The 144,179-nt window shown below is 44.2% G+C and overlaps 2 protein-coding genes across 3 annotated transcripts; one reads left to right on the top strand and one right to left on the bottom strand.

Moving 5' to 3' along the window:
- Positions 1 to 31,535: 31,535 nt before the first annotated feature.
- On the top strand, positions 31,536 to 41,976 carry ZFAND5 (zinc finger AN1-type containing 5). The gene is made up of 6 exons (XM_035100055.2): positions 31,536 to 31,908; positions 36,002 to 36,158; positions 36,386 to 36,497; positions 37,050 to 37,150; positions 40,018 to 40,143; positions 40,330 to 41,976. The coding sequence occupies exons 2-6, from the start codon at positions 36,008 to 36,010 to the stop codon at positions 40,476 to 40,478; spliced, it is 639 nt and encodes a 212-aa protein (XP_034955946.1). The 5' UTR covers positions 31,536 to 31,908; positions 36,002 to 36,007; the 3' UTR covers positions 40,479 to 41,976.
- An 11,779-nt stretch (positions 41,977 to 53,755) lies between these two features.
- GDA (guanine deaminase) lies at positions 53,756 to 116,535 on the bottom strand. Of its 2 annotated transcripts, XM_035099885.2 has the most exons (14): positions 116,311 to 116,534; positions 103,235 to 103,323; positions 93,788 to 93,959; positions 92,643 to 92,730; positions 92,224 to 92,329; positions 88,495 to 88,522; positions 81,369 to 81,476; positions 79,667 to 79,774; positions 77,579 to 77,676; positions 74,875 to 74,942; positions 73,172 to 73,318; positions 62,878 to 62,996; positions 62,019 to 62,046; positions 53,756 to 59,178 (listed from the first exon to the last, which is right to left on the bottom strand). In XM_035099885.2, exons 1-14 carry the CDS (start codon positions 116,431 to 116,433, stop codon positions 59,108 to 59,110), a joined length of 1,353 nt encoding a protein of 450 aa, XP_034955776.1. In that variant the 5' UTR covers positions 116,434 to 116,534; the 3' UTR covers positions 53,756 to 59,107. The 2 variants fall into 2 exon arrangements, with proteins under 2 accessions (XP_034955776.1, XP_060136038.1); XM_060280055.1 differs by lacking the exon at positions 62,878 to 62,996 and having other exon boundaries at positions 116,311 to 116,535.
- Between the last annotated feature and the right edge of the window lie 27,644 nt (positions 116,536 to 144,179).

The raw sequence follows: 144,179 nt of genomic DNA, 5'->3' as shown, positions 1-144,179 counted from the left end.
GACTAATCTGTCATCATCCGCCTGAACTGTTCTCCTTTTCCGAGTGATACTGCTTCCAGGCTGGATTGCCAGCAATCTGCTAACTCACCCAGAAACCTTCCACAGTTTGGGAATCACTGTTTTACACAGCTGAATTGCTTGCAGTGTGTGTCACACTTTCTACCTTGGCAAGCCTTTGTTGTGGTTGGGCCTGTTGACTCTGACAATCTCCACTCCCCCAAGAGGTAGTGAGTTTCAGGAAGGGAGTCATAGTATGTCAATGGTCTGTTTTGGGTCCGAGGGCGCAATTTCATTTTTTCTTAAATCGATCTGGCATCAGGATGGGCAGGGGGAAACATCAACTTTGTGGATGACATCAAATTATTAAGGATAAGTAAAAAAGGCAAGGACCTTGACAAACTGGGTGAAAGGGATGCACAATGTCAAATGAGATTTTAGGGAAATGTAAAATGATGCAATCTGGGGTAGGGAAAAACATTAGGTTCACATATACACAGATGGCCCCCTTCATGGATCAATGCCTTGTCGTGGCGAAGGGGCTTGAATAACTCAGAGAAGCTATGAGCTATGCCATGCAGGGCCACCCAAGATGGACAGGTCATAGTGGAGAGTTTTGACTAAACGTGATCCACCTGGAGAAGGAACTGGCAAGCCACTCCAGTAACCCTGCCAAGAAAACTCCATGGACAAAGACAACAGGCATATAAAAGTTATGACGCTGGAAGATGAGCCCCTCAGGTTGGAAGGCATCCAACATGCTACTGAGGAAGAGCGGAGGACAAGTACAAGTAGATTCAGAGCTGATGAAGCGGCTGGGCCAAAGCCGAAAGGACGCTCAGTTGCGGATATGCCTGGAAGCGAAAGGAAAGTCCGATGCTGTAAAGAAAAATATTGCATAGGAACCTGGAATGTAAGAACCATGAATGGAGGTAAGCTGGATGTGGTCAAAAATGAGATGACAAGAATAAATATCGACATCCTGGGCATCAGTGAACTAAAATGGAAGGGAATGGGCGAATTCAGTTCGGATGACTATCATATCTACTACTGTGGGCAAGAATCCCGTAGTAGAAATGGAGTGGCCCTCATAGTCAACAAAAGAGTGGCAAAAGCTGTAATGGGATGCAATCTCAAAAATGACAGAATGATCTCGATACGAATCCAAGGCAGACCTTTTAACATCACAGTAATCCAAGTTTATGCACCAACTACCGGTGCTGAAGAAAGTGAAATTGACCAATTCTATGAAGACCTACAACACCTTCTAGAAATGACACCAAAGAAGGATGTTCTTCTCATTACAGGGGATTGGAATGCTAAAGTAGGGAATCAAGAGATAAAAGGAACAACTGGCAAGTTTGGCCTGGGAGTTCAAAATGAAGCAGGGCAAAGGCTAATAGAGATCTGTCAAGAGAACAAGCTGGTCATCACAAACACTCTCTTCCAACAACACAAGAGACGACTCTACACATGGATATCACCAAATGGGCAGCATCGAAATCAGATTGATTATATTCTCTGCAGCCAAAGATGGAGAAGCTCTATACAGTCAGCAAAAACAAGACCTGGGGCTGACTGTAACTCAGATCATCAGCTTCTTATAGCAAAATTCCAGCTTAAACTGAAGAAAGTAGGAAAAACCACTGGGCCAGTAAGATACAATCTGAATCAAATCCCTTATGAATACACAGTGGAAGTGAGGAACAGGTTTAAGGATTTAGATTTGGTGGACAGAGTGCCTGAAGAACTATGGATGGAGGCTCGTAACATTATACAGGAGGCAGCAACGAAAACCATCCCAAGGAAAAGGAAATGCAAGAAAGCAAAATGGCTGTCCAACGAGGCCTTACAAATAGCGGAGGAGAGGAGGCAAGCAAAATGCAAGGGAGATAGGGAAAGATACAGGAAACTGAATGCAGATTTCCAAAAAACAGCAAGGAGAGACAAGAGGGTCTTCTTAAATGAGCAATGCAAAGAAATAGAGGAAAACAATAGAATGGGGAAAACCAGAGATCTGTTCAAGAAAATTGGAGATATGAAAGGAACATTTCGTACAAAGATTACCATAATAAAGGACAAAAGTGGTAAGGACCTAACAGAAGCAGAAGACATCAAGAAGAGGTGGCAAGAATACACAGAGGAATTATACCAGAAAGATATGGAGGTCTCGTACACCCCAGGTAGTGTGGTTGCTGACCTTGAGCCAGACATCTTGGAGAGTGAAGTCAAATGGGCCTTAGAAAGCACTGCTAATAACAAGGCCAGTGGAAGTGATGATATTCCAGCTGAACTATTTAAAATTTTAAAAGATGATGCTGTTAAGGTGCTACACCCAATATGCCAGCAAGTTTGGAAAACTCAGCAATGGCCAGAGGATTGGAGAAGATCAGTCTACATCCCAATCCCAAAGAAGGGCAGTGCCAAAGAATGCTCCAACTACCGCACAATTGCGCTCATTTCACACGCTAGCAAGGTTATGCTTAAAATTCTACAAGGCAGGCTTAGGCAGTATGTGGACCGAGAACTCCCAGAAGTGCAAGCTGGATTTCGAAAGGGCAGAGGAACCAGAGACCAAATAGCAAACATGCGCTGGATTATGGAGAAAGCTAGAGAGTTCCAGAAAAACGTCTACTTCTGCTTCATTGACTATGCAAAAGCCTTTGACTGTGTCGACCACAGCAAACTATGGCAAGTTCTTAAAGAAATGGGAGTGCCTGATCACCTCATCTGTCTCCTGAGAAATCTCTATGTGGGACAAGAAGCTACAGTTAGAACTGGATATGGAACAACTGATTGGTTCAAAATTGGGAAAGGAGTACGACAAGGTTGTATATTGTCTCCCTGCTTATTTATTCATCATGCGAAAGGCTGGACTAGATGAATCCCAAGCCGGAATTAAGATTGCCGGAAGAAATATCAACAACCTCAGATATGCAGATGACACAACCTTGATGGCAGAAAGCGAGGAGGAATTAAAGAACCTTTTAATGAGGGTGAAAGAGGAGAGCGCAAAATATGGTCTGAAGCTCAACATCAAAAAAACCAAGATCATGGCCACTGGTCCCATCACCTCCTGGCAAATAGAAGGGGAAGAAATGGAGGCAGTGAGAGATTTTACTTTCTTGGGCTCCTTGATCACTGCAGATGGTGACAGCAGTCACGAAATTAAAAGACGCCTGCTTCTTGGGAGAAAAGCAATGGCAAACCTAGACAGCATCTTAAAAAGCAGAGACATCACCTTGCCGACAAAGGTCCGTATAGTTAAAGCTATGGTTTTCCCAGTAGTGATGTATGGAAGTGAGAGCTGGACCATAAAGAAGGCTGATCGCCGAAGAATTGATGCTTTTGAATTATGGTGCTGGAGGAGACTCTTGAGAGTCCCATGGACTGCAAGAAGATCAAACCTATCCATTCTTAAGGAAATCAGCCCTGAGTGCTCCCTGGAAGGGCAGATCCTGAAGCTCAGGCTCCAATACTTTGGCCACCTCATGAGAAGAGAAGAATCCTTGGAAAAGACCCTGATGTTGGGAAAGATTGAGGGCACTAGGAGAAGGGGACGACAGAGGACAAGATGGTTGGACAGTGTTCTCGAAGCTACCAACATGAGTTTGACCAAATTGCGGGAGGCAGTGCAAGACAGGAGTGCCTGGCGTGCTATGGTCCATGGGGTCACGAAGAGTCGGACACGACTAAACGACTAAACAACAACAACAACAACAACATACACAGATGGCATCTGAACTGATGGTGACTAACCAGAAAAGAGATTTGGGGGTCCTAGAGGCTAGCTCAGTAAAACCATCATCTCAGCATGTGGCAGCAATGAATAAAGCAAATTCTGCAAATTCTGTGCTAGGGATTATTTGGAAATGGATTGAAAATAAATCTGTAATGCCTCAGGATTTGGAACACTGTGTTCAGCTATGATCATCCCATTTCCAAAAAGAAAGAAATTACAGAGCTGAGAAAGTAGGCAGAAAGTGTCGACAAAAAATGATGGGATGATTCAGGGCTAAAACATTAATAGATTTTTAGCTAATAATAATAATAATTATTATTAATAATAATTTATTTGTACCCCACCCATCTGGCTGAGTTTCCCCAGCCACTCTGGGTGGCTTCCAACGAAGATTAAAATACATTAAAATGTCACACATTAAAAACTTCTCTAAACAGAGCTGCCTTCAGATGTTTTCTAAATGTCAGGTAGTTGTTTATCTCTTTGACATCTGATGGGAAGGCATTCCACAGGGCGGTCGCCACTACCAAGAAGGCCCTCTGCCTGGTTCCCTGTAGCTTTGCTTCTCACAGTGGGAACTGCCAGAAGGCCCTCGGTACTGGACCTCAGTGTCCGGGCAGAATGATGGGGGTGGAGACGCTCATTCAGGTATACTGGGCCGAGGCCATTTAGGGCTTTAAAGGTCAGCACCAACACTTTGAATTGTGCTTGGAAACGTACTGGGAGCCAATGTAGGTCTTTCAGGACCAGTGTTATATGGTCTTGGCGGCCGCTTCCAGTCACCAGTCTAGCTGCTGCATTCTGGATTAGTTGTAGTTTCTGGGTCACCTTCAAAGGTAGCCCCACATAGAGCGCAATGCAGTAGTCCAAGCGGGATATAACTAGAGCATGCACCACTCTGGCGAGACAGTCCGTGAGCAGGTAGGGTCTCAGCCTGCGTACCAGATGGAGCTAGTTACAGGTAGGTAGCCGTGTTGGTCTGAGTCGAAGCAAAATAAAAAAATTCCTTCAGTAGCACCTTAAAGACCAACTAAGTTTATATTTTGGTATCAGCTTTCGTGTGCATGCACACTTCTTCAGATACCTGGTAGACAGCTGCCCTGGATACAGAACTGACCTGCGCCTCCATGGAAAGCTGTGAGCCCAACATGACTCCAAGGCTGTGCACCTGGTCCTTCAGGGGCACAGTTACCCCATTCAGGACTAGGGAGTCCTCCACACCAGCCTGCCCCCTGTCCCCCAAGAACAGTACTTCTATCTTGTCAGGATTCAGCCTCAATCCGTTAACCACCATCCATCCTCCAACCGCCTCCAGGCACTCACACAGGGCCTTCACCACCTTCACTGGTTCAGATTTGAAAGAGAGGTAGAGCTGGGTATCATCCGCATATTGATGGGCACCCAACCCAACCTCCCTGATTATCTCTCCCAGTGGCTTCATGCAGATGTTAAAAAGCATGGGGGAGAAGACGGAACCCTGAGGCACCCCACAAGCAAGAGCCCAGGGGTCTGAACACTCATTCCCCACCACCACTTTCTGGACATGGCCCAGGAGGAAGCAGCGGAATCACTGTATAACAGTGTGCCCAGTTCCCAGCTCCTCTAGACGGTCCAGAAGGATGTTATGATTTATTGTATCAAAAGCTGCTGAGAGATCCAGCAGAACTAGGAAACAGCTCGCACCTTTGTCCCTACCCCCCCCCCAATTCGAAAATAATTATACAAAAATGTGGAAAGAAATTAAAAGAGATTTAGAAAGATGGGAGAATTTAAATTTATCAATGTCGGGAAGAATAGCAGGTATAAAAATGTTGGTTTTACCAAAAGTTCTATTTTTGTTTCAAATGTTACCAATCATAGGGGAAAATGAAGTATTTGAATTGTGGAGAAGAAATTTAAGCAAATTTATCTGGGCAAATATAAAGCTTGAATACAGTACAGGCTACTGACAGATATTAAAGAAAGAGGGGGATGGGGTGCACCCGACCTCCAATTATACTATGCAGCGGCAAACCTGTGCTGGATTAGAGAATGGATAATGTTGGAAGATAATGAATTATTGGACCTAGAGGGCTTCAGAAATGTCCATGCATGGCATACATATCTTGTGCAGGAAAAAAAGAAAAATTATAAAGAATTCTCAGACCACAGCATTAAAAAGTCTTTATTTAAATGGCAAGTAAAAATAATAGAATTTATGGATTTAGCTAAAATGACTGCAGCCATAAGGAATATCCCCAAACAAAAAACCCAAAATGAGTGGAAATTTGTAGAGGACTACCTGAAGAAAGAAGGTATTAAAACTGATCTGGTGATTTGCTTAAATTAAGTAACGTATAAAGAGAGATATTTGATAGATAAAAGAAGATGGTACACCTTAATTAAAGGAATTTAAGAAAGCGAGTTAAAAGGGAAGAAAGATAGAGGAAGCGATATGTGAACAATTGGAAGTATTTTAAATATTTTTCTTTTCTTTTCCTTTTTCGAAACCTTTATATTTTGATTTCATCTTGATTTAAATCTTTTATATATTGTTTGTTATGCATCGTGTTGAACATAAGTTTAGATGAAATTCTGTTCTATTTTGATTATCCGTTTTTATTTGTTGTTTCTGGTATTTTCATAATTTCTTCACCTTTTGTAAAAAAATTGTTTCTGTTATACTTTTGTAATGTTTTAAAGAATTGAAATAAAGACTTTTTTAAATAAAAAATAAAAAAGAGTAAGATCTCATAATGTCTCATGCAGCGCGACTTCTGGTACGGCGGCCATTTTGGAACTGAGCATGCTCCGCCCAGTTCCAAAATGGCCACCGCGCTACTTCCGGTATGCTACTTTCGGTCAGGTCCCTTATTTTTCAGAGAGGAACTTGGCAGGTATGCTAAGTTCCCTTGTGCAAACAGAAGTTCTTGCTTCAGGTCAAACACGAAAGTCACTGCAACTACTGTACTAGTGTTGCGCACATTCTTTTTGCCTTTGCTTTCAGAAATCAATTGTAGGTGTGTGTCCCCCCCCTTCCTAAAAGGGAGCTGTGATTTCAGCTTTGCAGTCTCATATGGGCTTGCATGCTACAGGTTAACTGCACATAAGAAGTAATTGCTTCATATGCTGACAGCAATCCAAGCTTTAAAATGACAGCAATTTGGCCGGCACAAGATCCCTTGTCTTGATAGCAAGTTCTGACTGATGAAATATGAATCATATAAATTAAAGGCAAAGAAGGTCTGTTAGCTCATCCACTTCACCTCTCTGCCAGATAAAAATTGTTTGCTGCATATTATTCCCTAATGCTTCTCTAGACCATTTTTAAAGGACTGTGAGAAGAGGAATCGTCATCTTCTTGGCAGCATTCTTTGCAGTCTTAATAGATGTTGCTATAAGACAAGCCTTGCTTCTGATCGTGGCAGCTGAGGCCATTCAGAGCATCCTAATAAAGGCCTTCACCTTCAGCTCCCATCTTTGTACTGTGACTTCCTCACCTTGTAAAACTAACTTCTCTTGCAAAATGACTCAGCAAAGAAAAGGATCCACAGCAAGCAATAAATTTCATTTATTTTATCATTTCTAGGCATGGTGCACAAAATGCAATGCACACATTTAAAAATGCTCACATACATATATTACAGATTTTTAAAAAATCAATGTTTTAGACAAGCAATTAATTAAATTAATTCTCATGTCATGTTGGCTACCACATCTGCTTTATAAACTATAAACAATGGAGGGAGTGTTTTTATTTTGTTTTTAAATCAGGATTAAGGTTGTGGTTGTTTTGCATTGGTTACTGCAGGTGTGGAATATAAAACACAGGAGCAGTCAAGCACAACATCCCTAGAGAGAACACACAAAGGGGATTTCTGCATCAGCCAATGAGAACTTCTTTTTAGCTCCTGAGCTGACACAGACCCTCCTCTGCATGTTAAGAAATGGGTGTAGCTTCACATGTGCTCTTACTTGCACAATGTAGGCACTAGGCCCGGCCACCATTTTCTGTTTCTCTTTTTCATAGAATCATAGAGTTGGAAGAGACCACAAGGCATAGCTGCCAAGTATCCCGTATCCGCCGGGAAAACCCCTTTTTTCTCACCGTTTCCCGGCGGTCTCCCGTTTGGCAAAAAATCCCGGCATTGTCCCTTAAATTCGCTTCTTCCCGGCGGCCATTTGTCTGGTGCCGCTTTGCCCTTCTATGGGCACCAGAAAATGGCGGCGCCGGCGCCGGAAGTCGCTTCCGCACATGACCGGAAGTTGCGTGACGCGACTTCCGGTGGCGCTTCGCCCTTCTATGGGCATCAGAAAATGGCGGCGCCGGAAGTCGCTTTTACGTGTTTCCGGTCATGCGCGGAAGCGACTTCCGGCGCTGGCGCCGCCATTTTCTGGAGCCCATAGAAGGGCGAAGCACCACCGGAAGTTGCGTCACGCAACTTCCGGTCATGCGCGTGCTGCCGATCCCGGATCTTTACGATCCGGACTTGGCAGCTATGCCACAAGGGCCATCCAGTCCAACCCCCTGCCAAGCAGGAAACACCATCAAAGCATTCTTGACATATGGCTGTCAAGCCTCTGCTTAAAGACCTCCAAAGAAGGAGACTCCACCACACTTCTTGGCAGCAAATTCCACTGTCGAACAGCTCTTACTGTCACACTGCTGCTGCCTGTGAGTGCCTGGGGGACCGCTCCCTTTTGCCAATTCCACCTGGGCTGGGGGCGGGGCCTGCACTCACCAACACAGCCATAAAGCCTGCCTGCCTGCAGAGAGGCCTGCTGTTGTTGCTGCATATACTTTTAGCAGCAAGAAATGTTTTTAAATGTCTAATATGTTTGAATGTGTTTAATTTGCGTTTGTTTAAATTTATTTTGTTTAGTTTGTTAGTATGTTTTCTGTATTGGTTTTAAACTTGATTTTAAGTGGAGGGGTCAATTTTAGATTGTATTTTTTGTCTTTGTTGGTATTGTTTTATTGTATTAGTTTGTTTTCTGTATTGGTTTTAAATTTGATTTTAAGGGGAGGGGTTAATTTTAGCTTGTAATTTTCTGTCTTTGTATTGTTTTATTGTATTTTTGATTTATATAGGTTTTATTTTGTTTTTAAGGGGAGGGGTCAGGGCTGCCTGGGAGTGGGTCCCAGCCAACAAAATGGCTGGGGCAGGTTCCACAGGGGGGGGGTGCACTGGGACAACGGATCTCAGTGATCATGGGTAGGAGGAGGAGTTATGCTGAGACCAGACCACGTCATTACCGAGGAGGCAGGCTCAGTCGTTGTTTGAGGACTATCCCTGCCTCTGGGTCTGGCCCTGACCGGATGGGTACTGGAACCAGCAAGGGATACCCACATGACCTGAAGGTGCTGCTGTGCAATGCCAGGTCAATGATCCACAAGACCACTGCCATCCACGACCTGATTGTGGATGGAGGATTTGACCTGGCATGTGTGACAGAGACCTGGTTGGATGAAGCAGATGGGCCTGTCCTCACCGCTGCTTGTCCACCAGGTTTCTCTTATGCACAGCAACCCAGGCCATCTGGGCAGGGGGGGGGGGGTTGCAGTGATTTTTAGGAAGGCATCAGTTTGCACCGGGCGTCCGATTGGCAGGACCAGGTTTTCGTGGGCATGTTCTGGAAGTTGGGCAATAGGGGCAGTACAGAATTCCTTTTGGTGTACCGACCTCCCCGCTCCACCAAGTATTCCCTGTCTGAGCTGCTTCAGGTCGTGTCGGATGTGCTCCTGGAGACACCTAGCTTAGTTGTCTTAGGGGATTTTAACATCCATGCCGACACGACCTTACAAGGAGCCGCTCGGGACTTCGTGGACAACATGGCCTCCATGGGGCTGTCCCTGAATAAATCTGGCCCAACTCATAGCCGCGGACATGCCTTGGACCTGGTGTTTACCTCTATGGATGTTGGTGATCTGACACTAAGTAAAAGTGAAACCAACGAAGTGCCATGGTCAGATCACTACCTGGTGCAACTGGACTTCTCCACGACCCTTCCCCTCTGCAGGGAGGTGGGACCTATTCGGATGGTCCGCCCCCGCTACTTAATGGATCCAAATGGTTTCCAGAAAGTGGTAGGGGATGTTTTATCCCATGTTGATGGCCTCTCAGCCGATTCTCTTGTGGCCCGCTGGAATGCGGAGTTAACCAGGGCCATTGACTGTTTGGCTCCGAAGCGCCCTCTCCGATTGCATGGAGCCCAGACAGCCCCATGGTTTTCCCCGGAGCTGAGGGCGATGAAACAGTCGTTGAGACGGCTAGAGCGCCGGTGGCGGAAAACGCATTCTGAATCCGACCGAACACGGGCTAGAGCTCAACTTCGAGCCTACCAAGTGGCAATGGCGACGGCGAAGAAGACTTTCTTCACCGTTTCTATCGCGTCTGCGGAAAACAGCAGCAGGAGACTGTTCCAGGTGGTTCGCAATCTATCCGAACCACCTTCGTCATCGGGGCCTGGTAGGGGCCCCAATATCTCCTGTAATGCTTTTGCAAAGTTTTTTGCAGATAAAGTCGCTCAGATTCGGGAAGAGGTAGACTCTACCGTGGGAGCAGGGCCGGGGCGGGGGAGTGCTAGAGTCCTGTCTAGTCAAGTTGTGTGGGATCAATTTCAATCTGTTACCCCCGAGGATGTGGACAGGCTGCTTGGACGAGTGAAACCAACCACCTGTCTCCTTGATCCCTGCCCATCCTGGCTTATAAAAGCTAGCCGGGAAGGGCTGGGCGATGGGCTTTGCGGGTTGGTGAATGCTTCTCTCCATGAGGGAGCCTTCCCAGACCCGCTGAAAGAGGAGGTTATTAAACCGCTTCTTTAAAAACTGTCTTTAGATGCGGCCAATATGGCCAACTATCGCCCAGTCTCAAATCTTCCATTCTTGGGCAAGGTGATTGAGCGAGTGGTTGCAGAACAACTCCAAGCACGCCTGGAAGAAGCGGACCATTTGGATCCCTTCCAGTCGGGGTTCAGGCCTCATCATGGGACTGAAACTGCCTTGGTCGCACTGGTCGATGATCTCCGGCAGGCTAGGGACAAAGGTGAGAGCTGTTTCCTAGTCCTGCTGGATCTCTCAGTGGCTTTTGACACCATCGACCATAACATCCTTCTGGACCATCTAGAGGGTTTGGGAGCTGGGGGCACTGTTATACAGTGGTTCCGCTCCTTCCTCCTGGGCCGTGTTCAGAAAGTGGTGGTGGGGGAGGAGTGTTCAGACCCCTGGCCTCTCACTTGTGGGGTGCCTCAGGGTTCTGTCCTCTCCCCCATGCTTTTCAACATCTACATGCAGCCGCTGGGAGAGATCATCAGGGGGTTTGGGCTGGGTGTCCACCAGTATGCGGATGATACCCAGCTCTACCTCTCTTTCAAATCAGAACCAGTGAAGGCGGTGAAGGTCCTGTGTGAGTGCTTGGAGGCGGTTGGAGGTTGGATGGCGGCTAACAGATTGAGGTTGAATCCTGACAAGACAGAAGTACTGTTCTTGGGGGATAGGAGGCGGGCAGGCGTGGAGGACTCCCTGGTCCTGAATGGGGTAACTGTGCCCCTGAAGGACCAGGTGTGCAGCCTGGGAGTCATTTTGGACTCACAGCTGTCCATGGAGGCGCAGGTCAACTCTGTGTCCAGGGCAGCTGTTTATCAGCTCCATCTGGTACGCAGGCTGAAACCCTACCTGCCCGCGGACTGTCTCACCAGAGTAGTGCATGCTCTGGTTATCTCCCGCTTGGACTACTGTAATGCGCTCTACGTGGGGCTACCTTTGAAGGTGACCCGGAAACTGCAATTAATCCAGAATGCAGCAGCTAGACTGGTGACTGGGAGTGGCCGCCGAGACCACATAACACCGGTCCTGAAAGACCTACATTGGCTCCCAGTACGTTTCCGAGCACAATTCAAAGTGTTGGTGCTGACCTTTAAAGCCCTAAACGGCCTCGGTCCAGTATACCTGAAGGAGCGTCTCCTCCCCCATCGTTCTGCCCGGACACTGAGATCCAGCGCAGAGGGCCTTCTGGCGGTTCCCTCACTACGAGAAGCCAAGTTACAGGGAACCAGGCAGAGGGCCTTCTCGGTAGTGGCGCCCACCCTGTGGAATGCCCTTCCACCAGAGGTCAAAGAGAATAACAATTACCAAACCTTTAGAAGGCATCTTAAGGCAGCCCTGTTTACGGAAGCTTTTAATGTTTGATTGATTTCTGTATTTTAATATTTTGTTGGACGCCGCCCAGAGTGGCTGGGGGAACCCAGCCAGATGGGCGGGGTATAAATAATAAATTATTATTATTATTATTATTATTATTATTATTATTATTATTATTATTATTATCAGGAAGTTCTTCCTAACTTCTTCTTTTTCATCGAGTTCTTGAAGAAGCAACATCTTAGTTAGGAATCCACTCTCGGCTTTCAGAGAGAGAGTTAGAAATCTCTCAATGGAGAGACAATGGAGTCCACTTCTTAGGAGTAGACTCCACGTGTATATATGTCTTTATAAGATAATCTGCCTTTTCTGGGATCCAGTTGTGAACAGAAATGATTATGTGAGTAAACTGTTTATACTTTAACAACACTGTGTCATGTCTAATTTTCAAGAGGGAACAAGGGGAAAATATACCAGGAATACATATATTATTGTAGAGTGAGCCTGATGCAAACGCTATTGCTGCTGTGTGTGTTTTAAAAGAGAATGTAAACCCTGCAAAGTTTGTGAAAGTTTGTGAACTTGTTAACGCACGTTGGGATAGGATATTATAAATAACCTTTCCCGCATCCCTGAACATTCCCACAAAGGGTTTATGGCCCCTGCATTGCATATTTTTGTGTACTTTTGAAGGATTGCATTGGATTGTAATTTTGAGCTCAGTAGCATTTTTCTGATAGAGTTTCCTGGTGAGCACATGGTCCATTGTTCCATTGTGCAAAGGGGGATTAAGTGACCCCTCCCCTCCCTCAGAGTTCACAGTGACCCAGAGGCAGTGAATATTTGTTTTATATTTTGAGATTTTGAATTTAGAATTTTGACAATTTTTTTAAAATTTTGAATATTTTCAAGTTTTTGAAATTCTAAAATGGCTAGTGGCAGTTTTGATAGTGAAGCAAAACCAAGCATTATGCTACTGAATGAGCATAATTTTGTGCACTGGAAGCAACACTTAATAGTATTTCTGGGTGCAAAACACGTTCTGCAGGCTATAAAAGAACCCAAGCCAACAGGATCTGGACCAGCAGATTTAGTCAGAATAAAAGTTTGGGAAGACAAGAACAATGAAGCCAAACACATAATTTTGAGTGGACTTCAAAATTAGCATCTATCATTAATAATTATTGAAGATGATGCATCTCAGATCTTAAAGGACATTGAGTGCATTTATGGAGAATCTACAGAGAACTCCCTGTTGGATAGGTTACTCAAATTGAAGATGAATTCTAGAGAAGAATTCACAGAGCATATTAAGAATTTTTCTGAGATTATTCAAAAGGTTGCTCTTGCCCCCAAGGCTTTTGATGAAGTGACAAAAGTTACATTTTTGCTAGCGTCCCTAGGACCAACGTTTACTTCATTTAAGAGTCTGATGGGTCATACAAAAGATCTAACTTTTAAAAAGTTAACCAGTAATTTAATAGAGGAATGCAGAGAATGCCTTGAGTCTCCAGAAAGGAATCCTAGGAGAAAGGACAGTAATTATGCATCCAGGGCAATTTACAAAGTCCAAAGAAATGCCCAAGAAAGTAATTTGCTTTAATTGCAACAAAGAAGATCACATACCGGTAGCTAAGAATTGTAGAGCTCCAAAGGCAAAGAAACCCCACCCCCTTTCAGCCAAAAGGGGAAAAGAAGGGGAAATCTGAACGCATCTTGCTACTGCAATAAAGGAATTTAGCTGTCCAGAGTCGTGAAAATAAACGTAATAAGTGGGGTTTTTTTCCAAATAATTTTTATTCATTTTCCAATATTCACAAAAATAAAGTCACAAAAAGAAAAACATAAAAGAAAAAGAAAACATAAAAAGAAAAACATAACAGTTCTTACATTTTTTTACTTAACATTGTTGACTTCCTCAATTCCCCCCTCCCCACTGGGTCCATTTTAAAATCTCAATTAAGCAATTTTCGTTTTGTATCTTAAATCATTCTAACACATTTTATCATTATCTCTCAACTATTCTATTCTGAAAAACGTCCATTATCCTCCACCAATAATTAATCAATCAATCCAAATAAAAAAAAATATTTCCCGTCCTTTATCTTTTATTTCTCCCCTTAGCCTAAAATGTATTCCCAAAAACTTTCCATGAATTCAAATATTAATTTTTCTAACATAATATCATTTAATCACTTAAAACTAAATCATCCCCCCTTCCCCTGGATTCAGGGTCTCCCAGATGATTCAGTGAGTTCCATAGGTCATTCCAGTTTCGGACCATCTAAAGCAATAAAAAATAACATCCCTTATTGCTCCTCACCCTACTCCCACCTTGTCTCTTCCTATCCACCCTTCTTCCTTGGTCCTCCCCTGCTGCCTCCCCAATTCTTTAAATGTTACAAAACACCACGCAACTGCTTTCCCACTTTTTAGCCCTTTCACAATTTTTCTTTCCCTCAAACTGTGGCTCCAGTATGGATTCCGCCCTCCCTCTCTCGCTGGGAGGGCATTATTCCATACTGGTTCTTCTTTAAAAGCTCTTGGAGTCCAACAGGAATCTTGTTTCCCCCCCTCTCACTGGAGGAACAATGTTCCCTTCAGCTTCCTTTTCTTCTTTTAATTCTGCATTGTCGTCTTTCTTGTCTAAATTCTCAGTTGGGAATAATCCTTCATTTTCCACACAGTTTTGAATTATTTTTTTCATTTTTGCAATCTGTATTGTGTTCTGATAGACGTCACATCTTAAATCTTCAATAAGTTCCAGAAGTTGTTTTTGAAGGTCCAAGTCAGAAGATGTTGTGTCTACTGATATCCTGCTCATCTCAAATTTCCTGGGAAAGCAGAGATTACTAGACAGAAAACGGTGTAGTTCTTATTTCCAAAGTTCGGAAACAAAAGTTATGTCTGATCTGGTTACAAACTCTCATTTTTAATTCTTCATATCTTAAAAATCTTGTGTCCATTTATGAAAAGAGCATTGTCCAACTTCATCTACACAGCCTTATATTTTGTGCTCTCCTCACTGCTGACAGTTTCCAGCCTCAAAGAGGCAAGCAAATTCCTTTCTATTATGATGTCACAATGGCGGCTCGCTCATCCCTCCAGGGACCCGACTCCAGCTCTCAGGGGGACTTTCCTCAGTCCAGAATAAAGATATTTACAGGGGTTTTGCTAAATTGAATCCTTCTCCCCTTTACCCTGCCTTAGGGGGAAGGTTTTAGCTCCAATTTTTGATAATTGAATGCTTCCTGTTAGTCTTTCTGGCTTTGGGCAAATTAACTGCGTCTCGATTCACTCAATGGGAGGGATCGACTTCCTCTTTAAATCTCCTCCTGTATCCAATTGGAAATTATTTCAAAGTCTTTTTCTTTACTTACGGTGTCCAATGTTCTCAAATCCAACTAATTTGGAAGAATCCACCGCTCCAGGCTGCTGGCATGGAGCTTCCCGTTGCAAGGGTAGCAGTTTAACTCAAGCCCTCCGCCTCCACTCCACTCCCTCTCAGCGCCCTTATTAGGGCTACCGGGGGTGGAGGAGACCGAAAAACGGTGTAGCTGAGTACCCATGTCCCCAGAATGCTCGATCTGGGGCTCTTGGGGGGGGGGACGTCTCTCTCATGGCGGGAGACCGGAAGTAATAATAAGTGGATTTTGGAGATTGGAGCTTCTTCAAATTTCTGCTTAGAAAAAGACTGTTTTAATGAGATAAATGATGGTGAAAGATCTGAAAGATGGTGAAAGATGGAAATGTTATTAAGGCAATAGGTGCAGGATCCTTGAACCTAAAATTCAATGTAAACAATGAATCTCTTGAGACTAAAGTGTCTGGAGTTCTGTATGCACCAGAACTGAATTGCAATTTGCTCAGTGTGTCCACTTTGGACAAGAAAGCTTTCCAGATTACATTTGGAAATGGAGAATGCAATGTGACTAAAGATGGTGAAGTGTATATTCAAGCAAAATTAATTAATGGCGTATATGAGGTTGATCTTTCAGAGCACCAGTCTTCAAAAGTGTCTCACTCCAGCCAGAGGATGACGCAGACATAAGCCTGTGGCACTGGAGACTTGGACACAGAAACACCAACATCATTCTATATCTACAGAAAAGAGATCTTGTAAAAGGTTTACAGGTCACAGAGTAACACACCCAAACCAAAATGTATAACTTGTGTAACTGAAAAGACTGTAAAATCTTCTTCCCCATGTTGTGCTTTTGGGGGGGGGGGATCTCCAGGGCATTTTGGTAAGTAAAATTCTTCAGAAAGTAACTTATTAATTACCTTTAACATAAGATCAAATTTAGCATGGATTCATATAGTGCAGGAAACAGAGGTTCTTTTCCCAGAATGCATTTTTGTCTGAGTGGTGTGTTTTGAAACACAGGGTTTGGGTTTTTTTACCTGGCACAGGTGTGACATCTGTCTTTGAAAACGGTACGGGGTTGGTCTCATATTCGCATGCAGCATTATGTCAAAATTTGGACACAATCGGTCAAGCGGTTTTGGTGAAACGTGGATACTAACGAACATGGCCAGTTTACATTTTTATATACAGATAAAATATAAAATAAGACCTTTCTGCTAAGTTGTCTCAATATGTATTGATGATAGCACATGGGGCTCAACGTGGCAAGATCAGGACCTTCTGGATCCTTTGACAGCAATGTGAGCCTTCAGACTGGGTCTCTGGCCACAAACAGCAGTGTCAAGTACACACAGATGAACATGTGCAAGTGGAGAGGTCTGTACACACATCTGAGTGCCCTTCTCCTCCCCAAACCCCTTTTTATCTTCTCTGTGAGTAGAAAATACCACCAGCAGTTTGATGGAAAGGCACTGAATGTTAGCAGTTATGTGCCAAAGAGCTTGATGGCAACATAGAATATTTCCTACAGCTCTTTAACAGCAATCTCACAGGAGGAAGAATGTGGGAATTGTGAACATGATTGTTGTGTCTGGTTTTTTTCATGATTAATGAAAGTAATATTTTAATCCTACTTCTGGTAACTGAAACTTTGCAGTTATAACCGATGCAGTTAGAAATGAAAGCTTGGTTTCGGGCTACTGCATTCAACAACAATAATAAAAAATCCTATTTTTTGCCTTTCAGTAAGTGTCAAGTATTTTTGTGCTATTTTTATAATTCTGAAAAATCCCATGAAAGATGTAGCTGCTATTTAAGGCCTGGCACTTGTCTGCGATTGACTACTGAACTAGTAGCAAATGTTAAAAATATACCCTTTTCCCAAAGACAGTTTACTTTCTTCCCAACAGATTCAAGACAGCTTCAAGGAAGACAACCTCTGTCATTAATTGAGCTATGCATTTGTGTTAGGATATAGGATGGAAACTGCCTCAATGGAATTCTAAAATGGACCCAGTGAGAAGGGAATCGAGGAAGTCAACAATGTTAAGTAAAATGTAACAAATGATGTTTTTCTTTTTTATGCTTTCTTTTTGTTTTGTTTTTCTTTTTACTATTATTTTTTGTTTTTGGTGTGTGTATTTTTGCTTTTGTAATGTTGTATTTGGAAAATGAATAAAAATTATTTTTTAAAAAAGAATTGGTTGTGAAATAATGGAAAAATGGTGTTAGAATGATTTAAGGTGATAAAGAAAAATTGCTTAATTTAGATTTAATAAATGGACCCAATGTGGGGGGAATTGAGGAAGTCCACAATGTCAAGTTAATGTAAGAATTGATATGTTTTTTTTCTTTTTTTGATTATGTTTTATTTTTCTTTTGTTTTTGTGTTGAAATGTTTGAAAATAAATAAATATTATTATTATTATTTTAAAGGGAAGGATTTGTATCACGAAAGGATGAGTATAAATAACTGCAATGCAAATAAATGTTATTTATTTGTTTAGAAATTAGAGTCCAGCAGAGAATATAGACATAAAAGAGCAGATAGCAAGGCAAACTGAGTTCAACAACAATACAATTTGCCCTGATGCTAGTTTTGGCTACAGTATTAAAACTGTTATTATTATTACTATTCTCTTTTTTTATTTCGTTTCTCTACCACTTTATATTTTAAATAATAAAGTCTCAAAGAATTTAGTTTTTGCTGCTGTTGTTCTCCATTTATAAAGCAACATGTAAATGATGACATTCCCCTGCAATCTGCTCTGCATTTCCTTTGTACTGAAATGAATTGTGTGGAATAACATAATGACAACATAATTAATTGCATAACATTCTGCTAGCGAGCTGGATGACGTAAGTTTTTGTCAGAAGCTGAATTGAAGTCGAATGGAAATAGCGCTGCAGGCCACTCACATGGGTCAGACTGGATATCAAGGCCTTCTTACAGCCCTTTTGGATATACTTTCTGAAATGATTCTCTGGATGGTAAATTATGACTGCCCTCCTACAAGTAGGAATAAAATGATATACACAGCAACAGCTAAGCCACGGCAAATGCTTCTAGAGCAGATCATTAAGCAAACGGTCTGTGAGCACCTAGAAAGGAACGCTGTGATCACTAAAAGTCAGCATGGGCTTCTGAAAAATAAGTCATGTCAGACTAATCTGGAGGATACTGACAAGCTGGAACGTGTCCAGAGGAGGGCAACCAAAATGGTCAAAGGCCTGGAAATGATGCCTTATGAGGAATGGCTTAGGGAGCTGGGTATGTTTAGCCTGGAGAAGAGAAGGTTAAGGGGTGATATGATAGCCATGTTCAAAAATATAAAAGGATGCCATATAGAGGGAGAAAGGTTGTTTTCTGCTGCTCCAGAGAAGTGGACATGGAGCAATGGATTCAAACTACAAGAAAGAAGATTCCAACTAAACATTAGGAAGAACTTCCTGACAGTAAGAGCTGTTCGACAGTGGTATTTGCTGCCAAGGAGTGTGGTGGAGTCTCCTTCTTTGGAGGTCTTTAAGCGGAGGCTTGACAGCCATCTGTCAGGAATGCTTTGATGGTGTTTGCTGCTTGGCAGGGAGTTGGACTGGATGGCCCTTGTCTCTTCCAACTCTATGATTCTATGCTTAAGGACTAGGATGAGCCACTTGCACTGTTACCAAGAGTACGGTCCTGCAGCCACAAAAATGGGATCACAGCAGGCAAAAAAATACACTAATCAGATATGCAAATCTCTTAACTGGTGAGAAAAATAGCATGCTGTAAAATACTTCAGATTTGGGGGGAAGGGTGTTCCAATAAAGGGTTGAGAACGCTGTACAGTATTTCAGTAAAATTGCTGTTCTAGAATTTATTTGGCTTTTAAACCTCTAATCCTGTGATTAGAAAGGTTTAAACGACACAATGGCTCTCAAATGCTGACTGAAAAGGTGATAACAAGTGGTTTGAAAAGTCCACAATATGGATTATGAAGGAACCCAGACAATAAAATAAAGGATCAACCAGATGAGTAAATGGCAACAGCAGACAAATACTGTAGAACTGACCATGTACCAATAGAAAAATACTGCCATTTTGTAGCACTTAAGTACTGCCTGTTGCAAGGGGATTTTAATTTATAGAAAAATGAATTAGCTCTGTCAAAAGAAGGGGGAGGAGAGAAAATAGAAGTTACTAAACAATAAGAATCCAGGCCTAGCGCAGACATGGAATTGCTTAGAGAGCTCACAGCATTTACCGGTATGTAAAAGGGGGAAATGCAGGACTAATGTTTAGATGCTCTTCTCTCTGAGCTCTCTGTAGCTCTTGACCCTTGGATTATGGAGTAATTAAACCTACCCAGTGAAACAGTAAGTAAGCGGCCAGATAGCTAAGGATCAGGAAAGTATAAATAGGGGGCCGACGTCATAAAAAGACAAAGGTGCCTCTCAAGATCTGTGTCTGGAATGAGAATACACTAAATGTCAAGCAAATTAGCACATCTGTCCAGTTTTAAAGTGCTATGATATTTAATTTCTAGAATGAGGAGCAGGAATCATAGGGTCTGTTGTGTATTGATTCAAATGATATTATATCTGTATTACTATTGTCTGCATTCGCATTAGGGTAAAGTAATTGCTTTCGGTTCCAGAAGGAACAGCTACTATTGGTTCATCTAAACTACTGTATTTGGATCCTCAGTCCTATTGGTTTCCACCAAAAGGCAGCACTGTGATTGCTTGATATTGTTCCCTCCAAAATGTATCCCTTTTAAGCAAGTTCCCCATCCCTATACATGTGGCTTCTCTCTCCTCAGAGCTGAGTCTTGTTTGCCTTAATAAAGAAGTTACCAGAGAAACTGTCTCCAGCATACTATGTCAGACCGGTAATGCTTACTGAAATCACGAACCCCCACGTCACAACAGAGTCTGCATGAAGTCATGGTCCAGAAGACCTTCTCTAAATCTCAAATATACAGAGATTAACTGTGGTGACACCATGGTGAGCAGAAGGTACTCTGCACATGCTCAGATGCACTCTGTCCTTCTCTGCAAACTGTTAAAACTAATCTACTCCATTGATTTCCATTTTAGGGCTAAGTCTTGGCTGCAGCTGAGCTCCGAAGGAATGCAGATGTGTTTTCCATAAAGTCTCTTAATTCTGCAAGTGATATATTGAATGTCTTTGAGTATATGTACTTACATGTAAGTATATATACTAACATATATAATACTTTTCATGTGTAAAACAGTCACAAGCCACTTGAACCATTCTCCAAGTCTGCATTGTGGCAGCAGATAGTATAGTCAGTTAAAGAAACCCATCTCTTTTCAGTACACATGTGGGTGGTAACATTATGTGGAAGCAGGTTTTCAGCATCATAGATCGCAAATTTATTCATATCCCACCTTTCCACGTACCAAAGCAGTCCTCAAGGCAACTAACACTGAAAATACAATAAAACAATCAACAATTAAAAGCCAAAAAACAGCTACCCAGATTTAGCTGTCTGTCAAAACCCTTTCCTCTGCTCTAATACAATTACAAACACCACTAACAAAAGATAAATCCCAGTAAATAACTGGCAAGGTGTCAGCTGGGGATATTTAGACATAGGGCATCTTGTTTGGGGGTAAGGGGTTGAACCCCATGTTGCAAACCCGTCCTGGGAACTTATGGTGAAGGGCAGGTAAGAAATCCAATAAAAAAGTAATGATTAACAATAATAAAAACCAACAAGATTCTGTGGCTGACATTTGCAAAGCTATTTTAGGTGCACTCAGGAGCTAGACTCTGAACCCCATGCAGGTTTCATAAGTAAATGGGGTCTCATCTTTAAATGGTACCCATCCTCAATCAAATTTCTCTCTCATGACCTAACAGTACCAAAACTGTTAAATGGATTTTGCTTCTGGCACTAGCACACGACCAGCGGATACTGGAGGGAAGTGGGAAGTCTTTAAGGAGTAAGCAATAACCTCCAGCTCTCCACTCTTTTGAGATGCTTCCCCCCAATGCAGGAGGATCCCTCCCCACCTCCCACATTCCTGCCTATTAGAAATAATCAGCATTAATCCTCTCACCACTACCACAATTGTGGCTATAGATTCAAGATTATTTTAAATCAGCATTCTCCAAAAAGTCTTGCTCTTTGTCTCAGGTCACATTCAGGTCACTATATGCTTGCACTGAATTCAGATAGAGATAATGAATGTGAAGCACTATGAACAGTCTAAAGTGCTTTGTAAGTGCTAATTATGATTATTAACTCCATCCACCTCTGCAAATCCCACAAATGGCCATGCTATTGTTTACATGGCCATTTATCAGGCGAAACAAAGGTAAGCATCTAATTACTACCCAAGGTACCGTAATTTTCCTTCCTTTCAATTTGTTTCTGTCTTCTTGGATTAATAACTTCCTTGTGTAAACAAATTAAAGACTGCTGGCAATTTAGAGAGAGTTGTAACTGACTGCATAAAAAGCCCAAAAGCATAAATAAAAGGATTAGCAAAAATTATCCATTATGATCTATGCCATTCATACATTGATACACTGTTAAAAAAACAAAACAAAAGGCAATACAGATTGAAGGCTGCTAAAATCTGTCAATATCTTCTTTCCATTTCCCAATCTGCAAGTGAAGGTTTTTCAAAGAAATGAACTGATAACACTTGTAAAATGACAAATAAAAAGGTGCACAATTTCATTTCTTCTCAGAGGTCAACTGTGCGACTCCATCATTAAAAAAAAAACATTTTAGAAGTAGATTTCTTGGCTGTGGAAGTGGAAGCATCAAACCAGACCACTTGAGACAACACTTCCTTTAAGTATTGTATTCCACATTGACACCATATTACAGTGGAGTCCAGCTATTGCTTCTCATCTTTTATGTGGGGTGTCCAACATTGTACAAAAAGAACAAAACTATAAAACTATACACAGAAGCTTTTGAGCCAGTTACAAATAGAGGAACAAATAAATCTCAGGCATAGTAAATGTCTGAGAGGGAGAGAAAGTGGAGCATGTCCCGGCTTAGAGCATTAGAAGGAAATTGATTGCTCCGATCCAGTAATTTTACGTCCTTGTCATCTGTCATACTGCACTCTGCTCAGCTGTGTCAGCAGCACTCTGGACCTGGAATGAGCCCCTTGCTGTAACTGAAGTCATAGAGGAGCTTATATACTGTAAACTGTGCAAGGTTGAGTTGTGTTTTGAGGAAACAAAGATCTCTTTGGCTACATCCAGATGTTGGACAATCCCAAGTTCCATTGTCTATTTCAGTGGTGTCCAAACTTTTTCCTAAGACAGCCAGATTTGATGAAGTAAAGGGCCGTGAGGTTGTTGAGCTTTTTTTAGGGTTCAAGTTGTTGGACATGCCTGGTCTATTTAGAAGCCTTTAGCTGCTTAGAAACATACATTTTTTAATAGGTTCAGGAGGTAGTTCCAGACAACAGGTCAGTCATTGGGAAACACTTTGTGACTAGTTCAAAAATTCCAGTGATCATAAATAAACAGTATCCAGGATATAGTAAACCCACTTATATTTTTGATAAAATAAATTCAAACACTTTGAATCAATGCCAATTTATTCACATTCTCCTTGGATGAGATATAGGATATTAATGTAATAATAAATAAACAGTACACACAGGTGCTGCTGGCTCAAAAGTAAGAGGAACTTGCTAACTAGGAATGCCTCGGTACTTTTACACACCCTTAATTAGCTGCTCAAAACTAGAGTGTAATAAAAATTAAGAGGAAAATCAGAAAAAGAAAATGTCAGAATAACAAAACAAAACAAAAATACATACAAAAGTTATTGAGAATTCCAGCTCTTAGCTAGAGAAATTAAATGGTGGTAAGGTAAAGGTAAAGGGACCCCTGACCATTAGGTCCAGTCGTGACCGACTCTGGGGTTGCACGCTCATCTCGCATTATTGGCCAAGGGAGCCGGCGTACAGCTTCCAGGTCATGTGGCCAGCACGACAAAGCCGCTTCTGGCAAACCAGAGCAGCACATGGAAACGCCGTTTACCTTCCCACCAGAGCGGTTCCTATTTATCTACTTGCATTTTGACGTGCTTTCGAACTGCTAGGTCTCTGCACAGAGATTCCATCCGCAGACCAACATTTTCCATCCATCATGACATTACAAAGGCTGCAGCATTTAAACAGAAATGAGTGAAAACCCAAGGTATTTCGTATAGTGGACCTGCAAAACAGCAAATATGAACAAATGTTAATGTATGCAACTAAAAATAATGACAAATAAACACAACAGAGGCAGGAGAGGAGAGAGATATGAGTATGAGAGAGGTGCTTGGGGTGACTGTCTCGATTATGGAATTCCCTCATGCTACATTTCAGAAATATTTCAAGACCTTGCCTATAAATGCATCAGAGCATATTGTGTCCTTGGTTTTATCTGAGCACAATCCCTGCTGGTGAGCTCATGAAGGCAAAATCTGGCCAGGAGGCCAGGTAGAAAAAAGTAGATTGTGTTGCATATGATCTATAATTGTTTTCATCACATACATTGGGTTGTTTATTCACTTATCCTTGTGGGAACAGTCTTTGCTTCTGAGTTAACAAAAACGGGAATGTTCTGATATTTTTTTACTATTACTATTCATTCCATTTCTTTACTGCTTTATATTTTTAAGGAAAAAATCTCAAAGCGGTTTACAACACACTAAAACAGCAAATAAAACCATGTAGAATAAAACATGACTGAATAAAGTCAAATATACATTCAAAGCAACATTAATAGGAAAATAAAATGTTATATTAAAGATTTCAAAATAAACCATTGCAAAGGAGGTCAGCTACAGAATGCACATTTAATGCAGCAAAGTTAACCAAAAAAAGAATCTTAAAACATTTCAAAGGAAGACATTACTAAAGGAAGTCAAATATAAAATGCACATTTAAAGCAGCATAATTAACAAGAGAAGACAATATCATAAGCATAGAGCATATCTGCTGCACTGGCTGCCAGTCCTGCAATGGTGACTTGTTTCACCTGTTCTGGGGTACAAGGAAATGACCTGTGAACATTTGTTCTGATCAACCCCACTTTAAAATGTCCACATTACATTCACCCTCAGGAGCTGCTACAGAGTAATAAAAGAGGAGGTTGGAATTGGAGGTAGTTGTAGCACTTGTGGCAAGTGAAGCTGAGGAGAACGGCATAAGGGAAAAGGCACCGACACATCCTTCACGTTGACTCAGGCGTTAATTTCTATCCAACTCCATGGCGTTGACACCTGAATAAGCCTGCATAAGAAGGCCTGCAATAGGCCTGGAATGGGTCTGCTTTAACGGCCAGACTTGGGCAGAGCTAGGCCTGCCATGAGGCAGAGGGAAGTGTCCACCTAAGGCAGCTGGTTTTGTATGTCACAAAAGGAGACCAAGTTGTTTAATTTGTTATTGTTAACATTTTTCCTAGGAAGGGGAAAGATGCTTGTAAGATTTTTCTGCCTCATGGCTGGCCTTTTTAGTTTGGGGAAATAACTTTATATATAACTTTATATATACAGCAGAGATTTGGAACATCCTTGCCATGCTCAATTCCCAGTTAGGGCTGGGAAGGATGCCACCCACAAAATGCTGCTTCCAGCCATTATCTACAATACTGGGCTAGAATGACTACCGTAATTATCTGATGCGGGGTGACAAAGTGTGCTGTTGGTACACAAGCAGTTCCCACATGCAACCCCACACTAAATCTAGGATTCTTTTGACGTGGAGACATGCCCCGCCTTGGGCATCCTAAGAGCTAATGCACAGAGAGAGTTATCATATCAAGAGGGAAGTAGCTTATTGTCAAAAGAGAAATTAGCACATTTACCAAAATATTATCAAAATCAATAAGCAGCATGCGTATGCTTCCTGGGGAAAGCAGCGGGGGGAGGGGTAGCACTCGGACATGTGCCGAGAAAGCACAGGGGGAAAGGTGAGTGTGCAGGAGCCCAGAGTGCAGAAGTTTAAAACCAATGCAAGAATTAGAAGCCATACTTTTAAAGCAGCGTCATAACACTGTAAGCAGCCAGGACTCCCCCCCCAGGGAATCCTAGAATTCCTGTTAATGGTGCTCAGGCCCGTCCTAGCCTCCTTCTCGTTTCCCCAGCGCTGGGTTCCGCTCAGTTGAGCTTCGCCACCAGCATGCGCACAGCGCCCAAGCAGCTCTTGCTGGTCCCGCGGTGCACGCGCTGGTGGTGAAGCTTGACTGAGCGGAACCCAGCGCTGGGGAAATGAGAAGGAGGCGCAGCGCGGAGTCCTCAGAGGTGGCCTCCCGCTGCTGCCGTGGTCCGCTTGGCACTCCTGGGCCCTTGGAGAGGCTCTGGAGGGGGGCGCTGGAGGGACCTAGCACCAGGGCTCTGGATGGGCTTAAGACGGCCCTGATGGTGCTTAGAGTTGTTAGGAGAGACCTATTTCGCTTACGAAGTTACAATTCCTGGTGTTCCCCAAAGAAAAGTGTTTAATTGTTAAAACAACTCTGGGGAAAAAGTGATACCGGAAGGGTGAAAATGATGCCGACTTTAGGGCTGCCACCCATCCCTTCTAATAAAGAATTGTCCCGTGTTTGAAAATAAAATGCTGTGTCCCATACCAATTAAATATGGGATGCCATTTGTCCCGTACATGCAACCCCCATTATAGGCATGACAGATATGTGCACAATTGTGCACACACACAGTGCCGAACCCAGAAGTGACCCACAAACATCATAAGAGACATCACTAAAAGGGTGGGGCGGGAGCAAAACAGGGTGTTTCCATTTCTCGTTATTTCACGGAAGTGCACAATGACCTAGACTATGGTTACCAGATGTCCCCGTTTCCCGGGTACAGTCCCCGGATTTACAAATCTGTCCCCGGACAAAATCCGCCCCCAGAATGTCCCTGGATTTCATTTAATGTCTATATTTTAAGTGTTGTAGAGCAATTAGTAGGGAATGAATGTTGTGTAATTGGTTCAACGGCACAAAACACATCATATGGGGACTTCCAGCGAGGCAAGATGGTGGGCACCACAGCAGCGAGCAGCTCCTGAAGCCAGCCAGAGCCAACTGTGCTACCAGGCTGGCTCTGGGTTGCTGAGACTCCTGCCGCCGCCACCACTGCCAGAGGAGAACCTGGGACGCCTGGCACGTCAATTAGGAGAACCACTGACACCCCCCATGACCCAAATCGAGCCAGGAGCAAGAGCGCCCAGCTACCTGGCCAAATGCCCAGTAGCGCTCTGGGGTCAGGAAAACCTTGGAGGCGACGCAGGGAGGTGAAGGAAGAGGAAGAGGAAGGAGAAAAAAGAGGGGAGCCCCGACCTTGCTGCGCCACTGAAGAGGAGAGGTAGAAGAGCAACGGGAGGGCAAGGACACTGTCACGGTCCGGTCGGCGGGCGGTTGAAGCCCTGACTGAGGACGTCAGGACTAGAGGCAAGATGGTGATGTAGAAGCAGGAACAGGTGCAGGGCTGATGGTCCAGCAGCAGGCAGTCACAGGATCAAGGAGCAAGGCAGAGGCGAAGGTCTGGGAGTCGAGGATCAAGGCGTTGACAAGGCGAGGGTCCAAGGCAAGGGTCCAAGGGTCGAGGATCAAGGCGTCGGCAAGGCGAGGGTCCAAGGAGCAAGAGGCCAGAGGCAACCAGGCAGGGATAGCGTTGCTGTGGCAAAGAGCTGAAGGGAAATGCTGAGCTTTTATCCCTCCCAGCTCCTGCCACCAGGTGCAGTGAGGTATCAAGTGGCCTCAGCTGAGTGGCCACTCCTTGCTTCTCCAGCACAAGCTGAGGCAGGCCCCAGTCCTGCAAAGCACTACAGGCCCCAGAGCCTGACTCCTGCCCATACTCCTGACAGACACATGGCCGAGCCCGAGCCCAAGCCGAGCCTAGCGCTCCAAGAGAGCAGGCCGGGGCCCAGAGGAAGGCCGTGAGACAGAGGAGACCACAGAAGATATTACTTCTTAATTTTTTTTAAAAAAAATAACTTTCTTTTTTTATTTAAAAAAAGTGTTCCCGGATTCTTTGAAAAAAATCTGGTAACCTTAACCTAGAGTGCCACCCCCACACAAATCGAGGGTTTCCTATATTTCGCCTCCCTTCCCTCTTGCTCTCCCTCTCCCTGGCCCTCTCAGGTGTTTCTGCCCTGCTCTTCTTCCACCTTCGTTGTCCCAGCCACAGCACCATTGGCGGGCAGGCAGGTCGTGGGAGCATAGCTGCCAAGTTTTCCCTTTTCTCGCGAGGAAGCCTATTCAGCATAAGGGAAAATCCCTTTAAAAAGGGATAACTTGGCAGCTATGCGTGGGAGAGGCAGAGCGGGTGGCATGTCACGGGGTGGAACAGCCGCAGCCGCCCAGGCAAAGAGGTAAAGCAGCCGCTGGAGGTGAAGTGTGCAAGGTAGAAGGAAATGTTCTTGTGACAGGAGGTTTCTTGGCTATGCAAGGACTCATTGCTAGTACAGTGAAAAGCATCGCCATCTTGTGCTTGCGTTGGGCTTGAAAATTAACATAAAAACAAATCCTGTATTCCAGACATGTTTAACACTTCTAGAAAGAACCTGGTGGCCTTCCAGATGTTTTGAGACTACAGTTCCCATCATCCCTGACCACTGGTCCTGCTAGTTAGGGATCATGGGAGTTGTAGGCCAAAAGCATCTGGAGGGCCGAGGTTGAGGAAGCCTGATCTGGCACAATAAAAGACCACAGCTGAGTGCAGATACAGTAACAGACCTATTATAACAGGCTTCCTCAAACTTGGCCCTCCAGATGTTTTTGGTCTACAACTCCCATGATCCCTAGCTAGCAGGACCAGCGGTCACGGATGGTGGGAATTGTAGTCTCAAAAACATTAGGAGGACCGAGGTTGAGGAAGCCTGTATTAGAAAATGTACAGATCTCTTTATTCTGGCCTTTGACACCTGAGATGTATGTTTTCAGGGTCAACCATATTCCTGCAATTGTAATATGTTTCAAGTGTTTTTAACTTTGAATTGCTGCAACTCAACCTGAGACCTGCTGGTGAAGGATGGGCAATAATAATTTCAGAAAACAGAAAAGGGGTTCAGGTTGTACTGACACTCACCTTCTAGGCAGACCCCCAGGCTATAAGAATGATGGGGCAGCTGCTGCACCCCCCCCACTTGCTAGACCACCTGCATGAATCTTGCAAACCATGGGTGGTCCGTGGATCAGGGTGGGAACACCTGTCCTGAAGTATTGCACAGCTTGATTTGGCAGAGGGCTGTAAGGATAAATGTAAGTCTACTTGTAAGGGCACCTCCTAATTTAGCTGAGGTTAGGCCGGAAGAAATATCAACAACCTCAGATATGCAGATGACACAACCTTGATGGCAGAAAGCGAGGAGGAATTAAAGAACCTTTTAATGAGGGTGAAAGAGGAGAGCGCAAAATATGGTCTGAAGCTCAACATCAAAAAAACCAAGATCATGGCCACTGGTCCCATCACCTCCTGGCAAATAGAAGGGGAAGAAATGGAGGCAGTGAGAGATTTTACTTTCTTGGGCTCCTTGATCACTGCAGATGGTGACAGCAGTCACGAAATTAAAAGACGCCTGCTTCTTGGGAGAAAAGCAATGACAAACCTAGACAGCATCTTAAAAAGCAGAGACATCACTTTGCCGACAAAGGTCCGTATAGTTAAAGCTATGGTTTTCCCAGTAGTGATGTATGGAAGTGAGAGCTGGACCATAAAGAAGGCTGATCGTCGAAGAATTGATGCTTTTGAATTATGGTGCTGGAGGAGACTCTTGAGAGTCCCATGGACTGCTAGAAGATCAAACCTATCCATTCTTAAGGAAATCAGCCCTGAGTGCTCCCTGGAAGGACAGATCGTGAAGCTGAGGCTCCAATACTTTGGCCACCTCATGAGAAGAGAAGAATCCTTGGAAAAGACCCTGATGTTGGGAAAGATTGAGGGCACTAGGAGAAGGGGACGACAGAGGACGAGATGGTTGGACAGTGTTCTCGAAGCTACGAACATGAGTTTGACCAAACTGCGGGAGGCAGTGCAAGACAGGAGTGCCTGGCGTGCTATGGTCCATGGGGTCACGAAGAGTCGGACACGACTAAACGACTAAACAACAAACAACAACAGGCCCAACCAAGCAGGCAGGGCAAGAAGCCAGAGTGAAGTAGCACCTAAAGGATAGAAGACCTGTTCGTACTTAGTTATTTAACAAAAGCTTTGGCCTAATCCTCATTAAAAGAGAACATTACAGAGACATTGACTGTTCCACCTCTGGCAAAAAATGTCCTCGACTGGACTGGGCTTGTGCAGAAAGGTGGGAGTTTTGTCCCAAGGTCTGCTGTCCTCCTCTGCATCTTCCAAAATGCTATTCTGGAGAATTCCCCAACCCTCTGAAAACCAGTTTGCAGAAGCAGCAGGCAAGGAAATCAGAAACACCTTGCCCCTGTGTAAGCAGGAAAACCTTCCCTTTATGCAGACCAACCTTAGGATCCAAGTCTCCAGAACTCTAAAAGGTTCTGCTGCACCTGTTCAGTCCAAACATTTAACTGATAAGTAGGGTTCTGTTTTTGCACAGTCACCACAGCTGACCTCAGGGAAGCAGCTTCTCTCTTATCCCTGCTGTAGTATAAGAGAGCCCTTTCTGTGCAGCTGAGTGAAAGAGGCAACTGCTTTATCCCTGTTTACATCTTAGCAGCACAAGCTTGCTCATTCACAGTAGAAAGTTCAAGGCCCACACGCCTATACTTGTAGTTTGAGGCACTAAAAGGAGACTCACAAAAAAAACAAAAAACTTCCAGCGTGCTGATATTAACATTGATTAAACTCATTGCTACTGAAAAAAGGATCCCAGCAAAACAAGAATATGTGCAACTTGATGTGCTGTGTGAACTTTATGTAGGGTAAAGGTCACAGCTGTTCAGCAAGCACAAAAGGGGGGGACAAGTGGCTCAAAAGCCCCAACTGGGCCCCCTATTGTGTACAGATCCATTTCATTTTCCATTCATTTTATATTGCTATTTAAACATTCACATTTTATCTGTCTAACGAATATTAGCAGGCCACTTAACAGGAGTGTACAGTGAAGAGAAAATTTTATAATGCACAGTATTGAGGTAGTAATATAGGTATTTTTATTTATGCTGAAATAAATACAGTAATTTGGAACTGGTTATTGAAGCAAATATTAGGTAAGATCAAGAAATGCTCCGCTGTCAACACCAACATTACGAGTGTCACTGGGATGAAGCCTTTTTCAAACAACTCTTTCAAAAGGCATTCAGCCTGTTGAGAAGGTCTGCTGTGGCACAAATTATGATTCACGCGGTCACAGGCAGACCAGCTCAGTAAATAAGACACCACTAAAACTGCATTTCTGACCAATCACAATTACAAGAACTGGAAAAACAAAGAGGTCCTTGGATATTTTACAAGCACGTGTAAAATGCCTTTTCTCCTAGCACAGAAATAGAGTTGGGGGATTATTAGCCCAGTAAAGAAACAGCAAATGTTATTAAATCCAAAAATAAATTTCTGATTCCACTAAATTAGCAAGAGGAGCCGTGCTCAAGGAACAAAGCTATAAGCACCTTGCATGCCTTTTAATACGTAGTGTATATATATTTTAAAGTATTTGATGGAAGCTGATCTCCTTATTATGGGTATCCTGGCAGTCTTGTATTTTCTCCCAGGATTAGGCTGGGATGTTTATGTGTGAAATGAGGTGGGAGGGCATGGTTGACATGAAAGGGGAATTTGCATAAGCTGACAATTGTGCAAATTCCCTGGGCACCACGCAGTTTGCCCACAAATAAGCAAGTGTTTCCCGGTTATTGGGCAGGAATGCCTGAGGAATGTCACAAGGAACATGCAGAACATGCAACGTTCATCGACGGGCTCGGCTGCTCTCGTCTTGCTGCGCCACGTGCTGCATTTGGGTTTTATTGTTACTACGCAGCGCTCCGGTCTCCTTGCGAATGGGGTAGGGCCGCAATTCGGGCACCACCTGGGGCTTACTTCCGAGTAGACGTGGCTAGGGCTGCGCCAACAGGAGCGCAAGAGGGAATCCCTTTCAAGGCGGCGGCGGCGGCGGCCCCTGGAGCGTCGCGCCTCGAAGCGAAGCGTTCTCGGCGCCAACCCGGACTCAACGCCTCGCTCGCTCCGCGGGAGGGAGGGGCGGAGTCTCCTCCCCCTCGCGGGCGGGGCCGGGATGCGGGTGACGTGTCGCGTCTCGTCATCGAGCACGCCAGAGCCCGTCAGCTGCCGCGCGCGCCCCCGCCCGCCTCCCCTCGAAGCGCCTCGGCTGCCGACGCACGCGCGCCCTCCCTCCCTCAGTCGGGTCGGTGGCGGTTTGTGCGCGCGAGGCGGTCTCTTCCATCCGGCCCCGAGGCTCGTGGCGGCGGCGGGGCAGAGGCAGCACCAGCAGCGCCGCCATTCGACCTCCCGAGCGCGCCCAGGAACCATCTTCTCCTCTTTCTCCGGCTGCTGCTGCTTCCTCCCCCCGCCCCCTCCTCCCCCCCAGCGAGGCAGCGGCTCCTCCTCCTCCTCCTGCTGCTGCTGCTGCTGTTAGGAACAAAGGGAGGAAGCGGCGGCGGGGCTCTCTTCCCGCCCGAGCCCGGGATAGCGGCGGCGGCGGCCTCCTCCTCGGCCCTCCTCCTCCTCTCCGCTTCTTTGTCCTTTCGGTCGGAGTCTCGCCAGGAGCGGAGCCTTGAGGCGGGTGAGTCGCCCCTTCCTTTCCCTCCGCTCTCGGGGGGGGGGGTTCTGCGAACCAAGCGGCGCCCTTTGTGCCCCCCCCGCTAACACACACGACGTGGAGGGAGGGGGTCGAGGTCGCCGCGTCTCCCCCCGCGCGAAGGAGGCCGACAAAGGGCAGCCAAGGGGCAGCTCGGCTTCAGCTCTTGGGCGGGGGGGGGAGAGATATTTTCCAGGAAAGGCGCCTCTGCCTCCTTCGCGACCACCGCCCCAAAATCCAGTCGTGGCGTGGGGGGGGGGCTCGCAGAGGAACCTCCGAGGAATGGGAGCGGGGGGGAAGGGAGGCAGACAAAGAGCTCGGCGGGGGGAGGGGGGACGCGGGGACCCCCTCGGCGGGGACACAGGCCCTTCCTCTCCCCGAGACAGAGGCGGCTTCGTGGGCCCCGTGGGCCGCCTGGCGCGGAGGCCGCGAGAGGCTTTTCCCGTCGGCTGGGCCTGGCCGTGACTCAGGGATTCTGTGGCCAGGCCTCTCGCCCGCCTCCCTTGGCGCTTCCTCTCCACCTCCAACTCCCGCCTCGTCTCCTTTCCCTTTGTTTGCCCCACACGGGCAACGGGAAAGGCCCCTTCCGCGCCGGCTTTTGACGGCCTCCAAGCCCCCCGTCCTAGTTTCCTCCGCCGCTTTTTCATTGTGTGCCTTTCTTTACCACTCCGCTTCCACAGAGGAGTTTTCCTTTTTTTTGTCGCCTTCCTAATTAAATTACATTTAAAAGAAGGAAACTTGGATAAATATAGTAGTGGTTTGTAAGCTTTGCTTTTAGTAAACTAAAACTATTAGCAACGTAAAGCCTTTGGGGCCTTAATTATAGATTGGGCATGTTCATCGTGTTATGCATGTATCTGTAGCCATGGCTTTGTACCACCATTGGAACTAATACCGTAGGCATGGAGCAGTTCTATAAAGGCAAGCTATGAAGTTGAACAAGCGCAGCTTTATTGAGTTGGAGAGCGGTCACCCAAATAAACATATTTTAGGAAGGAACCATCTGGTGCATACAGTTTGTCATGTGCTTTGGAGTGACAGAATTGCAGTCATCTGGGCCATTTAACTGTTCTTACTACTCTTGCTCAGGGCTAAAATCACTTTGATAAATTCTCTATATAGTTATCAGTCTGACATGTTTCTCTTAATTGAGTGTCCTTTGTGAAGCTGCTTTTATAGTTTCCTGTTGGTACATATTTTGCTGCTTCAGTACTGTGGGCTGTACAGGAGCTGGGCAGCCTTTTGAGATATATATAGAAGCTGATTTCAGAGGCCCCTGTTGACTAGCTTTTGCCTGAGCCTCTAGCTCAGCCTGTCACATTGCAGCCTTGTGACAAGCGGAAGCTAATGCACTCACCATGTGACTTTAGCTTCTGAGAAATATTAAAGCAAGCAGACATGCATGTGATAGTATTTGAACCCAGTATTCCAGTAAAAAAGCTAAAGCTGTAAACAACAGTAGCGAGCTCAAAATTATGAATTTCATACCCGAAAACAAACACTGCTTTTCTGTAAAGATTTGTTTGGCTTTACATGCTAGTCATTTGCAGGTGCAAACTTTTTTGATACTGATTATGTCATTCTAAGGCTTTTTAATTGGATGGTGCAAAATTTACATGAAACTAGAAAAATGAAATGACACAGCTTTGTTTTTACAGATAAGTTTTACATAGTTTACGGTGTCGATTTTACATTTGTTTTGGAAAAACAGGTCAAATTTCTGACCGCATATTCTCCCAAAGAAATGTTTCTTTCTAAAGTACAAGCTGATTTTAGTGAGCTGGGTGGACTTTATGGTGAAGGTGTGCCTGAAGTCTGCCTTGTGATATTTATTCAGCAAATATTATCTACTGTTTTGTGAAATAGGCCCTCTTTTTCTGTCCCCCTTGAGCATATCTTTTAAAATGCTATATTATAACAATTGTGGAAAAATGACCCACTCATATGTATGGTATAGGACTCTGTCTTCAGGCCTTTTAGAACAAGAATAAACTCTGAAGCCATTCTCAGTTCATTTTCTTAAAGATTCTTGTGCAGAAAAAACATGTTTATTCAGGATATGTAAATTCAAGCTCTGGAAGTTTCATACTGTTTAAAATGTATACATTACATGAAAAATCTTCACAGGGCACATTTGAAATTTTATTCATTTCACAGTTTTATATGCTGCCTTTGCACTGTCAAGGTATTCAAATGCTTTTCTTTCTAGTAGACCACTATTACATGTTACAATCAAATTAATGTAGTGCTGTGGGAACAGAGGTTTTGGATCCTATATTTTTATATCAGTCTTGCATAGCTTATATGGTAATGAAATTGAAGTGTTTATGTTGCTAAAACATGACCCGTGTCATGCACAGATGAGGCAGCCTTTTCGAGTTTTGTTTTGATAGTCACAGTATTTTGCTGAGTTGCTGTAAAATGAGTAGCTTGTTTTAATGAATATATTAAGCAGGACTTCTTCCAAAAGGCCTGCTTCATGTGAAACTTTCGGCTTAATGGCTTTTATCCTTTTAAAATAGTAAATGGTTTTGTATAAAATAATTTAAACACATGGTGTTCTCAGTTAGCATGGGGTTGGGTTGGTTGCGGGCCCAAGTTCTCAGGTCCTGTTGAGCTAGTCTACCAAGAATCTTTATCCATAATTTGTTTTTAATATACAAACCAGTGTGTCTCTTGAGCCTAAACATATTCCCCATGCTGTGAGATCTATTGATAGGCAGTAACCAGAATGGGCGTGAATGGAGAAGCATAAGGCTGTTCTGCCATACTGAATAGACTTGAAGATTTAAAAACACTATGAAAAGTTCAGGACACATTTGTGCCCCTTTCAGTGACAAATCATAGTCCAGGGTTTTATGATTAGCATATGTTGGTCTGCCTTCTCCACAGGAATAAAGGAAAACAGAACTGCAAAATATTTTGATAGTTCATATATTTTGCTTCTAGCATTGTTCTTGTTGCATCCCATTCCACAAGTGGGGCAGGTAGAGCAAAATGGGGGAATCCTTGAGTGGGAAGGGACCTGAAGAGTCGTCTAGTCCAGGCATGGCCAAACTTGGCCTTCCAGCTGTTTTGGGACTACAACTCCCATTATTCCTAACTAACAGGACCAGTGGTCAGGGATGATGGGAATTGTAGTCCCAAAACAGCTGGAGGGCCAAGTTTGGCCATGCCTGATCTAGTCCAGTGCTCTGCCAGTTGTAGGAGTCACAGTTAAAGACAGGTGAAATGTACCCCCTCCTCTTCCTCTTTCTTCCACACTCCAGTAAAGATAGTGTTCAGACAGCCTTGCTGGATCAGGACCCTTAAGTCCAAATCAAAGGAGCATAATTGCAGTGGGTTGGACTGGGTGACCTTTGAGATGATCCATGTGGATGTGGTCTTTTCAGCACTGAAGGACTGCCAGTGGAACATACATTTACATTCACCTCTGCCGTATGCTTACTTGAAAGCAGTGCACCATGATGGGCAGGTTGCATTGATGCCTGTATGCACTTAACATTGACCCTCAGGCGTCTAAGCTATGAGGCAACATAGTAAAGCAATCCAGGTGAGGTTAATTTGGGGTTGGAGAATATGTATACAATCTTCCCTCTCCCTTTTAGGCCCTAGGGCAGGCATCCCCAAACTGCGGCCCTCCAGATGTTTTGGCCTACAACTCCCATGATCCCTAGCTAACAGGACCAGTGGTCAGGGATGATGGGAATTGTAGTCCAAAACATCTGGAGGGCCGAAGTTTGGGGATGCCTGCCCTAGGGTGAAGATAATAGGCAAGCTACTTACCGTACCTCTCAGCTTCAACAGTTGAGGTGGCATCCTGCTTATTCCTGCCAATTTGACTGACAAAGTGAAGGAATCATACAGGTGTAGCTCACAATCCTGCCTGCATTTGGGGGGAAGGTGGCGCCTTGTCACAAAGTTCAAGTGGAAACAGGCTTTTGCCTCCTACCTCACTTAGCCATATTTCCCCATATTTCCAGTGGTTATGTGATGCTATCATATGTAATGGCTAGTTCATGTGAATTATGATCTTATAGCAACTTCTAAAGCAGTTTGTGTGTGTGTTTATTTACAGCACAAGATGGCTCAGGAGACCAACCAGACCCCAGGGCCCATGCTGTGTAGCACAGGATGTGGATTTTATGGGAATCCTAGAACAAATGGAATGTGTTCTGTCTGCTATAAAGAACATCTTCAAAGACAGCAAAATAGTGGCCGAATCAGTCCAATGGGTATGTGCTGGAGGAACATAATATAACTAAAGCTGTGAATACCGTTACATTTCAGATAAAAACATTTAAGTGAACATTTGTACTATTCTAGTAACTAGTAACTTTGAGGCATTTTTGTGTATAAGCCAAATTAACTCCAGTTAAAAAGACTTCCAAGTATTTAACAGCTGTAGTATCTGCATATTACATTTCTAATATATATGCTTATATTTCCCCCCTCCATACAGGAACATCAAGTGGTTCCAACAGTCCTACCTCAGACTCTGCATCTGTACAGAGAGCAGATACTAGTTTAAACAACTGTGAAGGTGCTGCTGGCAGCACATCTGACAAATCAAGGTAAGAGAAATGAAATAATTCTGGGAGGGCATGTAAGGGAAACTCTAAGCCTATTACTATTGTAACAGTTTCTGCTACAGCTAGTTCATAGGGGAAATAACTGCAGAGTTTATTACAGTCATACCTTGACTTCCGAAGGTTTCGACTTCTGAAGTCGACAACCCCGGAAGTCGTTTCGCCGCACGTGCGGTCGGCGCATGCGCAGAAGTGCGAAATCGCGCTATGCGCACAAGTAGCGCTTCGACATCCGAAAACCTCGACTTACGAAGACGGCCGCGGAATGGATCGTCTTCGTAAGTCGAGGTACCACTGTACTGCAATCAAAAAGGCTCTGAGCTTTACAGTGAGGGAATTGATGTAAATGCCTTAGTTTACTATAGGTTAGATTACAAGGACACTTAGATATTATAGTCTGTACATCAAACTTTATCACCAGTGAGTTCAGTCATAGGTGTCAAAGAAGAACTCAGGGTTTTTAAGTTTTAGCTTTGTAAGATGTTAGTCTTCCTAATAGCACTAACAGATTGCTCTCATTTCACTGTATGCAAGCAGAAATGTGCCTGTTGCCGCCTTGCCTGTAACACAGCAAATGACAGAAATGAGCATTTCAAGAGAGGAGAAAGTAACTCCGAAAACAGAAACAACAGAGCCAGGTATGCCTTTTTTGAAGTCGCTTAAGTGCAGCTAGTTCAGTGGGACCTGGCAGGTGTAGACATTTGTTAACCAATGAGAAAAACTATACCATATTCTCTTTAGTATTTGGTTCTTTAGCATTAAAAGGCAAAATTGCAAAGTAAAAGATTTATCATCCTTAGATCAATTTGTTCACTGCTTGTAAGAGTTCATCCAACAGTTATTATAAGTAGATTAACGTTGCTAGTCCCTTCAGCGAAAATGAATTGAGTAGTGAGAATGTGCTATTCTTTTTTTATTTAAAGAAAACCTTACAAAATGGTTGGTGTTTTTTCATTAAGCATTTTGAATGAATTTAATGTGCTGCAGTTCACAGGTCTTTACAACTTTCAATAGTTACTTTAGATCACTGGAGAAATCCAACAATCTTGCAAACAAGGTTATATATATATATATATATATATATATATATATATATATATATGTTTTTTATATCCCTATTTTATATCTATTTTGTATACCAACTTCACTGAAATGATTATTTCTGAAAATAATATACCTCCATGCATTGTTATTCAGGCCTTTTTTAAAGACTTGACATTTTGAAGTAACTTCTGATACTTGTACTGTAAAGTGTTTATGAAATATTTCCTAGATGTGAATAAGTTCCCAAGGTTGAAATCCATAGAGCATTATGCATGAGTGTTTTTGTATTAATATGCATTCAATATTCCCACTATTGAATGTTCTGATGCTGAAGTCATAATCAATGGGTATATATTTACATTAATTGTTTGGATGAACTCTTCTTACAATAGGCTTTTAAAAGTTGTTTCTAGTAATGTATTTTTGCTATATGATTTTGTTTGAATGCATTGATATTAGGATGGTTCGATTCTTTTGCCAGTATTTTTTGCTGGTGTATAGTATCATATAATGTAACTAGTGTAATTCAGCCCGTTAAGTAAACGGGCGTTAGAACATCCCGGGGTTCGGAGAAGCACTTGTGCAGTGCTTCTCCGAACCCCGGGACCTGTCCTTCCTGTCGGCAGCAGGGAGACAGGAACGAAGGAGGAGAAAGGGCTGCTTTCTCCTCCTTCATTCCTCTCCCCCAGCCGCCGACAGGAAGGAGACATCCCGGGATCTGTCCTTTCTGTCTGCAGTGAGGGGAGAGGAACGAATGGAGAGAAAGCAGCCCTTTCTCTCCGTTCGTTCCCCCCCCCCCCCCGCCAACAGAAAGCACAGATGCCGGGGTTGCTGGCTCTGTCGGGCGGGGGGAGGGAGAAGCGGAGGAGTGATCCGAGGCCCAACAGAGCCGAAGTGCGGCTGTGCGGGGGCTGCTTCCCCCGCCGCCAACACTCAGTCCGGGCGGGAGCGGCGGTTGACGGCCGCAGGGAAACGGTAGGTGGGGGGGTGCGCGAGTGTGCGTTCCAAGTCTCTGCGTCCAATCCCTGTGTCCGTGGGGCACATGCGCAGTAGCTCAAACCCAGGGACACAGGATTCATTTAGAAGTAAGTTAAAAGGCCAGGCCAGCAGATACAGCCTTAATGCTGAACAGCTTTATACATCAGGGGGGCCTTTTTATGTATATTCCTGATAAATGTGAAGGTAGATGGCAAGCTGAAAGATATTTAAATAGCGCAATTATTTCTTTATTTCTTAAAATCAAGTAGCATACATATTAATGTTCTGAAACTAGGTGGGAGTATATCAAAAGAGAGAATATGCTGTGGCCTATGTATGATGTGTGTTGTTCCATCCATCTTCCACAGGCGTGTCTTTTATAGTAAGCTTCATAAATCTGTAGTGTAAGTAAACAGATATTGCATTAAATGAAAGGGCATGCTGAAGAATAGATTCATCATTATCAATGCCTTTTGGAGCTGCATAGATTTAGTAAAAAAGAAGAAATAGTAGTAGTGTGATAGTGTTAGCTCTTCATTTATGATGAAAGTGGAGCAACTCTGAATACTGTGTGCACAGAAAGAGGAAACATACCACACTAAGGTGTTGAGCACCCAGAAATACCTTCCTAGTTCTCTGGAGCAGCGATGGGCTGATGCTGCTTCTGTTTGAAGGTGATGGTGATTATAGGGGAGAGAACAGGAAAGAGGAACATCCAAGGTATATGCTTTCAGCCGATGTATGTTTGTTTGTTTTAGGGTGGTGGCAAGAGTAGTTTGTTGCTGAAAGTTTGAGTGAGACCATAAAATATCCATTCCAAAACCTGCATCTTTACTCTTTGTAATCTCCAGCACACAAGTCTTCTACAATCCATTACTTGGGAACCAGCCCAGAAGGTTGTGGGCTCTACTTAGTGCTCCCATCTTAAGAAACAAAATAAAAAAATTCCTTCCAGTATCACCTTAGAGACCAAGAAAGTTTGTCATACCAATGTTCCGACTACTTAATGTAATGAAGCTTTACTATTCCTACACACACACACACACACACACACACACCACCCCTGAAAAAGTCTCTGAAGGGGAGGTGTCCTGAATAATATGGAAGAGGGTACAGAGGACTTCTGGAAAAGATGAGGACTGTGGCAACTTAGAAGCCACTGCCCCACAAAAGGTGGGGAACCCTCCAGGGAAGCTTTTCATGAGTCATAGGTTGCTATAGGCAGAAGGTGGGGAGAAAGAACTTTGTGTTCTCAGGTTAACATCATAAAATAAGAGAACCGTTCTAATTATTTCTTTACTACAAAAAGGAGACAGGGAGGATGAAGGAGTTGGTGCTTCCAAAAATGTCAGCATCTCTTTCTATAAATAAACTACCAACACTGAGGTGTGTAAAGAAAATAATTTAAAATGTGGCGATGAAAGCAGTTTAGAATTACAGTATACCACGTCTAATCAACTTTGGCCGGTTTTGTTCTTTTCAGTTGTTACTCAACCCAGCCCTACAGTTAGTCAGCCTAGTACATCTCAGAATGAAGAGAAAACACCTGAAATGCCTAAACCAAAGAAGAACAGATGTTTTATGTGCAGAAAGAAGGTTGGCCTTACAGGTATGCTATTAGACCCTGCATTTTCCACACTTATCCAGTCTTAAATATAGTTACTGCTGAAGACTTGCATACTTTGAAACTTTGTGAGCACTTTGAAATGGCACAGGTGTATGTGTGTACGGGAGTTCAGTTTTTTATTCCACATGACAAAGCTCAGGACTTGATGCTGTTTTTGTGCTTTTACAGGGTTTGATTGCCGATGTGGAAATCTGTTTTGTGGACTTCACCGTTACTCTGACAAGCACAACTGCCCATATGATTACAAAGCAGAAGCTGCAGCAAAAATCAGAAAAGAGAACCCAGTTGTTGTGGCCGAAAAAATCCAGAGAATATAAACTAACCTACTCGGTGAAAAGACTGACTTTCTTTGTTTTTATTTTAAAATATCCTAGGAAAACATTAAAGAGCAGATGCATGGCCATTTTCCTTTGATGTTCTCCAGAGTTTTACTTTAGTCTATCTTATTGATTGATATTTTAGGATGTTGTGGGTGTTACAGGCAGAATTTGATAGATACAGCCCTTTAAAATGTGTACATGCCCCTCCCCAAAATGAATTGAAAGAGTAAGACCTGCACTCGAAAACAGACATGCACAAAAGATAGAGTTGTGTAGTTCACATGTGCCAAACAGATGCATAAAATCTGCATGTTTGCAGCGGATTTGCCTTTTGGGAATGTAATTGAGGTATATCATCCTTGGATAGTGCTACGTGCCTGCTTGATTAAATTATACACCAGGAAAAAATGAGTCTACTTTTACCATAGTTAAACTTTGTCCTCTTTAATTTCCACAATTCATTGTTTTGAAACTGAGCTGCAGAGGAGCCACTTTCTAAAGAGATCGGGCGTTCAGGTGCCATAAACTGCAGTTTAAGGTTACCTACTGAATGAAACCAAGAAATTTGAGTCTGAACAGTGCAATCCTTGGAACTGATGAAAATTGCTCAACTATTCAAACTGGTTCCCAAAGGAAACTTCATTTCCAGAACTTTATGAACTAGCCTACAACAGAAGATTTGCCTGCTTCTTACTCTTATGTAGCTGATAAGTTTGTGTAGCACAAAACCACAAGACTGTTTTACAGTTTACAAACAAAATGCTACATTTAAAAAATAAACATAACCACCGCAGCTCTGTCAAGTAACATGCATCTGATGAACCTAGTTTGCAAATGTATTCAAGCATTTAATTTGTCATATACATCTTAAGTTGAATGTGTTCTGGGTTCAAAAGAACGTTAGCTCTTAATTTTGATAGTTTTCAAATGTAGTGAGATTGCACCATTTTGCATGGAAAAACCATACCCAATATGGCTGCTGTAGACTTTAAGTGGTACCTGGAACCACTCTGAGGGCTGCTTTATTATTTTAATAGTACTTGGGTGTAGGACTATAGTGTTCTTGGGTGTATTGCATGGGCTGCATTATCTACAGCATTGTACAATAACAACTCTAGAAAAGGCAGTATACTTCACTGATGCTTGTCTGGTAATATCACTTCTGTGTTATAATGGAAGGTTTTTTGTGATGTATGAAACTTGTGTTTTTTTTATATAAACCAGTACAGTTTAGAGTAGTGTAGTGGTAATGCCTGTCCTCATCTGTAAATAGTTGTGTATACACAGGGCACTACTTCTGACTTCTATTGCAGTGTTCAGTCTTAGTTTTTCTTCATTAAAAGCATCAGGTTTTGCTTTAAACTTTGTCCTCAGTTGAGTTATTAGATAAACAAATGTGTACAGATAGTTCATATTTATGTATTGCACATAATCATGCTACCCGGCATCTATGCTATATTGTATTATGTAAATAATAAAATCATGTACAGAGGGATATAGCTCCTTTTTGTGATGCTTCATTGGGTTATTAAAATATTGATTGAATAATCTGAAATATTGTGAAAATATGGTTGCAACTAATCCTTCAATACTTATTAGTTAATAATTCTGGAGATCAGCTCTTCTGCATGTTTCTCCCCTTGCTGGATTTTATTTTTATGTACACTTCAGCCAGTGAATATGTGTTCTGATGAGCAAAGATGTAATTGTTGTCGTTTAGTCGTGTCTGACTCTTCGTGACCCCATGGACCAGAGCACACCAGGCACTCCTGTCTTCCACTGCCTCCCGCAGTTTGGTCAAACTCATGTTCGTAGCTTCGAGAACACTGTCCAACCATCTCGTCCTCTGTCGTCCCCTTCTCCTAGTGCCCTCAATCTTTCCCAACATCAGGGTCTTTTCCAGGGAGTCTTCTCTTCTCATGAGGTGGCCAAAGTATTGGAGCCTCAGCTTCACAATCTGTCCTTCCAGTGAGCACTCAGGGCTGATTTCCTTCAGAATGGATAGCTTTGATCTTCTTGCAGTCCATGGGACTCTCAAGAGTCTCCCCCAGCACCATAATACAAAAGCATCAATCCTTCAGCGATCAGCCTTCTTGATGGTCCAGCTCTCACTTCCATATGGAATACAAATACGACTCCTGGACCTTTAAGAGCAACGTCATAGTTGAAAAAGGAAGCCTTTAAGAGTCTTAGTTGCTTTGATCTACAAATTTCTCCACTTGGAATCTCTTTTTGCTGCCACCTTAGCTGCAGTTTTCTGATGGACGTCAACCCTGGGTGACTGCCTGAACACAGCCTTCAATTATTGTGGTTGTTTATGGGTTCCTCATGATTTTCATAAAGGACCAGCAAAACTGCTGTACAGCAATGGAAGGAAAGTGTCGAGATCTTTTTTAACAAAACAAACGGGAGTGTGATAACTGCTACCCTCTCCATTTATCTCTGTGTTGCTGCTTTTGCACACTCTCAGGCAAGGATTACCCTATAATGCAAATTACAAGAAATTTTAAATGCTTTCACAAATCAGAGACTATAAAGTTCTTCCTAATGTAAGTTTTGCTACACTAATGAAGAGCAGGACATTCCTTGGGGTGAATTGTAACAGGGTTGAGAGGTGCATTCCTGAATCTGTTAAAACTTATTCAATGCATCTTGAAAGAATCGGTCCTAAACTAGTAATACTACAATCCTGAAATGCTCTGATTGAGATCAGTCTCTCTTTGGTTTGAGATTGTGGAACTTACAGGGCCAAACACTATCCATAGCTTTAAGAAAAAAGAATGGCAGTAGTGAAGGATAACTGCAGCATAGCTAATGGCAATTGCTTTAATTGTTTATAACTCATGGGACTGTCAAGAACCTGCCAACCTCTTCCATCAGCCAAAAAGTCCTCGGATAAAAGATGCTTTCCTAATAGAAAGAAGCAAATAGAGGATCTGTCTGTCTTTTGACAAAAATGCAAAGCTGGCAGGGCAGTTAAATGAGCACTACAGCCCATGTTACACAGCAAGCTATTGTGCCGTTTCCTTTATTAGACTTGGCCATAGACCTTCAGGTAGGTATTGCTGAACTCCAACTACATTATCCTTGCCCAGTCATTGTGCTGGCTGGGATTAATGGAAGTTGGAGTCCAACACCATTTGGAGAGCCACAGGCCTGAATATTAAGAGTAACTCAAACACTTTTTAGAGTTGTCACATGCAGTGTACTATGTGACTTTCTGTAGAAAGGTTTCGAGGAATGCATCTCACTCTGCTTTGGCAAAGATGGATCAGCAAGTTAAAATAATGGATTTTGGTCCAAAATGTACAAGTATAGAAATGCATTATGAACAAAAAAAGTATTTTATGTGTATAGTAGGAAGCAGTCAATGCTTGTATTTTTTTTCTCTAAAGGGAAGCCAGTGACCAAATTTTATGGGAAATATATACAATTTGGTGAGATTAGTGTGCGTAATGTAAAATATTGCTCTAGCCTAGAATCCCACCCACTTTCATTTTTGGTGCCTTAACAGAAATCAAATATGTTAATGTCTAGAGTATAGCATGCCTTTGGAACCACTTGTAGCAGCCTATATTTTTAGGCTTCTCCGCTGCAAAAGTTGTACCTTTTGACCATGTTGAATCACTTGTTTTTTCTTTACAGGTAGGTAGCCGTGTTGGTCTGGCATAGTCGAGACAAAATTAAAAAAATTCTTCCAGTAGCACCTTAGAGACCAGCTAAGTTTGTCATTGGTATGAGCTTTTGTGTGCATGCACACTTCTTCAGATACACTGAAACAGAAGTCACCAGACCCTTCTGAGTAATACCCCTCCCCATCCTATCACTATATATCACCAATCCTATCACTATATATCACTAATTTGTAGGGAAACAACACCAGAGCAAAACCTGGAACTATGGTCTATGGCAGGGGTCAGCAAACTTTTTCAGCAGGGGGCCGGTCAACTGTCCCTCAGACCTTGTGGGGGGCCGGGCTATATTTTGAAAAAAAAATGAATGAATTTCTATGCCCCACAAATAACCCAGAGATGATTTTAAATAAAAGGACACATTCTACTCATGTAAAAACATGCTGATTCCTGGACCGTCTGCAGGCCGGATTTAGAAGGCGATCGGCCCCTGAGCCGTAGTTTGGGGACCCTGTAATAGGGTCTGGTGACTTCAGTATATCTGAAGTGTGCATGCACACGAAATCTCATACCAATGACAAACTTACCGTAGTTGGTCTCTAAGGTGCTACTGGAAGGAATTTTATTTTGTTTTGTTTTTTCTTTATTACTGTTATGAAATCCAATTACCCTATGTGGTGGTACCTGTATACCACTTCCATGGAATTAAATATGAAAACTATGATGTGTACAGAATCCCCCCTTTTTCAAACAACTTCTTTTAAAAAATCTTGGAGCTGTAAAGAGCACACTCCCTGGTTCACTTTCCCAAATTATGTCCACCCTGGTCTAGTACTGTTTCCTTTTTGGTAGGAAGGTCAGGATCTGGAAAAAGTATGTGCATAGAGCTCTGTTCTGTAGTGGCTAGTAATGCATTCATAATTAAATCGGATGCAAAAAGTTGGAGCTATTCCCTGGAATAACAGGTTTACTTATATGAGCAGATTTTTAAAGTTTAGTTTGCTTTCTCATGGAAGTTGCAGAAGAACATTTCTGTTCCTCGTGTGTGTGTGTGTGTGTGTGTGTGTGTGTGTGTGTGTGTGTGTGTGTAAAAAACCCATAGCAGCTCCAAACCTCACAAGGGGTGGGCTATTAATGACACTATAATCAAAGCTTAGCTGTGTATCTGCCTTGCCTGTGACACGGTAGTTTGAGAACTTACACTTTCTTTAACAGAGACCTAAAATTATCTGCAAACAGATGTGCAATAAAACAGTTTTTACAGCTTTTTTACCTCTATTATTAGGCTCAAATGCCACACATGTGCAGAGCTGATGCTTAACTCTGTAGTTCTTCCTCCCAGTATGAAATTATTTGCTTTGTTTCCTGAGGTAATTCACCCTGTTAATATCTCTGTATAAAATATAAAATATCTGTCACTAAGGTTCCCTTGGGTGGGTAGAGAGCAAGTGCTGGTGCACTACAAAGTACCGTATCCACTGTGAAGAATCGATACGCGCCCCCCCCCCCCGTCCCATGTCTGCTATTTGTAGTAGACTAAAAACAAAGGTGTTTTCCCTGTGTCCACAGGAGTCTTGGGTGACCTTGGACATAGTTGACATCCTGCCTTAGATTGAAACAAGGCTGACCCAACGCTGCATGTTTGGTTCCCATATGCTGCAGGAAAGGCTCTTGTGGTGTGCAGGCTGCATAGATGTGCACGGGGTTTTTCTTCTCAAATGCTTTCCCAAGTTGGCACACAATATATTTCAGCTGGGACATGGTTGTTGTCTAAAAATAAGGCAACTTACCTGAAACCAGCATCTTACCTTCTGCCTGTATCTTCCACAACAGTGAGATTGTGATTTATGCTTTTTATTGTTACACTACAGAGCATTCTGGATTTCAGTTTTCATTTAGAAGAAAAGATTGAAGTTGCTTTTAACTTACCTTATTGTATAATTTAATGGACATGAAGGTGTGCAATTACCTTTCAAAAAGTAACTGAATCTGAATTCCAAATCTCACTTTGGTCATATGGTACTCAGATTGAGGACAAAGTGTGGTGCCCCCCCCCCCCAATTCTCATTTTCACAATAATTCCTTTTGGTACAGTTTTCTTTTTTTAGGTACCTGTACTGTATAAATACAAAATTTGGCACTTCTTTGGGTCTGTGCCCTGTACAGGGGAACTGCAGGCACCACTCTAAATCTTGCCTGGGAGGAAACTACTGAACACAAGATGACTTGCTGCAGAATAGATATGGTTAGGATTGCACTGTCAATGAGGTTTAGCAGTGCTGGTTAAGTAAAATTTAAACTGGGTAAGCCTGCAATCCCATACGTATTTACCTAGAAATAAGACCCACTGAACTAAGTGGGATTTACTTCTGAGTAGGCATGAGAGTGATTTATTTTTAGTCAGCACTCTGGCTTTTAATCAATTGGTTCCACTAAGTTGTATTCTGGTAATTATTATATTTTGGCAAATGTGTATTATTATTTTATTATTAATAAAAAAAATTACTATTATTAAGGTCTCTGTGAAAACAGAAACCACAAGGTTGCAGCAAAAACACTTGGGATTGATCAACAGCTTCATGAGCATAACGAGAGAGAGAGAGAGAGAGAGAGAGAGAGAGAGAGAGAGAGAGAGAGAGAGAGCACCTGTCTTGAATAGGAGAGAGAAAGGAGTGCCAGTTTTAAATTCCTGACAGTAAGTGACAATGGGTGGGAGCTGTTGTGGGAGCTTGTCTGCAGTCTTACTCCTGAGCATAGCTGCCAAGTTATCCCTTTTTTACAGGGATTTTCCCTTATGCTGAATAGGCTTCCTCGCGAGAAAAGCGAAAACTTGGCAGCTATGCTCCTGAGTTAATGCATCATTGCAATAATCACTTTGCATAAATTGGATGGGAAAGCACAGAGACACATACTTTTTGCATAAATTACCATTTTATGGTTCCCTCCCCCTTTTCAGTTCTGAAGTAGCGCACTTTCTAACGCCCGAAGGGAATATGGATTTCACTGTTCTGGGTAAGCAGATGAAAAAGCTAGTTATTATATTTATTCCACTGCTGCAGCTATACAGTGGTGCCTCGCTAGACGAATTTAATTTGTTCCATGGGTCTTATAACGAAACATTTGTCTAGCGAATCCCATAGGAATGCATTGAATTTTTTTTTGCCCATAGGAACGCATTAATTGAATTTCAATGTATTCCTATGGGAAACCGCGATTCGCTAGACAAATTTTTCATGAAACGAATTCGTCTAGCGAGGCAACCTCTGCTCGAAAAATCCTTTCGTTAAGCGGAAATTTCGTTAAGCAGGGTATTCGTTAAGCGAGGCACCACTGTATATCTGTAAACAGATGAGATCATTATTCACTGTCAGTGTTATGGATTTCTAGGTTACAAATACAGAAGAAAACAGTGGACCATTTGGATCCCTTCCAGTCGGGATTCAGGCCTCATCATGGGACTGAAACTGCCTTGGTCGCACTGGCTGATGATCTCCGGCAGGCTAGGGACAAAGGTGAGAGCTGTTTCCTAGTCCTGCTGGATCTCTCAGTGGCTTTTGACACCATCAACCATAACATCCTTCTGGACCGTCTTGAGGGGTTGGGAGCTGGGGGCACTGTTATACAGTGGTTCCGCTCCTTCCTCCTGGGCCGTGTTCAGAAAGTGGTGGTGGGGGGTGAGTGTTCAGACCTCTGGGCTCTCATTTGTGGGGTGCCTCAGGGCTCTGTCCTCTCCCCCATGCTCTTTAACATCTACATGCTGGGAGAGATAATCAGGGGGTTTGGGCTGGGTGTTCATCAGTATGCGGATGATACCCAGCTCTACCTCTCTTTCAAATCAGAGCCAGTGAAGGCAGTGAAGGTCCTGTGTGAGTGCTTGGAGGCAGTTGGAGGATGGATGGCAACTAACAGATTGAGGTTGAATCCTGACAAGACAGAAGTACTGTTCGTGGGGGACAGGAGGCGGGCAGGTGTGGAGTAACTGAATGGGGTAACTGTGCCCCTACGCAGCCTGGGAGTCATTTTGGACTCACAGCTGTCCATGGAGGTGCAGGTCAATTCTGTGTCCAGGGCAGCTGTTTATCAGCTCCATCTGGTACGCAGGCTGAGACCCTACCTGCCTGCAGACTGTCTAGCCAGAGTGGTGCATGCTCTAGTTATCTCCCGCTTCGACTACTGCAATGCGCTCTACGTGGGGCTACCTTTGAAGGTGACCCGGAAACTACAACTAACCCAGAATGCGGCAGCTAGACTGGTGACGGGGAGCAGCCGCCGAGACCACATAACACCGGTCCTGAAAGACCTACATTGGCTCCCAGTACATTTCCGAGCACAATTCAAAGTGTTGGTGCCAACCTTTAAAGCCCTAAACGGCCTCGGTCCGGTATTCCTGAAGGAGCATCTCCTCCCCCATCATTCTGCCTGGACACTGAGGTCCAGCGCCGAGGGCCTTCTGGCGGTTCCCTCACTACAAGAAGCCAAGTTACAGGGAACCAGGCAGAGGGCCTTCTCGGTAGTGGCACCCACCCTGTAGAATGCCCTCCCACCAGAGGTTAAAGAGAATAACAATTACCAGACCTTTAGAAAGCATCTCAAGGCAGTCCTGTTTAGGGAAGCTTTTAATGATCAGCCCTACTCACCTCATAGAGTGTTTGTTGTGGGGGAGGAAGGGAAAGGAGAATGTTAGCCGCTTTGTGGGGGAGGAAGGGAAAGGAGAATGTTAGCCGCTTTGAGACTCCTTCGGGTAATGAAGCGGGATATCAAATCCAAACTCCTCTTCTTAAAAATGCATTCCTAGATGTCTGTAACAAGAAGTAAGCCCATTGAAGCCGATGGGTTTGTGTAGGAATCCAGCCTACAATTCTTATGACTGCTATGTCCATGCTACATGGTCCAAACTTGGGCAGCCTCTTTGTATGGCCAAACTATCCTAACTGGATTTCTTGGACCTTATTAATCCTGTTCCATCCTCAGAACCACTGTCTTATTCTCACTTCATTTCTTTTTTAATCTTTTCCTTATTAAGTCCAATAACCACTGTATCGTTTGCATAACATGTTTATTTAAACCATGTCTTTCTGAACACATGCTCATTTTCTTTGTATTTTTGCAAACGTTGCTCCTAGCCTTTTAATCACACAAATGCCAACCAGAATTCAAGTGCCTTGTTCTCCTTTTTAACCTCCTGCATCATAGACTCAGCATTTTTCAATTCCTGAACTGATGAATTTACTCTTGCCTGTTCCCTGATTCTGTACCTACTCCCTCAATCATATATCCTGTCATATCTTTACAATCTTCAGTCTATTCTACTCCAATCACCTCTGCCACAAGATCCTATTGGAATTCACTGCATTGGACATAGTTATCTGCAAATGGCACATTACATGATGCATTTCTATGGATGTGTGCAGTTAGCACAATTGTTATTTTGATGAGCCTTTGATGAGAAAGAATAGGATTACAGCAATTCCTATATGTACTCACATTTTACCCATGAGGTGCCTAGCCCAACCTTTCCAGATTTGTATCTCTGTTCTTGAACTTCCTTGTACAGAACTGCATTATAGTGCAATTTCATTTATCCAAGGCAGGGAGGAGATGGCACAGTACCACAATATTAATGGGTATTATCAGGTGCAGAAAGCTGTGCACAAATCACATTTGTTGTGCCATGACAAACAATAAATACCGATAACATAAAGGTAAAGGGACCCCTGACCATTAGGTCCAGTCGTGACCGACTCTGGGGTTGCAGCGCTCATCTTGCATTATTGGCCGAGGGAGCCGGCGTACAGCTTCCAGGTCATGTGGCCAACCTATTGGGCCAATTGCAGTGCAGAGTGTTTGAAGACTGGGACATTCGCAGGAAAACCAAAATGCTTCTTTACAAAACTATTGTACTACCAACATTACTATATGCTTGTGAAACATGGACCACTTATAAAGGCCATCTCCATCTCCTCGGAAGATTCCATCAACGGTGTCTCCAGTTTCCCTAAACGGTGTTTAGGGAAGCTTTTAATGTTTAATAGATTATTGTATTTTAATATTTTGTTGGAAGCTGCCCAGAGTGGCTGGGGAAACCCAGCCAGATGAGTGGGGTATATTATTATTATTATTATTATTATTATTATTATTATTATTTGCCTGTGGTAGAAATTGGCTAATTCCAGTAAGTCAATTCTCCAGTGTCTAAGCAGCCTTCCAAGTCCCAACTTGAACTGCAAAATATAAATATGAAAATTCCTTTCTTGGAAGAGGGCAATAGCCCTACTCTTTCCTTTCAGCTGATCGTTAAAGACTCTGACAACAAAGAGCACGTTTGTAGCACTTAATTCCCAGAGGGAATGGTGTAACACTAATGAAATTTGAAACCATTTTTATATCATGAGAAAAACCTTGACTCTAAAGGAGACTGTAAACAAGCTGTTTTCAAGAGAGGCAAGCAGATGTCCCTTTCTACTGACGGTTAGTTTGTTGTTCAGATATCATTTTGAATATTTCAAAAATCTCTCCAGCAGATGCTGCTTTGGAATAGAAGGAGTATTCATAGAATCACAGAATTGTAGAGTTGGAAGGGACCCCAAGGGTCCTCTAGTCCAACCCCCTGCAATGCAGGAATCCAGTGAAGGAAAGAACAGTGGTCTGGACAAGGGGTGAAGCATAGTCCTCCTCCTCCTCCTGGCTCTCTGCCAAACATCTGACTCCACTCTTAGGTGTGTGATAGAAGATTGGTCACACACCTTGGGCAGTTGGAACAGCGTAATGTGGAAGACTGGGAGAGGTTTTAGGTTTATGGACATTAGCAGACAGTTATCGATGGGGATAGCAATTGCAGAAGTGCACAGAACTACATGGCTCTTTGTTTGGGACATTTTTGCCCTTATTTCATTGGGTGGTTATTGTGTTCTGCAAAACCTATAACAAAGGTGATTGAGCAGCAGTGTACTGCAATGTTATAAAATAGTTGTAATGTAGGATATATGGCTTGCTATCCAGTAGTTGCATCAACACTTGGCTCACATTGATCAAAATGTATTATTTGAAAGTCTCATTAAGGGTTGTTGTTTTTTCTCTATCAGTTGAGGGAATAAATTAATTTTTTCCCCAAGAGGTGGCCTTTAATGAAATCTTCATAAATTATAAATATTTGGTTTGTTTAACCCAAGTTAATCACTTTGAAGTATTGGTCTGAAGCGAGAAAGGAATCATCTGCTTAGTGCTTAATGTCAGCCGTAGTGCGGTCCCTACTGATGTTCTAGTGTTATACAATATTTTCTGAGAATAAATGTTAAAACGTGTATTGCAAAATTTAATTGAAATTTCAGAAAGTTTGTTACTGTGGTAAAATGTGAAAAGTCAATTTTTACTACATTTGACAAAAATCCAATAAAAGTATCTTGAAAGCTGGTATGATTTGCTTCAGAAGGGCACTGTGTATAGCAGAGATTTGGGTGCCATGTAGAAATACTGACTGTGAAATTAGCACTTTAATTTGATTGATATACCAACCTCCGTAGTTCTGATGATTTAATCTTCTGGAAATTCCAAGCAGCTGCCTTTGCTGGAATCAGGGGTCCCACATCATCTCCCTCCCATGTGGCTGCAAATCAAGCCATCAGTCATAGTACACACCAGGATCAAAGTTATGTAATGGACCTAATGTTGCTCCATTCACAAAACATTTATGCACACAGTATTGCTCCATTCAAAAAGCCATTTAATTTTATTTCCCTCTTCTGGAGTTTTCCAAAGCCCAGGGTGAAACTCGGAAGATTAGAATATCGTCGAAAAGTGCATTTATTTCAGTAATGCAACTTATTATTTTTATTTTCTTTTAATTTTTACAAATGCTTTCTTTAGGAAATTCCACAGTAATAAAACAAATAGTTACAATAATACAAAAATAAACATCACTATTACATTTCATTAATTACATTCCATTTATAATTGACCCGCCTAACGACAAATAATTACAATTACAACAAATAAAGGCTTGACATATCTTGCTTTGCATGTCATGCATCTATTTCATATATTATGTTGGTTTCACCTTTTAAGTTGCATTACTGAAATAAATGTACTTTTCGGCAATATTCTAATTTTCTGAGTTTCACCTGTTATTTACTTTCTAAAAAGTCAATAGGTGATAACATTCCACACAGCTCAATGGGGCATAAGAAAATCACATATTTAACTGCCCCCCACATTCCCAGAGTGCCTGCAGACCCTCCTCCCCCAAAACAACATACATATGGATCCAAAGTGCTAAAACCAGCTTTTATTCTGTTCCACGTGCAGCGGGGTGGCAGGGACAAAATCCAAAGTGTTCCCAAATACTCCCACAGCAGAAACTACAGCTATCTGAAAGACAACATTTTAGCCTAAGGTGGGGCAAGATAAGTTTCTCCAAGCAGAACTCTTTCCCAAGCTCCACTCCTGGAGCTCACAGAGGGAGCGGCCACTTGTTGTTGTTGTTTAGTCATTTAGTCGTGTCCGACTCTTCGTGACCCCATGGACCAGAGCACACGAGGCACTCCTGTCTTGCACTGCTTCCCGCAGTTTGGTCAAACTCATGTTTGTAGCTTCGAGAACATGATCCCCTTCGAGAACACGATCCCCTTCATGGATCAATGCCTTGTCGTGGCGAAGAGGCTTGAATAACTCGGAGAAGCTATGAGCTATGCCATGCAGGGCCACCCAAGATGGACAGGTCACAGTGGAGAGTTTTGACTAAACGTGATCCACCTGGAGAAGGAACTGGCAAGCCACTCCAGTATCCCTGCCAAGAAAACTCCATGGACAAAGACAACAGAGCGGCCACTTAGGGACATTGTAATAGTTACCTAGGAAGTGATCTCAAACCCAAATCAGACTGTTGGTTCATGTAGCTCAGTTAGTAAGAGGCAGCAGCTCCTCGGGGATCTTTCCCAGACATATCTAGAGATACTAGCAAATAAATGTGGGAATTTTCATGCAAAATCTGCACCCTGTTACTGAGCTACAGCTCTTACCTAACTTGCTATCTGAAAGTTCACCAATTTGTAGGGAAACAACACCAGAGCAAAACCTGAAACTATGGTCTATGGTCTATGGCAGGGGTCAGCAAACATTTTCAGCAGGGGGCCGGTCAACTGTCCCTCAGACCTTGTGGGGGGCCGGACTATATTTGGGGGGGGGGGAAATGAACAAATTCCTATGCCCCACAAATAATCCAGAGATGCATTTTATATAAAAGGACACATTCTACTCATGTAAAAACATGGTGATTCCCGGACTGTCCGTGGGCTGGATTTAGAAGGCGATTGGGCCGCATCCGGCCCCCGGGCCTTAGTTTGGGGACACCCTGGTCTATGGATTATGGTCTTGTATATGAAGAGTTTGGATTTGATATCCCGCTTTATCACTACCCGAAGGAGTTTCAAAGCGGCTAATAATCTCCTTTCCCCTCCTCCCCCACAACAGACACCCTGTGAGGTGGGTAGGGCTGAGAGACTTCAGAGAAGTGTGACTAGCCCAAGGTCATCCAGTAGCTGGATGTGGAGGAGCGGAGACGCGAACCCGGTTCCCCAGATTACAAGTCTGTCGCTCTTAACCACTACACCACACTGGCTCTCCCAACCAAAAGAATCAGACGCTTAGTAATGTAAACATGGCCTCTTTATTTTGTTACATCAGCACAAAGGTGCTCATTTAGCATAACTGACAACAAATCAGCCAGAAAACAGAGCAACAATCACAATTCCAGATGCATTTCTAACCCCCCAAAAAAGGAATCAAAAGAAAATAGGAGATCTGGTGAGAGTATTTAAAATACCTCCTTCAAAAAGCAGTCTTGCACTTCTGCAAAATGTGATTAGAGCACCTTTTTTACACCAGCACTGACAGCTCTTGCACTTTGGTGAGATATATTCTCCACATATTCTAATCCATGCAGCCGAAATGTAGCCAGCAACATCCCAAAGGCTTGCCAAATCTTTGAGTGGTATGAGTATTCCAAGCATGTCAGTCCTAGTGTGAAAATAGCTACGGCCTCCTAACTGTGTGTGTGGCACACACTAACCTCTTGCTGCCTATCTGAAAGTTGTGCTCTTCATTCAGCAACTACAACAAGGCTGACTTTGGGTCATCGCACTAACCCCTCTTATTTAAATGGAGGGTTTAGATTTTTTTCACAAGCAGGAGCCCTACATTTTGGTGTGAAGTGACAAGGTGGTGAAACTCTTAAAAGTTTGCTTTTACAAGCACAGTGCATTGGGGGAAGCATTCAACAGAAGGAAATAAGGTGCAGCCTTTCTCTGAGTTCACTAAGCCATCTGTTTGCAAATACTACAGAACATGGACACTATGCCAAGGCAACACTTTAAAGTGCAGAACTCTACTTGTCACATCGAAATCATTCACATAGCTGCACAAAGCACAGGCAATATTCAGTTTCATTAACATCTTCAAACAGAAGGTTAGCAAGTGGCACAGTAAGATAGAGACAGAATTATACATTCAGATCATCTCCATGAAAAGTGCTTGTTTCCACAAAGTGCACATTTAAGATATCCCTCCAATAAGCTATATTTCCACATTCTCCTTTCTTTTTCATTGTCTAAATTGCATGCTGACAAGAACAGAAGGGGGTCATGGGGTAGGAGGGAGAGGCATAGTATCAAATTTTCGTAAAATGAAAATACAAGAGAATGTGAGGCTTCTGAAAACAGACTTAATTCCCCATTTGGAATGTGATGGGACATACTCTTGGCTAAGTCAAAGCAACTCCCTTTTCATTTCCTTTCATGACCAACCAAAGCTATATTTTGGCTTACATACAGCAGGGTTTTCTGCTTAGCCTATGCAGTGATAAACAATATTGAGGACATCACCCTTTTCCCTTTAGAGACAACACTGCACCATGGCAGTAATCCTAAAAATGCCCTATACAAATGTGACAACCTGGTAAAGATCCAAAGAAGGCACAACATCCTTCTAAAAGTGCTCTGTTCAACTCTAGTACATTAGCACCTACCAGTCTGTGGGTACAGCACAATAAATCCTAAGTACTTCACGTGCATTATCAGAATAATCATTGTCAGTGAACTGCGCTCTCTGGATGCACAGGGATGTGTCAAGAGACACATAGTGAGCCCTGCTCTTCCTGATTCATGGCACACTCCACCTGACTATACTCTCATTCCCAGTGGTTATGATTTTTAAGGTTCTATCTAGAGAGCACCTCTGCTCATTCTGATGACTAAGGCCAATTCTGCTGCTTGTTCAGATGGGAGAGGAAGGAGTCCCCTCACAACTTATTTCCATAAGCCAGACAATTGACACACAACTGCCAGCTGACTGAAAGACAGAAGACTGCCTTTTTCCCCATCAGAGTGCATCACTCTGACAGAACAAGATCCATTTTTCCATGAGACCATTAATTTACCTTGGATGGAAAGGGCTCAAGGTTTGCAAGTAGTGCACCTTTAAAAGTTTTGTGAAGTTCAAAATGGCAGTCTATTAAAAAAATATTTTACATCAAAACTTTAAGAATATATTTTCAACATTGTTTGTTCGGAAAACAACTAAAAAAAAGAGGTTTATACAGGAGGGCTATACTTTTAATACTAAAATAAATACATTGGCCACAAAACTATGTGTTCACAGTTTTATATAGATGAGAAATGAATCCTCTTTTATTGCCCTCTGATCTCTTCCTCACAAAACAACTATGGGCTTTATCAGAATGGATTGTCAAGTACAATTTGAATCTATTAGTTTATCCCTTAATAATTTCCTAAAACCTTGTTCACTAGATGCTGTGTCAAATTAACATTTCTGCAACACCTTTAAAACTGGAAAAGCTGATTCTGGAGAGCTGATTGGAATCAGAGAATGCGGTAGGGCTGACCTCCTTGAAACTTGCTCTTTACAAGCTTCAAATCTCAGTTAGTCACATTCACACACCCTGCATCAGTTCAAATGAAAGAAAACATGTACTGAAACCCCCACAGGGGAAAATCATTGGGTTGTGATTTGGGCTGAGGAAATGAAGGGTGTCCAAAGAGGGTGGTGCAACATCAACTTTGGCCCTTAAAATTTTATTCTGGCAACATTTGCAATGCAGTTTAATAATGAGACGACCCTCTCAGTTAACAGCTCAGTGACATCTCCCACACTGCTCCTTTTAAGCATACTATTGCTGAGGCAGTTGTAGAATAATTCTTCAACATCAACTTCGTTGGACTGGTCATGTTGTGCGGATGCCTGATTATCGTCTTCCGAAGCAAATACAGTGGTACCTTGGTTTACAAACTTAGTCCGTTCCAGAAGTCCGTTCTTAAACTGAAACTGTTCTTAAACCGAGGCACGCTTTCCCTAATGAGGCCTCTGGATTCCGTTCTTAGACTAAGGTAACGTTCTCAAACCAAGACACTATTTCCAGTTTTGCGGAGTTTGTAAACCAAATAGTTCTTAAACCAGATAAACCAGACTGTTCTTAAACCGAGGTACCACTTTACTCTATTCCTTAAAACTTAAAAATGGAAAGCATAATGCTGATGGTCAACAAAAGAGGTTTAAAGACTGTCCCAAGGCAAATCTAAAAAAAAAAAAGTAGTATAAACACCAACAATTGGGGAACACTTGCCTGCGAGTGCTCCAATTGGAGAACAGCCTTTACCAAAGGTGTCTTTTCACGAAAGCCAGATTAAATGTATTTACATCAGAAGTGTTAAATGGGAGACTGAGAGGTATCCCTTATCAAAATAGGATCTGTGTATGCTCTCAGGACATCGACTGCATGAGGCATATTGCATTGCGGACAATATGATCAAGCTAAGGAACAATTGATTAAACCACTATTGCCAAATTGGCCGGGTCAATCTGAAGCCTACTATACAGTGGCAGAGGAACCCTCTCTGACACCCGGGGCAGGACGCCAAGGGGCAGGGCAAAATGCCCGGTGATGCTGCGTGAGTGCGCATGTGCAGCAGCCCATACAGTCACCCGTATGGACGGCGTGAGAGAGCGGCAGCCCATACGGCCGCTGTGTGAGAGGCAGCCCGTACAGAGGCCGCGCAAGAACGGAAGCCCGTACAGACACCATGTAAGCAGCGCCCATACTGACTGCACACGCCCTCAGCCGCTCTACAGCTGGGGGGAGGCAGGGGCCATCTTGGCACCTGGGGTGGACTGCCCCCTCCGCCCCCCACTTTGTACGCCCCTGCTACTATACCAAATATCTTCTGGACGACAAGTCCAATGAGATCACAGTGCCGTGGCAAAGTTTCTTTCAGCAGTCATATGAATCAAATATCAACATACCCATGACTAAACAAATAACGCTTCGGTCTCCTTTACCGGGGGGGGGGGGTTGTCTGTATGAATCTGTATTTTATTCTGAATCCAAGACACTTCAACTCAGGATGCAAGGGAGAAACGTGCTAAGAGGAAGGCATGCTTGGCACATCCACACCGTGATCAACTCCCGCCCAGAAACCAATGTCCCCACTGTGGAAGAATGCATGGATCCAGAATTGGTCTCCACAGTCACTTACAGACTCATTGTTAAAACTGTGTTTATGGAAAACAATCTTACTTGGCTATGAGGGATCACCAAAGAAGAAGAAGAAAATTATTCACATTAATTTCTCTAGTAAGACCCTATTAAACTTGTCCCAGTCTATAAGCATGCATTAAAAAAAAAGTGTTACAGGACATTGTGGTGCCTGAGGCCTAAAACCCAAGAAATGCCTGAGGCCTAAAACCCAAGAAATAATTGACTATTATCTTTCACTTGAGACAGGCTGCCTCATTCTGTCTAATATCAAAGCCAGCCTTGGTATTGTTTTAAAATTAAGCATGCAGGGGTAGACTTTGGTAATCTTTCGTAATATGATGTCCTGTGCTAGGCCAAAATTTGGTGCCCCCAATGGATCTTCTCAGTTATGGATCTTCTCAATTTTGTGCCCCCTCAGCTTGGAGCCTTGTGTGGAAGAACTGTTTGCACCACCCTGATTCTGGTGTTGAAGCATGTGCTTACATTCGAAGCAATTTGGAACTGATGCAGGGTGTGAATGTGTGGGTTCCCATCAGTGCTGCTGCAACTGCTTGTTCAAACAAGGTTTATGGTAATGATTACATTCACAAACATCTAGCAGTGTGCTAGTGAGAAGGAAATAAGTCAGCAGAACATGATCTTTATGCTGGCCTTAGAGCCTTTTAGTAAAAGTGCTTTTCAGGCGATGGATGAAAAAGACATTTAAAAATGCAAAAATAAAAATAAAAAATGGCTTGAAAGGATGGTTAAGCAAATTGAGATAAAAGTGTATCTGTGCTCAATTTTCTACCCCATCCCCCAAATAATTCCTGAGTATTGTTTAATGTCGTCAGAGAATGGGTTTAGGCTTTGTTAAGAATTATGCTTTGCTTTGCTTGAAACATATTTATAAACAATGACCAGGATCCCAAAAGTCCAGTGTTCCTGTTTACACACCAGAGCATTTCCAGTCCCCTTCAATGTGCAGCGCACTGTTCCCCTGAAATGTGTCACCTGAATGTTGAAGTAGGATTGATGCAGATTTTTGGGGGTGGGGTGTGTCATCATCAGCCCCACCCCCATACCAATGGTATGGCTCTCATTGAAATCCTCAGTATTTTATAATAAGATGCCTAAAAATTTATGGGAAAAACATTTAAAATCATAAATTTACTTCAATGTGTACTTGAGGTATGTGTACTATGACTGCATCTGGAGATTCTTCTTTATGTCAGAGTTTTCCCCACATATAAGTTTGTTTTTACTTTAGATCTTTGTGGCCTGGCCTCTCTCTCATACATTATTGGCACAATACTTTTTTTGTATCTGATGTGTAATTGGCTTCTTTTGTGCAAATCAGAAACATACTAAACAGAGTGAGCGTGGCTTCACAACAAGGCACCCCATTTTCACCCAATTATTCCAAGCTATAGCGTTACCAGCAGAGCATTTTGCGGCAAGAGGATCTAACTCTAGACAGAGCTTGAAAATGGCACCACCAATTTGCCAGCCACATAAACTTCTTCAATATTCCTGTCATCACCTGAAATCAGAAAGATGAAAGAGATGTATGCAATCTGTTCTGTCAGCCTTGATATCGATATTTTTCTAAGGACACAAACACACCATGTAGCTGAATTTTGTACAGATCCACATGCTTCCAAGAACTGAACTTGACACCTGGACTTAGTTTATGCCAGTATGCACAGAGAAGGGAGGGAACATTAACCACCACCACCCCCTGTTATGAATGTTCTCCTGGCCATCTCCTTTGCTATGCAACTTGTTTGGTGATGACCCCAGATGTTAAGGGGGCATCTCTTTATGGAGGTGACTTGTAAGGGAGTCTAGTCTGTTGGCTAATTACTCAGGATGGGTGATTGATGCTTTCCCAGTAGGAGAAATCCTGGGAAGGTGACACATCTCCATGCTCCCCAGCACAGGGTGGGACTGATCTGAAGTGTGTGGAAGAAATTGTAGGGTTATGTTTTTTTGTAGAGGGAAGCAGAGAATTAGCTGATGACTAAAAGCATCTGGGGGTGCTGTGTGTCACTCTCTGGGGATCTGATGTGAGACAGTGGATAAACTCCCTGCTAAGTCCTATGCTGTGTCCCTCTACCTACATGCATATTTATAACAAAATCAAGTATCATAAAAATACCCTAAATCACCAATGACCTCTCCTCCAAAAGGAAGCTAGAGCTAGGAAGCTATCCCTTGGGTTCCTCGCCTTTTAGGGACACCAGGAGGGAGGTACAACAGTATTCACACTTGCTGAACCTATTACTCAGACAACTCTCAGGTTATTCTCATTGGTTTTCATAGAGGAGGAAATAATATTTTGTGATGCCAGCCCCAGAGGGAAGGAGGAAACATGCTTCATGTAACAAAGGTGGTCAGGAAATTTGGGATAATGAGAAAATAAAACTTGGTGAAGTGTCAATGAAACACTTTTCATATTTATTTCTGTTGCTGAAACTTGCGATTGAACTAGGGTCTTTTAGGTGAATGAAACATTTCACCCACTTTCACTACTATGGCCTAAAGTATATGGATAGCAGTGGAGACATCTTCAAATATGAGTCTGCCACAATCACATTTAAAGCAGAGCAAGGAGTGCAATTGAAAGCACCAAAAAAGCACATGGGGAGTGTTGAAGCAGTTCTTTGCTCACTCCTTGTCAGGGACAGGCTGGAAGGGGAGGAGTGGGAGAAGGCTGGAGAAACCTCTAGGGAAGCCTCAGAAAAAGAAGACTCAGAGCCAGGGGAGTGGGGGTGGGACACTGAAGACAGGTCAGAGGGGAGGGGGAGAGAATGGCTGGATGTTGGACATGCAACAGACTTGAGTGAGAGAGGCAGAAAGCACTGCAGGTGCAAGACAGGCAGCTGAGGAGGAGGTGGGGGCTGAGGCTGCAACAGATCCACAGGAGCCAGCCAGTCCTACTGTATTCAGCTCCCCTCCTCCTTTGTCTTCAAGGGCAGAAAGGCAGTTTCAGATGGCTCAGCCCAACTGAGAGGAGACTGGGGGGGGGAGTGGGAGGCACAGATCATCAGTCCTGCCAACTGCTTTACTGGAGCCAGTTTTGCTGTAGGCTTCTGTTTCTCTGTTTTCTTGAATAAAGAATTAACTTCACTGCTTGTCTCTGGCCTACCTCACATGGCAATGTAACCCAAATCATAACACCTGAAGAGGGCTATAGTATTTCTTGATTAGCAGAAATCTGGTAAAACCTGTACATCTCTTACATTGCTGTTTCATCCTACTTTTTCCTGCCCACCCAGAAACTGAATTTGAACAGCAGCTCATTAGCTTTCTAGTCTTCTGAATGGATTAAGAAAAAAATAGCACAATAACTGCTCATTTCTGTGTAGACTAGAAAAGTGAGTTATTTGTTAGAAAACATTCTGGCCCCAATCCAGAAATAATCCATGTAAAAAGGTGTTGCTTGCAACTTGCAACAAGTGGATACAAACTTTGTGCTGGACCACCAGCGCCTCCCCCTCAGCTGTAGGGCGGCTGAGGGAGAGGCGGTGGGCAGACGCAATCCCCACGTTGCCGTTTCAGGCTGCGTGGAGCCTGCAGGTGCCCAAGCCACCACGTCACTCCCAGGGTAAGTGCCAGCCCCCACAGTGTGGAACCCAGTGCCAGCCATGTTTCGTTACGTTTGTTGACTGAACTAAAAAGTTTCGTGAGCCTCTTTTAATAATAATAATAATAATAATAATAATAATAATTCATATTTTTGTCATGTTGTCACCCCCCTCAGTGATGACACCTGGTGTGGCCTGCACCCCCTTCCTCCGCCACTGTGCAGTGTATGTATGATAACATCCGGGGATGAATTGGAATGTGTACCTACAAACACACTATGGCAAAGCAACAGCAAATGCATAAGACAATGCATATGAGCATCTTATTCTGCACATGAATTATGTCCTCGCAGATTTCCACAGGCACCCATGTGTGTTAATCAGCTTTCCTACATGCAGCGATGTACAATGCTAACATATGTAGGCAAGGAGGCCTTTGGAAGCAAAGCAAGTTGCCATGTGCAGAGCAGAAATCACACACACACAATCACCTTGTTGTATAGACAAACTGATACTGACTGGATGGTGATGTGTGACAAACCTATTTCCATTAAAGCACTGGGAAACACAGATGTAATTCCCCATGTACAGACATTCAAGAATGCCCATTGAAATCAATTACAGTACATTCAATAGATTTCAATAGGCTAAATTTAACCATATAAAAATAAATAAAATCTTACATTTTGAAAGAAAGTTTTAACAAAAAGAGCACCTTCAATGCTTGTAGCAGAAAGATACTCATTTTGCAATTACAGATGAAAACATCTGTATAGCAAGAACTGATACATACCCAGATATAGGAATTTCTGGATCATATCCTAAAAATATGGGACAAGAAACAATTATTCAAAAGCAATTCCTCCATTGTAATTAAAGCAGCAAGATAAAAAGACCAATTGTAGCCTTTAAAAAACTAAGCAATATTAACATTTTAAAAGCAAAATCCAGATCCAACATAGCTATTTACTTTAAAGACATGTGAAAATGAAGAATATTATAGAATGTTGAAAAATTACATTAAGCAATTCTCGGCTGTAGATACCTTTTATTCAATTGTTTCTTACACTGCCATATTATCCTATTCAGGGGTGGTTTATGGTGGTGCGATCGCAGTGGTGACACTGGGCACCATGCTGCAATGGGAGCCAAAACAACGCTTTATAGCTCGGGCCTTTGGAAATAATATTGCCTGAAATGAACTAATCCAGTTTTTGTCAGTTTTCCAATAGGAATCTTCTGCAGACAATGGGTTGGATCCAGAGACAATTAAGCAGAATTCTATTCGTGCAACAGGGTTTTGCTGGTACATCCCCTCCAAAAGCCACTCTTGAAGGTAACCCTGGAATGGTGCGGGTCATGGGTTGTAGAACGGTTTAGAAGTGAGTAATTCAGTGTGGCTGCCATGTGCAAGCGGTAGTGCTTTCCTGTTGATGCAAGACATTCCTGGATCCAAGCCATTTAATTAATCAATATTAAATGGAACAAAAGAAATTCCTTAGTCATAATTCCGTTGGGTAGAAGTCTAACCAACAAATTCAAGGCTGTCACTGTGGTGAGCAGCAAGCATCTTGTATAAGTCCAGCCCATTGGCCTAAAACAGGTTCCTCCAAACATGGTCAACGTATTTCCACAACACATTGTTCAATTACCTCAAAAGCATCACAAGTAAACAGCTCAAAAGGACTGTCTGAAGCTTTGGTGTTGATAAGCAGTGCATCAAATTCTTTGCCAACTTCAAAGTTTCCAATCACAGTATCTAGCCCAAGGGCTACGAAAGAAATTTAAATAACAAATTACTCTTTTCTCTTTCATAAAAACCTACAAACAAACATCTGATTCATTAAGTTGCAAGTATGATAATGGGAAGAAAACAGTTATAGCATTTATGTTAGGAAATATAGCAGAAGTGAAGGTCAATGGAATGTATATGGAGTTTTAACGTGTATCAGAGCAGGGGGTGTCATAAGGTAGATCAAGCTTTACTGGTAGATCTCTGGGTGATTTACAATAGATCAAAAAGGGCTTCTGGCTCCCAACTGTTGAACAGCAGAATAAACAAAATGCCTTTTCCTGTCTGTATTAGGCTGTGGAGATGAAAAGACCTAAGCAGCAATAGACTTTTGTGTTAAAGAACTGTGAGCTCATCTCAGTTCTAGCACAGAAAACAAAACCCTAGGCTAAGAATGTTTTTTTCCACGTGGCTCTGATTTGTAGATCTTTGGTTCTAGTTTTTTTATATATAAAAAAAGGTCCAACAAGCCTGAAGCCTGCCCACCTCTGTATTACGATGGTGGTGGTGATAGATAGATACCGGTAGATAGATAGATCGATGGATAGATAGAGGATATTATTGAAAATTAATTTCTCTATTTAGCTTTATTTTACTATAATGATGCAAATGCTATGAATATAACTTTGCATAATAATGGGTTTAAATTAAAAAAAACACTACAATTCACATTCTAAGAGACTTGCACAGTTCCTCTTCTTCTCAAAGGCCAAACCAACAGTGTAAAATTATATCAGTTATGGTTTTACAACAGTTTAGCTGCTGCCATGACCCCAGCATCTAATTCCTCTTCTTCAGCGAACAAAGTTGGGAATTCAGAATAAGTATTGCAGCTTCTGGGAGCTCACAACCAAGAGCTAGTGAACAGGACTCGCAAACGGGTGTTTGCAAGGATTTCTGGAGGAGATTGAAAAGAAGCTTGTGCCTTATTGATTCTAGCTGGTTGCTTGAATGAGCAGTTTAGAAGCTTGATTGATTGCAGGCTGAGGCTGTGGCTGAGGGTTTGCTGGAGCACATGATCTGAGGGGGAGGAGCTACTACTGAGAGGAAGTGAGTTGAGGAAGGAGTTACCAGTAGCAGTCCAACTTAGTCCATTGCAGCTTCTGGTTGCTCAGAAAGAGGGGTGCTTGTGAGGGTGCTTAGAGGGGGAATTTAAGGGGGAGGCCCAGAGAATTGTCTCTCAGTGTGCAAAGGACCAAGAGACATGGAAGGTGAGTGAGCTGCTGCAGTGACCTGCAACACCTGTGCCATGTTTGTCTTTCTGCCGGAGAACAAGCAACAGCACACTTGTCTTGCTGGAAGAGAAGGTGCAGCAACTTGAGGCTCACCTAGCCACACTTCTAGCTACAGTAGAGCTGAGTAGACTGTGCTGGAACAGCAACACTGCACTACAGTTCCCCAAGTTCCCTAGAGAAAGAGAAGTGGATATAGAACTATTTTATTATATAGTATGATATTATATTTAGTATGATAAGCCCAAGGACACATCTCAAAACCAGGGCTCTTTCCCACTCAGGGGCGTACCCAGGATAAAAATGGGGGGGGCAAGGGGTGGGTTGGGAGGGGCCACAGTGGGAATGTGGGTGGGGCTATGTTGCCTGCGCCGCCCAGTTCTTCCGAGGAGGTGGCCCCAGGCTCCTGCTCCCGGTGCGAAGCTCCAGAGGCAGGCGGGGAACGCGAGCCTGTGGCTGCCTCCTCCGCTTACGCTCCCCGCTCCCGCTTAGAGCTCCTCCGCTTACGCTCCCCGCGCGCCTCTGGAGCTTCGCGCCGGGAGCGGAAGCCTGGGGCTGCCATGCCTGCGCCCCTCAGCCTTTTGCTTCTAGGGGGGGCAATTGCCTCCTCCTGCCCCCCCTGCCTATGCCCATGGAATCCCACTGGGAAAGGCTACTTTACCAGATGGAGGAGGACAGCATTCCTGATAGGATGACCCTCCCTACTGGAGACAATGTCCTTTCCAGAGGGGAGGAGTACTCCCATTTCTCCAGACTGACCCTGCCTGCTGCAAAGGGATGGTTGGGTCTTTGTGTCTCTATGTGTGTGTGGAAAGAAACACTTGCCTGAGTGCTTGTTTTTGTGGATTTTCCCTTGTCTATTCCTTTCCATCCTGTTTGCTAACAGGATCATCTTTCTGAATGAGTTTTTTTTCTGAGCACTTATTATGAATGCAACTTGCTTTAGTCCCATTTATTCCTGACATAATGGGCAGTGAAATGGAGATCCCTATTATGAAAATATGTGAGTAGATTCTTGTCTACCTACCTTTAAAAATAGCTTGGAAAGATTCATTTCAGAATATTTGAATGGAATTCAGGTACTGAAAGCTATTTATAAATCGAGACCAAGATAGTTCCATCAAGCATTTAATTTATATATACTGTAAAATAATAACTATTGTAATCTGACTTCAAGAAACATTGTTTGCACGACACCCGTCAACGTTAACACTGGTATTGCTAGGCTTTAAAATATGAAAAAGAGTTAGGTCTTGGGAGATGTTTGGTAATCAAAGGATATTTCATTTGTTTTCCAGTTCTTATATGCAATAAATATTATTTACTACAGTGGAACCTCGGTTTATGAACACCTCGGTTTATGAATTTTCGGTTTATGAACGCCGCGGACCCATCTGGAACGGATTAATTCACTTTCCATTACTTTTAATGGGAAAGTTTGCTTCAGTTTATGAACGCTTCAGTTTATGAAGCTTATGAAGCTTATGAAGCTTATGAAGTTTATGAAGTTTATGAATTGTGTTCATAAACCGAGGTACCACTGTATACCTCAGCATAAAATGCAACAGCACATAATTTATTGTTTTACAAATTGCATGGAAAGCAAGAGCAATTCAGCCACAGAAAGTGAAATAGAATAAGGAGGGGGAAATGACTTTTTAAATTGTACCAATCTTGTTTTAATAATACCAAACGTTAGGCACTTAGTAAAATATTGTCAGCATGGCAGTGTGTTATTTTAAAGTGATATCTTTAGTGCAGTTTTCACATTAAACACAAGAGGGTGGTAAGAGGTTAAAAATAATTTTTAAAAGGTTTCTTAGGCTATGTCTGAAGCAAGAGGAAGAATAAGCAGGTGGTAGGATCTCTGTGTGGGGAACACGGAGAAATTGAGTGACAGACGCCTACTTTGCCTCTGTCTTCACCCCAAAGGAAAGTGATGCCCAACCTGGTGATAACAGAATAAATGATGTAAGGAGGGAGCTGCAGCCCTAGATAGGAAAATAAATATTAAGGGAACACCTAGCTACTTTAAATGAATTCAGATCTTCGGGGCCTGATGAGCTGCATCCAAGGGTACTGTAATGGTGTTGTGCGGCTACTCTCAAGTAAGGATGCCCAAGTCCATGCTTGTCTTTAAAGCTTTTATTGTGCATAGTATTTACAGTGCAGAGATAGCAATATATATATATATATATATATATATATATATATATATATATATATATATATATATATATGAGACCTCCTTGCAGAATCCGGAAGTGGACGTTTCCTGTTGCATGAGCAGCATAAGAGTTTGGGCACCCCAAAACTCCTCCTCCCGACCTTACGTTTAGTGTCGCGCCTTAATTCGGGCGCCGGAAGGGGCTGCCTGTTCCCCTCCACCACTTGGTCAAGGCGGTGCAAGGGCTCTCCAATATTACTGAGCCTTGCCACCTCCATACTGCTCATTCCCCCCACCTGACCCACTGCTGCTGCTCTCACTGGGCGAAGAGCTGGTCAACAGGATGGGGGGAGGTTCCCTGTAGGAAGGTCCCCTGACAGGTACTAAAGGAGCTTGTGGATTTAATTTCAGAGCCTTTATCTGTCTTTGCGAATTATTGAAGAACAGGTGAGATCCCTACAGACTGGAGGTGGGCAAATAATAATAATAATAATAAAATAATAATAATAATAATAATAATAATTTATACCCCGCCCATCTGGCCGGGTTCCCCCAGCCACTTTGGGCGGCTTCCAACAAAATATTAAAATACAGAAATCCATCAAACGTTAAAAGCTTCCCTAAACAGGTATTGTGCACGTCTTCAAAAAGGGGGGAAAGGAAGACCCAGGTAACTATTGACCAGTGAACTTGACATCAATACCAGAGAAGGTCCTAGAACAGATAGTTCAACAGTCGGTCTGTGAGCATTTAGAAAAGGATGCTGTGATTACTAAGACTCAGCATGGGTTTCTAAAAAATAAGAAATGCCAGACCAATCTGATATCTATTTTTTATGGAATTACAAACTTGGTGGATCAGGGAAATGCTGTGGACATAGTGTATCTTGATTTCAGTAAGGCGTTTGACAACATTCCCCATGATATTCTTTAGAGGAAACTGGTAAAATGTGGGTTGAACGAGGTAACTGTTAGGTGGATTTATAGCTGGTTGACTGACCAAACCCAAAGAGTACTCATTAATGGTTCCTCGTTGTGGCGTTTGCCCATTCCTTGTGATTTTGTTTGTACAGAGGGATGGAAATGGTTAATGTAGATGTCAGCATAGTGTCAACAAGTGAGCACGCCCAGCTGACTGATTTGGGGGACGCAGAGGAGGAGCAGCGTGCCCAGTTTAGAGAGAGAGCAGGAAACAGCTCTCCCGAAGCTGTTAATAATCCACTTGGCGTGAAGCAGAGGAGGAGGGGTGGGTTACAAGAGAGGGGGAGGCTGACGTCACTTAATAGACGAAAGAAGGCGTGGTTCCCACAGTGGGATAAAGGGAGGTGGAACAACGCCGAACACTCAGATGAGTCATCAGACTAGTCGTAAGTCAGTGAGAGCAGTGGGCTAGAGACCTGTGGCTTGGTTGTATTTTGTTACTGTAAATAAACTTTCTCTTCAACGTTGAAACGTGTGGGCGTCTTGAGGTCGCGACTTGACAGTAGATTGACCAATGACAAAGCTCAGAGGCGGAGCCTACCTGGTTTTGAGGTTCAGCCCAGGGGTTTTACCATTGGGAGATAGAGGAGTCAGAGTCAGACAGAGCCAGTAAAAGATGAACATAGCGGTTGTGACAGTTAGAGTGAGAGACAGGGATAGAACTGAGAGAGAAGAGTGTGATGGTGTGAGACAGTGCCACATCTAGTTATGGGCGCGCATTTGAGAAACTGTTCTGAATATATTTAAAACTTGTTTGTTCTTCAATAAACTTTAATCTTCGTTGTTGACTTTACGACCTGACTGAGACTCAGTATTTCACCAGAAGAAACCTGGTTGGTGGCAGCAGAAAAATAAAGCTGTGGTGTACAGGTCAATAGTACGTGAAACGACTATTGACCGGGGGCTGGGAAAAAGTGACAAGTGGGGTGCCACAGGGTTCTGTCCTGGGCCCGTTGTTTAACATCTTTATAAATGACTTGGATGAAGGAATGCTCATCTAATTTGCAGGTGACACTAAACTGGGAGGGGTAGCTAATGCCACAGAAGACAGAATCAGAATTCAAAATGACCTTAACAGATTGGAAAACTGGTCCCAAAAGAACAAAATGAATTTCAACAGGGACAAATGTTGGGTTCTTTACTTAGGCAGGAATAACCAGATGCACAAATATAGGATGGAGGACACCTGGCTTACTAGCAATACATGTGAAAAGGATCTAGGCGTCTTGGTGGACCACAAGCTTAACATGAATCAACAGTGTGATGCGGCAGCAAAAAAAAAAAGCTAATGCTATTCCAGGCTGCATCTAACATGTAATTCACATTTGACCCCACTGAGGAATTTATATCCTGTGTTGCCATTGAGATGAGCAAATACCACAAATTTTCACCTAGATGAATAGGCCTGAGAAGACAGGGGATAGTTTCCATGTCATGCCTTTACATCACACTACTTTTAAACATAAACTTATTCCCCTAAAACACAACTCTTCTCACCAAAAATCATAGAATCATAGAATCATAGAGTTGGAAGAGACCACAAGGGCCATCCAGTCCAACCCCCTGCCAAGCAGGAAACACCATCAAAGCATTCCTGACAGATGGCTGTCAAGCCTCTGCTTAAAGACCTCCAAAGAAGGAGACTCCACCACACTCCTTGGCAGCAAATTCCACTGCCGAACAGCTCTTACTGTCAGGAAGTTCTTCCTAATGTTTAGGTGGAATTTTCTTTCTTGTAGTTTGAATCCGTTGCTCCGTGTCCGCTTCTCTGGAGCAGCAGAAAACAACCGTTCTCCCTCCTCTATATGACATCCTTTTATATATTTGAACATGGTTATCATATCACCCCTTAACCTTCTCTTCTCCAGGCTAAACATACCCAGCTCCCTAAGCCGTTCCTCATAAGGCATCGTTTCCAGGCCTTTGACCATTTTGGTTGCCCTCTTCTGGACACGTTCCAGCTTATCAGTATCCTTCTTGAACTGTCGTGCCCAGAACTGGACACAATACTCCAGGTGAGGTCTGACCAGAGCAGAATACAGTGGTACTATTACTTCCCTTGATCTAGATGCTATACTCCTATTGATGCAGCCCAGAATTGCATTGGCTTTTTTAGCTGCTGCATCACACTGCTGACTCATGTCAAGTTTGTGGTCAACCAAAACTCCTAGATCCTTTTCACATGTACTGCTCTCAAGCCAGGTGTCTCCCATCCTGTATTTGTGCCTTTCATTTTTTTTGCCCAAGTGTAGTACTTTACATTTCTCCTTGTTAAAATTCATCTTGTTTGCTTTGGCCCAGTTGTCTAATCTGTTAAGGTCATTCTGAAGTGTGATCCTGTCCTCTGGGGTGTTAGCCACCCCTCCCAATTTGGTGTCATCTGCAAACTTGCTCAGGATTTCCTCAAGCCCATCATCCAAGTCATTGATAAAGATGTTGAACAAGACTGGGCCCAAGACAGAACCCTGTGGCACCCCACTAGTCACTACTCTCCAGGATGAGGAGGAGCCATTGATGAGCACCCTTTGGGTTCGGTCAGTAAGCCAGCTACAAATCCACTGAATGGTAGCATTGTCTAGCCCACATTTTACCAGCTTCTTTACAAGAATACCATGGGGCACTTTGTCAAAGGCCTTGCTGAAATCAAGATAGGCTACATCCACAGCGTTCCCTTCATCTACCAGGCTTGTAATTCTGTCAAAAAATGAGATCAGATTAGTCTGACATGACTTATTTTTCAGGAACCCATGCTGACTTTTAGTGATCACAGAGTTTCTTTCTAGGTGCTCACAGACTGTTTGCTTAATGATCTGCTCTAGAATCTTTCCTGGTATTGATGTCAGGCTGACTGGGCGGTAATTGTTTGGGTCCTCTCTTTTCCCCTTTTTGAAAATAGGGACAACATTTGCCCTCCTCCAGTCTGCTGGAACTTCGCCTGTTCTCCAGGAATTTTCAAAGATTATTGCCAGTGGTTCTGAAATCACCTCTGCCAGTTCTTTTAATACTCTTGGATGTAGTTCATCTGGCCCTGGAGACTTGAATACATCTAAACTAGCCAAGTATTCTTGTACTACCTCCTTACTTATTCTGGGCTGTGTTTCCCCTGCTGAATCATCTGCTCCATATTCTTCAGGTCGGGCGTTTTTTTCTTTCTTGGAGAAGACTGAGGCAAAGAAGGCATTGAGGAGTTCTGCCCTTTCTCTGTCCCCTGTTTGCATTTCACCATCTTCTCCTCTGAGTGACCCCACTGTTTCCTTGTTTTTCCTTTTGCTACGGACATACCCATAAAAGCCCTTTTTGTTGCTTTTAACCTCTCTGGCGAGCCTGAGTTCATTCTGTGCTTTAGCTTTTCTGACTTTGTCTCTACACGTGCTGGCTATATGTTTGAATTCCTCTCTGGAGATTTCCCCCCTTTTCCATTTTTTGTACATATCCCTTTTAAATCTTAACTCAGTCAAAAGTTCTTTAGATAGCCAGCCTGGCTTCTTTAGGCACCTTCCATGTTTCCGTCTCATTGGTATTGCCTGAAGTTGTGCTTTTAATATCTCCCTTTTAACAAACTCCCAACCATCATGAACTCCCTTCCCTTTTAGTATTACTGTCCATGGGATTTCACCCAGCGTTTCCCTAAGTTTTCTGAAGTCGGCTTTCTTAAAGTCTAGAATTTGGACCTTAGTATGCTTGGTTGCTCCTTTCCGCTGGATAATAAACTCCAGAAGAGCATGGTCACTCCCACCTAATGATCCTGCCACTTCTACCCCACTAACCAAGTCATCACTATTGGTTAGGACCAGATCTAAAATGGCTGATCCTCTTGTTGCTTCTCCCACTTTCTGGACAATGAAGTTGTCTGCAAGGCCAGTGAGGAATCTGTTCGACCTTATGCTCTTGGCTGAGTTTGACATCCAACAAATATCAGGATAGTTGAAATCCCCCATTACTACTATCTCACTTCCTTTGGAATGCTTGGCCATCTGTTCCAGGAAGGCATCATCTGTGTCCTCAGTTTGGCTTGGGGATCTATAGTAAACTCCCACAATGAGATCACTGTTGTTTTTCTCTCCCTTAATTTTGACCCAGATACTCTCAATTTGGCTTTGAAGTTTTAAATCCTGGATCTCTTCACAGGTATACATATCCCTAACATATAAAGCTACTCCTCCTCCTTTCCTGTTTGGTCTATTTCTCTTAAATAGATTGTATCCCTCTATTACTACATTCCAGTCATGAGACTCATCCCACCAGGTTTCAGTGATGCCTATTATGTCATATTTAGTTTGCTGTACCAAGAGCTCAAGTTCATCTTGTTTATTTCCCATGCTCTGTGCATTAGTATACAGACATTGAAGACCGTTGATCATTCCCCCATGTCTCTTATTTAAGGATATTTTCGTCCCACCACTAGGTCTGCATGCTGCTTGCTCCATTTGGTCCTTGACATTCGGATGATCATCTTCAGCATTTGATAGACTCCTACCTTCAGGACCACTGTCTCCCTCCCCCACATAAGTCAGTTTAAAGCCCTCCTGATGAGGTTTTTGAGTTTCGTGGCAAAAACATTCCTCCCAACTTTTGTGAGGTGCAGTCCATCACTTGCCAGAAGTCCATCTTCAAGAAACTGCAGACCGTGATCTAGGAATCCAAACCGTTCCTGTTTGCACCATTTGCGAAGCCAGTTGTTCACTTCCCCTATTTTTCCCTCTCTCCCTGGGCCATGTCGTTCAACTGGGAGGACAGAAGAGATGACAATTTGTGCATCTAATTGCTTCAACTTCCTGCCCAGAGCCTCATAATCATTTTTGATCTTCTGTAAGCTATGGCTTGCAGTGTCATTGGTTCCCACATGCACCAAAAGGAAGGGGTATTTGTCGGTGGGTTTTATGATTCCTTGCAGCCGTTCTGTTACATCTTTGATCTTGGCCCCAGGTAGACAGCACACCTCTCGAGACATCTTGTCAGGCCCACAGATTACTGCTTCTGTACCCCTCAGTAGGGAATCCCCAATCACCACTACACGCCTCTTCATAGGCTTGGTTGGGATTCTTCCATGTGCTGTCCCTTCCAAGGTTACCTGCATATTCCCAGAGGAGTGACTTGGTTGCTCGTCTTCATATTCCTCATCAACTGTGATGAGGGAGAGATCCTCAGGTGGAGTCTGTTTCTCGTCTTCCATGAGCACTTCAAAACGGTTGTGTAATTCTAAGCACTCAGAGCGATCCCTGGGCCTTCTACTTCTATGAGTCACGTTCCTCCATACATCTGGCTGCTGTGTTGGGGAACTGACCTCCTCCTCAGGGAGATCCCCTGTCTCCTCCTTGGTGCAGACAGTGTGCTCTGCTGCATCCAAGAAAAGCTCCAGCTCTTTAATTCTCTGGAGCGTAGATACACGCCCCTGAAGCTGCTGCACCTTCTCTTCCAGAAGGGCAACCTTGTTTTCTAGTAGGGCAACCAACTTGCAATTGTTGCAGGTGTAGCTACCCACATCCACTGAGCACTCAAGCCTGAGCACTCAAATCTGAGCACTCAAGCCTGAGTATGCAGAAGCCCTAAGTCCAAAATGGACAATTCATTCAGAACAAAATCAAGTATCAAATATGAAATTCAAATTTTGAGAAATTCATATTATCAGACAGCCAGAAGGAAATCTTGTCAATTTAGAATATGAGGAAAAATGTGTCTTGCATCTAACTTTGCACAAGTAGCTCCTTGATAAACCAAAATTTTGACAGCTGTGCATTCTAGGGTAGAGAAGTAAAAGAAGAAGAGCTTCATTACCTTGGCTCCCTCCAAGAGTTGCTAGTTGGAAAACTTCCTTGAGAGTTAAGCATGTTTCATCCTCTTTGTTAATATGAATCATGTTAGATACCATAATTGCCTTTCTGATAGCATCAAGCATAGAGGCTGAGTAGCCACCAGCAACATCTGAAATAGAACAGAAAATTAAAAGCATAGCCTGGAAGGAAAAGTCTTCAGGTGAAAACATGAGTTCCATTAAATATGTGTGTGGGTAGTCACACAGAGGGTCCTTAGCATGGCACAGCTATGTTATGGAGCAGATATGAACAGGAGCCTGTTGAGCAAGCCTTGGTTACAACCCAGAATTCCTGCCTGCGGACAGACGGAGAGACACACTATGAGTGTCGCTCCATCAGGGGTTTTGTTTCTTTTTAAACTTTAAATGCTTTTAAAATCTCTATTCATTTTTTTAAAAAGAGCTTTATTTCTCATTAAAACATTCCAAATCATAACAAACACATAACAAATCATATCAAATCATATCAAAACATATGAAATAATACCAAATCATATCCAACTCCAAATACAAAGAAACAAAAAGAACAAAAAGAAGTAACAAAAATCAAGATATCAAGAAAAACAAACAAAAACAAGAAAAAAGAAAAAAAGGTTCATACCTTTTAGCAAAATATCATCCAATCACATTTGCAGGTATAAAAAAGGACCTACACCCCCCCACACACACACCCTTTGTGACTTCCAGCCTGTTCTCTATTTCGGTTTCGGTTTCCAAATTCTTTTGTATACCCTTTTATGCCCTTTATTCCTTATTTTTTTATCTTTTTTGAGTCCTTCACCTGTCTGCTAAGAGATTGGCATTTTCCACAATTTTTTTCTTATATTCATTAAATTTTCCCCAATCCTTATCAATTTTCTGCACTGGAATCCCCTTGGTTTCTCCTATTTTGTTCGCCAAATTTTGATAATTTATTAATTTGATTTGCCAGTTCTCTAATTTTGGAATTTCATCACTTTTCCATCTTTTTGCAATAAGAAGCCTAGCGGATGTAGTTGCATACATTATTAAGCATTTATCTTTTTCCTTGATTTCCTCATTTAACATACTCAGCAGAAACAACTCTGGGTTTTTTGTTTGTTTTTTTTGAAAGAGTATTTCAACATTTTTTTCAATTCTATATAGATCTTCTCCCAACACATTTTAATCTTTATACACAGGGCCGTCTTAAGCATACCCAGCGCCCTGGTGCGAAGATCCCTCCGCCCGCCCCCCAATTTCCCAGAGTTGACCCCCCCCAGCCCTTCTGGCTTCATTTGGGCTCTTATCTCTCCAGTCCCAGTCCTCTCCAGTCCCGGCCTTGCACAAAGTGCGTGGGTCGAAACCTAATTTCTTATCTATTTGCAATCTTTGATTAATTTGAAAATATTGGAGCCAAACATTTAAATATTTTTGTAGTTCTTTTTTTCTTTTAATTTTATATTTCCTTCTACCTTTTCTAATAATAATTTATAAGTTGGCCAATTCTCCTCCAATTTTTTTTCTTTTTACTGCTACTATCTAAAAAAATAAATAAATAAAAATAAAAAACTATAAAAAATAAAATCTCTATTCAATAAGCAAACTGTGGGGGAGTGTGGCCCTATGTTAGCAGATGTTCCACATGAAGATGCCTGTGAGTCTTTCAGTGTTTCCAAAATAAGCAGCTACGGAGTCAATGGCTCACCTGTGCCGAGGCCCAGCTTCACGCGATGCTTCAGAACCTTCCTTGCATTTAAAAGGCCACTGCACAACCTGAATGGGAAGCAGGAGAAGGGGGAAATGGGCCATCTTTACAAACAAAATAATCGATGTGTTGTCAAATGATGCTATTGGAAGTCTTTCATAAAGGGAAGTCTAGAATAAAGTTTTTATATAGTAATAATCCCAAAATTCACTTCTAATGTCTTTAGAGTTTAATATTATTCTGTCCCCTATTAGGACTTTGTTTATGATATTTTGTTTCCTTCCTTTTGATAATTGCCATGCCAGGAGTTCACCAGGTTTATTAGCATGTTTGAATTGCTTTTGTTTTAAGGCTTTTATTTTTGTTCTATTTCATTCTTAGTTGTAATTGCCAGTTGTATTTGTAAGATTTTAATTTTCTGTGTGGTAGTTGGGTCTCTGGCCTTATCTATTATTGTCTCCTCACAGTTCTTCATTTCTTCCAATAACTTTTGTATTTCTTTTCTCTTTTTCCTATAAAAGACATTCTGTTGTTTTTCTTCAGATCATATAAATCTTCTGCCCTTTCTGTATTTTAAATTGTCATAAACTCCAACCCCCAGGTCCTGCCGGTGAAGGGAAGTTTATTATTATGTTCTATGTACAATTATTATGATGCTCTTATGTTCTTTGTATACTGTACTGTGTTAGTTTTATGATGTTAGCCGCCCTGAGTCTGGCTCCAGCCGGGGAGGGTGGGGTACAAATAAAATCATTATTATTAATGGGGAAAGGAGTATTTCATGTTATATGCAAGAATCAGGTGTAATCAACACAATGCCTTCCAGATGCTTAGGAACCCCAACTCCCATCAGCTCTGGCCAGCTTTAGCAATAGTGAGGGATGATGGGAGCTGTAGTCCAAAAACTTGAAGGTTACAGAGTTGACCACAAAAAACAGCATGGTCAAGGAAATTCATGATGTGATATTATCACATCACATGGTGAGCATTCCTACATAGGTTATGGCAGAGAGAGGAGCAGTATTCATACTTGTGCAGGAACTAGGATGTCAGAGAATTCTGTCAGAAATGGGAGCAAAAAATGCTTCACTTTGCATGCTCATCCCAAGCCAGGAACAAAAATCAGACAAGTGAATATGAGCAGTATTTGCTATCTTTATTTTAATCCATGAATGTTATCTAAATAATTACATTATTTTCTGCATAGTTTTTGACATTTCCTTCCACCAAAAGGCTTTGAAATTAATTACACAATTAATTAAGAAATGAATAATGTTAGTTTTGGCTGGAAGCTAAACTGTAGCAAATGGAGAGAGTGCTGATTGTGACAGAAAACAGGGTGGAAATCCTTGCTTCCTTACATCCCTAGTAGGAACTCATACCATGTGATGTTATCACATTGTGAATTTTCTTTATTGTACTGTAAATTAAAGGCTGCTGGTGGTAGGAGAATTTGCATCATGTGAAAGACACAGCAGAGCATGACTGTTCCCTCTATATGCATATTATTGGGGTGTCATTTTCAGAGGTATCTCCCTGGTACATTATATGTCTTGTTCTGGTCTAGGGCACCATGGTTCTTGCCAGTAGCGAGGAATGCAGCAGCAGCAGCAACAACAACAACAAGCATTCCTCCAAGCTACTCCGTTTCAGATAAACTATCTGTTTTTGAAACTTTTTACTTCTTGTCTCAAAGAGAAAGCCCTGCCGCCCCAATTTAATGTTGCAAATAAACAGGCGGGCTCATGGATTGCTGCTCTACTTGTAGCTTTCAAAGCAGCAATAAGAAAATCCCATAACTTCTCACAGCTCTTCCCTTCACTGCATCCCAATCCCAGATCATGCCTCAGGTTGACTGTTGGGCAGTGGCATAGTGTGGGTTGCTGGTGCCTGGGGCAGGGCAAGTTTTGCACCCCCTGGTGCTGGGGTAGAGGCACGTGATGGAGCTGAACAGAGCCCGCTTGCAACAGGCTCCTCGCCTGCTGCCTCCACCCCCCTGTGGACCCTGTTACGCCCCACCAAAAATGTGCGCCCCCTCAGCTGTCAGGGGACAGACACAGGGCTGGTGAAAGAGATGGCCACTTCAGAGCACCCACATTCATTTCTGCCTTGGGGACATCTGGAAACAGGCTGCTTTGAGCCCTTCAAAGGGGTACGTGCAAACATCTGTTTTCTCTGTGAAGAGGCTGGTACAGTGCCAATTCCATCATCCCATGTTAAAATTATCTAAACCTTCAAGCTATCCACACTGAAATGTGGTGGACTTTAAAACACAGATATGAAACACAGCATTATCTGAAACACACCCCTATGAGGTATTAAAGGTAAAGGTAAAGGGACCCCTGACCAGTAGGTCCAGTCGCAGACGACTCTGGGGTTGCGGCGCTCATCTCACTTTATTGGCCGAGGGAGCCGGCGTACAGCTTCCGTGTCAGCTTCTGGTGAACCAGAGCAGCGCACAGAAACACCTTTTACCTTCCCACTGGAGCAGTACCTACTTATCTACTTGCACTTTGACGTGCTTTCGAACTGCTAGGTTGGCAGAAGCTGGGACCGAGTAACGGAAGCTCACCCCATCACAGGGATTTGAACCACCAACCTTCTGATCAGCAAGCCCAAGGCTCTGTGGTTTAGACCACAGCGCCACCTGCATCCCAGCAATGAGGTATTACCTACTGTAAATGAATTAACTTATTTTACTTACGATATGTTTGAATTAGGGCAATGTACAATGGCAGCTCCTTTAAGATTAAAAACTTGCAGTTCTTCATCAGAAAGATGGCAGCCATGAGCCATTATTGTCTAAAGAGTAAAACGAAAACAGTGTAATTTGTATTTGAATTTTATTCTCAACTTTAACTATCATTTTGCTTCTACTTGTACCTAGAGAGGACAATACCTTGACAGGGCCCTGGTGCTATGAAAATTATTGCCTCTATTCATTCCTCATAACTTTGCTGTGAGCTCATTTGCTCTCTTCAAGAGAGCCAAATAAGATGTATTATGTTATGTATTAGTGTATATAGTTTTCCCTCAGGTCCTCAGGTCCTTGACAGTTGTTTTAGGAGGGAACTTTAGGAGGGAACTTTGAATTATGTTTGGTACATTGTTTGAGCCAGTCTCTATAAAAGCAGGCCAACTCGGCAATGCAGTTCAGTTCTAGCTTCCAAATAAAGAGCTGCTTTGGAGAGATTGCTGTGTCGTCTGCTATGCTTACCCACAACTTAACATATTATCCTTCACACAATTAGGAATGGTGCAAATCCTGTGTTTACAAAGGTTATCATGTGCCAGGACAGCTACTTCTATGGGCTGTTATGTGTTGTTCATACCATTCATATTTCTTTTCCTGACTTCTTAAATGACCAGGGTAAACTGCCATATATCCCAGTAAATTTTATCCAAACAACTAAAATATGAATGAAAAGTAGTGAAATTGAGTCTATTGGGCTTTTGTTGTGGTTGTTTAATGCTACCTTGAATGAAGGTTATTCTTTATAATAGAAAGAAATGCTTGTTTCTCAGATAATCAAAGAAAACAGCAGGGCCCTGGCCATGTGCAAACCTTTGAACTCTTGGTAGTAAACCCTCATCATTAATGAGACTATTTAGAAGCATTGTGCTTAAATTTGAATCTCATTAATGTGATTAATGCTGTGTATACAATCTGGTAATTGACATTAATTCAGATAATAAAATGCTATGCAAATCTTCATATCCAAAGGGAGAATTTCAAAGACAAATGAGACATATTCCCTGAAGATTTTCAGAGGCAACTGAAAATGCCTTGCGTGTCTTTGAAAAATCTCCCTCACATGTATAATTGAAAAACCTAAGTTTGTCTCAAAGTCAAGTTTATAATTTCAGAGTGCTTCTGTGGGGAAACAATCACAAAGAAAACTGTCTGGGGATTCACACTGCTTTAATTCAAATGCAGACATGTTTGTTTGTTTGTGTTCCTCCACTTTTTAATCTGTGGGAATTTGCTAGGGTTGCCTTATTTTAAAGAGCAAAAAAGAGGAGACACACACTGTTGTAAGCACCCCTCCAAGCAGCCAGTGTCCATTATGCTTCGTGACTCCCCACCACCACCACCCCATAAGGGGCCTCAGGATATGTTATTGTGCATTGTGACCAAAGCAAAGCAGGCAGAGGTGCCTCAAACTCTTCTCCTTAACCCACACACCCGATACCCTGCAGCCGCTGCCACCCTCCTCCCAGGTCTCGCCCAGGCAGCTGGTGGAGGAGAGCCGTTGGGGAGAGAGGGAAGCTGGGTAGCGGAGGCGCAGGGCGAGTCCAGTGGCCGTGCTGAGGAGACACATCGAACACCTCCTCACATTGCCCAACCTTGAGCAAGGGAGCACACACGCCTTTCTCTGTCTCTCACCTCTGAGAGGCCTTGTGCCCCCCCTTCACTACTGCTTCCCTCTCTCTCTCTCCTCACAAACCTGGTTCCCGCCTCAACGCTGCCCACCAATTGGGGGGGGGAGTGAGGGGGAGAAGGGCTGCCTGCGGCCCTGATCCCAGGGAAGAGAGCCTCCTGGTGCTGGAGCGGGCGGACCCCGGAGCAGGAGCCAAGCGCCCTGACAGCGGGCTTCCCTTCCCAAAGTAGATCTCCTTCTGGCACTTAGGGCATTGGGGCATGGCAGCAGGGGCAAGCACTTGGTCACCGCAATGGAGGGTGGCGGCAGCAGCAGCAGCCATAAGAGAGCCAGGACTCTGTCTGCTCACAGACGCCACCAAATGCATCTTCCCCAATAACATATCTAAGTATTCTGTAAAAACACTCTACCTTGTTTGTAAGAAGATTGTTTTTATCATATAACTCTGTATAGTTTTGATAAGTAGGGAATAGTTTTTCTACGAGTTTCATTTCTCCTTCACTCTCACTTATGTGACTCTGTAAGGAGAAATGGGGTTCAAAGACAATGGTCAGCATTTCAAGATATAGTAAGCTTGAACAAAAAGACACCATAACTCCCCACTCCAAACAAGTGTGTAATGGCTTTGATTCTACAGAGCACATCACTGTTAATTATGAATACCTTCTTCCATATTATCTTCCCAGGTGAAAACATAAAGATATTCTAGTCAAGGGAGTAGCCAGCTTGCAAGGAAATGACACACTGCATATATTACAGAGCTATATAAGTATCTGTGTCTCTATATAGATAGAGGCTCATTAGAGAGAGATTTGTGTGGTGGCAGGAACACATAGCCTTGGAAAAAATATCAAGGAGGGGGGAAGAGGTCAAAGGCTCACAAAATAGTGATAGGTTATTTGGGAAGGCGGGAAAGAGGGAAGAAGGAACTAGCATTGCTGGCTTTCAGCACTTCTTGATTTGTTTTCAGTGCTATTTTGTGCATGCATACTCATAAGTAAGTTCCACTGTGTTCAATAGGCCTTACTCACAGACAGGAGTGGCTCGTCCAGTAGGGCAGAAGTGTGGCAACATTCTCCTGCTTACTGACCACAACAGAGATCAGGTCTGCGTGGATTGCATCTGTAGCAGGATCCCATCTGGCACTCCTGTCAGTGCATTTGTGCAGCCCTTAACTTGCTACTGCCTCACCTTTTCCTGACTTGGTAAGCAGCAGCAACTGTGGCTCCATCCCACCAGACAAGCCACTCTTGCTCACAAATACAGCATGCAGAAAACTGCAGCTTTTGTTCCATTTGGAAGGACTCTGTGGAGTATGCATATCCCCTAAAATGGTTCAAATATTCATAAAATGGGGTTGGAATGGATGGGAAGTGTGTGTTTATCATTACAAATGATGTCATGGACACTAATCATTAGGTCTGTGACACCTGAAAAACCACATTTCACACAGCATTACAAATTGCAATAGGTGTGCAAACAGAACCTATTTTCCTAGCACAATGTATTACTGTTCAGAGTGCTGGCAAAAGTTCCCCACAAAAAGCCAGATTGAGCCCCCAGTAATAATTAACCACACTGCACTTTTATTATATAATGAAATAGTTATCACATGGCTCCCATTCCTATTTAAGTACATTTGATTCTACAGTCAGACAAATGAAGGACATTGTAAGGGACAGTCTCATGGAAATTACATTCAAAATATTCTAAATACAAAGCTTGCTGTTTCCTGATTTAAAGTTTGTGCACATGTGGAGCAAAAACTAAGCCTTCTTAGACAGCTAACTCTTCAACTCCCCTGGGCAGATCTCTTGCCATAAGAAGGATTACTCAGTGTGAGCATGAGCATGAAAAAAATTGCACTGGGTTTTCCATTTCCCATGTACCGTATATATCATGACCGCAGGGCCTAACATCAGGTCAGGGCTGGTGGCCTAAACAGAGTTGGTGTTTCCTAAGCTACAGTAGGGTTGCCATATTTCAAGAAGTAAAAATATGAACACAAAAGTTATTAAGCTTTTTCTTTGGGGGGGGGGATAGCCCAAAAAGATGTCATTTGAAATTACTGCATGGATGAGTTTTCACTAAATATGATGACAAAAAACTTACCTGCACATGAAGGTCATGAATCTTTGCCAGCTTGCCAAGGCTATTAAGCAGTTCCTCTGTACAGGATGGTCCAAAGCGGGGTGTTACTATGGGGTGAACCCTTGGATACTGGGGAAAATGTCAAAGATAGGCAATAAACATTTGTGCATGTTAAATATACCTATTCTTAGCTTGTTTCTTAGACAAATTATTAAAAATGGAAACAAATTGAGCCTGTACAGATTACTTTTTTCCAAGGCACACAGTTTCTGTTCTGTTGTGGCTAAACCACAATTTCAGATAGCTAAACAGTGACATCACTTAGCAAGCACAAAGTATTCAGTATGTGCAAATTCAGGGTATAACCCATCATTCTTTACAAGGAACGTGATCCACATATGGCTTAGCTCCTTGCAGTCTCTCTGACTTCACATACCCCGCTGGCTCCAGGAATGGCAATGAGTGAAACCTCAGTTTTTTAACGTAATCCGTTCCAGAAAACTGTTTGACTTCTGAAACGTTCGAAAACCAAGGCACAAAGGGTGGTCTGCAAATTTACAGGAAAAAAATGAGAAAAACACAGTGGTACCTCAGCAGAAGCTGTTTGACTTCTGAGGCGCATTTGAAAATGGAAGCATTTACTTCTGGGGTTTCGGCGTTCAAGTTCCAAAACGTTCGTCAATGAAGATGATAAAAAACTGAGGTATCACTGTATCGCTCTCCGTTTCAAATGATTGGGACAGATCACATAGATGGGTCTGCCTCCATCATGTCTAGTTCAGCTCAAGGGTGATGTCACAGTGGCCGGATGGGACTACTTCAGAGTAACGACTCTACACCGCTCTACATTTTATCTTTTTATTGGTGCTGCGTATTTACAGTGCTAAAAGTAGAGCTATTTACAGAGACACATCTTTTCAGCTTTCATCAGAACCTCCGAATGGCGTTTGGCGCGTCTTGCGCCAGCATAACAACTTGGGGAGCCCCATCCTCTTCCCCCGACGCTTTCTGCGAAGTTCCGGAGTTGGGGGGATGGGTCTGCCCCCCTTTTTTCCTCCTTCCTGTCCCACCTGGGACGCTGGCTCTTCTACCCTGCCAGAGCCTTGGACCCCACTTCCTGTTTCCCCACTTGAGCTGGAGCTTTCCCTGCTCTCAGTCGTGCTCTGGGCTGGGCTGGAACTCAGGAGGGGAGGGGCTTCGCGATACCCCTTGCCCCTCACATCCATCCCCCTCCCAGGCCCCCCTTCCTCCCTCCCGAGAGGCTGCACGGGTGTCGGTGGTGACTGAAAGCCTAAAAACTCCGTGCTGTCCGAGCCGGTTGGTGTGAACACCTCCCCCCAGTTCCCTTGGCCCCCTCCTTCCTCCTGGGAAGAGGGAAAGCCCAAAAAGTCCGTGGCCTCAGAGCTGGTGGGGGTGAAAATCTGCTGCCAGTCCACCTCTTCTCCTGACTGAGTGGACCTCGGAGATACCCACATCTCCTCCTCCGTGTCCTCAAACTCTGCTTCCCATCTCCATGGTGAACTGCTTTCCCCCTCCTGTGCTTCCTCCTCCTCCCCCTCCCTTTCCATGTGCCAGGGCTTGGGCCTGTGTGGGAAGAGGGCGTGGAATTCTTCCACTAAGAATTCCTCCTGTATCTGGGTGGCTGGGACCCATTCATTTTGGGATAGCGGGGCGTCCTCCCATGCCATAAGGTACTCCAGGCCCCTCACCCCCCTTCGTGAATCAAGGATGGCCGTTGCTTCATTGAGTGGCTCCCTGCCTCCTCTCTCCCCCCCTCCCTCGGGGGTCTGTGCGCTGCCTCGGAACCTGCTACTTTCCCTGTACGGAGACAGCAGCGATCTATGAAACACTGGGTGCACCCTCATGTCCTCTGGCAGTGCCAGCCTGTATGCCACCGGGTTTACCTGCTGCGTGACCGTGAAGGGGCCCAACCTTCTGGGTGCCAGCTTCTTGCACCTCCCTCTGGTGGGAAGGCCCTCCGAGGACAACCAAACCTTGTCCCCCACCCTGATGACCTCCCCCGGTCGCCTGTGGCGATCTGCCCCCTTCTTGTACGCTTCCTTGGCCCTCTCCAAGTGTTCTCTGAGCTGCTGGTGCACCGTCTCCAGCTCCTCTGCCCAATCCTCTGCCTGCGGGCCCTCCTCCTCCTCCTCCCCCTCCCTCTCCGGGAAAGATCTGAGGTCGCGCCCGTAGTTGGCCTTAAAGGGCGACACCCCTGTGGAGACGTGCACCGCATTGTTGTAGGCAAATTCTGCCAGTGGCAGGCGATCCACCCAGTCCGTTTGCCTCTGGCTGACGTAGCATCTCAGGTACTGCTGCAGAATGGCGTTGACCCTCTCCGCCTGTCCATTGGTCTGCGGGTGCCAAGCCGTCGACAAGCTGACCTCCACCTGCAGGAGGTTCATGAGCCGCCTCCAGAACCTGGAAACAAATTGGCGGCCACGATCCGAAATAACTCTTAAAGTTAATCCATGCAATCTGAATACGTGGTCAACAAACAGTTTGGCTGTCTCTTCTGCAGAGACCGCCCTGGCACACGGTATAAAATGGCACATTTTGGACATAAGTTCCACCACCACCAACACTGCGGTCTTGCCCCTGGACGACGGCAGGTCTGTGATGAAGTCCATTGACACTACTTCCCACGGCCTGTGCGGGGTGGCTAATGGCTCCAGCAACCCTGCTGGTGCTGCTCTGACTACCTTTGCTCGCTGGCAGGTGTCACAGCCCCGTACATAGTCCCGAACATCTTCCCGCACCCCTGGCCACCAGAAGTGTCTCATGACTAGGTGAGTGGTTTTGTCCCTTCCAAAATGACCCGCCGTCGGGTTGTCGTGCATCTGCTTGAGGACCGTACGTCTAAGCTGGGTGGTGGGCAGGTACAGTGCACCCTTGTAGAAAAGCAGCCCCCTGCGTGCTGCAAAGTCTTTTGCCTGCTCCCCCCCTCTCAGTTCTCTGAAGATGCGGTTGGCAAATTCATCCGCTGCCGTCAGTGCTGTGAGTTCTGCCTCGCTTACCACTGCTGCTCCGCAGGCCCATGCGGACTGGGGGAAAATGTGCCGGGGTGCTGGTGGCAACTCCTCCTCCATGTATTCCGGCTTGCGGGAGAGGGCATCCGCCCTGACGTTCTGCTCCCCCGGTATGTAGTGGATGGAGAAGTAGAAGTGCGAGAAGAACTCTGCCCACCGTATCTGCCGCTGGTTGAGCACCCTGGCCGTTCTCCAGAACTCCAGGTTCTTGTGGTCCGTGCACACCTGAATGGGGTGCTTGGCGCCCACTAGGAAGTGTCTCCAATGCTGGAACGCAGCGTGGATCGCGAGAAGTTCCTTATCAAACACCGTGTAGTTGCGTTCTGGCTGTGTCAGCTTTCTAGAGAAAAAGGCACAGGGTCTCCACTCTCTGTTGGCATCCAGTTGCAACAGGATTGCTCCCAAAGCTCTGTCTGAAGCATCGGTCTCAACGCGTAGGGGCGCATCCTGCACCACGTGGAACAGGTTCTGGTCGGAAGCGAACACCCTCTTGAGGCTTTCGAACGCTGCTTGCGCTTCCTGTGTCCACCTGAACTTCTGCTTGCCTCTCAGGCAGTCCGTGATGGGAGCCGTAACGCGAGAGAAGTTCTTGATGAACTTCCTGTAGAAGTTGGCGAAGCCTAGTAGGCGTTGGGCATCCTTGCGCGTCCTGGGGCTGTGCCAGTCCAGGATGGCCTGCACCTTGTCCTTGTCCATCGCTAGCCCCTTGTCTGACAGTTTGTAGCCCAGGAAGTCCACCTCTTTGGTGTGAAACTTACACTTCTCCAGCTTCACATACAGGTGGTGCTCCTTCAGGCGCTGCAACACCTCCCTGACATCCTTCACATGCTGCTCTGGGTCATTGGAGTAAATAAGGATGTCATCCAGGAAGACCAGGCATTTCTTGAAGAGGAGGGACCCCAGGACGTGGTGCATGAAGGCCTGGAAGCATGCTGAGCCCCCTTGCAAACCGAAGGGCATCACCAGATATTCAAAAGAGCCCAGAGGCGTGAACATCGTGGTCTTCCACTCATCGCCTTCCCGGATCCTGATCAAGTTGTACGCCCCCCTCAGGTCGAGCTTGGTGAAGATCTTGCCCCTGCGTGCCGCTGTCAGCAGATCGTCCACTCTGGGCATTGGGAAAGCCACCGGTTCTGTCATGTTGTTCAGGCGCCTGAAATCCACCACCAGACGGCGGTGTTGCGTGTCTTTCTTGTCCACCCAGAAGACCGGGCTGCCCCCTGCTGCCTTGCTTTCTCTGATGAACCCCCTCTTGAGGTTCTTGTCTATAAACGCACGCAGATCCTCCAGCTCCTGATCTGACATGGAGTACAGCTTGGCTGGGGGTAGTGTGGCCCCCGGCACCAGGTTGATCTGGCAGTCAAACGACCTGTGCGGGGGCAGGTGGTCGGATTCCGCTTCACTGAAGACCTCCTGCAGGTCCCAGTACGGCTTGGGTATCGCCTCACCCCCCTTGACGTGCATGGTGGCCACCGTGGCTATTGGAGGCCCCTCCCCTGGTTGGTGCTGCATGCAATGCTCCAGACAATAGTCTGAGCCAAACGTGATGCATCTCTGGTGCCAACTGATGGAGGGGTCATGGCGCGCCAGCCAGCTCATGCCCAAGACGATGGGGGGGTCTGAGATGGTGGTGACGTTGAATGCCAGTGTCTCTGAGTGTCGCCCCACCGTCATTCTCATGGGGGGGGGTCTGGTGGGTGATGGCCCCTCCCAGCAACTCCCTGCCGTCAATGGTGGAGACGTGCAGGGGAAAATCCAGCTGCAGAAGTTGGATCTGGTGCGCTTCTGCAAAGTTTCTCGAAAAGAAGTTGGCCGACGCCCCCGAATCGATTAACGCGAGGACCGTCAGGGGATACCCATTAGGGAGCGTTAGCGTCACTTCTAGAACCACCCCTGCTCTGGGGGGGGGTGGGCTGGCACTGTTCCTCGCTGTGCGGGTGGGTGGGTTGGGGCTGTTGTTTGCCGATTGCGCCTGGCTGCTGCCCCTTGTCTCCTGCAGCCAGGCTGTCTCGTTTCCCTGCTGTGGTGCTGCGTCAGTGGGGGAGGGCACAACCGTTCCCGCCTTTCCTTGCCATTCCCTGCGATGTGGGCAGTCTCTGACGAGATGCTGAGGGGAGTTGCAGAGAAAGCAATTCCCGCCTCTTCCCTCCTTGCGTCTTGGCGCCGCTGGGGTTTGAAAAGCCCCCCCCCCGCGCGCTATCAATTTGCATGGGTTCCTGGTCTTGGCTGGCCCCTGGCATGGCGTGAGATGGCTGTTGGGGGAGTGGCTTCTCCTGCGACCGTGGGAACCAAGCCCGCTTTGCGCGCGTTGCTTGCTTGTCGTTCCACCGGGATTCCTGTCTCACCCCCACCGCCAGAGCCGCTTTGCTCAGCTGATCCATATTACTGGGCTTTGGACCTCTCGAGAGCTCATCTTTCACATCCTCATTCAACCCCAGGTAGAACGCCGCTTCCATCGGAGGCGAGTGCAGTTCCCACCCCAGTCTGTGCACCAGCATGGTGAATCTTGACCAATATTTGCGAACTGTCATTGTTCTTTGTCGTAAATTATGCAGTTCCTCTTTGGTCTGGTCCATATGGCTATCAGACGCATACATGGTTTTTAAAGCCTCTAAAAATAGTTTGACATTCTTCATGCAAGGATTTTTTGTCGCGATTAACGGTCTAAGCCACTCCCTGGCTGCCCCGGTAAGGTGTTCCACAATAAACGCTACTCTGTGCCCATCATCAGGGAACTCATCATGGTGCAGCTCAAGAGCATACACGATCTCAGTCTCAAAGCCATGATATTCCCTCGGGTCTCCATTGAACTTGCTTACTAGGGTCCCTGCTCTCCTTCCTGGCAGCACTTGGAGCTGGGCTCCCCCTCCTCCCTTGTTTTTCTCTGCATCCAACTTGTTTTGGAGGTCCACGGCTACCGCCCTTAACTGCTGCTCTTTCTCCTGAAGTGCTCTCACCTGTTCAGCAAGGTTGTGCCTGTCCTCTTTGACTTTCTCCGTTTCTTGCTTAGCCGCCTTTAATTCCCCCTGTGCCTGCAACGCCAGTTGCTGCAGGTCCTGCTGGGCTTTCTCCGCGATCTGCCGCCATTTCTCCGCTTCTGGCGCGCTCATCCCGGCAACTCCAAAGTAGCCCAAAAAAAGATTCGGAGGTTGCTGTCACAGTGGCCGGATGGGACTACTTCAGAGTAACGACTCTACACCGCTCTGCATTTTATCTTTTTATTGGTGCTGCGTATTTACAGTGCTAAAAGTAGAGCTATTTACAGAGACACATCTTTTCAGCTTTAATCAGAACCTCCGAATGGCGTTTGGCGCGTCTTGCGCCAGCATAACAACTTGGGGAGCCCCATCCTCTTCCCCCGACGCTTTCTGCGAAGTTCCGGAGTTGGGGGGATGGGTCTGCCCCCCTTTTTTCCTCCTTCCTGTCCCACCTGGGACGCTGGCTCTTCTACCCTGCCAGAGCCTTGGACCCCACTTCCTGTTTCCCCACTTGAGCTGGAGCTTTCCCTGCTCTCAGTCGTGCTCTGGGCTGGGCTGGAACTCAGGAGGGGAGGGGCTTCGCGATACCCCTTGCCCCTCACAGGTGAGATGTGAAATCTGACAGAATCAACAACCCAGTGTCTGTGGGTACCTTGGCACCTGTAAGGGTTCCCCTGGCTTTCTTTCTTTCTTTCTTTCAAGTTCCTATCCCTCTTAGAAAGAAAGTAAAGGTAAAGGGACCTCTGACCATTAGGTCCAGTCATGACCAACTCTGGGGTTGCAGCGCTCATCTCGCTTTATTGGCCAAGGGAGCCGGCGTACAGCTTCCAGGTCATGTGGCCAGCATGACTAAACCACTTTTGGCGAACCAGAGCAGCACACGGAAACGCCGTTTACCTTCCCGCTGTAGCGGTCCCTATTTATCTACTTTCACTTTGACGTGCTTTCGAACTGCTAGGTTGGCAGGAGCTGGGACCAAGCAATGGGAGCTCACCCCGTCACAAAATGTTAATGACCCCTAGCATATAGTCTAACCTTTTACATAGGAAAACATATTATCATTTACATAGAAATATGCATGCCCTGGGAGTACAACATGACCAGTTACTGTTCTGGGAAAGGAAAGGAAATTCCACTTACTTTCTTTTCCAGTACTCCTCTAACAAACCTGAAAGGATTGGGGTAGGAAGTTAAAATACTTATAAAATATATTATTATTATTATTATTATTATCATCATCATCATCATCATCTAGATTTATCCATCATTTAATATGAGGTCCCAGGGAAAGTTACAACCATTTAAAAAATAGCATTATATTTGTGCATGTCAGTCCCTCTGTGTTTCTGTATTAGGGGTGTACCTTGTATCTGTGCATTTTAATAAAGTTCTGATCTGTTTCTGAATTGCTGTGTGTCCTCTCTGCTTTGATTTGTATTCTGGGTTATGAGCATCTCTATATAAAACAAAGTTCTGTGGTCCCCAATCACTATAATGGTGTATTTTAAAATGGTTACAACTCCCTTTCCCTTCAGCCAAAGTGGATGAATTTTACAGAAACATTGAGTCCCTCCAGAGTGGATTACACATCAACCCAATTCGCCTCATTATTCAGCCCCCACATGCAGGGTACACCCCATTATGTGTACAAAAGAAATATATTTTCATATGGATCGTTTGACAATATGATCACACAGTAAATCATCACTTTTTCAGTGGGGTTAATAGGACTGTACAAATGTACAGCAGCTAAGGATTTTTATCTCAAATCTACACAAGCTGTTGGTAATTAACAGCAGACAAGTGGTCATTACTATGCTTCCTGTGACAACTAAATAGATAACATGTGAAATGAAGTGAAAACATGATTATATACTACAATGGCAGTATTTTTCTTTTAAAAAGTAAAAACTTAATTTTGGCTGTGTATCACAAACCTGAATGAATTCTATTTTTATTGCCTTATTTTTAGATGGCAAAATTGATGTTTCATTTACAATAGTTATGTCCACACAAAAATTAAGCTCTAATTTAAGATCTGTTTTTCATTCATTTCCTGATACTGTCTACCTCCCCTGCATCTCCTTTAAATAAGTTTTATTTTCTTTTAAAGTATGTAGATAAAATGAGAATTTCCTTGAAGGATTATGAAGATAGGTTAATTAACTAAATAAGCAACATTAGCTGCAATTTTTCTTTGATACTGTGGGTGATTCACACACAAGTACCGCACATGTTGTAGCAGCTGTAAGTCCTTGATGCAGGTAAGAAACCAGGTTCCTTATCAGCCACATGTCAGGATATAGTGGATGCCACTAAAAGTCATCCTAAATGTGTGCACTAGGAACAGGCTCCTGTGCATGGTAGTGCCTGCATAGACATGAAGAAATTTCAAGGAGCCATTGGTGTACATTGGTATCGGGTCTCTCAAACATACACATAAAACACTTCTGCACTTTATTGCTAGATTCAGCTAAGATGTTTAACAATGTGCATTTAAACTTTGGTTAGCCAACACTTTTAGAATAAAGCTAAACACGATAGAGAAGTTCTTTCTGTGACCCCTATCTGTCTGTGATTCCTGCATTGCAGAGGGTTGGACTAGATTGCCCTTGGGGTACCTTCCAACTCTACAATCCTATGATTCCTTTTTTCAGTTATCATAATAGTCTGCCCTTTTTCTTTTTTCTTTAATAGAACAGTTGGGCACAAGGGGCTGTGATAGGGGCAAGGAGGAATCACACCTTAGATTTCAGCAACAATCAAACAAAAGTATGAACAATAAGATAGATACTGCCATAGTTAGGCTGGAAACTCGCATGCTGAGCATAGAGAGCCAAATAGATAAAAGAATCCTCTGCTACTGGTTCCGAGTTCAACAGATGGCCAACAATAGGTTACCCAAAAAATGCCTGATTGAGCTCGTGAATGGATTACCCATCAAAAACTGGGTACATCATGCTGCACAACTGATGGGCAAATATGATTTCTCAATGACCAAGCTTAAATAACTTTCCCTACATGCTCAGAATTTTTTAAAAAAACGTACCATAAGGACAGTGGCTACTAAAAATGACTTAAATTCCATGTATTCATCCACATACGCTCCATTATATTTTAAACTTAGAGAGACCCATGAACATATGTCTTACTTCAATGAATTGACTTTTGTACAACTCCGGAAAGCTTTTACAGAGCTATGATTAAATACAATAAACTCTGCTTATAGAGATGGGAAACATAGAGGCATACCAGTAACTGATCGTGATTGTATTAGGGGATGCCCTAAACCTTACACATTATATCTTGCGCTGCCCCTTATATATTGAAGCAAGAGAACGGTTTTTGACACCTATAATGATAAGGTCCCCTGGCCAGAATCCTGCTGAAATGATTCTATATCTCCTTGCAGACATTGATAAGTATGTGACCTGGCGTGTAGCACTTTTGCAACTGTCGCCAGGAAAATTAGAAAAAATTATATAGCCAATATAGCTAGTAACTGTAAAGGAGTTGAATTTATTTGACCCTACCTACACCAAGCTGTATCTTTCTCACTAAACTTTGTACATAATTGTATATTGTATTATTTAATATTACTTTTTATATTAAATAATTTAATATTGATTTTAGCTTATAAATTTTATTGTCTAATGTTTCAATTTGTATTTTAAGGAGTTTCTATAGCTTTGTGCAGATTAGGTCATGTTTTGACAATGTAAATGTTTTAAGTTTTTGTATCAAACTAGCTTAAAAAGCAGAGACATCACCTTGCCGACAAAGGTCCATATAGTTAAAGCTATGGTTTTCCCAGTAGTGATGTATGGAAGTGAGAGCTGGACCATAAAGAAGGCTGATTGCTGAAGAATTGATGCTTTTGAATTATGGTGCTGGAGGAGACTCTTGAGAGTCCCATGGACTGCAAGAAGATCAAACCTATCCATTGTTAAGGAAAACAGCCCTGAGTGCTCACTGGAAGGACAGATCCTGAAGCTGAGGCTCCAATACTTTGGCCACCTCATGAGAAGATAAGACTCCCTGGAAAAGACCCTGATGTTGGGAAAGATTGAGGGCACAAGGAGAAGGGGACGACAGAGGATGAGATGGTTGGACAGTGTTCTCGAAGCTACGAACATGAGTTTGACCAAACTGCGGGAGGCAGTGGAAGACAGGAGTGCCTGGCGTGCTATGGTCCATGGGGTCATGAAGTCGGACATGACTATATGACTAAACAACAACAATCAAACTAGTATATATTTTATTTAATGACATTGTATACATTGCAGCAGCCTTTGGCTATAAGCAATAAACTTGACTGACTGACTGATATATAGTAAGCTGTTAGAAACATGGAAGACAGAAATAGACACCTTATGCTTAAAAAAATTACAAGTGCATTAAAAAATTATTCAAGAAGAAATGTGTCTCGGTTGGTTTACTTCAAGGGTAAGTATTCTTAAGAATGTAACATGGTTATAAGAAGAGTTTGGATTTCATATCCTGCTTTATTACTACCCGAAGGAGTCTCAAAGCGGCTAACATTCTCCTTTCCCTTCCTCCCCCACAACAGACACCCTGTGAGGTGGGTGGGGCTGAGAGACTTCTAGCCCAAGTTCACCCAGCAGCTGCATGTGGAGGAGCGGAGACGCGAACCCGGTCCCCCAGATTACGAGTCTACCACTCTTAACCACTACACCACACTGGCTCTATAAAATTAGCTGTAGCAGGATACTTGGATTCTGTGGTCATAGTACAGCTCAATATTTATGTTTTAATCAAGCCTTCTATTTAACTTTTAGATTCTATGTTTTCCCTATTTCATTACTTTTAGAAAAATATGCTAATTTGTACATGAAGAAAGCATTTTACCTTTCCGTCTCCTTGACTGATTCACTGGTGGTCTCCTTGTACTGTTCAAAACTCTCATTGATGTCCATGCACACTTTACCCACAAATGCCCTCTGGCCAAATTTATCTGTAAAGAATAAAAGGGAACAAAACTCAAAACAATTCTTTCAATTCACAGTTCTGGCAAGCCTTTCTTTTTAAAACATACTAATAAAGCTCTCTTTGTAAAGACAGGCTGTTAACTCTGATCTCCACAGCTAACATGCAACCTTCATTTTGCTGAAGAAAAATAAGATGTGGTATTTAGTCTCCATCGTGCTGTTTGTGAGAAATCACACCACCCATTGCAAGAGACACCATATACAATCAGTGACACTTCATCAGAACCAGCAACCTAATTCTGGTGTTATTTAAGTTGTGGAGGCCCATCATCATTTTACCTATAATATCAGCGAGAAGCAAAGATGCATCTGTGTGAATTGTTCCAAAGTAGCAGGCTGTAGTTGTGCCATTCTTCAGTGTTCGCCTCTGGAAAAAAGAACTCAGTTTCAATTATTTGCAGAAACAGTCATGCAATGAATGCTAGACAAAATTGTTTCAGCCACAAATTTCAGGAGTTACCATAGACTACACAGATTTTTGTAATGTGCAAAAAAGTGGCAAGAGGCAATAGAATAGAAAAAGAAAGAAATGAGTTTAATGGACAAAATGTTTCTGTTAGAGCATCTTCAACTCATTTTAAAATGATTCCGTTTCTAACTTGCATGGTACATTTATAACATGTCACCCGTGTTTCTAAATTTCTACTTTGTGCTTGTTTTCCTCCCCTTGCTTTTCTCCTCCCTACTATTCTAATTCTTTTAAATATCTATTTAGTACAAAAAAGTGCAAGGTGATGTGCAAATTCCATTTCCTCCATCATTTCTCTATCTTAGCGTCTTCTTTTTTATCAGTCTGCTATTCCCTTCTGTCTCCCCACTCCTTTTTTACTGCATTTAAAACAGTTTATCATAACATACAACATAATCTTGCCACTTACATCACAGAATTTCATTTAGGCTTCATACTGACCACCACAAACCGTTCCAACAATTCAGCCTCAGGTATTGCCTGTATAAGCATGCTTATTTCTGATAACATGTTCCACTGAAGATGGCAATATTCAAGCAACTTAACTAAGCCAAATTCTACCAGAGAAAGTGTACATATACATGCACATGTGTGTAGGCCTGTGCACACACACACACAACTGCACCTTGGGAGTCATTCACCCATCTGGGAAAGTGCTGCAGCTCACAGACACAGCTCATGCGTTGTGTGCAAATCTCCAGCATCTCCAGGTAAGACTAGGAAAGAGTTGTGTCTAAAACCCTGGAAAGCTGCTGGCTTACTAGTTATTCAAGTTGCTAATGTTTTGTTTATAAATTGTTTATAAGCAAATGTTTGTCACCTACTGTACTGCACATGGAACTCAAAAGAGGATTAGAGAATCTAACGGGCTGCATTTATTTCAGCATATCCACTTGAAATGCTCTTGTTTACAAAGGTACAAACTATCCTAACCCTCAAGACAGAATATACTTACCACCACTCTAGTGTACACCTCTTCCACAAAATCATTATCTTTGAATTTGGCCTCTGTTGGGTAGGTATATTCCTTCAACCACTGCAAAAGAGGCAGATCGATTCGTGTTCCTGCAAAAGAATACTGTGGCGCATGGATGTGTGCATCAACCAAACCTGGCATGAAGAATTCACTGAGGAGAAAATGCATGAAAAAATAAGAAGAAAAACAGGTTTTAAAATATTATTCCCATAAGTATCTTAAACCCGGGGTCTTAATAATATGCTTGTGGAACAATCCTCAGCTTAAGAATATAGTTTTTAAAAAAACACACCAGCACATAAATATCAAATGTCACTTTTGAACAAAGGAGTAATTTCCATTTCACAAGGAACAATACAGACAAGTGTGGGGCTCTCAATACATGGAAGGAGCACCCACTGGTTTGCCCTACCATTTATTCACCTCAAGCAGTGCCTAAAAGCGTCCAACCTGAACATGCACAGGCAATTGGGGACCCTGCATGGGCGTACCCAGGATCAAAACTGGGGGGGGCAAGGGGAGGGGCCAAGGCACGGAAGGGGAGGGGCCACAAAGTGGGCGGGAACGGAGAACTCGCGCTCCGCCGGGCTGTGCCCCTCCCTAGAAGCAGGGCTGGTGGGCGGAGGCGGAGCCCAGCCCAGCGGAGCGCGAGTTCAGCGTTCCCGCCCGCCGCGCCACGCTCTCTGGTTCCCCGTCGCGCTTGGCCTTGCCAGAGGGCGCGACGGGGAGCTGGAGGGAGGGCGCAGCGCGGCGGGCGGGAACGGCGAACTCGTGCTCCGCCGGGCTGTGCTCCGCCTCTGCCCACCAGCCCTGCTTCTAGAGTAGGGCAGCTGCCCTAACTTGCCCCGTGGTGGGTACGCCCTTGGGACCCTGCATCTCTCCCTTCTCTCTTCATCCACACATTGATAACCCCACAAATGCCATTCAAAGAGGACTAATATTTGTTTGTAACATTTGATAGCTCATTCTTCAGTTCCATTAGAATTTCATTTCAGTTACAACCCTTCAGTTCCATTAGGGGAAGATGGCAGAAGTTAACACTAAGCACTAAATGCTGACGACAGTTAAAAAGCACAGGAAAATATAAGGCCTTTGACCTAGTGTAAGAATCACATAACCCTTGTGTGGATTGTATCTGTGAGGGACAAGGGATACAGGGAAGTCCCTCCCATCTTAAGTTCCAGCCCATCCCCAAGCGCTGGAGAGAGTAGGGAGAGCTCTGCCTCTAGCGGAGAGTCAGGAAGTGGGGTCCGAGGCTCAGGCAAGGTTGCGGAGCCCATGCACCAGGTGGGACAGGAAGTGGGGGGCCCGGGGGAAAGGCCAATCCCCCCAACTCCCGAATTGCGACGCAAACGTAGGGGGAAGAGGTTGGGTCTCCCAAAGCTTCTGTGCTGGAAGAAAACGCGCCAATCGCCATTCGGAGGTTCTGACACCTCACCTTAAGGATGCATATTTACCGCTCTGAACACTGTAAATAATCAGCACTTAATAAAAGCATAAAAAGACCATGCTGGAGTCGTTACTCTAGAGTAGCCATATCAGGCCCCCTGACAGCAACCTCCGAATCTTTTTTTGGCTACTTTGGAGTGCCGCGATGAGCGCGCAAGAGGCTGAGCATTGGAGGCTGGAGGCTGAAGCAGCGAAGCAGGAGCTACGGAACCTTACAGCGCAGGCACAGCAGCAATTGCATGCCGCTCAGGAGGAAGCGCGCGGGGCGCAGGAGGAGCTGAACAAGCTAAGGGTGATGGTATTAGACCTGCAGAAGAAGTTGGAAGAGGAAAAAGCCGCTAGAGGTGGGGGGGCACCCCAGCCGCAGCTAGTCCAAGTGAGAAGGGGACAGAGCCTAGTCACCAAGTTTAGCGGCGACCCTAGGGAGTACCTAGGATTTGAGACAGAAATAAATTATGCGCTGGAAATGCATGCAGCAGAATTCCCAGATGACGCGCACAGAGTCTCCTTTATCATAGAGCATTTGACGGGGGCCGCCCGAGAATGGGTAAGACCGCTCATCGCGCAAAAAAATCCTTGCATGAAGAACGCAAAACTATTTCTAGAAGCTTTAAAAATAATGTACGCTAGTGACAGTGAAATGGTGGCCACTAAAGAGGAGCTTCATAACTTAACACAAGGAAAATCGACAGTTAGGGACTACTGGGCGAGATTCACCATGCTGGTGCACAAACTGGGGTGGGATCTGCAAAGTGAGCCAGTGAAATCAGCCTTCTACCTGGGTTTGCACGCAGACGTTAAGGATGAACTGGCGAGAGGTCCTAAACCGCGAACTATGGATGAGTTAAGCAAAGCGGCGCTAGCGGTGGGGGTGAGACAGGAATCCAGATGGAATGACAAACAAGCGACGCGCGCAGCAAAGCCTTGGTTCCCACGCTCCCAGGACAGACCACATCACCAACCCCCACCCCAGGGCCCGTCCCCAGACCCGCCCAGACCAAGCCCAGAGCCGGAACCGATGGAGATCGGTGGAGCGCGCGCGGGGGCTTTTCAAACCCCGGCGGCGCCAAGATGCAAGGAGGGAAGAGGCGGGAATTGCTTTCTCTGCAACTCCCCCCGGCATCGCGTCAGAGACTGCCCTCATCGCAGGGAGTGGCAAGGAAAGGCGGGAACGGTTGTACCTTCCCCCACTGAAGCAGCACCACAGCAGGGAAACGAGACAGCCTGGCTGCAGGAGACAAGGGGCAGCAGCCAGGCACAGTTAGCACAAACCGGCCCCAACCCACCCACCCGCACAGCGAGGAGCAGCGACAGCCCACCCCCCCCCCCAGAGCAGGGGTGGTTCTAGAAGTGACGCTAATGCTCCCAAATGGCTATCCCCTGACGGTACTCGCGTCAATTGACAGTGGTGCATCAGCCAACTTCTTCTCGAGAAACTTTGCAGAAGAGCACCAGATCCAACTTCTGCAGCTGGATTTCCCCCTGCACGTCTCCACCATTGACGGCAGGGAGTTGCTGGGGGGGGCATCACCCACCAGACCCCCCCCCATGAGAATGACGGTGGGACGACACTCAGAGACACTGGCATTCAACGTCACCACCATCTCCGACCCCCCCATCGTCTTAGGCATGAGCTGGCTGGCGCGCCATGACCCCTCCATCAGTTGGCACCAGAGATGCATCACGTTTGGATCGGACTTTTGTCTGGAGCATTGCATGCAACGCCAACCTGGGGAGGGGCCTCCCATCGCCACAGTGGCCACCATGCACGTCAAGGGGGGTGAGGCAATACCCAAACAGTACTGGGACCTACAGGAGGTCTTCAGCGAAGTGGAGTCCGACCACCTACCCCCACACAGGTCCTTTGACTGTCAAATCAACCTGGTGCCAGGGGCCACGCTACCCCCAGCCAAGCTGTACTCCATGTCAGATCAGGAACTGGAGGATCTGAGGGAGTTCATCGACAAGAACCTCAAGCGGGGGTTCATCAGAGAAAGCAAGGCAGCAGGGGGCAGCCCGGTCTTCTGGGTGGACAAGAAGGACACGCAACAGCGCCGTCTGGTGGTGGATTTTAGACGGCTCAATTCCATGACGGAACCGGTGGCTTTCCCAATGCCCAGAGTGGATGATCTGCTGACAGCGGCACGCAGGGGCAAGATTTTCACCAAGCTAGACCTGAGGGGGGCGTACAACTTGATCAGGATCCGGGAAGGCGATGAGTGGAAAACCACGATGTTCACGCCACTGGGCTCTTTTGAATATCTGGTCATGCCCTTCGGTTTGCAAGGGGGCTCAGCATGCTTCCAGGCCTTCATGCACCACGTCCTGGGGTCCCTCCTCTTCAAGAAATGCCTGGTCTTCCTGGATGACATCCTTATTTACTCCAATGACCCAGAGCAGCATGTGCAGGATGTCAGGGAGGTGTTGCAGCGCCTGAAAGAGAACCACCTGTATGTGAAGCTGGAGAAATGCAAGTTTCACACCAGGGAGGTGGACTTCCTAGGTTACAAACTGTCAGACGAGGGGCTAGCAATGGATAAGGACAAGGTGCAGGCCATCCTGGACTGGCACAGCCCCAGGACGCACAAAGATGCCCAACGCCTACTAGGCTTCGCCAACTTTTACAGGAAGTTCATCAAGAACTTCTCTCGCGTTACGGCTCCCATCACGGACTGCCTAAGAGGCAAGCAGAAGTTCAGGTGGACTCCAGAGGCGCAAGCAGCGTTCGAAAGCCTCAAGAGGGTGTTCGCTTCCGACCAGAACCTGTTCCACGTGGTGCAGGATGCGCCCCTACGCGTGGAAACCGATGCTTCAGACAGGGCTTTGGGAGCGATCCTGTTGCAACTGGATGCCAACAGAGAGTGGAGACCCTGTGCCTTCTTCTCCAGAAAGCTGACCCAGCCAGAACGCAATTACACGGTGTTTGATAAGGAGCTTCTCGCGATCCACGCTGCGTTCCAGCATTGGAGACACTTCCTTGTGGGCGCCAAGCATCCCATTCAGGTGTGCACGGACCACAAGAACCTGGAGTTCTGGAGAACGGCCAGGGTGCTCAACCAGCGGCAGATACGATGGGCAGAGTTCTTCTCGCACTTCAACTTCTCCATCCACTACATACCGGGGGAGCAGAACGTCAGGGCGGATGCCCTCTCCCGCAAGCCGGAATACATGGAGGAGGAGTTGCCACCAGCACCCCGGCACATTTTCCCCCAGTCCGCATGGGCCTGCGGAGCAGCAGTGGTAAGCGAGGCAGAGCTCACAGCACTGACGGCAGCAGATGAGTTCGCCACCCGCATCTTCAGAGAGCTGCGAGGGGGGAGGGAGCAGGCAAAAGACTTTGAGGAAAGGAGGGGTTTGCTTTTTTACAGGGGAGCCCTGTACCTGCCCACCAAACAGCTAAGAGGTAAGGTCCTCAAGCAGATGCACGACAACCCGACGGCGGGTCATTTCGGAAGGGACAAAACCACTCACCTAGTCATGAGACACTTCTGGTGGCCAGGAGTGCGGGAGGATGTCCGGGATTATGTAAGGGGCTGTGACACCTGCCAGCGAGCAAAGGTGGTCAGAGCGCCACCAGCAGGTTTGCTGGAGCCATTAGCCACACCGCACAGGCCGTGGGAAGTAGTGTCCATGGACTTCATCACAGACCTGCCGTCGTCCAGGGGCAAGACCGCAGTGTTGGTGGTGGTGGACCTCATGTCCAAAATGTGCCATTTTATACCGTGTGCCAGGGCGGTCTCGGCAGAAGAGACAGCCAAACTGTTTGTTGACCACGTATTCAGACTGCATGGATTGCCTTTAAGAGTTATTTCGGATCGTGGCCGCCAATTTGTTTCCAGGTTCTGGCGGCGGCTAATGAACCTCCTGCAGGTGGAGGTCAGCTTGTCTACGGCTCGGCACCCGCAGACCAATGGACAGGCGGAGCGAGTCAACGCCATTCTGCAGCAGTACCTGAGATGTTACGTCAGCCAGAGGCAAACGGACTGGGTGGATCGCCTGCCACTGGCAGAGTTTGCCTACAACAATGCGGTGCACGTCTCCACAGGGGTGTCGCCCTTTAAGGCCAACTACGGGCGCGACCTCAGATCTTTCCCGGAGAGGGAGGGGGAGGAGGAGGAAGAGGGCCCACAGGCAGAGGATTGGGCAGAGGACCTGGAGACGGTGCACCAGCAGCTCAGAGAACACTTGGAGAGGGCCAAGGAAGCGTACAAGAAGGGGGCAGATCACCACAGGCGACCGGGGGAGGTCATCAGGGTGGGGGACAAGGTTTGGTTGTCCTCGGAAGGTCTTCCCACCAGGGGGCGATGCAAGAAGTTAGCACCCAGGAGGCTGGGCCCCTTCACGGTCACGCAACAGGTCAACCCGGTAGCCTTCAGGCAAGCACTGCCTGAGGACATGAGAGTGCACCCAGTGTTTCATAGATCCCTGCTGTCGCCGTACAGAGAAAGCACCAGGTTGCGGGACAGTGATCAGCCTCCAGAGGGAGGGGGGGAGACGGGAGACGCCCGACGACTCAATGAGGCAACGGAGATTTTAGACTCACGGAGAGGGGTGAGAGGGCTGGAGTACCTTATGGCATGGGAGGATACTCCGCCGTCCCACAATGAGTGGATACCGGCCACGGAAGTACCTGAGGAATTTTTAGTGGAAGAGTTCCACGCCCTTTTCCCCCACAGACCCAAGCCCTGGCACATGGAAAGGGAGGAGGAGGGGGAGGGGCGGGAGGAAGGGAGAACAGGCAGCAGCTCTCCATGGAGATGGGAAGCGGAATTTGAGGATACGGAAGAAGAGGTGTGGGTTTCACCAAGGTCGACTACGTCAGAGGCAGGAGAAGACTGGCAGAACATTTTTACTCCCACCAGCTCTGACGCCACAGACTTTTTGGGATTCCAGTCTTCTCAGGGGGAGAGGGAAAGATCGCCAGATTGGGGGGGAAATTTTCACACCCACAGGCTCTAACACCACGGACTTCTTGGGGTTTCACTCGTCCCCAGCAAGCGGAGAGCCCTTAGGGAGGGGGGGAGAGGAGCCTGGGAGGGGGGTGGATGTGAGGGACAAGGGATACAGGGAAGTCCCTCCCATCTTAAGTTCCAGCCCATCCCCAAGCGCTGGAGAGAGTAGGGAGAGCTCTGCCTCTAGCGGAGAGTCAGGAAGTGGGGTCCGAGGCTCAGGCAAGGTTGCGGAGCCCATGCACCAGGTGGGACAGGAAGTGGGGGGCCCGGGGGGAAGGCCAATCCCCCCAACTCCCGAATTGCGACGCAAACGTAGGGGGAAGAGGTTGGGTCTCCCAAAGCTTCTGTGCTGGAAGAAAACGCGCCAATCGCCATTCGGAGGTTCTGACACCTCACCTTAAGGATGCATATTTACTGCTCTGAACACTGTAAATAATCAGCACTTAATAAAAGCATAAAAAGACCATGCTGGAGTCGTTACTCTAGAGTAGCCATATCAGGCCCCCTGACAGTATCCAATTTGAACATTGCATTAGATAAGTGTGATACAAGATTTGCTTCATGCTTATTGCTGCTATGAGTTATATAATACTGATTCATCTCTCTCATGCCTACTCCTGTTGCTATATTCCACAGTTCCTGTATTATTCTCAGCATTTCAGTCAGTCATCACATGTAATTTATGAACATCCTGGCAAATAGTCTGGTTGCATTAATTCTGAAGCAGCCCAATCATAAGCCAGGCCTCCATTATACTGAACCCTGTTAAATAAGTTACAGGTAGGTAGCCGTGTTGGTCTGAGTCGAAGCAAAATAAAAACATTCCTTCAGTAGCACCTTAAAGACCAACTAAGTTTTTATTTTGGTATGAGCTTTCGTGTGCATGCACACTTCGAAGCAAAATAAAAAAATTCCTTCAGTAGCACCTTAAAGACCAACCAAGTTTTTATTCTGGTATGAGCTTTCGTGTGCATGCACACTTCTTCAGATACATGCACACGAAAGCTCATACCAAAATAAAAACTTAGTTGGTCTTTAAGGTGCTACTGAAGGATTTTTTTTACTTTACTGTTAATAAGATTTGCTTTCCGTGATACTAGTAAATCTTGACAATCTTAACATTCAAAGCAAAATAAAAAAATTCCTTCAGTAGCACCTTAAAGACCAACTAAGTTTATATTTTGGTATGAGCTTTCGTGTGCATGCACACTTCTTCAGATACCAACATTCAAAGAAAGCAAACCTGAGCAGAGTGCAAACCATGCTTATATGGCATTCTAATTTTAATGAACTTTTGCCGAATTGTGTGTCAATGTGTTATTCACTCAGCTTGGTTTCAGGAGTGTGAACTGCACAAACGTTTCTTGCATAACTGAAACCTAGCCTCTTTCTATTGCACAAGAAGGTAAAACAAAGAGATATCATGCTGCTCTGCCAACTTCCCTCTACCCAAGACAACCCACACTTATTAACTCATCTAGAATCTGCAGTCAACCTGTTCTGGCAATGCTTTATAAATGCAAATAAATAAAGAATAAAAATAAAAATCTTGCCATTTTTGAAAAAAGCATTCTGTCTTCAGCACCAATTAACACCCCAAACCTAAATGCATTTACTTCAAAGTAAGGCTCACACCCTTCAGTAGCTACTCACAACAAGATTACCCATAGACTGACACTTTCTCTGGTAAATGCTTTGCACATTTTAATGTATCCTGTCGATGTGAGCAAAATTTGTCTACAATGCCTAATTACAAAGCTGCTTTGGATAGGACACTTTGGAACAGACAAGCAGCTGGGAAAGTGTAGAGGCAGGTGTTTAACGTGTCTTTGGAAGAATAGAGGAGAAAAATGGTTGGGAGTACAGTTGCATCCATTTCCTCCAATGGGTATTCCATGTCATCATTTTCAACATGTAACAACATTCTTATATAACATTCATACTCAGCATTATACCCATCCTGCAAGAGAAGAAGACTGGGCTGAACGTTAAGGCAAAATGTTGATATCTGAAGGTCAAACTGTATACAAAAAACAATATTTATCAATAACATGGAGCAGAAGTTAAGGTGGGAGCCATAATATATGGTTTCCTTGGTTTTTAAAGGTAAAGGGACCCCTGACCATTAGGTCCAGTCGTGACCGACTCTGGGGTTGCGCGCTCATCTCGCATTATTGGCCGAGGGAGCCGGCGTATAGCTTCCAGGTCATGTGGCCAGCATGACAAAGCCGCTTCTGGCAAACCAGAGCAGCACATGGAAACACCGTTTACCTTCCCGCTGTAGCGGTTCCTATTTATCTACTTGCATTTTGACGTGCTTTCAAACTGCTAGGTTGGCAGGAGCTGGGACCAAGCAACGGGAGCTCACCCCGTCGCAGGGATGCGAACCGCCCACCTTCTGATCAGCAAGCCCTAGGCTCAGTGGTTTAACCACAGTGCCACCTGGGTCCCTACTCCTTGGTTTTTAGAACATGAATAAATTTGTAATTGCTTTAATTTAAGCCAAAGGTCTCTTGAACAATTACTATCTAAACCCAACACCCTGTATTCTGCATTGGCAAACCAGGTGCTTCCCATTCTGGGAAGCCCACAGCCTGCTTCCTGCTACTGGTTTTCATAGGCACATTTCTTCTGAAAATGGATATTTCACAATGGACTGTTTTGGAGGGGAGCTTTCCTCCATGTACTTGAGCTCATATTTGTGCAAATTAGAAGACAACTGGAGCATGACTTGTGAGTTGCAAGTCCCCAGTTCAAATCTCAGCAAACCATGTACTAACCCTATCTGACAGCATCAGATGCTCCCTTTCAAAAATATAGGGATACTATGTAATATTTAGATAGTTGTACTAATCTGGCTGTTAGAACTGTTGTGGGGATAACAAGAGAAAATGCAAAGCAGACCGAATACTCAGAAAACGTATTTCATAAATACAATTTGTTATCATCATCATCAACACATTATTGAAAATGATAAAGACAAAAAATTTCTGATAACAAAAGTAAAATAAAACATAATGCATACTTATTACTGAGCTCTCGGATGTCAGATGCTTTGAATCCCCACTTCTTTGCCAGTTTCTCCTGCTCTTCAGCTGGTTCCAAAAATGCAATCTAAGTAAGTGGAAAGAGTATAAAGCATTCAAATGTCTGTTTTTGATATGACTCTGGGTGTTTCACATTTAGTGTAGATACACATGAAGGCAAATTAGTCAAGGCTAATTTTAAAGAATTTTAAGTTACTTCGTATAAGGTATAATTCATATTAAGGGTTCTACCTTATTGCTCTTCCAATGTAATTCCAAACTATTGCTCTTCCATAACACTGGTGACTTTAGTGTGATCTCGTAATTCAAATGCTATTTCCTGTAACCTAAAGTATTCTTGTGCTGCTCCTGTTTTTCTTCTGTATTACTAAGGAATGCAGTTCTAATCATACCAGTGCAGAAGTTGGGGCTTAGAAGAGCAGCAGAGCAATTAGCACATCTGCAGCCCCATCACTTGCACCAACAAGGGTGGAAGGGGGTAGGAGATAAACTTGTATTTTTGCTACACTGAATATGTTGTGCCTTAAGATCCAGCAGATCCTTTGCCAGCCCAGCTCCAGCCCTTCCCAGCCTTCCAAACACCTTGTAAAGCCAGTAGGAGCTTGCACCCAACCAGGGGTGCCAACTTGAATAATATATTGGGTGGCAGGTAATCCCCACCCTGCAGAGTTGATCACAAGACGCAGCACACACACACACACCATCTGAATGGCAATGCCCATCAACTTTGGGGAGGTACAGCCCCCTCAAATATTTTAGGGAGGGGGCAAAGGGATCTCAGCTCCTAGGAGTTGGCTCCTATGCACCCAACACATTACACGCAGCTCTGTGGCGCCAAAGTCCCCATCTGGATTCTTTGCCGGAAGCCATGAGCATGAAAGTGGTATGAAGAGTGCTTTAAATGTATGGTGCGTGTATGACCCCAGATAACAGAAACTATGGTTTTTACCAGAAGGCTAGAAAAATAGTGCACTTAGAGGCTCTTAGCCCTAGGCGTCTCTCTTGCGGCATTCCAGACACACTGGTGCTTTTAGGGGGATCTCTGAAAGGAAGACACTCATAAATATACTCTTTGATAGGACTTCTGATTGAATAACATCAGAAAGAATGGCAGCTGTGTGAAGGAGCTTTAATACATATAATTATTTATTAAATTTCTATAGAACTATATTAATATAGAAGAGGGGGGTTAAAATGTTTAAATGATTAAGATAAGTCAGGTTAATTGAAGCATAATATTTTGAATAGCTGAAAGTAGAAGTCTAAGTACAGTGTTAAGCAGAGATAACACGATTAGTAAATATGTTCAGGATTGGTAACAAACGGATGTGGAGATGGGCATTAGCGAACAAATGGCACAGCAAGAACAGCACACCTGTTTGGTTGTGCATCGAGGCAAAACAAGATAGTGCCAAGATGACACAAGCAGATCATGAACCACATAAGGTGTGGCTTATATTCAGGTGCGGCTTCTATACGGGCCGATATGGTACTGTCACAGAGTATGCAAGGAGCCTGCATGGAGCAAGCAAGTCAACAGACCTAAGCAGGAACAGCCAGGAGCATCCTTGTCAGTGCTTGTGGTTAAGGAGTGGGCTACTCTCAAGGCCTACAGAGATCCTTAACCTGGATCCTTAACCTGTAGGAAAGCAGACTATGGAGAGCATGGTGAGAGACAGAGAAAACAATCAGCAATAGGCAGCAGCTGGCGCCATGTGGCTTCAATCTGAGCAGGCTGAAAGCAAAAAGTAAGGTTACTGTAACTTCCGTCATAGAGCTTCAGTATGCTAATGACAATGTAGTGTGCGCAGGCTCAGAGGATGACCTCCAAACCATCCTAAATATCTGTGCAGAACATAATGCTGGTGGTCAACAAAAGAGGTTTAAAGACTGTCTCAAGGCAAATCTAAAAAAATGTAGTATAAACACTGACAACTGGGAAACATTGGCCTGCGAGCGCTTCCAGTTGGAGAACAGCCTTTACCAAAGGTGTCATGGGCTTTGAAGGCACTCAAACTCAGGACGCAAGGGAGAATTGTGCTAGGAGGAAGGCACGCTTGGCAAATCCACACCGTGATCAACTCCCGCCTGGAAACCAATGTCCCCACTGTGGAAGGAAGTGTGGATCCAGAATTGGCCTCCACAGTCACTTACGGACCCTTTGTTAAAACCGTGTTTATGGAAGACAATCTTACTCAGATACGGGTGATCGTCAAAGAAGAAAAATGGCTCTGGAGTCTAAGTAGGTGTTTGTGAGGAAATGAAAAAGAAGGGCTGATGAAATCTGAGTGCTGTGCTAGGGCTCTCCACTAGCACTGCTGGTGAGGGGGGGGGGTGGATACAGTGACTATGAGTGTACTCACATTCTTCCCCTTGAGGGCTACAGTGAAAGGCTATGTGTGTATGGTGACAGTTTCTCCTGCATACTGCATCTGGGCTGTGAACCTTGCAAGGCAAAACTGTGCATGAGCCAGTAGTTACAATGGTTGGAGTGGATGATCTGGCTTTTGCTGATGGAGACATTAGCTGCAAGTGGGGATGGGTGCCTCCCTTTCATTTGGAGGACATTGCTCTCCACTGTGAGTGTGGAGAATCTGAGAGCAACACAGTTATGACAAGACATAGGAATCTTGGCACCTCCAGTTGCTAGAGTGGAGTCTATTGCTTGCTCCTTGTGCCCCTGTTGTATAAGGTGCCCTTTCTCCATTGTATCCCATTTCCAGAGGTCCCCCTAATGAGCTCAAATTGTTTGTGACAGGAGGCCTAAGAGATAGAACCTCATACTATGTGCCCAATCATTTGACTTTTGCTCTGCTAGCATTGGGTTTACACTGTATTCGAGTGGAAGTGTGCTGTGTTTAAGTGCCAGGTAACACCAAATCCGCGGCTCTTGACCTGTGTCTCCTGTTTTAATTGCAGTGCTGCTTGAATGGGATTATTTTATTGTATATCTTAATCATGGAGTTTATATCTTAATTGGATTATTTATGGTGTGTTTTTAATTATTCTGTATTTTAACAATGCAATGCAATTGCTTTTTATATTCTGTAAACCACTGAGAAGATATTTGAACATTAAGCAGAATATATATATCGTTTCAAGCCTGACCTGGGGGCGGAGAGAGGCTGCAGTGTGCTCGTCCCAGGTGTGCTTTGCAATGTGAGTTGCAGCGGGCACCCCATACCCCTGGGGGTGCGCTCCGCTTGCCTGCCCCAGCCAGCATTAGCTTACACTCTGCCACTGCAAATGTGTCCTTCAAATATTTGTTGCTTTAGAGGGGGCTTTATTGTTTTCATATGTATTGCATATTTGAGTTTGAGTGGGCTCTGGAATTGCTTTGGCAATGAACAGCGAGCAAGAAAGATATTAAATAAATAAAATAAATTTTGCTGCTGTTGCTTCATCTCCAGTGGAATGACGGTTCCATTGCTTCCTAAGACCCCTCTGTCAACAGATCTTGGAAATTCAATTACACCCTAAAAGGCTTTTTGAGGTAAAGGTAAAGGTAAAGGGACCCGTGACCATTAGGTCCAGTCGTGACCGACTCTGGGGTTGCGCGCTCATCTCGCATTATTGGCCGAGGGAGCCGGCGTATAGTTTCCAGGTCATGTGGCCAGCATGACAAAGCCACTTCTGGCGAACCAGAGCAGCACACGGAAACGCCGTTTACCTTCCCGCTGTAGTGGTTCCTATTTATCTACTTGCATTTTGATGTGCTTTCGAACTGCTAGGTTGGCAGGAGCTGGGATCGAGCAACGGGAGCTCACCCCACCACAGGGATTCGAACCGCCAACCTTCTGATCAGCAAGCCCTAGGCTCAGTGGTTTAACCCACAGAGCCACTTGGGTCCCATAAAGGTAAAGGGTGTTAGAATATAGGGATGTAAAGCCCTAGATTCCTTGCTGCCACTGGCTCCGGTAAAGAAGACAGTAAACAGTTGTAGCTATTAGCTACTTTTATTAGAGAGTGATGGAAAAGTGTGTGTGCCATCACTCTCAGTCAGAAGTGAAAGTAAAGAGAGAACAAAGTACATAGTACATCACATGACAGGAGATCAGGTTACATCCGTTCTCCTGTGTGGAAAAGTACAGCAGTCACACATCCAAACAGTAAACAATCATCCTGTCTCACATGCAGCTGGGCAGTGGACAGAATTGAATGCTAACACACACACCCCCTGTATTCTGAAACGGAAAAAGCTGCAAATGCAAAAGCATCATTGAGAGAAGTAAACAAACAAACAGGTGTCATAAACATAATACGACTTTCCTGCTGTGGCACTCTCTGAGACTGGATTTTCCAGTTTAGGCTTTTGTGCACCAATTTTCCAGGGGACCAGAGCTTTTGCTCTGTTGGCAAAAACAGTGTTGTGTCTCACAACCTGTTGTTGTGGCTTAGTCACAGTTGTGTGCTTAGCCTGTGTGACTGATGCCTGTGTTGGAGTGTGAAGCACAGCTATATTAGCAATTGCTGTGTTGGCAAACTCCTTGGAGTACCTCTTAGTTCCTCTAGAGATCCTTTCAGACCTACATGAGATTCTCCCCTTCAGGACTTTTGGGAGAACTCTTACCAATGGTAAACAGTGGTTCAAGTGCTTCTAGCACTTTATCATCACCCGATGGTGGCCTGTCAAAAACAGCATGAGTTCCTTTGTGTATGACTGTCTCCCCTGTGTCTGAACTGTCTGGGGTGGAGTCATCACCTTTGGAATCATCTGTGTCTGAACTTGTACTACTACTAGTGGTAGTGTAGGAAGCTCCTGGTGTGTTGGCATCTATGGGAAAGCTATCAAGAACATATGTCACTGGCTTGGGGTGTTCTACTTCTGACCATTAAGTCCAGTCGCAGACTCTGGGGTTGTGGCGCTCATCTTGTTTTACTGGCTGAGGGAGCTGGCGTTTGTCCGTGGACAGCTTCTGGGTCATGTGGCCAGCATGACTAAGCCGCTTCTGGCGAAAGCAGAGCAGTGCACAGAAACACCATTTACCTTCCTGCCAGAGCGGTACCTAATTATCTACTTGCACTTTGACGTGCTTTTGAGCTGCTAGGTTGGCAGGAGCAGGGACCGAGCAACAGGAGCTCACCCCGTCGTGGGGATTCGAACCGCTGACCTTCTGATCAGCAAACCCTAGGCTCTGTGGTTTAGACCACCCGCTGGTACTCAGTTGTAAATATTTGCTGCTGGAAATAATAAATGTAATCTGTAAAATTATCCAGTAACAGTTCATTCAAGGTAACAAACAACTCTATTATCATTATCATTATCATCATCATTATTATCATGCTTTGGCATATGCATGCACACTAACAGATGCATATGCTTTATAACTCAGATCTTCTAATGAGCAATTAAAGAAATGTCACAGAAATGCTGGAGTGAAGCCGGGAGGAGAATGACTAATACCACTTACTAAACACAAAGCAGAAAATGTGAATAAGTGAAAGAAAGACAAGCATGCAACACCAGATGGGAAATGTGGAAAGCAGGCTTGTTGTCATGGAAGAAGAGCTACCTATACAGGATTCATAACAAGGCAACTTTAAATAGTTCCTTTCAGGAGTAGCAAAATGCAGTGGGCCATAATCATCATATAAATGTCACTTTAGGAAGAAAGAAACTATTTAAAAAGCAAAGAGGGAAGAACAGTTATTAAGAACAAGTTGTGAAAGGTTAGGCTATCATATGGTTCAGATGTTCTGCTTCTTTTGTAGACCACCCCTAATTTTTTTAAAAAATATATTTTTATTGAACAAATTTAAGAAAACACATTCTCAATCAATATAACCAATTACATCCCCCCCTTTGTGCCCTCCCCTCCCTCCCTCCCTCTCTCACCCTCCAGAGACTTACCTCAGCTCCCCCCTCTGATTTGTTTACACATGTTATTCTCTGCATGTTATAAAATTGTACATATCATTACCCTATCTATCCTATGTTCTACTAATCAATTGTGGATGTTTATTCAAAACCTGGCAAGACCACCCCTAATTGGTCGATACTATTCCAGTGCTGATGAAGCAGGGGTAAGTTCACACATGCATGTTCAATATTACTTGATTGCCCTTTTTTTTATTCACACATTTGTATCTCTGCCAAAGCATCTCCTTAGATCTGCCAATGGAGATCACTTAAGTGAGTGATTTATTGTAAAATTTTCTACCTGGTTGTACTTAGTACTTTATCAGGAGTCATTTGTACACAAAACATACCAGCTTAAAACCAGAGCAGCCATCAAAAGGCGTTCCATCACTTCTCAAAACTTTGCCAAGTCTCCAGGGGACCCTCACTGCTTATCAGCAAAGTTAGTAAGATAATGTTTGTAGTTAAACCATAATATACAGCCCATGTATTTGTGTCTGCATAATTTGCATTTCTGTAGTTCTCTGAAATACTTGCTTGCTATTGATTAAAAGGCAGCCAAATGATCAGTAAATTTACTGAGAATGATACAAGCTGTTCTAGTATTGCACAAAGGTCATCATAAGAGATGCACAGGTGAAGCACAGTGAGTTGCTGCCAACTGAGTTCTACTCAGAGTAGGGGAGTTACACATGCCCATTAATTTCAGTAGGCCTGCTATTAGTTGAACCAGCATTAGATTCAATCCAATAGTGGAGGGCGAGGAATACAGATATATTTTTATCCCTGAATGCAACAAAGCTAAGGGGAGAAGTTGAGTTTTTTCACACTTTTATACCTGCCAGGCCAGCTGTAGGTGCTTGCATTTCAATTCCTCCCTTTTATAGGCCACAATGATAGACACATACACACACATTTCCCATTAGATGGGCCAAGAAATTGCAGCAAATCAAAATAAAACACCTGTTTTTGTCATTCAACCCAAAAACAGTACACTTGGCTGCCTGGAAGACAGAATTTAAGAAGACTCTGGCCACTCTGGAATGATAAGCCATGGCTTGTTTCCCCAAAGCTTGGTTTCATTTTTCAGCTGCTTCTTCCTCACGCTTATGCAGCCCAACAAATCATGTTTAAGCAAGGCTTTTGGGTTCAGAGACAACACCAAACCATAGCCAGATTCCTGCCGGCTGTGAGTGCTGATGGCCTGTCCCTGGAAGGCCCTTTCCATCTGGCCCAGGCTCACCTTGCCCTACAAAAGAGGCTCCTGAGGGACTGCAGAGATTCCTGCTGGCTGTGAGTGTTGCCGACCCCAATGTTTAGTTGGGGTTGGGGGTTTGTTTAATTTTTAACATAATTATGAACTTTTTTGTTTTTGTTTCTTTTGTTTTATAAAGTTTGTATTTGGTTCTTAAGGGGAGAGGGTCAGGGCTACCGGGGAGTGGGCCCCAGCCAACAGAATGGCTGGGACAGGTTCCACGGGGGGGGGGGGGTGCACTGGGACACCCGATCTCAGTGATCACGGGTAGGAGGAGGAGTTATGCTAAGACCAGACCACGTCATTACCGAGGAGGCAGGTTTAGTTGTTGTTTGAAGATTATCCCTGCCTCTGGGTCTGGTCTTGACCGGATGGATACTGGAATCAACAAGGGAGACCCACATGACCTGTGCAATGCCAGGTCAATGATTCATAAGACCACTGCCATCCATTACTTGATCGTGGATGGAGGACATGTGAGACTTGGTTGGATGAAGCAGATGGGCCTGTACTTGCCGCTGCTTGTCCACCAGGTTTCTTGTACACACAACACAGGTCATAAGGGCGGGGAGGAGCGGTTGCAGTGATTTTTAGGAAATCACTAGTTTACACTGTGCATCCTATTGGGAAGATCCAGTTCTCTGAGTGCATGTTCTGGAAGTTGGGCAATAGGGGCAATACACCTTTTGGTGTACCAACCTCCCCGCTGCACCAAGGATTCCCTGCCCAAGCTGCTTCAGGTTGTGGCGGATGTTCTCCTGGAGACACCTACCGGCAGTTTGGTTCCTAGGGGATTTTAACATCCATGCCAACATGACCTTACAAGGGGCCGCTCGGGATTTTGTGGAAAGCATGGCCTCCATGGGGCTGACCCAACTCATAGTCGCAAACATGCCTTAGACCTGGTGTTCACCTCTATTGACATGGGTTCACCTCTATTGACATTATGTAAAAGTGAAACAAAAGAAGTGCCATGGTCAGATCACTTCCTGGTGCAACTGGACTTCTCCGCGACCCTTCCCCTCTGCAGGGAGGTGGGACCTATTCGGATGGTCTGCCCCCACCACTTAATGGATCCAAATGGTTTCCAGAGAGTGGTAAAAGGTAAAGGTAAAGGGACCCCTGACCATTAGGTCCAGTCGTGACCGACTCTTGGGTTGCGCGCTCATCTAGCATTATTGGCCGAGGGAGCTGGTGTATAGCTTCCAGGTCATGTGGCCAGCAAGACAAAGCCGCTTCTGGCAAACCAGAGCAGCACATGGAAACGCCGTTTACCTTCCCGCTGTTTACCTTCCTATTTATCTACTTGCATTTTGACATGCTTTCGAACTGCTAGGTTGGCAGGAGCTGGGACCAAGCAACGGGAGCTCACCCCGTCACAGGGATTCGAACCGCTGACCTTCTGATCAGCAAGCCCTAGGCTCGGTGGTTTAACCACAGCGCCACCTGGGTGCCTCCAGAGAGTAGTAGGGGATGCTTTACCCCATGTTGATGGCCTTTCAGCCGATTCCCTCCGCTGGAATGCGGAGTTAACAAGAGCTATCAACTGTCTGGCTCCTAAGTGTCCTCTCCGATTGCCTGAAGCCTGGACAGCCCTGTGGTTTTCCCCGGAGCTGAGGGCAATGAAACAATCATTGAGACAACTAGAGTGCCGGTGGTAGAAAACTCATTCTGAATCGGACCGCACACGGGTTAGAGCTCAACATCGAGGCTACCAAGTGGTGATAGCGATGGTGAAGCAGACTTTATTCACCGCCTCTATCGCATCTGCAGAAAATAGCAGCAGGAGACTCTTTCAGGTTCGCAATTTAATGGAACCACCTTTGCCATCGGGGGCTGGTAAAGACCCCAAGATCTCCTGCAATGATTTTGCAAAGTTTTTTTCAGATAGAGTCGCTCAGACTCCACCGTGGGAGCAGGGCCAGGGCAGGAGAGTGCTAGAGCCCTGTCTGGTCGAGTTGCATGGAATCAATTCCAAACTGTTACCTCTGAGGATGTGGACAGGCTGCTTAGACACATGAAACCAACCACCTGTCTCCTTGATCCTTGATCCTTGCACATCCTGGCTAATAAATGAGAGCCAGCAAGGGCTGAGCGATGGGCTCTGCGGGGTGGTGAATGCTTCCCTCTCTGAGGGAGCCTTCCCAGACCCGCTGAAAGAGGCAGTCATTAAACTGCTTCTTAAAAAAACTGCTTTAGACTCAGCCAATATGGCCAACTATCACCCAGTCTCAAATCTTCCATTCTTGGGCAAGGTGATTGAGTGAGTGGTTGCTGAACAACTCCAAGCACGCCTGCAGGATGTGGACCATTTGGATCCCTTCCAGTCGGGATTCAGGCCTCATCATGGGACTGAAACTACCTTGGTCGCGCTGGTTGATGATCTCTGGCAGGCTAGGGACAAAGGTAAAAGCTGTTTCCTAGTTCTGCTGGATCTCTCAGCGGCTTTTGATACCATCGACCATAACATCCTTCTGGACTGTCTAGAGGAGCTGGGAGCTGCAATGACCATTATACAGTGGTTCTGCTCCTTCCTCCTGGGCCATGTCCAGAAAGTGATGGTGGGGGATGGGGATGGTGGGGCTCTCACTTGTGTGGTGCCTCAGGGTTCTGTCCTCTCTCCCATGCTTTTAATATCTACATGAAGCCGCTGGGCGAGATCATCAGGGGGGATGAGCTGGGTGTTCATCAATATGCAGATGATACCCAGCTCTACCTCTCTTACAAATCGGAACCAGTGAAGGCAGTGAAGGTCCTGTGTGAGTGTCTGGAGGCAGCTAACGGATTGAGGTTGAATCCTGACAAGACAGAAGTACTCTTTTGAGGGGACAAGGGCAGGCAGGTGTGGGGGACTCCCTGGTCCTGAATGGGGCAACTGTGCACAGCCTGGGAGTCATTTTGGACTCACAGCTGTTCATGGAGGCAGAGGTTAATTCTATGTCCAGGGCAACTGTCTACCAGCTCCATCTGGTACGCAGGGTGAGACGCTACCTGCCCACGGACTGTCTTGCCAGAGTGGTGCATGCTCTATTATCTTGCACTTGGACTACTGCAACGAGCTCTACGTGGGGCTACCTTTTAAGGTGACCCGGAAACAGCAATTAATCCAGAATGCGGCTGCCAGACTGGTGACTGGGAGCGGCAGCCGAGACCACGTAACACTGAGAGCCTTCTGGTGGTTCCCTCACTGCGAGAAGTGAGGTTACAGGGAACCAGGCAGAGGGCCTTCTCAGTAATGGCGCCCGCCCTGTGGAATGCCCTCCCATCAGATGTTAAAGAGATAAACAACTATCTGACATTTAGAAGACATCTGAAGGCAGACCTGTTTAGGGAAGTTTTTAATGACTGATGTTTTAATGTACTGTATTTTTCTGTGTATAAGACTAGGTCCCCCCCCCCTAAAAAATAATGTCCAGAATTTGGGGGTATCTTATATACAGATAGATCTTCCCCCATTTTATTAAATCAGAATCCTCTTATACATGGGGGCGTCTTATAGAGGGGAAAATACAGTATTTTTAATCTTTGTTGGAAGCCGCTCAGAGTTACTAGGGAAACCCAGCTAGATGGGTGGGGTACAAATAAATAATATAATAATAATTATAATTATAGCTAAAGCAAGCCACATTTCATAAGTCAACAACACACCATGACTTGTCAGAAAACAAGCCATGGCTTAGTGCCACATGCAAATTAGACCACAGTGTGGAAATCAAGCCTTGCAATACAATATTTGCAATTATATGAATTGTGGCAGAAATAGAATATGTCATCATGTGAAAAGGAAGAAACGATCTGTTTTAATGACATGTACAGTCGGAGCTGCAAAAGCATTCATTTATTAGTCACTGCAATCATTTGAAACTGTATGGGAATGCACAATACTACACTCCATTAAGCTTTTAAAGGAATACTTATCCATGAATGTGGAACATATATTTAATTATATCTCTTGTTAAATTAGCATTAACTAGACAAGAGTTTGCTGGCTCTAAGAATATATAAGGCCAGATGGTCAAAGCAGCAAAACCCAGAAGCTTTCTGTGTCTAATGGTTGAGCAAAAATTGTTGTTGGAGGGTTGGCCAATGAAAGAGGAAACATCTTAACAATATTTAGAGAATCTGTGAAAAGGTATGTGTGAAATGGCTTTCTGCAGCATTTTATATATGCAATAAAAAAGCAATAAGCATAGAAGTCATGCACTACTTAGGATAGGAACAATGTTACAGGCAGAGCAAGAGAGATGAGAACACAAACCCCTCCAACAGATACTGTAAAGGCTCCTTGAAACAATGTCTTCTGTAACATAAAGATTCCAGGGGGTGAGGGGTTTTTAAAGCCAGTTTTGAGGCCATATGTTCTGAAAGCTATTTATAAAAAGATCTGCCGATGAATCATCTCAGTTAATTCTCATCTTTATAGGAAGCAGCTTACAGAAACAATGTGATTATCTGGAGATACTGTTAGGATAAAGTCAATTTTTTACTGCAGAAAATTAATATCATAGAGGCCATAATTTTACATTTCAAACTTTCACAAGAAAAAGATGTGTGTAAAAAATATTGCATGCCACCTCTGCTTTTATATTACTAAAATTACCTAAGCCTACAAAATTATGTGAATACTGTATCTCAAAGACATGTTCCCAGGTGTATATCTAACATAACCCAGAAAAACCCATAATAAACTACATGCGCAACAATCTTCTATTCAACTCCATCAACACAAGCTGTTAAGTACTTGAAATATATGTATACAAAATCAGGATGGAAAAAGACTAGCAAGTGCTTCACTGTTTTCCATGCATATTTATTTAATATGGTTTCTAATCTATGTAATGATACATGATCAGAGAACAGCAGTAAATGGTCCATAATTTCTGTAACACTTTTGTTTTGGTGCTTTATATTCCCTGCCTTCAAAACAATCTCTCAAAACACTCACTTGTTCGCATTGCCCCTGAAACGCTTCCTAGCACTATGGAAGCAGACCTGGGGATAATCGCTGATCTTTTTACACTTGGCGTCATCGACTGACATTGTACTATTAATAATCCTACAAAGAGCTTCCTGAAGACCATATTAAGACGGTGGCATATTGCAGATGGGCTTCCACGCTGCCATCTTCCTCTCGCCGCTCTTCCCACTTTTCTGGTGGTTTTCAGAGCAAAAGGAGCACCCTGGAACTAGAAAGCTAGCTCGCTGCTTTGTGATTTGGGGCTGTCCCGGAAAAAAAGTCCCGAGTCAGTGTCCCTGTCCAGCATTGTTCGCTTTCCTGGCGGACTAACAGCGCCCCTAACCACATCTACTCAGAAGTAAGCCCAGTGCTGAACCACGCCGAGCTTATTCCTCCCGGGGAGCGGACGGGGCTGCGACTGGAGCGCCGGGCAGCGACCCCCACCCCTCTCTCGGCGCTTCGCGGGCGTTTCCTCGAGTCCCGGCTCCACCTCGCGCGCCTCCCTCGGGGGATCCACCTGCAAGGCGGCCTCGCTTTCTTCCCACACAGCAGCCATGCGTTCTGGTTATATAACCCTCGGAGCACCATGACACACACACAACTACACTTCCTCCCGGGCGGGCCGGGCACATTTTGTTCTCGGTGCTTCCACAGGCGCTCCACTTTCCACATACCCACCCGGCATAGCTGCCAAGTTTTCCCTTTTCTCGCGAGGAAGCCTATTCAGCATAAGGGAATTTCCCTTTTAAAAAGGGAGAACTTGGCAGCTATGCCACCCGGCGGGATTCGCACCCCTCGCCCCGGAGCTCCCTAACTCCTTCTCCCACGTTGAAACCCCTCGGCCCCATCTCCCCTCCCGCCTTCTCGCCTCTTCTCCCGCCTCCCGGCCCTCGCCTCAGCCGCTTGGCCGCCCACGTGCCGGGAAAGGCGGCAGCTGGCATCCCCCTCGCTGGCGTCCCTCCCTGCTGCTGCCGCGCCTCACCTTGCCGCTCTCGTCGACGCCCAACAGGTGGCCCGCGAGAATGTCCAGGGGCGAGGAGCAGCTGGAGTGCGCGAAGGTCCCTCGGAAGAGGAGCGCGAGCGGCGCACCTTGAGGAGAGCCCATGGCGCGCGCCTCTCTCGTGCACTAGGCGGGACACGGGCCCCCGCGCCGCCGGCTGCCGCTCCTCCCGCCCTCCCTTGCGGCGCAGGTGGCGGCTGTTCCTCCTCCTCCTCCTCCTCCTCCCAGGAGTCCGTCCTCCTTCGGTGCCCGGAGCAGCTCCCGCAATACCTGTCACCATCTCTCCTCCTCCGCCCGAAGCCTTTCCCCCAGGCGGGGTGTGGTCGCCACGAGCGCGGCTAGGCACGCCAGGCTCCCAGCGCTCCTCGCCGTCGTCCTCTGCCCGCCCCGTCGAGGCGCGACTCGGCTCGGCCAAGTGGCCGCAGTGAATCCGCGCCGGGAAAGAGCGTGAAGGGAAAGCGCGCGTCCCTCTCCTCCGCGGCGCCCGAGGGCAGAAAGCGCGCCGCGCCGGGCAGACGCCTCAGCCTCTTCCGCAGAGTTTTCGAAGCCGTTGATGTCAGTCACCACAGGCGGCCAAGGACCGCCGCCGAGAGCAGCTGGCGGCTTGCTTCTACTGCTGAGCCCAATGGCGAGTCACGGTGCGCCGTCCGAGCGCCAAGACGGAGCTGCCTCGGCGCCTAACGAGGCCTCATCAGGAACGACCTGCAGCCCTGTACTATCTGATAATGGGGAGCACGGAGACAAGAAGAAATCTCTCTCCACTGACAACCCAATAGGACTTACTGATCTAGTAGGCCAACAGTCAAAATTCCCACCATGCAGATATCCATTCAGTTGTAGAATTGTGCCTGGAATTTACCTGGGTGGCAGATTATTTGGCTTCTTGGGGGAAAGGAGTTGGATATGTGTACCTCACTTTTTAAAAAGAATATCAGGTGGTTTCATCAAGTGGGCATAAGCTTTATTCTAGCCAAAATTTGCCCACACTGCCACAAAACATGATGGGGCAACCAGCAAGCCCAAGCAAGCTTATTCATTAATCTGGCACTTTTAAATTTTGTACCGTAGTTACACTGTATTGTGCAAGGCATAACCCTGTTGTGACTGTTGTTTACAGGGGGAATAGGAGCTGAGGGAAAGTGCCTTTCCCACGGAACTTGTACACATATTTCCCACATCTCCAGTCCACATCTGCAGCCAGACAAGACTAACCTCCGTGACTGCTCTTCAAACCACGTCTTGTGGGGCAGATGCTGTATGCTGCTCAATCTCTTGAACTTTCTGTGGGCTCCATTTGAACGTACTGTACAAGTCTGCCATGGTGGTGAAGATACACTACAGTCTAGTCTGTAATTCTATCTGCCTGCCCAGTTTGAGGCAGCTGTGAAAAATGCAAATTCAGTGCTAGGGATCAGAAAGGAACTGAAAATAAAACTCTGGTATCATACTGCAATTGTACAAATCTATTGTGCAACTGCATTTGCAATGCTGCATACATTTCTGGTTGCCTCACCTCAAATGGGATATTGTAGAGTTGGCAAAGTTCCAGAGAAGAGCAATTAGAATGATCGTGGGGATGGAGGAAAGGCAGAAAGGTTGCAGCACTTGAGGGTTTTCAGTTTAGAGAAAAGGCAAGAAAGAAGGGGGTGACATGATAGTTTATAAAACAAACATGCACCTTCTACATTTTTATATATATAGATGCACAATATAATGGTTCTCCCTCATAACACTAGAGTTGTTAAAGTTCAAAGGACATGTTTCTCTGAATCTAGGAGAAACACGTGCTACTGTTTATCTGAGTTGAACAGCATATTTCAACTGTTAACTGCAGTTCAAGGACTATATCTGCCAGTTTTCCTGGAATTAATGAAAAAACTGCCAAGGACACACTGGGCAAACCATCTAGTGAACTATTAATTTAAGGCCAGGGCATGAGTATAACAAGTTTAAGCATACGTCCTGTCCTCGGGTCACCTTATTTTCATGTATTAAGTTGCTGCAGTGCACCATTCACCCAAAGTATGGTTTTGATTTATATTTGTCAGCGATGCCTTTGGCTCGGACTTCCTCTCCCTCCCCTTGCCCCTGTGTGGCAATTGGGCTTTGGAAAAAATATCACAGTTTTTGCAAATGGAATTTTAAAAATATTTCTGGCTAAGCCTAGTAGCTTGGGGGGGCATAATGGTGAGTAGCACTAGAACCCTAAACAATGGATTAAAAGTACTTCCAGGTTAGTATGTTTTTATCCATACTATGTTAGTATGTTTGAGGGACGCAGATGGGGCTGTAGTCTAAACCACTGAGCCTCTTGGGCTTGCCGATTAGAAGGTTGACAGTTCAAATCCCCACAATGGAGTCAGCTCCTGTTGCTCTGTCCCAGTTTCTGCCAACCTAGCTGTTCGAAAGCACACCAGTGCAAGTAGATAAATAGGTACCGCTGTGGTGGGAAGGTAAACAGTGTTTCTGGCTTCAGTCACGGTGTTCTGTTGTGCCAGAAGTGGTTTAGTCATGCTAGCCAAATGATCCAGAAAGCTGTCTGTGGACAAATGCTGGCTCCCTTGGCCTGAAAGCCAGATGAGCGCCGCAACCCCATAGTCACCTTTGGCTGGACTTAACCATCCAGGGGTCCTTTACCTTTTTTTACCTTTTATCCATAGTCCTAATAAAGCTCTGTTTTGTACAGATTAGTGGTTGACAGGCAGCTACTGCTGTGCATAGTAAAAACCAACCCCTTACTGGCTTTTATAATATTATCTGTTTATGTCCTCAGTTCTGAGGAAGTTACAAACTTTAAGGATGAGTGGATTGAGGGTTTGGCCTTGACCATGCCGTTCTCTTGTTCTTCTTTGGCGATCACAGTAAGATTGTCTTCCATGAACACTGTCTTAACAGTGAGTCCGGAAGTGCCTGTGGAGGCCAATATTGGATCTACACGTCTTTCCACAGTGGGGTCATAGGTTTCCGGGTGGGAGTTGATCATGATGAGGGTTTGCCAAACATGCCTTCCTCTTAGCACGTTTCTCCTTTTCACCGTCAGTATGAGCGTCTTCGAAGTCTATGACACCTTTGGTAAAGGCTGTTCTCCAATTGGAGCGCTCACAGGCCAGTGTTCCCAGTTGTTGATGTTTAGATTTGCCTTGAGAGTGTCTTTAAACCTCTTTTGTTGACCACCAGCATTACGCTTTCCATTTTAAAGTTTGGAATAAAGTAGTTGCCTTGGAAGACTGTAATCAGGCATCTGAACAACATGACCAGTCCAACAAAGTTGATGCTTCTTCCAGTACACTGGCATTAGTTTGCCTGTCTTCCCAAGTGATGTGTAAATTTTTTAGAAGACACCGTTGATGGAATCTTTCGAGAAGTTGGAGATGGGATTTATAAGTGGTCCATGTTTCACAAGCATACAGTAAGGTTGGTAGTACAATAGCTTTGTAAACAAACATTTTTGTTTGCCTGCCAATGCTCAAACACTCTGCACCTCAATCAGGAGAAAGCTGCACTCAAAGAGCTCAGGCAATGCTGGATTTCGGCATCCATGTCTGCCCTTGTGGAAAGGTAACTGCCTAGGGTAGAAGAAGTAACCGATATTTTCCACCATTGAGTTGGATTTGTGGTGCTACAGAAGGGTTGTTTTTTACTTGTTGGTGCAGCACTTTGGTTTTTTGGATGTTGAGCGATAGGACAAGTTTTTTTTTGTAAGCTTCTGCGAATATATTTAGGATGGTTTGGAGGTCATCCTCTGAGTGTGCACACACTGCATTGTTATCAGCATACTGAAACTTGATGATGGAAGTTACGGTAACATTACTCTTTGCTTTCAGCCTACTCAGATTAAAAAGTTTTCCATCTGTTCAATATATGATTTCTACTCCGGTGGGGAGTTTCCCTTCAACAATGGCAATGAAAATTTAAATGGAGTTGAGGCGATAACACAACCCTGTTTAACACTTGATCCCACTGTGATTGGTTCACTTTCAGAGCCATTGTTATCTGCAATTGTTGCTGTCATATTATCATGGAGGAGCTGAAGGATGTTCACATATTTTCTGGACAGCCAATTTTCAGAAGGACAGTCCACAGGGCATTACAATTTACAGTGTCGAAGGCCTTAGTCAGGTCAACAAGTGCCATATACAGGGGTTGGTTTTGCTCTCTGCATTTTTCTTGAAGGTGTTGAGCTGAGCGGTGAAAATGATGTCCACTGTCTCCATAGAAGACTGAAAACCTTTTTGGGATTCAGGAAGGGTAGCCTCGGATATTGTTAAGAGACGGTTTGCTATGATCCTTGCAAAAATTTCACCTGCCCCAGCTAAAAAAGAGATGCCTTGATAGTTTCCACAAACCATTCTATCACCTTTTTTTAAAGAGATTTTGGCATCCCTAAATCTGCTGGGATCTTCTCTCTCTCCCAGATTTTTTCGATGAGCTTCTGAAGTTGTATAAATTCAATTCTGTTCACTTTGAAGACTTTGGCAGATATCCCTTCAGATCCGCTGGCTTTGTTGTTTTTCATTTGGTTAATAGCTGTACACAACTCTCCCAGATTTGGAGATACTGCAAACTCATCTCTAACTTGTTTTTTAGGAATTTGTGAGAGGACCTCAGCAGCTACATGGAGTTCACCGACAAACTTTTACAAGTTAGCACAGGCTTCCTTAACCTCAGCCCTCCAGATGTTTTTGGCCTACAACTCCCATGATCCCTACCGTAGCTAGCAGAACCAGTGGTCAGGGATGATGGGAATTGTAGTCTCAAAACATCTAGAGGGCCAAGGTTGAGGAAGCCTGAGTTCCTATCCCCACATGGAAACAATGCACAGAGCCTACATGGGTGTTCTAACCCAGTTTTTATTTTTCAAAGATAGAATAGGTTTCTAGCACTTGTAGAACTTCAGATATGAGGCAAACTATATGAGCACTGTTGTAATTTGTTTTGTTAGCTTGCCTTTCAGTTGTATTTCTTTGTTTGTTTGGAGTGTTCACTTCTCTGCTCCCTGAAAATATTTCTGTGGATGTCCATGATACCCACAATAAAGTTTCTAGATTTCTTTCAGATCCTATATCTGGTCTTAATTCTGGAACAGTTGTTTCGCTTAACACTGAGTTGGTTGCATTATTGCTTTCTAAAATCTGTGACATCTTTATACCACTTACCTATCACCCCTAACTGTGTAAATGATCCCTTATGTGCTTGACAAGTGGTACTTGGTGAAGAAAAGGACTAGGTTCAGATTTAGGGATTTTTACAAAAATGAGACTCCTATAACTTTTCATTGGCAATCTATATCTTACTTGCTTACAAATATATCAGTTGAATCATATTATTTGAGATCCTACTGTCCAAGTGGAGGCTATACACATACACTTAAAAGTTTCAAAAATCTACCTTTGACCTTTTCCTCTTGTGCATATGGGTTGGTTTCTAAGCTATATGGAACAATGTTGGGTCCTTTGTCTAGTTTAAAAATGATCTGGTAGGCAGGTTTAGGGAATGTCCAAGGTGGTAGATTCTGGGGGGACAGTGCCACAGGACGTTGCTGGTATATTGAAGCAATACATTGAATTCACACTGCAATTGCTATCACTATCTGTTTTTAGGGTCCTAGCATTGACATGAAGTTTAAGGAACTAACTGTCTTCTTAATCATAGCAGCTCATTTATCAGTTGCTCAGACTTGAAATTTTTTATTGGGCATGGACATTGCTTTATGACATAAACATGTACTGTATGCAACATTGTGATTGCAGAAAAGATAACACATCAAATACAAAGAGCTAAAGCAAAAGAAGAAAGCTTTTTTGCTGTGTTTTAGCACAGCATGTATTTTCACAAATCAGTCTGTAATGGATTGTGTCTCTGCTACAGCTAGTCTCCAAATCTGGGTTTCATTATAAGTAGACCCTGAAAGATTTCTCTGGTAGGCTCATGTTTATGGGACACTCTGCACAGGAAGAAAAGAGAATTATAGTCTGGTCAGTTATAAAATAACTATATCGCAATAACCACTTGTTATATTAAGACCTTCACATTTTTGAATATATATATTGTTGCTGTTATGTAGAAATAAATACACACACACACACACACACACACACACACACACACACACACACACAAATCTATGACATCTCAGGATTCTGTTTTAAAGGGCCTCTACAACTTCTATAAAATCAAGCCAACTGATGGCAGCAGTTGGCCAAGTCAGGCACTGGCTGAGGGTTCCAGGGGCTTGGAATGGCCCCTCATCAGCCTGGCCTGGCTATGCTATTATTTACCACCTGTTCCACTGGACCCCCAGATGCTTTTCAGCAGCAGACAAGCTCAGGTTCCATCCATGGGAGTTGCCTGCCATTTTTAGTTACCCCAAATATAATGTCCTGGCCCATAGATCTATGCAATTTATTGATTTCACACATCTATACTCAGGTAGGCATTCACATATATTTTTTTTAGCTTAAGGTAGTGGCAGCCACCATGAATGTGAGCCAGGCTTAGCTCCCATTCAAATCTGCCACCTGCCCAAGTCCCTAGTGGAGGATGTTGAGTGGCACTGCAGTCTCCACCAAAACAGAAGCAGCAGAGAAAATGCATGGTGGCAGCTGCCATAGCCATGACAAGCAGGGCTGAGGCATGTGCTGGTTGGAGGGCCTTTTGTTGGTGCCATGCCAAGAGGACCCAGAAGTCTGACACCAGCCCTGTGGAAAATGGGAACACCATGTAACTAACTCTGTATGTTATTGTGAGAACGGACAAGGTAGGAAACGAACCAAAAAGTGCTGTGTAAATGACCCACAATTTTAAAAATGTTTCAAATATATGTAAGAAGAAGAAGAAGAAGAAGAAGAAGAAGAAGAAGAAGAAGAAGAAGAAGAAGAAGAAGAAGAAGAAGTTGAACTTAAAAGGGAGAAAGAAATCTACTCAGTGTGATTTTGTAGGCTGCCTTTAATAAGGCTGTTGCAGTGTCATAAAACAACTATGTTATTTCTGTATGTGGTTTGCTTTAAGGATTACTCTTTGCTTCCTCTATGTTACTAGCTGCATTTCAGTAGCACAAATCTTTGTTATACGAACATGGAAAACTGCCTTATGTAAGGACAAATTCCATTGTCCATCCAGCCCACTATTGTCTACTCTGTCTGGCAGCTGTCCATGGTTCTTATACTTTGCCATCACTTGCTACCTGATCCATTTACCAAGACCTCCCAGAGGTTGGTGCAGAGACTATGTGCTCTTCCACTGAATTGTGCTCCCGTCCCTTTGCTTTATTGTGCTGAGGCTAGTGTTCATATTCATATTGGAAACTAGGTTGCACAAGCAATTACTGCACAAACCATTCTTTCAACAACAGCATTAAGAAGGCCACAGTTGTAGAAGGTGATAATTCATCTGTTCTTTTCCTTTCAGCTGTCTGAATCCTCTTAGTACATTGTACTCACTGTTGTACAGGAAAATTATTTAAATGTGTTGCTTTCTGGTAGCTGCTAGCTAGAATAAATAAAACCCCAACAGTGTTTCTAGCAGAGATTCGCATCAAGCCTTGCATTACTATAGTATCATAAATGTGGACTGATGGCTAGTCTTTGTCCATAGTATACACATTTGTTATACTCTGTGGATTCAAACAGGACTTAGCCTGGTTCAGAGCAGACCCACTAGGAATTACTAACTTAAACCCCACTTATTTCATTGGGTCTAATCTAAGCACAGCTAAGTCTGGATCCAATTCTGTGACATGAACAGAAAATTCTATGAACCAATGGAATTTAAAGCATTTCCTTGGGAAATAAATGTTCCTCTTTATGGTAGTTAATCATTATCCTACCACAAAAGTCTGTTAACTTTATATAGGTGTTGATTATGCAATTGGTTTAGAATAAAATATCTATCAGCTGGAACTTTGAACTCTCTTTGTTCCACGCACCCCAATCCCCAGGCTGTACCCGTCAATAGCTCAGCTTCACACCCTTTGTGGGAGTTTTGCCTGGATGGAATGTGTCCTTGAATTCTTATTTTAAAAACCCTGCTTGTCTGGTTAGAGCATAGAGAGGGCACATGCAAGTGTGCATTACAAAATTAGCCTTCTATAGAAAGGTAACATTTGTTGCTTGACCATCCTTGCCTCGGCCGATTTTTACCTTTGGACAGGGGAGTCAACTTGGGCCCAGGTTATGGGTGCCCAGTGCGCATGACACCATAACGTCACATGAAACATGACGTCATGATGTCACAAGGACAAGCTTCCAGTGGCACTGGAAGTCGGGTTCCGAAGTCTCGCAAAGCCTCAGACATCATCTACCATGACATATGCTATGACATCATCTACTCAGACATCATGCTACCATTCACTGGATTTGTAACTGGCTGACTGACCGAACCCAAAGGGTGCTCATCAATGGCTCCTCCTCATCCTGGAGAGTAGTGACTAGTGGGGTGCCACAGGGTTCTGTCTTGGGCCCAGTCTTGTTCAACATCTTTATCAATGACTTGGATGATGGGCTTGAGGGCATCCTGAGCAAGTTTGCAGATGACATCAATTTGGGAGGGGTGGCTAATACCCCAGGGGACAGGATCACACTTCAAAATGACCTTAACAGATTAGACAACTGGGCCAAAGCAAACAAGATTAATTTTAACAGGGAGAAATGTAAGGTACTACACTTGGGCAAAAAAAATGAAAGGCACAAATACAGGATGGGAGACACCTGGCTTGAGAGCAGCAGTACATGTGAAAAGGACCTAGGAGTCTTGGTAGACCACAAACTTGACATGAGTCAACAGTGTGATGCAGCAGCTAAAAAAGCCAATGCAATTCTGGGCTGCATAAATAGGAGTATAGCGTCGAGATCAAGGGAAGTAATAGTACCACTGTATTCTGCTCTGCTCAGACTTCACCTGGAGTACTGTGTCCAGTTCTGGGCACCACAGTTCAAGGAAGATACTGACAAGCTGGAACGTGTCCAGAGGAGGGCAACCAAAATGGTCAAAGACCTGGAAACGATGCCTTATGAGGAATGGCTTAGGGAGCTGGGTATGTTTAGCCTGGAGAAGAGAAGGTTAAGGGGTGATATGATAGCCATGTTCAAATATATAAAAGGATATTATATAGAGGAGGGAGAAAGGTTGTTTTCTGCTGCTTCAGAGAAGCGGACATAGAGCAATGGATTCAAGCTACAAGAAAGAAGCTTCCACCTAAACATTAGGAAGAACTTCCTGACAGTAAGAGCTGTTCGGCAGTGGAATTTGCTGCCAAGGGGTGTGGTGGAGTCTCCTTCTTTGGAGGTCTTTAAGCAGAGGCTTGACAGCCATCTGTCAGGAATACTTTGATGGTGTTTCCTGCTTGGCAGGGGGTTGGACTGGATGGCCCTTGTGGTCTCTTCCAACTCTATGATTCTATGATCTCTGATGCCTCACAAGGCCTCAGAAATGCTATCCGAGGCTTTGTGAGACCTCACATGTTGCATTGGGGGCCCTGCGGTGGGGGTGCTGAGCACCCACAACATATTTTTTTGGTAGGAGCTCAGGCATCCAGAGCCCCCTGTAGTTGGCGTCCCTGCCCTTGACTTTGCTTGCAGGGGTGTCCAACCACCTGTCCTCTTTATCGTTGCTCATGTTGACTTCTTGACCTTGGCCATTGACTGGATGAGTCAGGTAGGTAAAGGTAAAGGTAAAGGGACCCCTGACCATTAGGTCCAGTCGTGACCGACTCTGGGGTTGCGCGCTCATCTCGCATTATTGGCCGAGGGAGCCGGCATACAGCTTCCAGGTCATGTGGCCAGCATGACAAAACCACTTCTGGCAAACCAGAGCAGCCCATGGAAACGCCGTTTACCTTCCCGCTGTAGCGGTTCCTATTTATCTACTTGCACTTTGACGTGCTTTCGAACTGCTAGGTTGACAGGAGCTGGGACCAAGCAACGGGAGCTCACCCCGTCACAGGGATTCGAACCACCGACCTTCTGATCAGCAAGCCCTAGGCTCAGTGGTTTAACCACAGTGCCACCTGGGTCCCTTAGAGTCAAGTAGGGAATCCAATAAAATAATAATAATATCCACAACACAGCTTTGAAAACTCAGGAAGACAAAATGGAAAACTGTGGAATAGAGTGAGCCATCAGAAGCATTATCTGTATTATATGGGGAAACTAAGTGAACAAGTCATAAAGGGCTAGTGTGGAAGCAATCTGTGTATTACATCGTTATATTTTAATACTTTCTTGCCTATCTAAAATATGGTTCCAGGTTTTAAAAAATAATGTATCCGAAATACTTTTCAGGTTCAGTTTCCTCTTCCATTTGTAGCTTTGTTTGGATCTAAAATATAGTACTGTTGTTGGATCAGTAATTTATTAAGATTTTTAATCAATACCTGTTGAATGTGGATACTTATGTAGCCAAAATAGCACTATCCACACACAAGACACAGGCTCTAAGATTTGCAGAAATACAACAACAACAACAACAACAACAACAACAACAACAACAACAACAACAACAACAACCCCAGCCAGATGGGCGGGGTATAAATAATATATTATTATTATTATTATTATTATTATTATATATTAAACAACAACAACTTCTTCTTTAGGGAAAAGGAGAGGAATCCCATACACACACATAGTCATCGTGCTCAGTGGGCACAAAATGGTGACTGCCTGTTTGGGGGTGTGAATGGAAAACCATGGTGGGGAGGGAATGAAATGGAGTACTCTGTGGGGAAGCATGAATAAGATAGCTTGAACCCTGAACAGGAGCTCTCCACACTGCAACATTTTAATGCAGGCCCCACAGCAATGAATAATGATAGATATGAAAGAGAAAAATTATAGCTAACATTGGAACAAAAAACAGTTTTGTTTTTAAAAGAATCCAAAGAATTATTTTGTTTTTAAAAAGAATTCAAAGATATATGCAACTATCCTGGAAGATATCCCAGTATTATTATTGCTCTATCACAGATGGGGGACAGAGGCTTAGAAATAGTGCCTTGTTGAATGTAATGAACATAATAAGCTCATGGTTGGGGTAAGATATCTCAGCTTAAACCATTAGCTGCCACCATGCACCCCTGTGGTTTCCTTCCACCCAGATACATTAAAGCTGACTGAGGTATTTATTAGATGCAACAGACACCAGTAATGCTGCAAGAGAGAGCACTGAAACACAAAGAACTGGTGATTGCAATTCAGACATTTTGCTTCTTTGAAGGAGATCCTATCCAAGGTCTCACTCAATAAGGCCTTTTTAAAATACTGTATGTATTATACAGGTAAAGGGTTGTTCTGGCATGCTGGTTTGGTATCTAGAGGGTACTTGACGGAATGATATGGCCAATACTCCACACAATTGTCTTCTGATCCTCATCTTCTACTCAATGTTATCCCGAGCTGAGCCACCTGGTGCTGTGAATTGCAGAACTGCGCAGTTCTCGGAGAGGAGAGCACCAGCCCTTATTCAGAGTAAGTTTCTCTGAGTTTTCAAAAGCATAGAATTGTAGAGTTGGAAGGGACCATAAGGGCCATCTAGTCCAACCGCTTGTAATGCAGGAATATTTTTGCCCAACTAGGGGTTCAAACACACAACCTTGAGATTAAGAGTCTCATGGTCTATTGAAATGAAAGATTTTTTAAATAAAAAAAATAGATTCAAAAATATATCCAAGCATCTAGACCACTTCATTAATTCCTCTGTGGGGCATGTGCACACGTGTCTGCAAATGTGATTTACAGCAAGGGTCAGCAACTTTTTTCAGCCGTGGGCCAGTCCACCGTCCCTCAGGTGGGCTGGAATATATTGGGGGGGGGAATGAATTAATTACAATGCCCCACAAATAACCCAGAGATGCATTTTAAATAAAAGGACACATTCTAGTCATGTAAAAACACACTGCTTCCTGGACCGTCTGTGGGCCAGATTGAGAAGGCGATCGGGCCAGATCCGGCCCCCAGGCCTTAGAAGAAGAAGTGGAGTTTGGATTTGATATCCCGCTTTATCACTCCCCGAAGGAGTCTCAAAGCGGTTAACATTCTCCTTTCCCTTCCTCCCCCACAACAAACACTCTGTGAGGTGAGTGGGGCTGAGAGACTTCGAAGAAGTGTGACTATCCCAAGGTCACCCAGCAGCTGCATGTGGAGGAGCGGGGAAGCAAACCCGGTTCACCAGATTACGAGTCTACTGCTCTTAACCACTACACAACACTGGCTGTCTTAGGTTGCCTACCCCTGATTTAGAGCTTGTTGTCAGTGTTCAGGACAGATTTGACCAGTCTTTGTTCTTATTGTGGCATGTGTTATCCATTGCCAAGGTCACTGTTCTCTCATATGTTGATTGCTTCGCTGTAGCTTTTGTGTGAGTTTATTTTCACTTACTGTGGGAACTAGCTGCCTCTTTTCAAGTGCAATTTCAGATCTATATTTGTGTAGCTTGTATTTATATTGCAGCTTTTTTTCCTGCTTCTGAATGTCAGATTCTGAAGACTCAAATTTCCTTTCAGTGTTGTTTGGCATTTATTATAACTGGCAGAAAGCATTAGAGAATTGATGCCATGGCTTCTGTGATGTTGCCTCCTGATGTCTTCCTAAAGATGTTAAATCTTAGAACACTCCTGGCAACAGAACACAATCCTAGTCGTGCTTACTGAGAGTAAGTTCCACCACTCAAAGGTAAGTTCCATTGAACTAAGTGAGACTTTCTTCTGGGTACATGTGCATAAGACACTTTCAAGAATGCAGTTAAATATGGCTGACCCACTTGAGAACATGTGCTGTACTGTTCCATTCAGTCTTTGATGTTGGATGCCACAGTAAAAGGGAGGCCTCTCTAGTGAAACTGTCCAGTTTTAGTTTGGTCACAATTGTTAATGCCACTTCAAGGATACTAACATATCTCTCTGAAGGATATTGCTGTGACTCATAATTGACATGACTCAGAGAAGCTTCTGGTGTGGATGCGTGTTCCAAACCTTAAATAGCTATAGCAAAGAACAAAAGTTCACGAGTGACACCTTTTTTAAAAGATGTGTTCATTCAAAAGCTTCCTGTGTTAAAGTGCTTTTGGTGGGGGGGATAGTTTTGCTCAGGTACAAAAGATATTGAAAAACAATAATAGAACTTCACAGCTTTCTTTTCTTACAAAAGAAAAATAAATACAGCTGCCTATGCAGCTGTGGGAACAGAGTGGGAACAGAGTGAAGATCAGGGGAGCCAACTTGGGCCCCAGGTTATGGGTGCCCAGTGTGCGTGACATCATGATGTCACATGTGGTGTGACATTATGACATCTTGTGTGCTTTTAAAAATTAGCAAATGCTTTGAAATCTGTATACAAAGCATAAATTACCTCTACTTTTAAACTCAGTTTTTAGAAACTTTTAAAACTGGCACTCAAAATAGCCATACACCACTCTAAAAAAGGAAACTGTTCCTTTAATATCATACCCTCCCATTTCTCCCAACACTCAGATCTCAACACACAACTAGTCATCATGTTCACGGACATTTCCAAGGTGAGATTTCATGTTCCGTTCTCATAACTTCTGGTTGTCAGAAAACCCATGCTTTCCTTTGTTGAAATAATTTGGTCCTGCTGAAGTTGGAGTGTCCCTTCCAATATCCTTCATGCACATTTTAGCTTCTGGTGGCATCAAAAGAAAATTAGAGACCAGAAGAAGTAAGAAGTTTTGGATGAAATAATTAAGAAAAAGAGTTAGCTAAACCCCCCAAAAGGAAAGCATTAGACAATTAAAATATTACAATCACAATATTCAATGATAATTAATCAAGAAGTAGAATGGAAGATTAAAAAACTAAAGCAAAAGAACTTGAGTATGCAAATAAGCCAGGAAAATTACTAGCATGGCAATTACATAAAAGGAAAACCAATAACCTGATCAACAAAATAAAATAAAATGACAAAATAATAGACAACCCTAAAGAAATTAGGAATCAATTTGTTAAATATTTTTCATATCTATACCGTAAAGTCCCAGAAAACAAAATAGAAATTGAAAGATATATACAACAAAAAAGCTGCCAAAAATTTCTAATGCTAAATTAAATTTATTAAATGCTCCAATCAGTAATCAAGAAATTTTAGAAACCATTAAACAAACCAAAACAAGTAAAGCCCCAGGCCCAGATGGGCTGATGGCAAAATGTTATAAAAATTACAAAAATGGCTAGTTCTACCATTACAAATTGTAATGAATGGAATATTAGCAACAGGGAAAATACCAAAGACCTGGCAAGAGGCATACATTACATTAATTCCAAAGCAAGAGGTAGATAGATTGGAAGTTAAATTTTTTAGACCAATTTCATTATTAAATTGTGATTATAAAATACTTGCAAATATTTTAACAAAGAGAATGAAAGGTTTACTATTAGAAATAATCCATCAAGACCAAACAGAATTCCTCCCAGGTTGACAAATGAAAGAAAATATTAGAAATATAATAAATATCATTGAATATTTGGAGGTGAGAAATGATAAACAGGCAGCATTGATGTTTATTAATGCGGAAAAAGCTTTTTACAATGTTTCATGGGCCTTTATGTTGAAGGCCCTAGAGCAGATGAACTTTGGAATGACATTTGTAAGAGGCATAGAAGTTATCTATTCTAGGCAAAAGGTGAGATGGATATTATTACTGAGGAATGTAAAATTATGAAAGGTACAAGACAGGGTTGTCCTCTCTCCCCGTTATTGTTTATTTTAGTATTAGAAGTTTTGATGTGAAATATCAGAGCAGATGAGAAAATTAGAGGAATAAAGGTAGGAAGTAAGGAATTTAAATTTAAAGCATCTGCAGATGATTTAGTAATCACTGTAGAAGATCCAGTAATGTCACTTGAACAGGTTATATATAAGATACAAGAGTTTGGACAAGTTGTGGTTTCAAACGTAATAAGAATAAAATGAAATTATTAGTTAAAAATATCCCAAAACAGGATAAAGAAAAAAAATTCAAAAAGAAATAGGTATAAATATTTGCAACAAAGTGAAATACTTAAGGATATGGCTAACACCAAGGAATATTAATATATATAAAGTGTCAGGTTTAACGCTTCTCCCACACAAGACACAAAACGCTAGCAGTTTAAGTAGCTGAGGTGTATTTCTCCATAACAGGCTTACAGCAGTCCAAGGTTCCACAACTCATCCTTTGCCATCGGAGTCAGTTGACTCGACTGGCTTCTGACCCCTCCAAGGCCAGATATACGCCATGTCCTCCCTTGCCTCCTGCTGGCCCACCTCTGCTCTAATCGCTTGCTCCGCCTCCTACTTCTTGGAGACTCAGGTGCAGTCAATTCCTCCTCCCCTGGAGGTGGAGACTCAGGTGCAGCCAATTCCTCTTCCTTTGCTGATTTCTCTCTGCTGGGTGTGTCCCTGACATCAAAATAATTATGAAAAAAATGGGAAAGAATTAAAAAGGAAATTAGAAATCTGGAACAGAATGAACTTGTCATTATTAGGGAGAATTTCAGTAATCAAGATGAATGTCTTGCCAAAAATGTTGTTTTTATTCCAATCAATTCCAGTGATTAGTAATATGGCATGTTTTAAAGATTGGCAAAAGGATATTTCAAAATTTATATGGCAGGGCAAGAAGCCGAGAATGAAATATAAATTATTAACAGATACTGAAGAAAGAGGAGGCTGCTCACTGCCAGACCTGAAATTATACTATGAAGCTTCATGTATTTGTTGGATCCGAGAATGGATCAAATTAAAAAATACAGATCTATTGGATTTGGAAGGGCATAATAATAGATTGGGTTGGCACACCTGTTGGGTTTTTTGTCTACGTGCAATTTTGCAGCTACTCAACTGAGCAATTAAGAGTCGGCGGACAGCCAAGAACAGGCATCCCCAAACTGCGGCCCTCCAGATGTTTTGGCCTACAACTCCCATGATCCCTGGCTAACAGGACCAGTGGTTGGGGAAGATGGGAAATGTAGTCCAAAACATCTGGAGGGCCGAAGTTTGGGGATGCCTGGCCAAGAAGAATGAGGTCAGGAAGAACTCACTCTCTCCTAATCTGCCTGGAGATATGGACCCCTGGTAACAGTCTGGTAATTGGACAAAGTTCCCATAAATGCAGCAAACTTATGACCTTCAGTGTGGGTTGTTACTGGTTGAGAGAAGGTTGATGTGTAGAGAGAGAAGTGAGAGGAAAAATCAGGTTTTTTGTTTTCCTAATATCTGAGTCTGTATTAAGCCTGTATATAGTAACGTGTGAGACTATTGTACATAATAAAGCTATCTAGTTATTCCATTTTTAAAAAATAATTTTTTATTAGTTTTACAGATTACAAAAACGGTACTTACATAAACATATTTTCCACCTTCTTTCCACCCCCCTTCCATGGGCCCTCCCCTGCCACAGGAGAATCCCATGCAGGCGAACAGTTGAAGGTGGTCCCTTTTATGGTTGGGTTTATGTCCCGCTCCCCCTCCCCCACCCCAAAGGCCCCTCCTGCCACCAGAAAACTCTAAGGGGTCAGGGCAGAAAGCAGGAAGACAACCACCCAACGATCCATTCTCATACCAAAAAGAAAAAATCTATACTAAAAAAGGAAAAAGGAAAAGAATGCAAAGGGAAAAGTAGAAAAAAAACGACAAAAAAGAAAATATAAAGAAAAGAAAAAAATAAAAACAAAAATAATCTTTTTCAAATCAACATTACTAAACCATATTTTGTAGGCTTCCCCTACCTCCCCCCTTCCCAGGTTTTCATCCCTTTATTATCCTCTTTAACAGTTTCCTTATCTATAAAGTAATTACTTTTATTCATCATAAAACTTTTAAACTTAACTATTATCATTTTCGCCAAATCTCTTAATCCCTATAATTCCAAATCCAATTTTTCTTCCCTTGCCTAGTTTTCCCCCTCAATAAACTTCCTTAGCTTAAACTTTTTCCATAATCAAATCTCTTTTACACTCTAGCAATTCCCAATATAACCTTTCCTCCCCAATCTCCGGCTACCTCCCTCCAATCCAGCAAGTTCCGTGGTCAGCAGTCCAGTTTTAATCCTAATAATCCATCCTATTGATCACACACCCATTCTCCCTTCATCCCACCCCCTTTTTCCAATGTTTTGCCCTCCAGGCATCCATAAGTTCCCCCTGAGTTTCTCCCCTTCTTAGATTGTGCTTGTCCTTCTCCTTGTGGGTAATCTGAAATTCCGCTGGTTCCTGTCGCTCCCTCCTCAAAGGAGGGGTATTCCGCTTATCCTTTTGTGGAAAAAAATCATCTTTTCCTTCGTGGTGATCTTCATTTTGTGTTGTATTATCACAGTCATCATTATTAGCTTTACACTCCAAATCACAGTCTCCATCATTGTCAAAATCTTCCAAATCGCTGTCACTGTCATTGTCACTATCTTCCCCTTCAATTTCAGTACCTTCATCATCTGAAAAGTCATATTTAGCAATCACCATCTGGAATTGCTGCTTTAACTCTTGCTGTTGTGTCTCATCTCGGCATAGTCCTATTCTTACTTCCCACAGGGTTGTCAAAACAATTCGCTGGAACTCAGGCGAATACCTTTTTGTTGACATAGTTCAGTCTTGTCAAGGTCACTACTTATCATGTGGGGTGGAAAATGGTCGCTGCTTATTTTCCCAGCCTCATTTTAACAAACTGGCTGCATTTTCCAATTCATAGTATATAAAGATCCAAGCCAATATAACAAAAGCATGTACACAGAAATTCTAAAAAGTCTAAATAAGAAAGTTCGTTTATAAATCCTAGTCAGCTCGCTGGGCTGTCTGGGCTGCCGGATCCCGGGGAAACAAAAGGTTTTCCTGATTCTTTTTCGTCTTTCTGCAGGGGATCAATAACCACTGTCCTTCTCCCCTTTTACCCTGCATCCAGGGGAGAACTTTTTTGCGTCTTTGAGGATACCTTTTAAAGCAAAATCTTCAATTCCCGGCTTCAGGTATTTATTTACTGTTTCTTGAATTGCCGGTGGGAGGGGGTGGCTTCCGTTTTGTTTCCCTCTCTCCCAAGTCCAAATTAATTTCAAATCCAATTTTTAGAAGCTTACTTACAGTCTTAATTTCCAATTCTTTCTTTGGGAAGAATCCAGCGCTCTCCACCTCCGGCTCGGAGCTTCTCTCCGCTAGAGCAACGATGGCGCTCAAAATGGCCCCCGCGACTTCGACCCTTCTCGCTCCGGCGCTCTTACTAGGGCAACCGGAGAGTTGGGGAGTCCGGATTGGGGCTCCGCTGAGCGATTTTGCCCCCGGGATGCTCGACCCGAGGTTCTATGGGGTGCAGCGTTGCTCTCGCTGCCCTCCCCCCTCTAGCGAAGACGGGCTATCTCGGAGCGAGACAAAAACCCCGCCGATCGGCGCTGGCGCTGGACCGGAAGCCGCTATCTAGTTATTCCAGTTACTAGTGACAGTGTATTGGTTCCTGTGTCATACTGTCTAACCGACACCTTGCGACCAAAGCTTCCTGGAGGCCTGCATGTACTCTGCTGTGTCCAACTGGTTCTAGTTGGCACTCTTCAATGGTTCAGTCCAGGTGGTCCCAACAACACCTACCTATGGTATGAAAAAGCTAGAATACAACAAAGTTTCCAAAATCATATAATTAGTAAAGGGATATTTAAAGTTTGGGAAAAGTATAAAGATTTATTGGAACAAAAAACACCTTGATACAGAGAAATGGCAGAACTCCTCAATGCCTTCTTTGCCCCAGTCTTCTCCAAAAAAGAAAACAATGCCCGACCTGAAGAATATGGAGCAGATGATTCAGCAGGGGAAACACAGCCCAGAATAAGTAAGGAGGTAGTACAAGAATACTTGGCTAGTTTAGATGTATTCAAGTTTCCTGGGCCAGATGAACTACATACAAGAGTATTAAAAGAACTGGTGGAGGTGATATCAGAACCACTGGCAGTAATCTTTGAGAATTCCTGAAGAACAAGAGTTCCGGTTTCCGCCTGCAGGAATGGCGGACCTGTTTTCCATCTCTCTGACCTTCGTAAGGAATTTGGCGGTTGCTAGGGGAGTAAATGGCAACCCCCTACCCTCTCCGGGGGTTACGGAGAGGGGCCGCTGGCCCGCGATGCCCCCAGACCCACTCCGACTGTTTTTGGAGTGGGGGGAGCTTGGGCTGAGCACTTACGAGGGCCAGGACTCCCGGACGCTAATCTGCATGGCGGGGATTTCCATGGTTAAAGAAGATAATTAGGCTTAAATCTATGGACATACTTCAGAAGGAGGGGAAGAAGCGCTGTTTACTGCTGAGAAATTTATGCTGCTGAAAGGAGAGGAGTCAAAGATTGTACTGCATCTGGAAGAAGGATTGATGGGGACGGAGCGATAAGGGAAGCGAGTTTTTATTTTTTTTTCCTTCATATTGTTGCCTCGTACCTTCCCGGACGCGATGTCCTGGCTTGTTTGGAGTGAAAGAGAAGCAAAAGACTGTGTGAGTTGAACTTTATAACTGTTGTTACTGAGCATATTTTTTTAAAGATGTGGAGTTGCCGATGAGAAAAGCCTCCCCCTAGTCGGGCGGAAGGAGTTCTGGACGCGCTCGGAGGATTTATGAGTTGTGACGCACTTTAAATTGGAGCAGCGACCTGAAGCTAAGTTCAGCTATAGGGCAAGGAGATCCATTAATTTACCAAGAGTTTATGGTTTGATGTTTGGGTCTCCTGCCTGAAAAAGCTGTAAATTCTATAATGATCGTGAATCTTCATGGCTATGAGAGAAAGCGAAAGTGATTTGAGCTTTTTGAGATGGCGCTGCTTCGGGCTGCTTCGACGCAACAAGGAGCTCCATTAAGAAGATTTATGGGGAGGCTGGACTGATTAACTCACACAGGAGAAAGAACATCTGTGAAACTTTGTTTGATATTTATCTCAGCGGCTGGGAAACAATCGGATGAAAGTGGAAAACATCTATGTGACTGTAAGGGGAAGATCTGGATTATTATGAACTTGGAGGACGATTTGAACTTTAGAAAAAAGACGGCAGTGGACAGTTGCGAGGAATTCCCAATTTCTTGAAGCATGGGAACCCAAATAAAAAATTCTTTAGATGATTTGGCATAACATTCGGTTTGATTGATATATATATGTGTATAATTTGAAATATTGAATGTGATATAATTGGTTTTAATTGGAAAATTAATAAAAAAATATTTTTTAAAAAAGAGAATTCCTGAAGAACAGGCGAAGAAGTTCCAGCAGACTGGAGGAAGGCAAATGTTGTCCCTATTTTCAAAAGGGGGGAAAGAGACGGCCCAAATAATTACTGCCCAGCCTGACATCAATACCAGGAAAGATTCTAGAGCAGATCATTAAGCAAATGGTCTGTGAGCACCTAGAAAGGAACCCTGTGATAACTAAAAGTCAGCATCGGTTTCTGAAAAATAAGTCATGTCAGACTAATCTGATCTCATTTTTTGACAGAATTACAAGCCGGGTAGATGAAGGGAATGCTGTGGATGTAGCCTATCTTGATTTCAGCAAGGCCTTTGACAAGGTGCCCCATGATATTCTTGTAAAGAAGCTAGTAAAATCCGGGCTAGACAATGCTACCATTCAGTGGATTTGTAACTGGCTTACTGACCGAACCCAAAGTCCTATCATGTCATATTTTGTCTCCGCTATTTGATCCAGTTCTTCATACCACACACACACACACACACACAGTCCAAAGTATGTTGGTTCAGTGCCCTAGATAGCTGTCTTATATCCTTCCGCAGTGAAGGTGTCATTATTTCCTCTTCCATTATTTCCATCTTTCAGCTTCTTTGCAATATCCATATCCTTCTTTAACACATCCTTCCACTGCCTGTTGGTGCAAGCACTTTCCTGCTCCATCTCCTCCTCTCCGCTGCTGATGTTGTTGTTTTTGCTTCAACAAATTTTTATTTTGAATTTTCATAATACAACAGAAAAAAGAAATAAAGAAATAGAAAGAAATATAATTCCAAAACATAATAATAATAATAATAATAATTAATAAATATACAAATACAAATAATAATACAAATACAAATAATAATACAAAACCATACAAAGGGAAAAAAACTAACACACAAATCAAAATAAACAATTCCCTCTCACCCTTCACCCCCACCACCCCCTTGTGTGACTTCCAGCCTATTCTCTATTTCGACATTGTATGCCTTTTTGAATATTTTATATCTTGATTATTTATACTACTTGAACCCTTCACCTCTCTGCTAAGAGGTTAGTGTTTTCCACAAATTTCTTCTTATAATCATTTAATTTTTCCCAATCTTTATCAACTTTGTGTTCAGATAACCCTTTACTTTCTCCTATTTTCCTTGCCATATTTTGGTATCCTTTTAACTTAATTTGCCAATCCATTGGGGTCCATTTCTTTGCTATGAGAAGTCTGACGGATGCAGTTGCATACATAATTAAACACTTATCCCCTTCCCTAATCTCCTCACTTAATATTCCTAACAAAAACAATTCTGGTTTTTTTTAATGAATATTTCTGTATATTCTTTAACTCTATATAGATGTTTCCCCAATATTTCTTGATTAATTTACAATTCCACCAGATATGGTTCTACCTTCTACTTTGTTCTATGCAGCTTTCTATGATGTTTTCTTGTCTCCGGGTTCAATTCTTGTGCATACACATGGCTGTGCCGCAAATAGAGATGGCTCCATTTTCTTTCTCTATGTTTAGTTTCTTTTTGGTTTTTCTAACTGCTTTTTGGCGGCGCTATTCACCCAATCTCTCCTTTTTAGTCCTCCAGTCTTCCCCCTTTGCCTCTCTTCCTTCTTCCCGTAATTCTTTAAGTTTAATGGAGTTTTAGTGGAGCAGGGGTCCTTATTTTTAGCTTGTTTTAATGCGCCCCAATATAAGTTCGATTAAAAAAGGCAAAGGAATTTTACCGTCAGCGCCACGCAGGGTTTTCAGGCTCTCACTGGGTAAGTCGATTTTCCTTGTCTCAGTGCCCAGACTCTCCCCCTCCTCAGCCTTTTGGTGAGGGGTGCTGAGAGCTCCTTTGGGCACCGCCGACTTCTCGGACCGAGGACTCCTCCAGGACCTTGTTCTGGGGTGCGTTCAGCCTCCACAAACCCCTCTTTTACCCTAGTGAATGCTCCGGGCTCTCGGAGCCCTCAGAGCTTCCCTGATTACGACCCGTGGCAAAACCGGAAGTCCACTCTCCGCTGATGTTGCATGGGGAGGAGGAGGCTGAGCATGGAGCCCAGCTCTGTGCTCTGCATTCCCCACCTAGTGTGCAAGTGCCAGCATCAAAGCAGTGGGACGCCCGCACTCTCATGCTAGGTGGGAGCGGGATGCATCCCATCGGGGCCCTTGGCTCCAGCAATGGAAGGGCACTGACACCACATCCAACAGCTGCTCAATTGGCCTTTGGCTGACTTTCAGACTGAAGCTTGTTATAATTAAGATAGTGAATAAAACAGAATAGGAAAAACTTGGAGTGTTTGAAATGCAGCATCTTAAAAGGAAGGATGCACCAACATGATGACCAGTGTTCCTTAGCTTCAGATACACATTGGCATGAAGGAAGGACTAAAGGAAAAACAAGGAAACAGTGGGGTCACTCAGAGGAGAAGATGGTGAAATGCAAACAGGGGACAGAGAAAGGGCAGAACTCCTCAATGCCTTCTTTGCCTCAGTCTTCTCCAAGAAAGAAAAAAACGCCCGACCTGAAGAATATGGAGCAGATGATTCAGCAGGGGAAACACAGCCCAGAATAAGTAAGGAGGTAGTACAAGAATACTTGGCTAGTTTAGATGTATTCAAGTCTCCAGGGCCAGATGAACTACACCCAAGAGTATTAAAAGAACTGGCAGAGGTGATTTCAGAACCACTGGCAATAATCTTTGAAAATTCCTGGAGAACAGGCGAAGTTCCAGCAGACTGGAGGAGGGCAAGTGTTGTCCCTATTTTCAAAAAGGGGAAAAGAGAGGACCCAAACAATTACCGCCCAGTCAGCCTGACATCAATACCAGGAAAGATTCTAGAGCAGATCATTAAGCAAACAGTCTGTGAGCACCTAGAAAAAAACTCTGTGATCACTAAAAGTCAGCATGGGTTCCTGAAAAATAAGTCATGTCAGACTAATCTGATCTCATTTTTTGACAGAATTACAAGCCTGGTAGATGAAGAGAACGCTGTGGATGTAGCCTATCTTGATTTCAGCAAGGCCTTTGACAAGGTGCCCCACGATATTCTTGTAAAGAAGCTGGTAAAATGTGGGCTAGACAATGCTACCATTCAGTGGATTTGTAACTGGCTTACTGACCGAACCCAAAGGGTGCTCATCAATGGCTCCTCCTCATCCTGGAGAGTAGTGACTAGTGGGGTGCCACAGGGTTCTGTCTTGGGCCCAGTCTTGTTCAACATCTTTATCAATGACTTGGATGATGGGCTTGAGGGCATCCTGAGCAAGTTTGCAGATGACACCAAATTGGGAGGGGTGGCTAACACCCCAGAGGACAGAATCACACTTCAGAATGACCTTAACAGATTAGACAACTGGGCCAAAGCAAACAAGATGAATTTTAACAGGGAGAAATGTAAAGTACTACACTTGGGCAAAAAAAAATGAAAGGCACAAATACAGGATGGGAGACACCTGGCTTGAGAGCAGTACATGTGAAAAGGATCTAGGAGTCTTGGTAGACCACAAACTTGACATGAGTCAGCAGTGTGATGCAGCAGCTAAAAAAGCCAATGCAATTCTGGACTGCATCAATAGGAGTATAGCATCTAGATCAAGGGAAGTAATAGTACCACTGTATTCTGCTCTGGTCAGACCTCACCTGGAGTACTGTGTCCAGTTCTGGGCACCACAGTTCAAGAAGGATACTGATAAGCTGGAACGTGTCCAGAAGAGGGCAACCAAAATGGTCAAAGGCCTGGAAACGATGCCTTATGAGGAACGGCTTAGGGAGCTGGGTATGTTTAGCCTGGAGAAGAGAAGGTTAAGGGGTGATATGATAACCATGTTCAAATATATAAAAGGATGTCATATAGAGGAGGGAGAAAGGTTGTTTTCTGCTGCTCCAGAGAAGCGGACACGGAGCAACGGATTCAAACTACAAGAAAGAAAATTCCACCTAAACATTAGGAAGAACTTCCTGACAGTAAGAGCTGTTCGGCAGTGGAATTTGCTGCCAAGGAGTGTGGTGGAGTCTCCTTCTTTGGAGGTCTTTAAGCAGAGGCTTGACAGCCATCTGTCAGGAATGCTTTGATGGTGTTTCCTGCTTGGCAGGGGGTTGGACTGGATGGCCCTTGTGGTCTCTTCCAACTCTATGATTCTATGATTCTATGAAATTAAATGGCATTACCAGAGAGGCGTTGTCTGTTCACAGAATACTGACAGTTTTGGATAGTGCACTGTTAGATTTGTATATAAAATTAGAGCTGCTGCAATCACCATGGTTACCTACTCCGCCAAACAAACACAGTGCTTCTGGAATATAAATCGGGCTGCCCACACTTGGGCTCCAGTTCCCTCCTCCCTCACATTTCTTTGGATGGGTGTTTTGCACCTCAAAGAAAAATACCGACAGATTATCATCAGTGAGTCATTTTCAGTACAGGTGGAGGTCCTGCTGCGAATAAGGGTATAGTGGGAACAAAGTGTCATATCTTCCATTGAAGATAGGGCTGGCCCACCCACAAGGCCAAGTGAGGGGGCTGCCTCAGATAGCATGATTCCCAGGGACAGCAAAACTTGATGTCAATCTCCCCCCCCCCCTTGTTCCTGATGTAGATCTTCACACACTTGTCAAAACCTCCAAGTGTCCCTATTTTCCAGGGACAGTCCCAGATTTACAGGAGCTGTCCCAGCTTCTTTATATGATCCCAGAATGTCCCGCTTTTCCTTAGGCCATCCCTATTTTTATCAGAGAATTGTTGGAAGGTATGGAGTTATGCAACCCCTGAGCCAAGAAATGCCTCCCCACTTCTCTTCACAGGAGAATTTGATGAGTAGAACTCTGCTTGTGGATCTCTGGGTTCAATCTATTATAGTTGACTATACTAGTACATGTAAGATGTGCAGCCAGATTATTCAGGTCCCAGTGACTGTCAAAGTTGGTTAGGAAGAACTAAGAATTAGGCATATTAAAATTCCTCAGAGCAGAGTGGACAACGGGCACCCATGGCCACTTAGTAGCAACTTCTGAGAGTTGTGGTAAGTGTACTCTTGGTGTGTTGCATACACCTACATCTTTTCTCAAGTTTATTTGTGAGAGAACTACAATGCATGGCTGGAGTGTGGTGCTTATAGAGATGATCACATGAATTTAAAGCAACATCACACACTCGGGGCAGTTGTGGCAGATCATGCAGGAAAATATTGGCATCTGCTAATTTTAAAGCTAAGTACTATCTTGGGAGCAAACATTCTTACATGTACTAGTATAGTCAACTAGGAAGTGAGATAGTAGAATGGGGGATTTCAACTAACCTGATATTTGTTGGATGTCAAACTCAGCCAAGAGCATAAGGTCAAACAGATTCCTCACTGGCCTTGCAGACAATTTCATTGTCCAGAAAGTGGGAGAAGCAACAAGAGGATCAGCCATTTTAGATCTGGTCCTAACCAATAGTGATGACCTGGTTAGTGGGGTAGAAGTGGCAGGATCATTAGGTGGGAGTGATCATGCTCTTCTGGAGTTTATTTTACAGCGGAAAGGAGCAACCAAGCACACTAAGACTCAAATCCTAGACTTTAAGAAAGCCGACTTCAGATATAGACATTTACAAGTAGCAAAGTATCGTCTTTTTGGGTTAAAGGTAGAGCTTGTGCAAGTGGTAAGCATTTTTCTAGCTGCTTGATTTCAAACCCTAAGTTGTCTTTGATCATACAGCAGAACCCTGCTTTCGGCCGGCCCCTCGTGTTTGTTTTCAATGCGGGTTTCGTATAGGAAGTTAATCCATTGATTTTAATATCTCTAGTTGACCATGTTTCTTGTAGGAGTATTAATTCAAAATCTTTAAAGAAGTTCATTAGATCTGGGTCTCCGCCTTTGTTTCTTCACCCTGCAATATTCCAGGACAGCAAGCGTAGGGTCCGTTTTTGAGTTGGTGGCTGGTTGACGGAATTTAGTCATTCTAGTTCCGTTATTGAGCCCAGCAAGAGATTTTGTCTTGCGCAGATACAGCCATTTGTCGCTGCTTTCTGTGGGGAACATATTGGTGGATCTTCTAGATTCTTTTTTAAGGTGCGGGGAGTTAAAATTTCCTTCCTTTCTTGATTTTCTTCCTTAGATGTTCCTTGTTCCTGAGAAATTTCTGTGGTTGGTGGACTGTTATGGACAGTAGGACTGTTTCCAGTCTCTACTTCCATTTCTTTGGCCTCATTTGATGTTGAGCTCAGTGCATCAGGTCTGTTGGAGGTTGTCTGTTGTCCAACAATGTTAGGGTTCTTTGTAGTACTTAAATAAGGGGTACCTATTTCGTTTGTAGCTGGTATTTGATATCTCAGCCAGGAATTTGTGGTCTCGTTACCGGAGTTTTTCCTTGCCATTTCATATTCTAAAACAGGGGTCCCCAGACTTACCGAGCGGCGGGCCGGTGCCCGCCGCGCCGCCCGCGCGGTGGGCCGGACGGCAGGGGAGTGCGCGCGCAGCGGGCCGGAGGGCGGGGGAGTGCGCGCCCGTGCGCATGCGCACACGCGCACGGGCGGAAAAAAATAGCCGAAAATCGCTTGTGCGCATGCGTATGGGCCTCCCCCGACCCGGAAGTGCACCAGAAATGACCTCTTCCGGGTCGGGAGAGGCCTGTACGCATGCGCACAAAGGATTTTCGGCGATTTTTTGCCGATTTTTTTGATTGTCGCTGCGCCGCGCGCCGTGAGAGCGGGCGGCGGCAGCGGGCGGCGGGGGTCGTCGCGGGCCGGATTGGAAGGCCGATTGGGCCGCATCCGGCCCGGGGGCCGTAGTTTGGGGACCCCTGTTCTAAAAGGAGGCTGGATTTGAAGCTTTGGATCTATACATTTAAAAGTTCCATTAGTAGCTCTCTTTTTGACTATGCATTTTGGGGAAAAGGCTGGTAAGTGTAAAGTTTGATTGTATATTGTTTCTCCTGCATTTTGTTGACCTTGTTGGTGTATTTTGGTCAATCTGGACTGTAATTTCATCAGTTTACTAAGTATGTTTATTTGTTCTTTATCTGGTAGCTTGGTAAAGTTACTCAGCAAATCTTCTTCTTCTGGGACTGTCCAGTCTATTGCGTCGAGGGCGAAGCTGTTATTTGATGCTACAGTCGCATGGTTTGGGAGCTTGGATTCTTCTTGCATGGTTTCCCGGGTTTCTGGTTGCGGTTTCTCCCATCTACTGGGTTCTTCCACGGGAGATGTCGGCTTCTGGTGGAATGGCCTTGTTCATCTTGTTCTGTCTTTTAGATGCAATCAATGGTCTGAGTGATATATCTTCAAAATGTTGATGCGAAATAATTCCTTTCTGGGCTAAATGAGCCTTTTCCCTTAAGATTTTGGTTGGAATTCTATGACTACCAAATATTAGAAGAACTTTTTTGGAATATCCATCGTTAGTGAGCCTCTTGATTGCTTTTATGTCAATGCTTCCACCCTTAAGGCCTAGGAGCAGATTTAGATAAGATCTGGCCCAGGAGGTTGACTCCGAGTAAGGTAGGGGCCCTCTACATGGAAAAATGTGGAGAACAATCTCACAAGGCCTCAGTATCAGGTTGGCTGAGTGAGGGGGGCTTCCTCTGGGTTTTAGCTGATTTAGAGGTGTAAATTTGTATTTGTTCTGTTTATCTCCAGGGCTTGTTAAGGATGGCAAAAGGGAAGTGAGTTGCCTCCTTTCGTCTGGATTATCCAGCTTCTTGGAGATGT

This window comes from Zootoca vivipara, chromosome 11 (genome assembly GCF_963506605.1).
Source record: "Zootoca vivipara chromosome 11, rZooViv1.1, whole genome shotgun sequence".
In the NCBI taxonomy this organism is placed as follows: domain Eukaryota; kingdom Metazoa; phylum Chordata; class Lepidosauria; order Squamata; family Lacertidae; genus Zootoca; species Zootoca vivipara.
This window is presented reverse-complemented; position numbering and strand designations above follow the sequence as displayed.

What these genes read in the sequence shown, in the direction of transcription:
- ZFAND5 (XM_035100055.2), top strand. Translation starts at nt 36,008, where the DNA reads ATGGCTCAGGAGACCAACCAGACCCCAGGGCCCATGCTGTGTAGCACA. An exon ending in TGGCCGAATCAGTCCAATGG is followed by an intron (nt 36,159 to 36,385) that starts GTATGTGCTGGA and finishes CCCTCCATACAG; the next exon opens with GAACATCAAGTGGTTCCAAC. An exon ending in AACAGAAACAACAGAGCCAG is followed by an intron (nt 37,151 to 40,017) that starts GTATGCCTTTTT and finishes TGTTCTTTTCAG; the next exon opens with TTGTTACTCAACCCAGCCCT.
- GDA (XM_035099885.2), bottom strand. Translation starts at nt 116,433, where the DNA reads ATGGGCTCTCCTCAAGGTGCGCCGCTCGCGCTCCTCTTCCGAGGGACC. An exon ending in AGGTGTACACTAGAGTGGTG is followed by an intron (nt 92,731 to 93,787) that starts GTAAGTATATTC and finishes TCTTTTTTCCAG; the next exon opens with AGGCGAACACTGAAGAATGG. An exon ending in AACTCTTGGAGGGAGCCAAG is followed by an intron (nt 62,997 to 73,171) that starts GTAATGAAGCTC and finishes TTTCTTTCGTAG; the next exon opens with CCCTTGGGCTAGATACTGTG.